At 50.1% G+C, this 129,080-nt stretch overlaps 2 protein-coding genes and 1 long non-coding RNA gene across 10 annotated transcripts; 1 reads left to right on the forward strand and 2 right to left on the reverse strand.

Moving 5' to 3' along the window:
• Positions 1-37,871: 37,871 nt before the first annotated feature.
• LOC123842611 (uncharacterized) lies at positions 37,872-42,887 on the reverse strand. 2 transcript variants are annotated; one of them, XR_010411238.1, is made up of 3 exons: positions 42,754-42,887; positions 42,466-42,617; positions 37,872-37,994 (listed from the first exon to the last, which is right to left on the reverse strand). It is a non-coding gene; the product is annotated as an uncharacterized LOC123842611 (long non-coding RNA). The 2 variants fall into 2 exon arrangements; XR_006790450.2 differs by lacking the exon at positions 37,872-37,994 and adding an exon at positions 41,413-42,099.
• A 14,625-nt stretch (positions 42,888-57,512) lies between these two features.
• KDM8 (lysine demethylase 8) lies at positions 57,513-81,855 on the forward strand. Of its 5 annotated transcripts, none has more exons than XM_045875191.3 (8): positions 57,513-57,662; positions 68,589-69,101; positions 70,978-71,144; positions 72,228-72,360; positions 74,678-74,722; positions 79,707-79,856; positions 80,667-80,759; positions 80,847-81,855. In XM_045875191.3, exons 2-8 carry the CDS (start codon positions 68,610-68,612, stop codon positions 81,009-81,011), a joined length of 1,245 nt encoding a protein of 414 aa, XP_045731147.2. In that variant the 5' UTR covers positions 57,513-57,662; positions 68,589-68,609; the 3' UTR covers positions 81,012-81,855. The 5 variants fall into 5 exon arrangements, with proteins under 5 accessions (XP_045731147.2, XP_064448945.1, XP_064448942.1 ...); XM_064592875.1 differs by having other exon boundaries at positions 80,706-80,759; XM_064592872.1 differs by having other exon boundaries at positions 80,667-81,855.
• Positions 81,856-85,173: 3,318 nt separating this feature from the next.
• Positions 85,174-114,644, reverse strand: NSMCE1 (NSE1 homolog, SMC5-SMC6 complex component). 3 transcript variants are annotated; one of them, XM_045875194.2, is made up of 8 exons: positions 114,486-114,644; positions 109,113-109,259; positions 92,033-92,154; positions 91,058-91,135; positions 89,899-90,006; positions 87,346-87,462; positions 85,803-85,923; positions 85,174-85,396 (listed from the first exon to the last, which is right to left on the reverse strand). In XM_045875194.2, the coding sequence occupies exons 1-8, from the start codon at positions 114,523-114,525 to the stop codon at positions 85,317-85,319; spliced, it is 813 nt and encodes a 270-aa protein (XP_045731150.1). In that variant the 5' UTR covers positions 114,526-114,644; the 3' UTR covers positions 85,174-85,316. The 3 variants fall into 3 exon arrangements, with proteins under 3 accessions (XP_045731150.1, XP_064448946.1, XP_045731149.1); XM_064592876.1 differs by having other exon boundaries at positions 87,346-87,459; positions 89,860-90,006; XM_045875193.2 differs by having other exon boundaries at positions 89,860-90,006.
• Between the last annotated feature and the right edge of the window lie 14,436 nt (positions 114,645-129,080).

Below are 129,080 nucleotides of genomic sequence, written 5' to 3' on the forward strand. Positions count from 1 at the left end.
CGTATTTGTCGGCTTGGGAGTTTTGTCTCTTTCTGCCTATAGACGTGTTAGTTCTGAAAAGGGCAGGGGGTTTTTTTGTTCACTGCTGTACCATCGGCACCTCCTGCCACGCCTGGAATGTAGGAGAAACTCAGGAAATATTTATGGAATTAATACAAGAGCTGTCTGTTCACTCAGAAGGAGGGACTGAGGACACTCGCTCTGAAGCCCTTGAAGGCAGAGGGAACACCTGAGTGTCTTTTAAAGGACATGATCGTGGCTTTATTGCCTCAAACCTCTCCACGAGTCCTCTCGGCGCCCCAGAACACTGGCAATGAGGTGACATTCTCAGGCTTGCTGCCCGGAGAAGTAGCTGGATTGTGATAGAAGAGTCTCAACTCCGGAGTCAGACACATCCGGGTTTGAATCCTGGATCTGCTCTACCCTTCACTCCCTGGACCTCCATTTCACTAACAACTGAAAAAGGGGGTCATGGTGAGGATGGACGAGATGGGTTATGTAAGGTTTCCAGCACTGCCCTGCCCCCTGCACCACGACTGGGGAAGAAGAATTAGGTCGCAAAGGGAAAGTGTGATGTCGCTGTGTCCCCAAGAAAGGGGCCCAGGCTGAGTCCCAAGTTGGGGGAAATAGGCAGATCTGTGCCTCTGTAACTGGACTCATGGGGCTCACCATTTGGTATGCATTAAGTTGAACACAACCGGAGGAAGTGTTGTAAGCAAAGAACCCTTTATTGCTTGTGACAAGTTAAGAGGCAGGGAGATAGATCTCCAAGCACCATCTCCCCGTGAGGTTAGTACAGGAAGCTTTCATTCAGTGGATTAGGGGGTGGGGGCAGGGGGCTTTCATATACATTAAGGAACTTATACATACTCTATGACTTAGGCACTTTGGTTCATCTGTACACATGTGCATGCCTAGCATGTCCACATGCTAGTGTATACACTGTATGTTTAAAAATTGGCAGAAAAATCCCTCCGATTGAGGACCTCCCATTGCATCCTAACTGACACCACCATTCCTGGGCAGAGTCTGAGAGCCTGGCTTGATGGGGTGTCCAGGCTGAGAAAGGTTCATGGAGCCCCCCACATACAAGCACAGAGAGAAGCAGCAGAGTGGGTCCCAGGCACCTGGGAGCAATGAGGGCATTGGTGAAGGACCTCAGGAAGCCTTCGAAAGGCTCACCGGTTTCCCTGTGGCTTCTTGTTGAGTGTGGAATGGGGCGCCCCCCTGATCCCCATGCACCTGGTGGTGAGAAGCAGTCCTCACACTTGGATGGGAGCCAAGTATATGCCACAGAAACACGTATGGCCTGTCCTCCAAGGACTTGTGAAGAATCTCAGTGGATGATGAGTTTCCTTCTCCAACCCCTTGATCCACCCCACCCCCCAGAACGTAGAGGCAACCCCAAGGCAAAAAAGCAAATCTAAATTGACTGAGACGTGTTTCCCACCACATGGAGGTGGGAATGGAGCTCAAATGACAAGTTAAGACAAAGTGAATGAATAAAGAAAGTAGCATTTCTCACACACCCGAGTCTTGGACTGAGACTCATTCCTACCACAGATGACATTGCCAGGAGCCCCCACAGGACATGTGTCTTCCTTGCGCCCTGAAAGAGACCAGCTGGAAAAGAGAAATCTTGAGGGGCCCTGGGCTTCTGAAAGGCTGTCCTGGATCAGGGACAGCAATTCTGTGGGACTCTAATGGGGACAAGTAGCAATGGCCAGAGATGCAAGTGTTGGCCAATGAATCCCAAGAAGCTCCTCACGGATGGAGTTGCCCAGTGAGGGAAGGAACCACTGTGAGAGGAAGTGAACTTCCTGTCCCGGCAGGTATGCAAGTAGATGCTATCAGAGGTGTGGAGAGGTGACTCCTACAAGGGAGCTGGCCTGACTGAAATAACGCAGAGGTCTCTTTGAAGCTTAATAGACCACGAGTCTGTAAGTAAAGCCCAGAGTGACGGTGCGTAGTCAGAGCCAGGATAGGATGTTAGTGGGATGTCTGGGGAATCGAGGAAGTGGGGAAGTGAATAGAAGGAAGAAGAAAATAAGGGGCCCAGCTGGGAAGGTGATGTGACTCTGGTATTCTGATACTGATAAAGAGTTCTTCAAAGAGGGGTGCCTGGGTGGCTCAGTCATTAAGGGTCTGCCTTCGGCTCAGGTCATGATTTTGGGGTCCTGGGATTGAGCCCCACGTCGGGCTCCCTGTTCAGCGGGGAGTCTGCTTCTCCCTCTCCCTCTCCCTCTGCTTGTGCTCTCCTTGTCTCTCTCTCTCTCTCAAAATGAATAAATAAAATCTTAAAAAAAAAAGTGTTCTTCAAAGATAGTATTTCCCCAAGGGTGGGTCACGTGTGTACATCAGTCAGAACAGCCTACGCTGAGCTACAGAGCAAATAAGCCATGATCTCTCAGTGCCCTAACACGATACGATTCTGTCTCACTCATGCAAAGTCTGGATGACCCTGCAGCTCTGATTTCTGGAACACATGGCCTTCAAGTGAAAGAGAGAGGGAAGAGGACCACCAGCACTTAACTGTCACAACCCAAAAGTGGCGCTGGACTCTGCCACTCATGGGGTATTGGCCAGAACTAGTCACGTGATCCCAACCGTCTGGTCTCAGCCTGGTGAGAATATGACTTTCACAGCTCTCTGACACTGCTGATCTCCTTTCTCAATAAATAAAGGGCTTGGCCTCGGATTCAGAGCCTGCAGGAGAAAACAGAACATGTTACTGAGCCTACAAAACGCTCTCTGTTCCTAACACGTTTCTTCTCATGATTGTCTCCTGTGTAGGGCAAATGATGCCAATTTTCCATATGGGATGGCAAAGTAAACTTTCCTTTTCAAGAAATTTATTTATTTTTAAAATTTGAGTCTATTTAAAGAAGAATATTAATTCTGTTCCAAGTCAAACTGTGCAGCACCTATATTAATATTTATTTTAGAAGAGGTAATACATACTTCAAAATTCAAAAAGTATTACAGTATAGCTAGAGAAAACTCAGCTCTATCCCCAGCCACACAATTCCCCTTCCCGTTAATACTCTTTATGAATGGTTTCACGGACACTTTCGCTCTTACAAACAACACTGTGATGAACCTCACTGTGTGTACTCCATTTGGGGTGTAAATGGGTACCTAAAGGATAAATCCCTAGAAAGAAAATTCTGGGGCTCCACGTGTGGGCACGTAGCTCCCCATGGTTCAGTTTGGTGCATGGCTGCCATGTTAGTGGGACAGGCTTTCAGCAAAGCCCCACTTGGGGCAATTTAGACCATTCATGATTTTATTAGTTTGCTCAACACACCTTGATAAGCACCAACCTTGAGTCAGCCCTGTGCTGGGAACAAGTAATAGAAAGATGCATTTGACTCGATCCTGGCCTCAAAGAGTTCATAATCTAGCCGGAGAAGGCAGATGCACAAGCCAGTTGTTATGGTTATCCACTGCAGTGTGTTTTACCATTCCAAAACTTAGAGGCGCTGAGAGACAACCAGGATGCTGACGGATTCTGTGGGCCAGGGATTCAGAAAAGGCAGAGCCAGGATGGTTTTTCTCTGCTCCCTGATATCTGAGACCTCATCTGGTTGGTGGTGGGGGGTGGGGGGGTGGGGTGGGACTCGAATGATGGAGGATAGAAGGATAGAAGGATCCATTTCCGCAGTGACTTCTTCACTCCCAGCTCTGGTGCCCATGTTGGGAGCATTGAAGAACAGGCTGAGCTGAGACTGTCACCCAGAGACCCTAACCTGTGGCATCTCGAGTAGGGCAGTCACGGGGTGGTCAGACTTCCCACAAGGTGGCTCAGGGCTCCTAGAGCAATTGTTCTAGTGATCACAGCAGAAGCTGCATGGCAGTGGTTGACATAGCCTTGGAAGCCATACATTGTTGTTTGCACCACAAGCCAGCCATGATTCAAGTAGAGGGATGAGTGTTTTAAAGCGGCCACACTCCCGATCGTAATACAGGATATGTGTTGTAGTGGAGGCAGGTCCAGCAGCACAGAGAGCCCAGTACAAGAGTGACAGCTCCATTCCCTCGGAGAGCGCTAAGAAGACACTCAGGGAAAGCCATTGAAAGAAGGTGACACTGAACAGAGGATTGAAAAGTACGAGCGAAGTTACCAAAGGCTAAAATGGAGTGGGAGGAGGAAGGGAGGGTTTCAGGCAAAGGGAACCGTGTGTGCAATGATTTATGAGGGCTTTGAAAGGCTTGTGCGTGAAAAGGTGAAGAACTTCCACGCAAGGGTAAGAGGCCAGGCTACGGAGTTGTGGACGGGAGTGGAGATCTTAGCTCTACCACTTGCTGGCTGTGTGACAAGTGAGCCTCAGCTTCCTCACCTATAAGAAGCCTCAGGGGTCTGCAGCCTTTTGGATTATTCTAAGGAATAACTGAAATAAGACGGGCCTGGTATAAAAGTGCTGGAGGCATGTTCGCTGTTGACATCATTATGATATCTTGGCTGTACCTTGGAATCATCGAGGGAGCTTTAAAGAACACTGATGAAACTACAAGTGCAAAACTTATTACACTCTGAAAATTACAAAACATTGCTGAAGGAAATTAAGGAAGACCTGAAGAAATAAGAAGACAACCCATGTTCATAATCAGAAGACTTAGTAGCGCTGCCACCTTAGTAAGACTTCCCAAAAGGATCTAGTTTCAACTCAGTCCCTATTAACATCCCAGCTGACTCAGTGGATCCTAAAATTCACAGGAAAATTCAAGGAACCCAGAATACAGCCTTACAGTCTTGAAAAAGAAGACGGAATTGGAGGAATCACGCTTCCCTCTTTCAAAACTTACTATAAAGCTATGGTAACCGCGACAGTGTGGTATTGACATTGTACATCCATGGAACAGAACTGAGAGTCTAGAAATAAGCCCCTATGTCTATGGCCAATGGATTTGGGGTGCGGGTCCATTCAATGGACAAAGAACAGTCTTTCCAATAAATGGTCCTGGGACAACTGGATATTCACATGCAAAAAAGTGAACAAAGTTGTACCTCCTTCTCACACCACATGCAAAAATTACTCAAAATGGATCAAAGACCTAACTGTAAGAGCTAAAACTATCTAAACATTTTGAAGAAACATAAGAGAAAATCTTAGTGGTCTTGGATTTGGATCTGAGATGTGACACCAAAATCACAAGCAACAAGAAAAACTAGATAAATCGGACTTCATCAAAATTAAAACCATTATACTTCAAAGGACACCATCAAAAAAGGGAAGGGGTGCTTGGCTGGCTCAGTCAGTGGAGCAGGTGACTCTTAATCTCGGTGTTGTGAGTTTGAGCCCCACATTGGGTGCAGAGATGACTTAAAAAGTAAAAAAATTTTAATTGAAAAAGGGAAAGAACCACCCACAGATTGGGAGGAAAAGGATGCCAATTTCATAGCTGACTTGTACCTACAATATATAAAGAACATTCACAACTTAATAATACAAACACAAATAACCCAATTTTAAAATGGGCCAAGAATCAGAATAGACACTTCTCCAAAGAAGATAGACAAAGGGCCAAGAAGCCTGGGAAAAGATGCTTAACATTATCTACGAGGGAAATGCAGATCCACACCACTAGGAGAGACTGCCTCACACCCACCAGGAAAGCTAGAATCCAAAAGATAGACAGTGAGAATGTGAAGAAGTAGGGAACCTCTCACCTCCCCCAGAGGGAATACAGAATGGTGTGGCCACTTCAGGAAACATGCTTCAAAATGCTAAACATAGAGGGGCGCCTGAGTGGCCCAGTAGGTTAAGGGTCTGCCTTCGGCTCAGGTCATGATCCCAAGGTCCTGGGATCAAGCCCCATGTTGGGCTCCCTGCTCAGTACGGAGTCTGCTTCTTCCTCTGCCTCTCCCCCTGCTTGTGCTCTCTCTCTCAAATGAATAAATAAAAAATATTTTTTAAAAAATCCCATACAGGGATGTTTACAGCAGCAATATTCATAATAACCAGAGTGGAAACAGCCCGAATTTCCATCAGCTGATGAAGGAATAAATAAAATGTGGTATATCCATATAATAAAATATTACTCAGCAACAATAACAAAAAAATGAAGTACTGATCCATCCTACAACATGGATGAACCTTGAAAACATGATGCTCAGTGAAAGAAGCCAGGCTCAAAGGACCACATATTATATGATCCCATTTATGTGAAATTTCTAGGATAGGCAAATCTACAGAGATCGAAGGTAGATTACTTGTGACCTATGGCTAGGGGTGGGGGGGGAACAGGGCAAGATGGGGAGGATTGGGGAGCGACTGCTAAAGGGTGCATGACATCTTCTTGGGGTAATGAAACTCCTTTTATTTATTTTTTAAAAGATTTTATTTTTAAGTAATCTCTACACCCCACGTGGGGCTTGAACTCACAACCCCGAGATCAAGAGTCACCGGCTCCATCGAGTGAGCCAGCTGGGTGCCCCAGAAATGCTTTTAAATTGATAGTGGTAAACATTTCCCCCCTTTTCTCTTTTGCATCGCTATGAAATGATGGATGTTAACTAAACTTACTGTAGTTATCATTTCACAAGATTTGTAAACCAAGTCATTATACTGCACACCATGAATTTACACAGTGCTGCCTGCCAGTTCCATCTCAATGACACAGAAAGAAACTGGTGGTGATGTATGCACCACTCTGAATACACTAAAAGGTGCTGAGTTGTTCAAAGAGAGAGAGACAAGGAAGGAAAAAAAAGAGAGAGAGAAAATCTTTTTTTTTTTTTTTTTTTTTTTTGCATTTTCCAAGTTTTTAACGAAAAGCTTAAATCGTGGGCGCCTGGGTGGCTCAGACGGTTGAGCGTCTGCCTTCGGCTCAGGTCATGATCCCAGAGTCCTGGGATCGAGCCCCGCATCGGGCTCCCTGCTCCTTGAGAGCCTGCTTCTCCCTCTGCCTCTCTCTCTCTGTCTCTCTCTCTCTCTCTGTCTCTCATGAATAAATAAAAAAAGAATTAAAAAAAAAAAGAAAAGCTTAAATCGTTCAAAAATTGATGTTACCAATACAAGGGGGGAGGAGAGGAGAAACAACATAAGAAACAGACACATAAACAGTCTTTTATATTCTTCCTTTCTTATGAAATACCTCACATATCTTTATTTTTTTTCTTTTCTGCTCAGTAATTTTCTTCTTTTAAATATTTTTTATTAACATATAATGTATTATTTGTTTCAGAGGTACAGTTCTGTGATTCATCAGTCTTACACAATTCACAGAGCTCACCGTAGCACATACCCTCCCCAATGTCCATCATTCAGCCACCCCAACCCTCCCACCCCCCACGACTCCAGCAACCCTCAGTTTGTTTCCAGAGATTAAGAGTCTCTTATGGTTTGTCTCCCTCTCTGGTTTTGTCTTGTTTCATTTTTCCCTCCCTTCCCCTGTGATCCTCTGCCTTGTTTCTCAAATTCCTCATATCAGTGAGATCATATGATACTCGTCTTGAGAGAGAAAATCTGATTTTCTCTCGGAAGTACTGATCCGTCCTACGATATGAATGAACCTTGAAAACATGATGCTCAGTGAAAGAAGCCCTATTCCAGAAGAGTCTGCTTCCCTGCTGTGCTGGAGGGCGGCCCGGGCATCGGAATTCGAAGGTGCCAGGGAATGTTATGGGGCAGCCGGCTGAGAGCCACTGAGCCAGAGAAGGGGAAGCCTGAGAATGGAGAGAGATGCACAGAGAGGCCAGCAGAGCCCAGCGATGGGTTATGTGGACAAACGTGGGTCAGGATGCCGCCAAGGGGTGGGAGGTGCTGCGTGTGGAGGTCAAGCGGGATGCCTGTGTGCGGGCGAGAGGGCAGGTTCCCCACCAAAGGTGTCCTCTGGGGGTGGGGGGTGGAGGACGAGTGGCTGAATCCACCCAGGCTCTGCTTACCAATCCCTGAGCCCCCGGGGCTCAAGTCCGTCCCCTTTCTGGAACAGGCAAAGGGGGTTGGGAGTTGGGCTACGTCCTTCCAAGAGTCTGCATATCGTGAATTGACACCTCACTTTGAAACTGCACATCTATTTTATCTCGGTGCCTAATTGGAATCTCGATTTTAACATCCTGTTACACAAGACCGTTGTACAGATAACAAGACTGAATTATATTCATTACCATCCGGTGAGCGCAGTTATGCTAAGCAAGCAACATTCGTTGTCACATCTAATCCTTCGGCACCTCTGAGAGACAAGTTACTATTGACATGATCCCCATTCCACAGAAGAAGAAACTGAGGCCTGGCGAGGTAAGTGACTTGGCCCAAGGCACCTGGTAGGAAGTGGCAGAACAGGGATTTGAACCCAAGTCAGACTGATGCCAAGCCCTTGCTGTTAAGACATATAACCCTGCCTGTCCTGAAGTTCTTCAGTGACCAAGTCAGGAGACTGAAGTCCCCTGATGCCAAGTGTCTACCTACTGGTCAGCATAGTGATAAAATCAGCATCAGTACCCAGGTCCCTGTCACCAAAGCTGGCAACCACACTAGCTGCATGTTTGTGGAGCCCCCCGGGCACATAGCAGGGACAGGATAATGTCAGCACCCCCTTCTGCCCCCAGGAGAATCACCCAGTTCAATTAACCTAGTAGCTTTCCTTCCAGGGAGCCCCCGTTTCTCTGGCAGATCCCACAGGCATATCCAAGGTTTCTGAGGATTTACGCATGCCGTCCTCCCTCGAGAAGCCCTGTCTGTTTTATGCCTCACTCACTATCCTTGGAAAGACCTGCTGTGGTCCTCCCTCCTCCCAGTGCCCAGCACGGCTCTGCTCTCCCGGGCGCTCACTCCAGACGTATTATTCACAGTGAACTTATTTGTCCCGAATGCAGATGTAATATGTAATTCCCCGAGAATCCAAATGTAATTTAAAGTTATTTTCCAATATCTAATTTGCCTTTTATTTATTTAGGGCAATATTTCAGCAGGAGGCTCCCAGCTGAAGTGCCAGTGTTTGTTTACGGAGACAGGTCCAGCGATGGCGTGGAGCCACACGCCCCAGACACAGACATTACCGATTAAAAAAGTAATTACAACATTGAACACAGCCTTAAATAAAAGCAAAAATGCAAGAGACGGGAAAGGAGGCAAAAACATAAATTGGGAACAATGCCGTTTTCCCCAGACGTTTTGCAGTATTTGCAGCCTGCCTGGTACTGGCACCCTGCCCTGGTTGCATCAGATCCAAGCAGCAGGGGTGCTCTGCCCTGCAAAGAGGTGGGAAGAAGTGCCTAATTATCAGAGATCATCTGTCTGCCTGTATGCCTGTCTTTTAGGGTAACGTCTCCAGTTTAATGTAACCCTCTTACACTAAATGACCAAAAATCACCAGCCAACTCAAACTGACTTAAAGAGAAAATAGGTACGTTCTGGCTCATGAAAGACCATCAGTAGGTTTGGCTTCAGGCATAGTTGGATCAAGGTGCTCAAAAATCTTTAAGAATCTCTTAGGTCTTGGCTTGGCCCGCTGCAGAGTTGACTTCTTTCTCAGTCGGGCTTTGTCCACCTGCTGGTGAAGAGAGAATCCCGGCCGCTTCAGGCTTCCATCTTGTCTGCCTAGCATTCCCAACAGAAAGAGGGTGCTTCTCTTCCACATCGTTCTAGCCAAAATCTTGGGTGGGGCTTTCATCGGCCCTACCTGGATCACGTGCGGATCCTTGAACCAGTCACTTCAGCCAGGGAGTTTCAGCCCTCTGGCCAGATCTGGGTCAGATTCCCACCCCTCGAGAATAGGAATAGGACCAGTCTGGCCCAAACCACATGGACTAAGAGTGCAGGGGAGGGGGTTCCCAAAAAGAAAATTGAGGTTCTTTGAGGGTTGAAGGAGCAATCAGACAAATGCAATTGATTTCCACCCCAGGTACAATTTCTGTCTGTTTCCAGTACAAGTCCTGTTTCTACCTTAGCTCTAGACCACTCTATGCTCCATTGGTAGGAGTATCATAGGACTGTGATGTAGAATATCAAACTTGTGGATTCCTCCCTTGACTTTACTTAAAGAACGTGCTATGCTGCCAATTACAGCATAGCATGACTAGGAGCAGATGATATTTTGCAATCCCTAAGGGTGGCCTGCAATAGAAGGGCAGGTACAAAGCAATTGGCTCTTCAAGTGGATTTCCTTCAAGATGGATATAGCAAGAGCTTTGAGGCTTGAAAGAATCAAATAACTGCTGTTTAATAATTAGGTCCCAATAGTTATCCGGTAATTAAGTCAAAGGAGAAGCAGGAGGCAATTATAATATTTAAGCTGCTCGTTGGGGCGCCTGGGTGGTGCAGTCGGTTGAGCATCCCACTCTTGGTTTCGGCTCAGGTCATGATCTCAGGGTCCTGAGATTGAGCCCCACCTTGGGCTTCCTGCTCAGCGCAGAATCTGTTTGAGATTCTCTCTCCCTCTCCCTCTGCCCCTCCCCACTGCTCTCTTGCTCTCTCGCTCTCAAAATAAATCTCAAAAAGATAAAAAAAAAAATAAAGGGCTGCCAGGTCCAGCTTACACCCAAGAAGTGACTGTGTATAGGAACTGGCCATAGACATGTTACCCTGAGGTCAAGTAAGTATAACTCTTGGCCAAACGTAGCACTAAAGAAATTGCATCATCCTCTCTCAATGGGCATCCAGAAACTACATGGTGCAGGCACAGGACGGAGCATCCATGAGACCATGCGGAACCTAGCCTGAACAGTGACCACTTTGGGACCAGGAAGCAGCTGCAGCAGGGGACCAACCAGACTCCTGTCCTTGCTGTGGCTGCATTGGAGGTGGACAGGCTCCCGCTGGAACTAAGAAATCCTCTGGGGTTCTGAGATCATTCAGGGTCAGTGGGGGGTAGGGGAAAAACCTTGAGAGAAAGGTTATAAATAAATAAGACAGGTGAGTGCCCAAGCAACTGATCAGAAAAATGAAAGAACTCTGCCTTATCGATGCCCCAAGTTGGTGGAAAAGTTCTTGCTGATGACATAGAAATAAATGGGAGAGCAGATCTAAGTTGGCCCACCTGATATACAGTAAATGCTACTGTTGTTGCTTGACATGTGCCCTGATCATCTCTTACTCAAATACTAGCTCGTTCCATTCAATCATTTCCCAAACTCTGCGAAGTCGTTGGCTTTATTATTACTCATCCTCCCATCATAGATGAGAAAATGGAGCTTCAGAAGGATGAGGGTGATATGCCCAAAGTCCATCATGCTGAAACAGGGACTAGAACCGATTTCTCACTTTCCCTTCTAACGCTTCCACAAAAAGGCTTTTTTTTTCCCCAAAGGCAGTGGACAGACAGAGATAGGAAGTTTGCGTTTATTGAGCACCTGCTATGGCCAGGCACGATGCTCAGCGTTATCACACATACGCTCACTCCATCTCTCCCCTGTGTTATTTTTTTTAAAAGATTTTATTTATTTATTTGAGAGAGAGAGAATGAGAGAGAGCACATGAGAGGGGGGAGGGTCAGAGGGAGAAGCAGACTCCCTGCTGAGCAGGGAGTCCGATGCGGGACTCGATCCCGGGACTCCAGGATCATGACCTGAGCCGAAGGCAGCTGCTTAACCAACTGAGCCACCCAGGCGCCCTCTCCCCTGTGTTATTATCACCCCCTTTCAGTAATGGACGGTGGAGGCTCAAAGGGGCGAGGTACCTCCCTCTGCATCACTTGACCAGTTTGGATCTCTGAAGGGATTCAGCATCTGTAAGAAGGAACCTAGAAATTCTCTAGGAAGAGAGCTCCCTGCTCACCAGTGTTATCCTCACCTCTGCGCTCTGAGACATCACTTGGGTGCTCTTCTCTTCCCTGGAGAGCCGGTCTATGCCTATGCACACTCCACGGCCCTCAGGGACCCACAGCTCTGCTAGCTGGGTCCAGCCAAGAGAGGGATGTCTGAGCTAAAAGGCCAGGGATTCTGTAATAAAGACAGAGACAAAGGGATAGACAGAGCCCAAGGGGACTCAGAGAGAACCTGGAAGGACAAGGAGGGTGGCTAGGGGCAGGACAGAAAGGAAGCAGGGAGAAGAGAAAGGACAGGGAGAAAGGAAGAGGATGAATGGGCATTGGCAGAGGTAGCAGAGGACAAGAGGACAAGGGGAAGAGGCAGGAGTTTGGGTGCAAACACACACAACTTTTGTAATAAAGGAAAAATGAAAGTTCTTCATTCAGTCTATTTAGTCCTTAATCTGTCCCCATCTCTGTACTAAGCATCGCAAAGATAGACAAAGTCCGCATTCTCAAGCGATTGTAAAATGATGCATATCTGGAAAAGCCAGATTCCCCACTGAGATGTCAGGTAACCTTCACTGAGCTGCAGGTTGGGCGTCAAGAGTGTGGAACATCTTTCCATGCAGACAAGGGGAGGAAAAGCCTTCCAGACAAAGGGAACAACATACACGAAGACCCAGAAACGGAAGAGTGCATGGAGTCCAGGACCAGCAAGGAGCGAGTTAAGGCTGCAGCAGAGAACAGGACAGAGCCAGAAATGAAGTAGGACTAGATCATGCTAGAAATGGAGACTTTATCTTGATGACCAGTGTCTAAAAATGCCATTAAAGGATTCCTGAGAATTTGCCGACTTACACTTAGGGATTTATGAGTGCTCAGCAAGAACTTTTAGCACTTGGACATGTTCACCCAATACCAGCACGTTCTGGATCATCTATCTCCCTGACAAGCAGCATGGAATGTTGTCTGGAATCACTTCGGGGTCCAGTAAGAATGTCTTAATTGTCCCAGGACAAACGGAAAAGAGAAGAGGTAGAGTTGATACACAAATGGTGTGTTTATGTCAGATAAAGGACAATTGGTGGCTTGCTACAGCAATGAAGGTTCTTAGAAGAAAAGGGTGGGAGGATTAAGTCTCCACACCCCCCAAAATAATAAAAGCAGTGGAACTCAAGAAAACTGTGCTAGAACAGCAATTCATTTTTAGTAAGTGGCAAATTAGCTTCACCAAGACAACATCATCTATCATGTTAAGTAAACAATACTAATTTGAATTTTATCACCTTTATTTGTACATAGTTTCTAATTTGTGTGAGCCTTATCGCTGTTTAGGAACTTCTTTTGTCGTTGATTCTAAAACATAATTTTTGTTACATTTTGACTCTGAAATTGGGATGCATCTTAAAATTTATAGACTCTACAAGTAGAACTGACAGCACTTTTTCCCTCTTAATGCTACATAAAATAATTATGCATCTTACAACTAATGATGGATTAGAGTCACATGAAGAATAAGTGGATACCTAGTTTTATTTGTAAATAACTGAGTAACATTACAATAAAAAATGTTTAAGCCAATATGAGGTCCATAGACTATTCTCTATAGAAATAGTTTATATAGTACTCAAGTTGGAGTACCAATGATGAGGAAGAGGCCATAAGAAAAAGTTTCAATCAACAGAAGTCAGATTTTCATATTAGGAAGACATTCTAGCACCACACTGGATAGAAATAGAGAGACCAGTTTTGCAGGAGATCAACTGAGAAATTATGAGAATATATATATGGAGAATATATATTTATTCACATATATATATATTAAGATGAGAACATAACAAAGAGATGTGCAAGAGGTAGAATCAATGGGATTTAGTATTTGATTAGATGTGAAAGGGTGAGGATGTGGGGAAAGAGAAAGAGGAGCAGGGAAGGCCCAAAGAGGATGCTGGGTTTCTGGATGGGATGGAGTAGCATCTCCAAGGTACATAACTGTACTCAAAATTGAGAAGGTAAGTTGTGGCAGTAATGATGGTGATCGTAACAGTGGTGTTGAAGGCTATGGTGATGATGGAAGTGATGGTGAAGTGATAGTGGCAGTATTGGTGGAGATGATGGTGGTGGTGATGGTGATGATGGTGATTGTTGGTGGTGGTGGTGATGATGGCGGTGGTTGTTGTCGATGGTGATGGTGTTGGTGGTGGTGATGATGGTGGTGAGATTGGTGGTGGTCATGGTGGTAAGATGGTGATGGTCGTGATGGTAGTGGTTGTTGGGGGTTGGTGATGGTTGTGAGGATGGTGGTAGTGGTGGTGATGGTGATGGTGGTGGTTGTTGTCGATGGTGATGGTGTTGGTGGTGGTGATGATGGTGGTGAGATTGGTGGTGGTCATGGTGGTAAGATGGTGATGGTTGTGATGGTGGTGGTTGTTGGGGGTTGGTGATGGTTGTGAGGATGGTGGTAGTGGTGGTGATGGTGAAGATGGTGATTGTTGGTGGTGGTGATGGTGATGGCGGTGGTTGTTGTCAATGGTGATGGTGTTGGTGGTGGTGATGATGGTGGTGAGATTGGTGGTGGTCATGGTGGTATGATGGTGATGGTTGTGATGGTGGTGGTTGTTGGGGGTTGGTGATGGTTATGAGGATGGTGGTAGTGGTGGTGATGGTGATGATGGTGATTGTTGTTGGTGGTGGTGGTGATGGCGGTGGTTGTTGTCGATGGTGATGGTATTGGTGGTGGTGATGATGGTGGTGAGACTGGTGGTGGTCATGGTGGTAAGATGGTGATGGTGGTGTTGGTGTTGGTGATGGTGGTGATGATGGTGGTAGTGATAGTGATAATGGTGGTGATAATGCTGATGATGGTGGTGGTAGTTGGTGATGATGACAGTGGTGCTGATGGTGGTGGTGGTGGTAGTAGTGATGATAAGGATTAATATAGTAGAATTATAATCATGATGTTATACCAGGAGGCCTAGAAGTAAAAGTGGCCACATTGGGGATTGGGCTCTCCAGCTGCCCCATCTTGACTTGAAGCATCTACTGGGAAAGAGCCGACTTTCTCCACACCTCATCCATGAGATGAGAATTACTCCTCTCTCTTACTATCATGATGGTAGGCATCAGCCTCACTCTCTAATCACACAATGACAAAATATAAATGAACACTAGAACCAACGGATTCCCCCCACAGCAGGGAATAACCATTATTTACCCATAAAAATATTTTAAGGGTTATTAGCATTTAAACTGTGATTAATTAAATTCACAAAAATTGTTTCTGAGACATATAAATGAAGTGGTTCCTGCTGGGTGGCACTGAGGCTTTACTCTCCTGGTGGCTGCTGAAGGAGACAGTGGGGGGAGGTCACTCAACACATCTGTTCCAGAAACTTTGGGAAAAACTATAGGGCCCATCTCAAAGGTGGTTCTTCCCTGACCTCTTCCACATTCATCCTTCCAGTTTGGATCTACACAATTAAGGGGATAGGTTTGGATGCTAGTGTCCCCATTTAGGAATTTATCCACATCTATGAGTCCTGAAGGAACCCAAAGATTATGGAGCTTGAAGGAACCCAAAGGGAGGAAATCAGCTATATTTTAGTTCACTCTGACCACTCTGCCCAAGAAAGGGCCAAGACTAGCTCAAGGTTACACTGACTCCTTTCCAGGGATTTCCATATGCCACCCTAAATTCTTACATGAGGTCAGTGAGACCCTGCATCACACACCCAAAGGAAGCTGGCCCAGATTGGCAGCCAGAAGAAAGGTACAAGCAAAGGTGGAGGGGACCGGACTGAGTTGTGCTGTAGTGACCTCCAGATCCAAAGGGTTGGTGCACTCTCTGTCTTTCAAGCCTCCAGAGATCCAACGGGCTGAATCTCTAGGCATTGGTGCCACAAAGGGTTCATGAGGGTTTCAGTTACCCAAGAATGTGTCCAGGTCTCCGTTGCCCACCCTGGTGCAGACCATCCTCAACAAGAGCTGTTCTCCCTACAACTCCCATGAGTCCAGTCTTCATTTCTCCCAACCTCAGCAGTGCCCACCTCAGCATAGATACCTGCTCCCATAGGGTTGTCAGGAAAAGGAAAGAACTGTGCCTGCCTGGGATGGAAGCCCCAATGAGAGGTGCACTTTGGAGACATGCCCTCTCCTACTAGGACCCAAATCCAGATTCAGCTAACACTCACCTACACTCAGACTCGGTGCTGTGCATTTTCACACACACAGCTCTGTAATGACACCATTTCTCAGGTTTTCCAGTTGAGGAAATGGGGTCAGCTGTGCCTTGAAGACACCAACTGTACCAGATACCTTCGACATGACAGACAAATCCCCCTCACAGGCCATGATGCCCCAGCACATGGACAGCTACCAGTATAGCAGGACAAGGCTCAGAGAGTTTCACTCTCCCCAAGAATACTTCCTTAATCACTGAGGGCAGCCTTTGGCCCAGTGTCCTGGGGCCTGCTTGCCAACCCATGAATCCTCTGCCCCATTTCTCCTGGATGACCATGACACCATTTTGAATGAGGCAATTTGGAAGTTCTCAGATGTAACCCCCTTGAAGAATGGGAAAGGGTTTTTCTGGGGAAAAAAAAAGACTCAGGTAGATCCTACTCAGGTAGGATCAGGAGGGAGAGACAGAAAGACCATGCCCGAGATTGGGGCAAAGGAATCAGGGAGAGGAGAGCCTGGTCCAGAAAGGGGTCCAGAGACATAACTGTCCCTAAGCCCTGGGAACTCCAGCAATTCCAACTCAGCCCCCAGCCCCACCCCAGTAGGCCTGCAGACCAGGGGACCCAAATACCGGGAAATAGCAGACACCAGCCACCAAGGAACCCGGCTGGGACAGCATCCAGGAAGCTGCAGGGTCTGGAAGGTTAAGTTCAAAGGGGCCCGATAATAACCCCCACAGGGAGACCTGATAATTAACAGAATTAGAAACAAGGCAGAACAATAGCAGGAGAATTCAGTTCTCTTTTGTGTCTCCCTGACATCACTCCATGCAGAACGAGCCTAGAACTATCTCAGGTTCCTTTTGTCCTTCTGGCGTGCGGCCAATCTCTTGGAAAGACTGGATCTCTGCTATTTCCCCACATCATTCCTGCCCACGGGGTTTTGGAGTCCTCTTAGGGAAACCCAGACCCACGGCCTCATAAATAACCTTTAGGGAACCTGGGCTCTCCACAAACTCAATACTGACATTGCACTTGACTGGGCTGGTGCCATAGATGGTGGTGGTGGTTCTAAAACCTGTTGGGCATCCAGATCGCCTGGGGATATTTTTCCCTGCAATTAACAAGACAGGTACTGAGAAGAGATCAATGTGGTAACACATGGAAGCAGTATCAGAGGGCATACAGTCAAAATGTAATTTGTCCACCTCAGTCACGCTGTCCCGATTTGCAGTGCCCACAGGGGACCACTGTAACAATTTAGGGGTGCCTCTTGTGGAGAGAGTCATGCATATACAAGCAAACGTGAATAGACAACCCCCCCCCAGCTTCTCCTCCCCCCTTCAAGTGAAGACACCACCAGGAAGACATTCATCATCCTGCTTTTTACACTTAATATTTATGGGAGGAGATAGCATAATAATGTCTGTAAATCTGTCTCATAATTTTAAACAGCTATGGATAATCATAATTTATTTCACGGGTCTCCTTCTGACAGGCCTTTAAGAACTTACTAAGCTCATCGCGTTTACTCCTTGCAACCATATCATGAGACATATGTGTTATTCAATGTATTTTGAAGGCCAAGTCCTTGTACCACCCAAAATGATTTGAACAGGAGTCCTGTGATATTGTGATTTATAATAAGAAATAAGTCTTTGGTCTTTGTCTCTGTTTCTGGCCCCAAGTGATAAGAGCAATCAAGGTGTCTTGAGAGTCATAGCAAACCCCCTTTCACCACACCTGACTCCTTGTTAATGAGGTGACTTCTGGAAAGCACCTGAGGATGGGGGCTGGTTGCTAGGGAAACCAACCATGTGATTAGAGAGACTTTCAGTCCTGCCTGCTCCCCGCCCCCTGGCTTTGAGCCCCAAGGAGCAGGAAAGGGGGCTGGAGATTGAATTAATCACCAACGGCCAGGATTTAATCAGTCATGCCTATGTGATGAAGCTTCCATAAAAATCCAGAGGAGAACTTCTGGGTTGGTGACCACGTGGAGATGCAGGGAGACTGATGCCCAGATAGGGCCTGGAAGCTCTGCGCCCTATCCCCATACCTTGCCCTACGCATCTCTTCTATCTGGCAGTTCCTGAGTTACATCCTTTTATAATAAACTGGTGATCTGGTAAGTCACGTGTTTCTCTGAGTTCTGAGAGCTGCTCTAGCAAATTAACCAAACCCACATATGGTTTGGTGGGAACGTCCAATTTATAGCCAGTAAGAAGCACAGGTGACAAACTGGACAAATGAGTGTTTGAATTGGGGGCAGTCTGGTGGGACCGAGCCCTTAACCGGTGGGCCCTGACGCTGTCAATGGTGTCAGAATTGAGTTGAGTCATAGGATGCACAGCTGGTGTCGGAGACTTCCTTGGTCTTGCACAATAGAGCTGGGGTCACAACTCTAAATCCTCCATCCTGGCCTCACTGTAGAATTACCTGGGAAGCCAGGCTGCCCCTCAGAGGCTCTGGTCTGAGTGGCCCCCCTCTCGGGCCTCAGCTGCTGGAGCCTGTGGAAGGCCTGGCCAGGCTTTGTTTTTACTTTGTATTAAAGTTGCTCTTTCTGCTGGAGGCTTCTGCCTCCAGGCTATTTCTCAGGACATTAACTTTTATAGCCCTCCTCTGCCACTCCTTCTCAGGGTGGAGGACTGCCCTTCCCAGCAGGGACAGAGACGAGGGTGGGGGTGGGTTCAGTCGCCTAGATTGGGATTTAGAGCTGGACACATAGAGGGACTGAGAGAATGGAGACAGAGGGCTGTGTCCTCATCCCCAACTATACAAAGATGCCCCGTATGAATTGGTTCAAGAGTATCTTCAATCAGATAGATTAATACATAAATCACTTATTAAGACATTACTATCAATAAAAAGTTTCTATTTTTGAATGCCTACTGGATACCACAGACATCATATCTGGTTCTCTCTGAAATCCTTCAGGGAGGTTTTATTACGAAGAGAGCATAGACCAGAGAATTAAGTGCCTTTGCCCAAGTGTATCAGTCAGTATAGGTCAGGTTATGCTGTAGTAACAAACACTCCCCCAAAATCCCAGTGGTGTACAACAACGGAGAGCAGGAGATTAACTCTTGCTCACTACGTGTCCATCAAGGGTTGGCTGTAACTGCTCCACCTTCTTTCACGGACACTGTACTCCATCACCAAGATAGCCCCATAAAGGATAAAGGACCTATTCCCCTGTGGTGTTTAAATGTTTAAAATATTTAAAATGGTTCTCTGAGGGAAAAAATGGATGTGTATATATACATGTATTTATGCACACACACATTTATATACATATATACACAAATATGTATTATAAAGTTTTCTGATATAAAGGATGTGCCGCATAGTTTATACATAATAATGAAATATCATTCTGTACTTTAAATTCCATATAGCCTGATAACCATCATGGAATGCTTTTGCTCATTTCTACTGAACCCTTACATCCATAGTCTGCCTATGCTTGCATTTTGACTATGACTTGACAATTTTTTGCTATTCGCAATGTAACAGCTACCAATATGACACTTTCCGGTTTAATCTGCCTTTTTCCCATCACTTCTCCCACCAAACAATGAGTAAAGCCCCAAGTTGTAGCATTTGCCAATTTTCTGTGCTACAAATACCTCTGCTGTGGCTGATTTCAAGTCGCCAAGGTCCCCAAAGGCAGAGCTGGAGGTATGTAATAGTACTCCATTATGCAGTAGCTTCAGCCTGCAGACAGAGTGGGCATAAATAAGCTCAAGACTTAGGTAAAAGTAGGGGCGCCTGGGTGGCTCAGTTGGTTAAACACCTGCCTTTGGCTCAGGTTATGATCCCGGGGTCCTGGGATCAAGTCCCATGTTGAGCTCCCCACTCAGCAGGGAGGCTGCTTCTCCCTCTCCCTCTGTCCTTACCCTGCTAGTGTGTGCTTTCTCTCTCTCTCAAATAAATAAATAAAAATCTTAAAAAAAAAAAGACTTAGGGAAAAGTAAAATGTAGTAAAACAATTTGGAAGCAATGTGACTAGTGTATTTATTACCTTTTTTTTTTAAGATTTTATTTATTTATTTATTTGAGAGAGAGAGAGCAAGAGCATGAGTGGGGGGAAGGACGGGGTGGGGGAGAAAATCTCAAGCAGACTCCCCCATACACTTAGAGCCCGCCACAGGGTTCGATCGCACAACCCTGAGGTTATGACCTGAGCTGAAACCAAGAGTCAGACACTTAACTGAGTAAGCCACCCAGGTGTCCCTATTACCTTTGTTTTTAATAAAACATATTTAATTATAAGTTTAAGTAATTTTTATGATGACTATCTTTAATAACTAACTCATAACATTCCTGAACACTTAATAATCAGTGCTTGCTGACTGATAGAAGCCCACTCCAGCTGGCCACGACTAGTCCCCAGTGGCTGGGAGTGCTGCCCTCAGCCCTCAGCTGTCATCCCCCTCCAGGAATTGCTCACAGTTGCAGAGCTCCATATCACCCTGGCTCACATCTCCTTTCTGGGGCTCACTCACATCTCAGTGAGTGGTTGATGTGGGGGTATAAAAGCTCAGACCATTGCCCCAGCTTGGGACATCTCTGATGGACCACCCCAGCTCCTTAGCTCTTTGTGGAGCCCGAAGTGTCCTCTGCCCCATGCTGGTTCCTTCCACTCCCCTGTGAGAGTGGATCCTGAGATCCTGGCAAACTTCATGCATGGAAATCTCCATCTCAGAGTCTACTTCCCAGGGGACCCAACCTTCACTTTGGAATCCAGGTCGATGGAGGGGTCCCACCTGGAACATTTTTGTCAGTTATCGGGGCAGAAGGAAAGAGGGAATGTCTCAAGGCTCTCACTTCTGCTCACAACCCATTGGTCCGAGCTAGTCTCATGACCCTACCTGACCGCCCTACCTCATTCCCCAAGAGTGGAAGACCCAGAATATTTGGCCAACAGCACTAGTGATTGCCACTGCATGGTTGCAAAGCTGGGAAACAGTCACTTGGGGATGGAAGTCAGGTCTGTCCAATCACAGAGTCTACGCTCTTTCCTCAGGTCATTTGAGGATTGAGACGCCTTGCTACGTCCCGAGAAGATGAAGACGAATAATCTAAGCTCCACTTGGAAGCACCCACAACACTACAGTCTTGTCAGGTCAGAGATCTACACGCAGACTGGATCTTAGTAGCCCCAGGAGACCCCTAAGAGACCAGCGGTCTGGGGCAGCACCAAATACACTCCACCCTTTCCTCTCACATCCTCTGCAGACATCACCAATGGATTGTGACACTTCCTCCCGCCGAGCCCCGAGTGGCAAGATCTCCATTCCTGACTCCGGACAGACATTACCAATGGATCAGAGGCCGTGCATAATTTAAAACCAGTTGCCATCCTGAGGGGCGCATGGGTGGCCCAGTCAGTTAAGCAACTGACTTTGGTTTCAGCTCAGGTCATGATCTCAGGGTCGTGAGATGGAGCCCCACTCGGGCTCTGCACTCAGCTTGGAGTCTGAGATTCCCTCTCCCTGTCCCTCTGCCCCACCCCACCCCACTCGTGCTCACTTTCTCTCTTTCTCTCTCAAATAAATAAATCTTTAAAAATAAATAAATAAAATGAAACTAGTTGCCATTCTGAAACTATCCATTTTCTTTTTTTTTTTAATATTTTATTTATTTATTTGACAGAGAGACACGGCGAGAGAGGGAACACAAGCAGGGGGAGTGGGAGAGGGAGAAGCAGGCTCCTCGCTGAGCAGGGAGCCCGACGCAGGGCTCGATCCCAGGTCCCCAGGATCATGACCTGAGCCGAAGGCAGACGCTTAACAACTGAGCCACCCAGGCACCACTGAAACCATCCATTTTCAATACAAGGAAAGTGAGGCCAGAGAAGAAAAGTTCATAAACGGCACATGTGCTAAGTCAGTTTGGCCACACGGACACTGAAGCAAAGACATATTAGTGCAGGGAGGATGGGGGAGTCTGCCAGAAGCACCCCGAGTGCTCAGTGCTAGGGGGCGGAAAGCTAGCCTCCACCCAGAGCATTCCCCAGTAACCCATCCTGATTGGTTGATAATAACCCTGAGCAAAACCAGTCCTTGCCGAGTATGGGGCACGTTTCACGCACGAGGCGCAGTGGTAAGTCCTTCAAACACATTCATCACTTCTCATCCTTACACCATCCCAACCTGGTGGTCAGCCCTAGGTGGCATGATGTTGGTCCATTTCAAAGACGGAGAAACTGACACTCAGGGAGTGACGACACTAAGCCTCTCACTGCATGAGTATTTATTATGTGGCCGGTGATCCTGTGAATGGGCTAATATCACCCCCATTTTACAGATAGGAAACTCGGGGCTTAGTGAGGTTGCGTCCACTGGCCGAAGGTCACAGAGAGGGGACTGGAATCCAGACTGTCTCACCTACCACCAATGCTTACGATGATAAATGGTGAGAAACAGAGAAGGAGGGTTTGAACGCGCCCCCCGCCCCATTAATCTGGATGTCATCAACAGTCAGCTTTACCGACAGTGCCCACTGACCCTCTCAGGGTGATGCTAAGGAGGGGCTCAGAGCTGAGTCTGGGACCCTGGGACCATGCAGTCTGCAGAACAGGGCAGGACAACAGTGTAGCATGGCCCACCCGCCCCAGGCAAGAGGCGAGCAGCCACGCAAAAGCCATGATCAAGGGGGCTCTTCATCCCCATGGCCAAGTGCAATGCCTGGCATGGGTCAGGCGCCACTAAATACTTGCCGAGGGGTGGCGCTTTCAGTTTTACTTTTACGGCGGAGCAAACCATCCCAAAACGTAGTGGTTCCAAACGACGGTCACTTGGTTTAGCGCATGACTCGGGAGATCTGCTGGGCGGGTTCCCTGGAGCAGGAGGGTCTAAGGTGGTCCCTTGCATGCTGGCAGGCTGCTTCTGGGCCCACCAGCCGGGCCAGCCCAACCATGTTCTACCGGATCTCTCATCATCCAGCCTTCTTCATCCAGAGGCCACAGGGCAGCAAGAGGGGACTAATTTCAGCATGCCAGCCCTGCGGACATCACGTAACCAAGCTCAGATCCAAGATTTAGAGAACTAGACTTCCCCGCTTACCGGGAGAAGCCCGTTACAAAGCGACCACGTAAAGGGATGGGAAGATTTTGTGCCTGCTTTTCTTGCAATGTACCACAGGGATTAAGTGAAGAGATGGATAAATCCAAAGGCAGAGAGGGACTAACATAAAGGCATGTCCAGGTTAAGCCCCTGAATGGTGTCCGGCCTCGGAACCTGTTATATTTCTCAGTCCCCAGCAAAGAGCAGGGGGCAGAGCAAAGCCTCGCAGTTGGGAAGAAGGGGCTGGCGGGGACAGCAGGAGTCTGGAAGCTGAGCAGAACCGGGGACTCTGGCAAACAGGTCCCCATGCTAGCCCCCGGAGGGACAGACAGGCTTATGTGGCTGGCAGATCTCTGTGTCCCCACCCCCGCGTCCCCTTTCCCCCAAGCCTGCATGCCTGCCTCTTGCCCAAGCCTTCCCTCTGCCCACCTGAGCATCCTTCCCAATCCCACCGGAGCCCCTGGTGACGCACCGCGCCAGGGAGCGTAATTGCTGTAGTGATTACTTAAAGCCATTACATTAAGTTTTAAAATGCTCTCTTCAAATTGAACAATGTTTTTTCAAAGTCAACAGCTGGTTCACAGCTTGAATGCAACCGTTAGGATAAATTAAATAAAAAGGGTAATAAAATCACAGTCTAAATTTAATTTCTGAAGAGTGCATAGCCTCCAAAGGGGGGGAAAAAACATGCCTTTAAGAATACAGCCAGGAAAGCAGAAGTTAATTCACTCCCTGATTATGTCAGCTAATGGGCGTGCTGGAGCCGTGAATCACCGAGTTGCCCTGGTGTGGACGAAGACCTGAGCTCACTCCCAGGGCCCGGGCTGTGCGGACCCTGGGTGGGTCGGGGCCATCCGACAGGGCGCTCATCCATGCAGACACCCCCAAACACAGGCTGAAAAAGAGTCCACGTCCCTTGAAGCAAAATCACAATGAAGATCATGTCCCAGACAGGCCTCCATCCCAACTTGTCTTCCCATTACCTGCGGCTCACCGGGCGGGAGGGAGCTTTTTCACTTTCCCAGTTTGTGTGCGGGCTGCAAGATTCGGCCACCACAATCCCCTCTGCCTCTGAATGGTGGTAAGACGGGCCACCTCAAAATATTCCACTCTGGCATAAGGATTATTTGAAGCTAAAGGCAATTGAGGAAAACAAGAAGGGAGGAGAAAAGCTCTCTGCCGAACCCCTACTCACCTAGAAGCTAAACATAAATTTGTAAAGGCGCCCCCGCTCCCCTCTCTACCAGAAAGGACAGAAGGCACCTCTAAACTCTTATCAGCCCAGCGAATCTGCAGCAAACCTCACTAACCAGCCCTTACCTTCCTTGTAGTGACCTTCCCACAGTCTGCTGCCCTGGGAACTCAAAAGTCCTTCTCCCGTGTCCTGTCACTTGTCTAGGACCGTCCTGTTCTTTGTTAGGAGGCGAGGCACTCCCAAGTTCGAACCACGCTTTGAGTCTCTTAGCGCCGCCCGTATGTAAGCTCCTGCTTGTTTTTCTCTTCTTATTCAGGCTCTTGTGGGTCTAATTCAGGGGCTCCATCCATGAAACTAAGATGGATAGAGGGAAAAAGAATTTTTTTCCTTCCCTACACCTCGAAGGCAACTGCCCTAAAAAGACTAGTCCAGCGCCCTCCCCCGGGGTTCAGGACCCACACCCCAGGCTCCAGAGTCAGCCTGGACTTGAATCCCACCTTTGCCACTTATTTGCCATATGACCTTGGAGAGGGATCAGCTCATTCCTCAGAGCCTCAGTCTCCTCCTCTGTCAAAAGGGAACTCATTCATTCTTTCATGCGATGAATAAATATTTACTGAGCACCTAGGCTGAGCCTGGCCCTGTCACAGAAACCCAGTGGACAGCAGTGAGCCAGCAGACAGAAATCCCTGCCTGAAGGAGCAGATATCCTAGTGGGCAAGGCAGATAGTGAACACGCTCAGGAAGCAGTATATATAGAATGTGAGTAGATATTTGGGAAAAGTTGGATAGGGAAAGGAGGGGGAGGGTACCGTAATCTTAAGGTGTTTGGGGAAGGCCCCACGGAGAAGGGGCCATTGGAGTACAGGCCTGAGGGAGAGGTAGGAGGCAACCACATGGATGTTGGATGAAGAGATTCAGGCAGAGGGTACGGACATGCAAAGGTCCTGAGGCAGGTGTGCCTGGAGGCGTTGGGAGCAGCAGCATGGAACACAATAGGCCGGGAGAGTGTAAAGTCAGAACTAACAGGGCAATAATAAGATCCATTTCCAAGGGCTGGTTGATTCATTCAACTAGCATTTAATCCACACGTCAGACAGAAGGGTTATGGTGAGGATTAAGTCCGATAAAGCAAGGGCAGCTCCGGGAGGATTACAAGTTCCCAGTGAGTGTGAAGGGCTCCTCCTGCAGACAGGTGGGCCCCCTGCTTCCTGGCCGGGTGCAGGTGGGTACACAGTCCCGGAGAGCCTGTGTTCTGGCTCTGTTTTCTCAGCCTGGGTGCTCCTGCTCCGGCGGACCACCTGGTGCAGCTTCAGCTACAGAAATCCGTCCCTTACAGCTGGGTGTGCACACGTGCGTGCGTGCGTGAGAACGGTCTCTCCCCCGCCCATCCGCAGCCCACCTGCAATTACTTTCTTTTCTCCCTTGTTCCCACCCAGCCTGGGCGGCCGGGTCCATTCGCTACCCAGGTCGGCCAGCAGGGGGCGCTCAACGTTTCCCCTTTCTCCTCCCTCCTCGCATCCACGCATCCCCGTATCAGGCCACACACACACACGGAGCGGTAACCTGGGGGTTCCTGCCTTTTAAGGGCCGCCCCCCTACCGCCACCACCAGGGAGTCCTTAACACAAAGATCAGCAAATGCTTCCCACGTTTGCGATGGGAGAAGGAGTGGAGTGATGCTCCCCGGTGCCCCGGGCCCCACCCTCGACTGCGGCACAGACAAGATTATCGGGGGAAACTTCTCAAGGGTTTCGGTGCGCAAGCACCACAGGGGCCCCTTAAACTGCAGACCCTGCCTGCCTCGGTAGTTCTGGGGTGGGGCCTGAGAATGGGCATTGCTAATAATCCCCGGATATGCCGATGCCCCTGCTCCAAGGCCACACTGAGTGGCAAGGATGGGAATGTCCCCTTTCTCTCCCTCTCCAGGCAGATAACGGATTTTCCCTGAAGCACCATTTATGAAAAACAGACTATCTGAAACGCCCCAAGGCTCCAGGTAGAGGAGGCTGGTCCACTAAGCCCTAGGGTAGCCGCACAATGGGTGCGGTACTGTTAACGTTTAACAAGCAGCTCTCCCTGGCTTACAGAGTGCCCCTTTCTGTCGTGCAAATACTTCTACCGTGGCCAGTTCCAAGCTACCAGCATGCGGTCAAGCAGCGCACAAAATCTCTGACAGTTAAAAAATCCATTCTCCAGGAAAGGGGAACCCTCCTACGCTGTTGGTGGGAATGCAAGCTGGTGCAGCCACTCTGGAAAACAGTATGGAGGTTCCTCAAAAAGTTGAACATAGAGCTACCATATGATCCAGCAATTGCACTACTGGGTATTTACCCCAAAGATACAAAAGTAGGGATCCGAAAGGGTACGTGCACCCCGATGTTTATAGCAGCAATGTCCACAATAGCCAAACTGTGGAAAGAGCCAAGATGTCCATCGACAGATGAATGGATAAAGAAGATGTGGTATATATATACAATGGAATATTATGCAGCCATCAAAAGGAATGAGATCTTGCCATTTGCAACGACGTGGATGGAACTGGAGGGTATTATGCTGAGCGAAATAAGTCAAACAGAGAAAGACATGTATCATATGACCTCACTGATATGAGGAATTCTTAATTGCAGGAAACAAACTGAGGGTTGCTGGAGTGGGGGGTGGGGTGGGAGGGATGGGGTGACTGGGTGATAGACACTGGGGAGGGTATGTGCTCTGGTAAGCGCTGTGAATTGTGCAAGACTGTTGAATCTCAGATCTGTTCCTCTGAAACAATGCAATATATGTTAAGAAAAAAAAAAGAAGAAGGTAGCAGGAGGGGAAGAATGAAGCGGGGGAAATCGGAGGGGTAGACGAACCATGAGAGATGACGGACTCTGAAAAATGAGGGTTCTAGAGGGGAGGGGGGTGGGAGGATGGGTTAGCCTGGTGGTGGGTATTGAGGAGGGCACATTCTGCATGGAGCACTGGGTGTTATGCACAAACAATGAATCATGGAACACTACATCTAAAACTAATGATGTAATATAGGGGATTAACATAAGAATAAAAAAAATGTCAAAAAATCCATTCTCCAGAACCAGTAATGCCGATCCCAATGTACCTCTCTGGGCAGCTATGAAATAATATATATCATAATTCGGAAGTTCTCTGTGTACAGATATGGAAAGAGCTCCTGAACATACTGGTAAGGGAAAAAAACCAAGGCATGAAACAGTATGTACAGTTTGCTGCGTTTTGTGTAATAAAGGAAGGGGCATACGAAGGCACACACACACACACACACACACGCAGTGCTTGTATTCGCATAAAGAACGGCTGGAAAAAGATAAAGTTAATAAATGTCAGCTAAGGGGAGAGAGAGACCACAATGGGTAAGAAAGGGATTGAGGGGTTTTTTTATAAATCTCTTTTTATAGTATTTTGACTTCTGAACTAAGTAAATACACCATCGTATCTCTTCCAAAAATTAAATTAAGAAAGCAAGCATATGAAAAATGCAAGCAAGGGACTTTGACGTTCTTACTGGGGCCACAGGTATGAGTTCTTCCATGACTCTGAAGTGTAAGATAGGTCCCATCTCTTGACATTTCTAAATCAAGTCATAGCTCCATTAGTAATGTAGATAGTAAGTTCGGTGATGCTCAATTTCTGGACACTTCTCCTCTCTGTGGATCTTACTAGCCTCCCAGGGTTTGGACCAAAATAATTAGAAAGGATTCAGTCTCCGGTTTGTGTGGTCACATCCTCACACTTAGTGCTTGTGGATGAAGAGCACAGGGACCAAGAATAGACTATAGCTTATTGCTTAAATTTAGATACCGGCTCTGCCTTTCACTGGCTGTGTGACTTTGGGCAAGTTGCTAAATCTCTCTGTGCCTCAGTGTCCTCATCTATAAAACCAGGGCTAACGACAAGACCTATGACTCAGGGTATTTAACACAGTGAGACCAGTGCCTGGCGCTAAAGAATCTTGCTATTAACATCGTCAGCATCATGCACAACGCCCCTGTCCACAATGTCCATCTGCCCAGGGGGTTGGGTGACAGACGCCCCTCGAGGGGCCTCTCCACTGATGCAAGTCTGTTTGGGGCACTAGAGACAACATCCTAAAGCTGCAGGACTGAGTCCAGCCTTCAGAGTCCTCATGGAGCCCCCCACATCCAGGACCTGCCACCTGGAGGGTCCACTGCAAGGGGGCCCACAGCCACACCGCCACCACCTTCAGAACCCACAACATCTCCCCACCTAGTCCCCGAGGCCAAAATGCCCCCTTACCCCCCCAATGCCAGCCCCCTTCACCTCTGCCCCCCCCCCCCCCCAGATGAGCCAGCTAAATTCCTCTCCAGGAGCCTCAAACATCCAGCCTTCTTACTACCACATCCCAGTCTCCGGAAGTGCCTGTTAAAATGCAGAGTCCTGGGCCCACCTCAGAACGGGGGAGGGGTTCAGGACCCGGGAATCTGCATTTTCAGCCAGCACCCTGCATTCTGCACTCCCACTTGGAGAAAGCTCCCCGGGTAGGAGGGGGAGAATGGGAAAAAGATCTCCCTTATTCCCTTCCGATGAGCCTAAAGCAGTGAGAAAAAAAGCGATTAATTTTTCAATAATTCACACAGTTCCACTGGAATAACTTTGGATCAACTGCGATTTTTCTTAAAGTAAATCAGCCCTCGATGTTGGTATTTTAATTGCTTTTAATACCAAATGAGGGGCACCTGGGTGGCTCAGTCGGTTAAGCGTCTGCCTTCGGCTCAGGTCATGATCCCAGGGACCTGGGATCGAGCCCCGCATCGGGCTCCCTGCTCCGCGGGAAGCCTGCTTCTCCCTCTCCCACTCCCCCTGCTTGTGTTCCCTCTCTCTCTGTGTCTCTCTCTGTCAAATAAATAAATAAAATCTTTTAAAAAAAAAACCAAATGAGGGCGCCTGGGTGGCTCAGTTGGTTAAGCGACTGTCTTCGGCTCAGGTCATGATCCTGGAGTCCCAGGATCGGGTCCCACATCGGGCTCCCTGCTCGGTGGGGAGTCTGCTTCTCCCTCTGACCCTCCTCCCTCTCATGCTCTCTGTCTCTCATTCTCTCTCTCTCAAATAAATAAATAAATAAAATCTTTTTAAAAAAATGATTATGACGAAACCTCACCTCTGATTATGGACCCCTGCCACAAATTTGGAAGGCCAGTAGTAGGGTATGAACTTTTTAACCCTCAGAAAACTTTCTGCCGGGCAAATCTTGTCCAGTACTCTGAAACAGTGTGTCACATTTTATGCAAATTTGCATTATGTGACTTGGAAATCAGGCGATTTAAAAATATTAATAAAGACTCGCCGTATGCTCAGATTTTGAAATAATGCAGATCTTGCTTTACATTTATCCCTCTGGGAAATTTAGTCTTGAATAATGCATAGTTTCAGGAATGAATCCCTTGCATAAATCTGATAAAAGCTGATCTGCTCTGACAGGGAGAGGTTGGGGGGTGGGGGTGGAGACCCACCACTTAACCCTTTCCTCCCCATGTCTCCCACAGGAACCTGTGGCCTGGGTGCTGCTTGGATATTCATTTAGCTTCTCAGCTAAGATTTCTTGAACCAGTCACTCTGCAGAGACCTGCACACTCATCCACTCAATGCACATCTGTTACGCTCAGACTGTGCACACACAGCGTAATGTGGGTGCATGATGGTGAGCGAGACAAAGTTCCCACCCTTGTGCGTTTACACTCAGGTCCAGCCCTGCCAACAGCCTGAGAAGCCAGCATTATTTTTTTTTTAAGATTTTATTGATTTATTTGAGAGAGAGAGCATGAGCAGGGGGAGCAGCAGAGGGAGAGGGAGAAGCAGGCTCCCCGCTGAGCAGGGAGCCCGATGCGGGGCTCGATCCCAGGACCCTGGGATCATGACCTGAGCCGAAGGCAGACGCTTAACTGACTGAGCCACCCAGGCAGCATTATTAATGTTCCTGCTTCAAGATGAAGAACCCGAGGACCAGCCTGAGGGCACACAGTGAGGAAATTACACAGAAGCCACATTGGAAAGCAGGTTGTCTGAGTCCAAAACATCCCAATTGTTTGCATGAGGAGGAGGATGTTTGGGAATCTCGGATCCTGGCCAGACAACCTTCTTATCTCAACCACGAGTTTGCTGGGGGAGTCACTGTGACCGTGCCCACAGTCGGCGAGCACATGCCTACGTCACTGTGAGGAAGATGGGCAAGGCGTTTGCTGACTGCCCCCGCCACACATAGATATATTCATTCGAGTTCTGATAGCAGAAGGGGGAGTGGATATTGGGCAGGCAACCCACATAGGGTGTCTGTCGCTGAATGCAGGCTTGAGGGGTCTGGAAGAACGATCGAGATGCTCCAGTTGGACAAGGGCTGGAAAAAGGCAAAGACTCCACATAGTTAAACATTCGGAGGCAGGAGAAGGCGTCTGTTGTCTTTGGAGACCCAGAGACAGAAGACAGGGTGCTGGCGGGGGGAGAACAGGACAGAAGGCGCAGCTGCGATGAGAAAACAGCTCCATGCCCAGTGGCCAGGACCCCAGATGGAAGGGAAAGAGGCCTGGGCTTCTTTTCACACGTGCATGGACTTTGCATATGGACGGGCCATCCCCACGTGGGTGTGTTTTGCTCTTCCCGTGACTTAAGCCTCTTATTCATAAAAGCATGGGATTTTCTCCCTCGGAAAAGTCGAGATGCTATGAAACCTTACATTTCACTTTGCTTCTGTAAAACCGACCCAAAGGCTTTCTTCTCACTTTCAATTTTGCCTATATTTAGAGCCCAGGATGCTCTAACGGCCGGCTGCGCTGGGAGGGGGGCATGCTGTCCCTTCTATGCCGGGCACATGGCAGGTGCCGAGTATGGGATCATGCGCACCTGCAGCTCCCCGGGCCCACTTGCCTGATGAGCGGTGGTGACTCAGATTTACCTGCTTTCACGAGAACTTCTGGCCTCAGGAGTCCCATTCTTCCACCAGCAGTACTTATGGAATTACCCAAAGGGTACACACCTGTACCCACAACTCGATCTGAGCCCACTGGGAGTGACTGCTACCTCACCAGGCACCAAAACCCCCACAAGCCCAGACCTCCAGATGTCACTGCCACCACTGTGGTGGGGACGGAGAAGTGGGGGAGGAAAAAAAAATCGATTTTTTTTTTTTTTTTTAATTCACGGTTACATCGGAGTCACTTGAGCTCAGTGTGTTCCAGAATAAAACGGCTCTTTCTGTTTTGACTCAGAGCCATCTTCAGCCCTGGACCAAGACAGGTGCCCACAGGGTGGGGTTCCCAAAAAATATCAGAGTGGCCTCTTGAGTCTCAGCCATAGAAATTTTCTTGAATGTGGTAGATCCTTGGGGATATCCGTCCAACTCACAACACATTCCCCTTCCTGGGAACTGCCAAAGGGAGGGGACCTGGCAAGAATGTTTGTACAATGTAACTCAAGTCCCTGGAGACAATCAGATATATTTCTTGCAAGAATTTGGTGCTGGGGCCAAGAGACATGGGGTCTATTTCTGTGAAAGCCAGAACTCATAAACATGGCCCACATGAACAAAAAATCCAAGAAACCGTATCTGTGCGCATGGATAAAGAGAAACATTGATGAGCGGTAGAAAGGAAGAGCATGCGGGTGCTTTTCTGCTTCCCTGCGCTAGGCCTGTCCTGCCCTTGACTTCTGGGAGGCTCCTCGGCATCCCCTAGGCCAGTCGGGGTTCTCGGGTGGTCTGCAAGGGCCAAGGCAAGGCGGGCTGCCTTATGGCACTGCAGGCTTCTGTCTTGGGGAGGCAGGGCCACGAAGGAAGACAATTTCCCAAAGGTGCTCAAAGGAAACCACAGAGCATGACAAATGTCCCCTACATCCCTGTAGTAACTTTAATGCTTCTTTTTACTCCTGTTGGCTGCTGTAAGGGTCCTATAATATAAGCTGCTCAGCATGCTGGCCCCTCTCTGACCACTGAAGCAGCTAGACAAGTCTGGCTTCTTCCTGGGGTTGGGACAGAGGGGGGACACAAGCAAAGTGCTCAGGATGCAAAATCACTCTCCGGCTCATGACAGTGCAGGCCAGCACCTAAAGGTGGGGGCTTCCTTAAATCCTGCATCCTAGGGGCCTCCTTTGCCTCTGCCAGAAACCAGTCCTGCTTCTTTGCTGCCACTGAGGGGTTTGCTCTCTCTCTAGAAGTTTCTCATCCTCATGCAAACATGGATGGATGACATCCCCCGCCCCCACCCGCCACTGGTGTTCCTGGTACATTTCAACGTGTCTGAAGCTACTGGAACCCCAATACATTTGTTTGACTGATGTGAATGACGTAAGAGGAAACATTTACTGCACACTGACCTTTGGCCAGGCACTGAAGTATTTAACCAGAACCACGGCTGTATGAGGCTGTCACTATGATTAGCCCCGTTTCACGACTTCTGAGGCCCAGAGAGGCTAAGGGACTTGCTGAAGGTCACACAGCTAGATAGCAGAACCATGATCATCTGCACCCAAATCTCTGCACCGTCCCCATCAAGCCCCTTGCCCGGAGCACAGGGATGGTGGAAGTGATAATTTCTAACTCACTCAAGGTGTGTTAGAATGGATATGAGCTATCGAACCCTCAGCCCCCGAGTCCGGTTGTTATTGTTATAATTAGTAGCATCCACGTCAGTGCTGGTCCTATTACTATCACCATGACTGTGACTATGGAGGAACAACTCTGTGCTGACGTTAGTGGGGGGATCTCATGTGCCCTCAGGACAAGCAGAAGTACAGGCAGAACAGGTGCTACTCTCCCTATTTTACGGTCAGGGAAACTGAGGCCCCCAAAAGTCAAGGAAGTTGCCCAGCATCACATAGCTAGGAGGTCATAGACTACCTCAGATACAACAAAGGTACATTTCCAGGGGTAAAGACAGGTGGTTGACCTCTCCCAGCCCTTGGCCTCTGTAGGGCTCCTTGAGGCCGTGTCAGGGCTGAACAGAGAGCCAAGAAGAGCCCACCAAGCATTTCCAACCCACCAACCACAGGTTCTTGAGAGAGATTGAAATGAGTTTCCTTCTGACTGGTTATGTGGGGCCAGCCCCATCGTTATGGTGCCTCTTACCTCTCTGTGACCTGTTTCGGAGGTTAAGATTGTTTTCCTCAGACTTCTCATGCAGTCCCCAAAAGACAACAGCCTTCCAGAGGCCTTGGAAAGCTTGGTAATGGGAAGCAGATTTCTCCTATCTTCTGCTTTCAGCCAAGTGACATGTAATTAAGATTTACAAAACCCTCTAACATGTGATAATAATTATGTCATTAGATTGGGGCCAGGAAGCATTGAAGTCCAGCACTGAGTTGGTCAGACAGGCATGAAGAAGCCTTGATAAGGATGAGAGGGGGGAAAGATTCCCTCCGGTGTCCCTAAGCAGAGCCAACAAGAAATCTGTGGTTAGACCAGGAGAGGGGATGATGGCAGGAAAAACAGGAGCTGGGTTCTGGGGCACAGTTTGGTATTGGATGAGCTCACAAGTTTGCAAGATGCTCTTCTGTTCAAAGCAACTGTTTAGGCAGGGATAGCAATTAATATGGCATTAATGAGTTTCCACTAATAACTGATGATGGTAATGATGGTGCACATGAATCACAGTGCTTTTCTTAATCATGTTCATATCCTGGCATTTAACAGAAGCTTAAAATACAGGAGAGACTCATAAAATATCTGTGACTTGTACTAAATTATATTGGTGGTGACAAAAATATTGGTGATGGTGGCAGTGAAGGTGGTGGTGGTGATGGTGATGGTGGTGGTGGTGGTGGTGATGATGGTGATGGTGGTGGTGGTGGTAATGGTGATGGTGGTGATGGTGGTAGTGGTGATGGGGGTGATGGTGGTGATGATGATGGTGGTGGTGGTGGTGGTGGTGGTGGTAATGGTAATGGTGGTGGTGGTGGTGGTGGTGATGGTGGTGATGATGGTGATGGGGGTGATGGTGGTGATGCTGGTGATGGTGGTGGGGGTGATGGGGGTGATGGTGGTGATGATGGTGATGGTGGTGGTGGTGGTGATGCTGGTGATGGTGATGATGGTGATGATGGTGGTGGTGGTGATGATGGTGATGGTGGTGGTGGTGATGGTGGTGGCGGTGGTGGTAATGGTGATGGTGGTGGTGGTGGTGATGATGGTGATGGTGGTGGTGGTGGTGATGGTGGTGGTGGTGATGATGGTGATGATGGTGGTGGTGGTGATGGTGGTGATGGTGGTGGTGGTGGTGATGGTGGTGGTGGTGGTGATGGTGGTGGTGGTGATGATGGTGGTGGTGGTGATGATGGTGATGGTGGTGGTGGTGGTGATGGTGGTGGTGGAGGTGATGGTGGTGGTGGTGGTGATGGTGATGGTGGTGGTGGTGGTGATGGTGGTGGTGGTGGTGCTGGTGATGGTGGTGGTGGTGGTGGTGATGATGATGGTGGTGGTGGTGGTGGTGGTGGTAATGGTGATGGTGGTGGTGGTGGTGATGGTGGTGGTGATGATGGTGGTGATGATGGTGATGGTGATGGGGGTGATGGTGGTGATGATGATGATGGTGGTGGTGGTGGTGGTGATGGTGGTGCTGGTGGTGGTGGTGATGGTAATGGTAATGGTGGTGGTGGTGGTGGTGGTGATGGTGGTGGTGGTGGTGATGGTGGTGGTGGTGGTGATGGTGATGGTAATGGTAATGGTGGTGGTGGTGGTGGTGATGGTGGTGATGATGGTGATGATGGTGGTGGTGGTGGTGACGGTGGTGGTGGTGATGGTGGTGATGATGGTGGTGATGGTGGTGGTGGTGATGGTGGTGGTGGTGGTAATGGTGATGGTGGTGGTGGTGGTGATGGTGGTGATGGTGGTGATGATTGTGATGATGGTGGTGGTGGTGGTGATGGGGGTGATGGGGGTGGTGATGGCGATGGTGATGGCAGTGGTGATGGTGGTGATGGTGGTGGTCGGGTGGTGACAAGGACAGTTGGGTAGTAATGACAGTGGGTGGACTGTGGTGAGAGATGATGGTGAACAGGCTCACAGAATAGGGGTGATGATGACAGTACTGGTAGGATTGATGATGGTGACAGTAGTGGTGGTGATGATGTCATAATGATGGCAGACATGGTAGCACTGACAGTTCGGTGATGGTGTCAGTAGTTTGGTGACAGTGGTGCATGATGATGGTGGTAGGGCCTTGGGTGATGATCATCATCACGGTCATAATGTAATAAGGACAGCAGGCTGGTGGTGGTAACGGTGGAGTGTGGTGAGCAGGGATAGTGATAATAGGATGGTGGTGGTGGTGGTGGTTGTGACAATGGTAAGTGAAGGGAGGAAAGAGGGGAGGACAGAAGAATCCCGAGCATTAATGTCATCAGCCCTGTTGACAGGAACTTAGTTCCATTTCTTACCCTTGGGTCCCTGGAGCTCATAGTCCCCCATGCTAGGGACCCCTCTGACTACCACAAGTCGAATACTTCCCAGGGGGAGTATTTATTGGTCCAGACCGGGTTTCACGAATGCACAAATGCCCTCCTTCCCTCCACTGTCTGAATCACCAAGTAGGTTCCCCAGGAGAGTAGAGACAGCAGCATGATGTGGTAGCTAAGAATCTGGGCTTTCAACAAGATATGGAAACAACCCAAGTGTCCATCGATAGACAAATGGACAAAGAAGATGTGGTATAAATATATATATACACACACAATGGAATATTACTAAGAGTGGGAGATACAGGCTGCTAATTATGGAATGAATAAGTCATGGGGATGAAAGTTACAGCATAGGGAATATAATCAGTGGTATTGTAATAGTGTTGCATGGAGACAGATGGTAGTTACACTTTTATAATGTATTTGTCAAATCACTATGGTGTACACCTGAAACTAATATAACATTGTGTCAACTCTACTTCAGTTTTTTAAAAAGTACATAGCAAGATAAAAACATATTATCAAAAATATTACATTGGCCAAAAAAAAAAAAAAGAATCTGAGCTCTTGACTTGAATTTGAATCCTCAGTTGTGCTGTGTGGCCTCAGATAAATTACTTAACCTCCCTGAGCCTTGGTCCATTCATATGTACAATGAAATTTATAACAGCACATACCTCCCTGGATTGTTGTCAGGATGATGGGAGATGATGCTGTAAAACACACAGCCCAGCGCTCAGTGCCCTTGGGGATTTAGTAATATTAGTTGGCATAATTATTACCCACCATGCTGTTGGACAAGTAGAAGGGTCTGGTAGGGGTTGGCATCAAGAGGCTCCCTCTCTATGGAGCACCTGGGTGGCTCAGTCAGTTAAGCGTCTGACTCTTGATTTTGGCTCAGGTCATGATCTCAGGGTCGTGGGATCGAGCCCCACATCAGGCTCTGCGCTGAGTGTGGAGTCTGCTGGAGATTCTCTCTCTCCCTCTCCCTCTGCCCTTCCTCCCACGCCATGCTCTCTCTCTTTCAAAATAAAATAAATAAAATCTTAAAAAACAAAAGAGGCTCTGTCTCCCAGACTCTGCACATTCTCCAGTGCCATCTGTCTCAACAGGACAGCAGAGACATCCTGCTTTTGGAATAGCTGTGCAGGGGTTATGATGGAAAGCATATACAACTGGGTTGCCTCTCGCTGGGGATGGCTGGGATAGGGTCTCTCCCAGAGCCGTCTGGGGGGTGTAATTTAGATTTTTTTTCTTGCATGTATAGCTTCCACATCTTATGCCAGTCCTCTGGAAATGTTGTGATCTGTTGAGTCATTTTTTATTCCTCTCCTACTTAAGCTTGCTGGAGTGGCTGGGATCCCCAGCTTATAGCCATCTCCTCTGAGCAGACACTGCCCCTGCTCAAACTACATGACTTTACCTTAGTCCCTAGTCCTCTCTAAGGCACAACCTGGGCAGCTCTGTCTGGAAGGCCTGCCCTATCCCCAGCCCCAGAGGACTGAGCACCAGCTACCAGTTCACTCATTTACCAAACCATGTGTATCAAGAGTCTGTTATGCATCAAGTATCTCATATCCCACTGGGAAATGTTATCACTGGGGAGCGTGGGATCCATGCTGGGTTAGGAACAGCAATAAAAATGATGGTCCTGATGTCATCTAACATTCCTTCAGCCCTTCCCGGGCAGCAGATGTTATTCTAAGCTCTTTAACTCACTTACTTCCCACAACCACATTACCAGACAGATACCAGATATTCCCATTTTACAGATGAGGATATGGAGACACTTACAGGTGAAGCTACTTGCCCAACATCTTACACCTTGTAAGTGGCAGGTCAGGACTTGACGTCAAGTGGCCTAGCCCAAGTTCAGCTCTTTACCACTCTGCTATACTGTCTCTGGAAGGTTATTTAGGAACACGCTACAGAGGCACCTAACCCAATCTTGGAGGACAAAGGAGGAAAGGAAGGTTACTTGGAAGTCGTGTTGGCTACCTTGAGTCCTGAAGGATTAATCAGTAGGAGACAGTAGGGTGAAGAAACGGGGAACAAATGTTCTTGGCAGAACAGTTAGGAGCAGCTTGCACCAAGACTTGAGGATGAGAGAGAGCCTGAATCAAGCCCAATCCATTTTCCTGAGCTGTTCCAAACACAATCGTTTATGGAGAGTGTAAAAATAAGGAGAATGAGAGGAAGTGATCATTTGTTGTTTGCTTACAATGTAGCAGGCATTGCATGAGTCAGGATAAGCAATACCAGCTGCTATAACAAAGAAACCACAACATATTAAAGGCTTACACAATAAGCTTTTATTCTTGCTCAGGGAGAATCCCACATAGAGGTTCCTGGCATCCATGTGGCCACCTTCTATGTGGTTACTCAGGGCTCCAGGCTCTTCCTGTCTCATGGCTTGACCTAGGGCAAGGGTCAGCAAACTTTCCTGTAAAAGCACGATAGTAAATATTTTTGGCTCTGTGCGTCATATAGTCTGTCACAATTGCTTAACTCTTCCATTACAGTGAGAATGTGCAGCCATAGATGATACAGAAATGAATGGACATGGCTGTGTGCCAATAAAACTTTACTGACAAGAACAGGCAGCAGGCAGGATGTAGCCCTGTTCTAAGGTGTCAGAGCCATCTGCTGGAGCCTCCATCCAGCCAGCGGACAGGGGCATGGTAAGAAGGATCTCACGGGGGAGGCTGTAATAGGCTGGTTTGGAAGTGATGATGTCACATGTCATGAGCCACAACTTAGTCCCGTGGCCATATTCCACGGCAACTAGGACTGGGAAATGCAGGCCATGTGCCCAGAGGAAAAAGCACAGGGATTTGGCAAATGGACAACCGTCTCTGCCACACGCACTCTACATGCATTCTTCATTCACCAAGTGGCAGGGAGGTAGGAAGAATGTATCAGTGGCCCCATTATACAGCTAAGTAGGCTGGGCTCGAAGGGGACTAGACACTGGCTGGGGTTGCAAAGTCAGTGGCAAAGACCTGCCTGCATTAAACCTGCCAAAGCAGAGTTTTGAGGAAGAAGAGAAAGAGACCAGGAACTCAGCCGTGGGGGAGGGAAACATTGAAGAAAAAAAAAAAAAAAAAAGAAGCAGCTTCACAATGGAGGATGGGTCTGGGCTCAACTATTCTCAAGCCAAAAACCCAGGTGTCAGCCCTGATTTCGCCTTCTCCCTAACCCGGGACAGCTCCTAGATGCAGGCAGGAGGGGCCTCACACCTCAGAGGACACTGCCCCAGTCTCTCCTGGCTGCCACATTCTGCCACAGAACCCCAAGGAGTCACAGAAGCTGTAGTGCAAACCTGACCTTCCAGGTCCCGACAAAGAGATTTGCCAGGACAGGAGGGCAGGATATATTTTATTTAATGGTCGTGTTAACTTGACACATGGTACGTGGATCTCTGTTGGTGCTCTTGCCTCTGCCCTTCCAGCAGGAGGGGGGCCTGTCCTTACCTCCCCACCCCAACACCATTCCTTAGCCTTGGCAGATTTCATCCCTCTATGCCTAAAATATTTCCCAAATCCACCCACTTCATCCTGACTCAACTGCTCCCATGTTAGTCTATACCATCTTCACCTCTGCCTGGACTAGGGCAATGAGCGTCCCGATGAGCCTCCTTGTTTCTCCTGTAGCCCCTCACCGTCCTTGGTCCACACAGCAGGCAGAACCATCACTGCAAAGTGTAACTCAAGCCAGTTTACTCCTCTGTTCAACATCCTCCAGGGGCTGCCTTGTTCTTAATATATCATCCAGATTCCTTGTCACTGCCGCATCCCACATTCATCTCCTGTTCACCTCCTTCATCCCCTACCGTTCCCTCAAGCTCTTGTTACTCTTTCACTAAGCCAAACCTGTTCCTGCCTCAGTGCCTTTGCACTTGCTATCCCTTCTGCCAGGAGCCTGATAGCCACATCTTATTATTTCAAATGTGGCTTGCCCAGGGATGCCCTCCCTAACTCCCCATCTGAACACCTCTGTCACCTCATTCCCTTCAAAGCATGGTCACAATCTGAAGGGATCCAGTATATTCTTTGTCTAACTGCTTATTGTCATTCTCCCCACAGGGGCATGTCAGCTCCAAGAATGCAGGGGTCATGTTTGTCCTTATCATGCTCTAACACAGACCTTGTACATTTTATTGCCAGGGTTGGGGAAAACCTATGCATACTGATTGTAGGGACATTGGCGAGTGGGGGGCTTCTGTTTTCATCATCAACCATCTTCTGTCCTCAGTGACACTTCAAGGAGCATCCCAGCCAGGATGACCAACTGTCCCAGTCTGCCCAGGACTGTCCCAGTCATCAAAGTCCTGCATCCATCCTGGGACAGACTTCAGTCCCAGGAAAACCAAGATGGCTGGTCACCCCGAGTGCAAGACAGCACTTAGGAGCAGAGACGCCAAAGCCAGGCCACGTGGCATCCACTGAACCCCAGCTCCGCCACTCACTCACCAGCTGTGGGACCCTGAGCAATTTACTTAGCACTTTGTGCCTCAGTTTCCCCATTTATAAAATGAGGCTAGTAATAGTATCAACCTTATAGGGTTATGGTAGGGATTTAATTGCGTTAACATTCGTAAAGCACCACGTGAAGCAACATGTGAAGTACAACGTATGTAGTAAATCTTCTGTTAAATAAAAAATCTGCAGGCCCCAACCTCTACGCCCATCTCGGGGGGGGGGGGAACTCCAAATGAATCAGCAGAGTCACAAGCCTACAGCTGTTCCCCTCTCCCTGAGAGTGACAGCCCCGAGGTGGCACTTCCTGTCTCTTGCCGGTCCCGCAAAGCGACTCATTCAAATGTCTGCTACCACATGTCACTTGAGTAGGCAGAAAGTTGTCCCACCTGGTCATCGCCCAGAAATTATGACACTTTACTGTTGTACGTGGAACATCAGGCCAGGGCCATTTGTAAGTTTTGGCACCTGCCAGTCTCAGTGGAGCAGATGATGGAGAGAAAAATCCAGGGCGGGACCAGGCCTTCATTCCCTTTCCTTCCACAGGCACTTTTCTGCACTGCTTTTCAGCCAAGATACAAGCCAAATACAGCAGACCTCTCCTGCTCCAGGCCCACCCACCCACGCGGCTTGTGGGGGGTCCCCCAAAAGGGTGTTGAGGTCAACCCCAGCCCAACTCTAAAGGCCTTCTCCCAGGGAGACCCTGAATCCCTTCACTCCTTAAGGAAGGAGGAGATCTCAGTTGGTCCGTTCTTTTTTTTTTTTTTTTAAGATTTATTTATTTATTTGACAGAGAGAGAGACAGCGAGAGAGGGAACACAAGCAGGGGGAGTGGGAGAGGGAGAAGCAGGCTTCCTGCGGAGCAGGGAGCCCGATGAGGGGCTCGATCCCAGGACCCTGGGATCATGAGCTGAGCTGAAGGCAGACCCTTAACAACTGAGCCACCAGGCACCCCCTCAGTTGGTCCATTCTGATTGATAGTCAATAACCATAAAAGGTAGTTCTCAAGCCTGGCTACATATGAAAACGACCTGAGGGATTTTTAGAAAGTACCTACGCTCTGACCTCGCCCCCATACACATGAGTCAGAACATCCTAGGGTAAGGACCCGGCAGTGGGCCTTTTGAAAAGCTCCCCAGGTGATTCAGATGTGCAGTCCTGGGTGATAACCCCCAACACAGATTCTGATTCCGATTAAATGAGCACATAAAGGGCTGCCCGGGCTGGCTGTGTTATCCCATTTTACTCTCATAAATACCCTAGCAAGATAGGCATCATCCTGGGTGGTTCAGTCTGTTAAGCGTCCAATTCTTGGTTTTGGCTCAGGTCATGGTCTTGAGGTTGTGGGATCAAGTCCTATGTTGGGCTCCGCTCGCAGCGTGGAGTCTGCTTGGGATCCTTTCCCCTTCTCCCTCCCCCTCTGATCCTCCCCCTGCTTGCACGCACTCTCTCTCAAATAAAATAAATAAAATCTTAAAAGAAAAAAAAGACAGGTTATCATCCTATTACAATAAACTGAGGCTCAGAGAAAAACTGAGTTGCACAATGCCACACAGCGAAAAATGGCCTCAAAGGCCTTAAAACCCCGTCTTGGGACTCCAAGTCCCACCTCTGCCCACTGTCCCTCGAATATAGCTTCCTATTCCTGGTTGACAATATTCATCCCACTGTTCTTCGGCTTCCTTGCCCTCCCTCTCCTCTTCCATGGGAAGCCAGGTACCATTGTGCTGAGGAGCCAGGAGGCCTGGCATTGAACTCCAGTCCAGCCGCAGTGTGACTCTTTCGTAACATCTCCTTCTGGGGCTTCAATGGCCTTAATGCAGGAAAGAGCCTGGGCAGAGCTTGCCGCCCAGTCAGCAAATCCCATCTCTGGTTTCCCCTGAGCGCAGGGCGAGACTACATCTCCCAGCTTCCCTTGCAGTGAGGTGTGATCATGTGACTGAGTTCCGGCCAGTGAAAGTGAGCAGAAGTGACATCATCGCTTCCAGACCCCGCCCAGGAAAGCCTCGCAGGTGAGCACACCCTCTTCCTCAGCCTGCTGACTGGACGGAGTGGATCCGATTCTGTCATCTATAAAGTGAGGGTGACAAGGAGGCTCCAGTGAGCTATTGTGAGGGCTGGAGGAGTTGACAGGTGCCACGGGCTTCAGATAATGCATGGTGATCGCTGTAAAGTTGTGACGTATTACAATAATCCCCCCATTATCCACGGGGATAATTCCAGACCCCTGTGGATGCTGGAAACCCCAGGTATTACGCGACCCTGTATATACTATGTTTTTTCCTATACACATACACCTGTGATAAAGTTTAATTTATAAATCAGACACAGAAAGAGATTATCGACAATAATAATAAAATAGAACAATTAGAACAATACACTGTAATATAAGTCGTGTGAATGTGGTCTCTCTCTATCTTAGTGTCCTGTACTCACCCTTTGTCTTCTTGTGATGATGTGAGATGCTAAAATGCCCACGTGATGAGATGAAGTGACGTAGGCATTTTGACGTAGTGTTAGGCTGTGGTGATGATCATATGGCAGGAAGCGGATCATCTGCTTCGGGACCGTGGTTTGACTGCAGGTAACTGAAACCCGCGGAAAGCAAAACCGCAGGTAAGGGGGAGGACTGCTCTACTATTTTTCTCACCGCCTAAGAGAGGAGTCAGGCTTAGGCATCCCCCCACCCCCACCCACCCATCCTTTCCCCCTCAGACACATCACCTCTGCAAGGTCAGAGATGCACGTCCTTGTGGCCGGGCTTGGCTTCATAAGAGAGCAAATGAACTTTTCTCCTCCTCCTCCTCCTCCTTTTTCTTCTTCTTTCTCCTTCCCCTCCTCCTCCTCCTCCTCCTCCTTCTTCTTCTCCTCCTCCTCCTTCTTCTCCTTCTCCTCCTCCTCCTCCCTAATAAGATTGTGAGAAATAATTAATACGATTCTCTAAATGGGTGCTTCTCAAGGAGTGGTCCCCAGACCAGCAGCATAAGCATTACCTGGGAGCTTACTAGAAAGACAAATTCTAGGGCCCCACTGGAGACCCGCTGAATCCAAAACAGTGAGGCTGGGCCAGGCAATCTGTGTTTTAAAGGCCTTGAGCACCAGATGATTCTGATGTCTGCAGGAGTTTGAGAATATAAAGAGCCCCCTACTGTGCCGGTCCTGTGAGAAAGCCACCCTAAGAATGGTATTTTTGTTTCTGGGGGGACACACTGGACCCCGAAGAATGAGTAATGTGTGGCATCAGCCTTTCCTCTCATTTACAAATTGGGTGGCTCAGGAAATATATCAGTTTTTAAAATTTTTTCTTAACCCACTGAAAATCTCTGACCCTTACGAGCCGGCACCAAAGCAAATTCAGACCTTCTCGGCCTGCTTCTTTCTGGGGTCGGGACTGGGTGTCAGGCCGAGATGCCAGTCAGTTTGGGTGGGATGTGTGGGGGATCTGTCCCCATGGGTTACCCCCGAGATGCCCGTCCTTCCTGTCCACGCGACCCCTTCAGAAGCAGAAGCTCTCTGTGGCCTTCAGAACATGCTCGAGACCCTGGAAACTTTACTGAGGCTGCCTCTGGCACCGTGATCCAGAGCTGGAGAACTCAGAGGCTGGTCAGGAAAAGGAACCAAGGGGACAGGCTGTGACCCAGCAGCAAGGAGGGGGTGCTGTGGGGGAAGTAGTGAGTTCATGCCAGGCCCCCTGGGGGCAGCCTCATGCAAGCACAGGCCCAGTGCTGGCCCGGTCTCCTCTTTCAAGACCAACTACAAATCTGGAAATGAATTTTCAAGAGAAATTTGAAATATACAACCTCTTAGATGTTGGCAACTAAAAAAAAAAAAAAAAAAAAGCATGAGCCGAAACAGGCATAGCTGTGGGCAGGATGCAGCCCAAGGGGGCCCCGGGTTGGGGTCTCTGGTCTTAGAGGCAGCCTCTTCCCCAGGGCCTCGCTGCCTCCCCAGGGAGACGCAGGGCAGTGGAGTCCAGGACTTGATGCTCGGGCCTGGCAGCACTCTCCCCCACGCCCCTCCCCTGCCCCAGCCAAGTGCAGTCTCTCTGCAGTCTGTGGAGGGAGTCCCCTTCTCCCCCCACTCTTGCTCCAAGATGTTTCTTAGCGCCTCAAACCCCCTGCAGCTTCTAACTTCTCCTAAAAGGGAAGAAAAGCCAAAAAAGACTTACGAGCTATTTCTTCCTCCCCTTCTGCTATATTTCTCCCCTGAGGCCACAGCTGCCTGCTTTGATGAGAAGGAAAAGGGGGAACTGGAGGAAGGAGGAACAACAGAAAATATCAAGTCATGTATCAAAATGTGATGCTGCGTCCCCCACAAAAGCAGGTGGGGAGAGGTGGGGGAGGGGACCGGGCAGCCCCACCTGGAATTCGGCCCCTCCTCCTGGAGCCATTCATCTCTGCGGGGCTGGGGCACGGACTGGGTTACCGGATGAGATGGGGTGGTCAGGGGAGGAGGTGACAGTTGAGATGACACCTGGGCTTCCTGAAGGGTGGCGAGTGGGAGAACGGCATGACTGACAGATTCAGATCGCCTCTGGCTAAACTGTAGGGGGCGCAAGAGTAGCAGCCAGGACGGGCGAGGAGTTGGGGTTGTCTGGGTGAGGGATGCGGACTAGAGGAGGAACTGGAGACTGGAGCTTCCATCGAGGCGGATTTTAGAGGTGCTGCTGGTCAGACTCGCTGGTGTTGGGCAAGGAAAGAGAAGAAGGCATCTGGATGATGCTTTCTTTTTTGCCTGGAGCGTTGTTGACTGTCAAGTTGGGTCATTGAGGCATCTTTTTATTTAATAATGATTCATTGAACACCTGCTGTGCGCCAGGCTCTGGCTAGACCCTGGGGAGCTACGGAGATCAAGAATACAGGACTGGTTGTCCCCAGGGAGCCACCCTAAGTGACCTGGGCTTTCTGTGACCCCACCCCCAAACAGCAGAGAGGGAGGGCAAGAGGGGGCAATGTGTCCCCTCCTCCCCCAAAATGAAATATCCCTTCATGGGGTCAGCAGATCTCTACTGAGCACCTACTGTGTGCCGGGCACAGTTCAGCAGTGAACAAGATGGACAAGGTCCTTGCTATCATGAGCGCCTAACCTAACCTAACCTACTAAACATCACAGCTTAGCCTCCTCGCCTACCTTAAATGCACGCAGAACACTTACTTTAGCCTGCAGTTGGGCAAAAGCACCCAACACAGAGCCTATTTTGTAAATAAGTGTTGACTAGCTCCGGTAACTGAATACTGTTCTGAAAGCGGCAAACAGAAGGCTTATATGGGTACAGGACAACTGTGAGTGTCAGCGGTTGACCCTGGCGATCGCCTGGCCCGCTGCCCCTGCCCCGCATCACACGAGGATGTGCACTGCCTGTCACCAGCCCAGGGAAAAATCCACACTGAAAACTCCTAGTATGGTTTCTACTAAATATGTATCGCTTTCATGCCTTGGGACAATTGAAAAATCCTGAGTTGGGCCATGGAACATCGGGATCACAGGTGGAAAGAAGCCTGGAGGAGGAGAGCTCCAGGCAGGGGAAGCTGGAGCCCCAGAGGCCCTGAGGAGGGGCGCACTCAGCACGTCCTAGGAGCAGCAAGGACCCCCAGGGAGCTGGGGTGGCTGGAGGCAGGAGAACAGGAGGGAGGGAGGGCAGAGGAGTAATAGGACTCCATTCTGTAGGGCCTTGTGGACCAGGGGGAAGACTTTGGGTTTCACCCTGAGTGCAATGGGGAATCAAAAGAGGGTCCAGCTCACCAGGGACCACCCCCTCAGCTACTCTGCCATCCTCCCACACACAGCCCTTAAGTCCCCGAGGGGGCCAAACCCAGCCACCCACAGTCACGGGCTTCTCCGCCTTACCCAGCTCGGCTGCTGTCTTGCTGGGCCGGCAGTGTATGTGATTTATAAGTCCCTCCCCGGAATGGTGTATTTGGGGGCATCTGTTCCATTTTTGTTGCTTCTGGCCAGGGCTCTGGTACTCCTTCACAGATCACATCCCTGCCTCCCTTCCTGGCTAATTCAAACAGCTGGTTACGGCTCACCAATTCCCCGGCTCTAATTGCCAAGGGAGGAATTATAAATAAATGTGTACAAGCAGACAGATGCTGTCATTTAAAAAATCGATCCATCTAGCAAAAATGCCCCACTTAGGACTGAAGTGACATACTGCAGAGCATGTGTCTTGGTGGCATTTTTTAATGAAATCAGAAAAACAATGGTGAAACTCGCTAATGGATTCCAAAGGAGCCAACGGCCAAGGACGGAGGGAGGGACTTTGTGGCCCCAACGTCCAGAACCCAGAGCCAGAAAAGAGACATGGGGCTCCACAGCCGTTCCACACGTGCGTCTCTCCTTTGTCCTTCTTCCAACCCTGTATGACATCAAGTTGGGCTCATCAGTATAATTTTGCGAGTCTCAGAAGCAGTCGGCAACCCTCACGTCGTGGCTTCTGGGAACCTTGATCCAGACTGAGATGTCATCCTCTTTGCTATCCTGGGTGCACAGTTAGGACATCCCCTAGCTTTCCCTGTGGCCAGGTTTGCACTAAGAGGCCGCTGGAACCAGAACCGAAGTGGCCACTGTCGGGCCTGGCCCATAAAAATCTCCTGCGTGAGATCTGCCACCTTCTTTCCCACCCGTGGACTGAAGGAAGAGGACTTGGAGGCTCCTGCAGAGGACGGAGCCTTGGCTGGAAGGAGTGTGGGTCCCTGAATGAGTATGTGGAGCAGGGCCTCCTGTCCATTTGCATTGAGGTGAGACGAGACAGAGAAATAAATTTACTGTCTCAGGCCAAAATTTAGGGGAAGTTTTTACTGTAAAAATCCTATCCTGGCTAATACACGATGCGTCCCTGAATTCATTCATTCATTCATTCATTCATTCATTCATTCACTGAGTATCTAATAAAAATAATACCTAATTATCTCCTTTGCACTTCACAATAATCTCATGTAAGGAATGGCATGAGACCATTTTTTGGATGGAGAAACTGAGGTTCAGAAGGCTAAGGAACCCGCTGAAAGACGAACAGCCTATGATAATGAGAGGAACAGTTATCATTTATTGAACACTCACTATGTGCCAAACACTGCACTCCATGCCTCATACGTAGTATCTTCTGTATTCCTCAAAAATTCTCATAGGTGTTGTTATCAGCCCTATTTTACAGAGGAGGGAAGTAAGTCTTACAGATATGAGTCAACTTGCTCAAGAGAGGGAGGGAAAAAGGAGGGAAGGAAGGAGAGAGGGAAGAAAGGCAGAGAGGAAGGAGGAAGGAGGGGGCAAGAAAGGAAGGAGGGAGGAAGAAAGTAACGATTCACAAGAAGGAGTTTCTAATAATAAGCTAATCACATTGCAACTTAAAATACCAGCTTACCTCCAGTCAGGCCAGCCCTAGAGAACTGGAGAGCTACCCTGGCGAGCACGTCTGTGCATACACATGCACACTCACACACGCCTTAAAGGTTAAAACGGTTACATCAAAATAAAACATATGGGCGCCTGGGTGGCTCAGTTGGTTAAGCGACCGCCTACGGCTCAGGTCATGATTCTGGAGTCCCCGGATCGAGTCCCGCATCGGGCTCCCCGCTCAGCGGGGAGTCTGCTTCTCCCTCTGACCCTCCCCCCTCTCATGCTCTCTGTCTCTCATTCTCTCTCTCTCAAATAAATAAATAAAATCTTTTAAAAAAAAAAATATGGCCACCCAAATCTGCATTTATTACATCTAACTGGAAGAGACACAGTCAAGTACGTGAATACGTTAGCAGTTTCCAACATGCAAATCACCATGCCAAGGCTAATCAGCACACACATGCCCAGCTTTTGGTGCACGGGGTTGGAGTGACACTCTATCTTTTCTTTCACTCTTGGCTGCAGTGTTTGGGTGTTCTCTCGTTGCAAGTCAGTTATCATTTGCTTGTGCCTTTAAATAGGACCCCAGGAGCAGAAAGCCTTGAAGAGCCCCCTCTCACCAAGTTTATACCCATCACTGATGTCTGGAGAACGCTATAGGCAAAGGCAAGCTATTTGGCTCCAAAATCCAATAGAAAATTCAGATCTTTTCATGTAATCTCTGACTAATAGGCTTTAATGAAGAGGTTTTGATGGTTGTTGTTTAAGCCACAGGACACATAGGGAACAAATGGGAATTAACAGAAATTTACTTTCTGGGGGTGCCTGGGTGGCTCAGTCGTTAAGCGTCTGCCTTTGGCTCAGGTCATGATCTCAGGGTCCTGGGATCGAGCCCCACGTCGGGGTCCCTGCTCGGCGGGAAGCCTGCTTCTCCCTCTCCCACTCCCCCTGCTTGTGTTCCCGCTCCTGCTGTGTCTCTCTCTGTCAAATAAATAAATAAAATCTTAAAAAAAAAAAAAGAAAGAAATTTACTTTCTGGCCAATTCCAATAAAGACCATGCCAACAGCAAGACAGAAGTTCCCATGCCGACAGCAAGACAGAAACACAGTGGTAGTATATGCCCAAATGCTACTCATTTGCATCTTTCCACTGAGGATTTTCACCATGTCTGACTATCCCCTAGAAAATTATTCACCTATCTTTCTTTGAAGCGCTCATTTTTTTTTTTTGGTAAATCTTACATCATTGTGTAAATGAAAAATCCAGTATCACTCACCCTATTTAAAAGTTGTATTAGTCAAGAAAGATTAGGCACTGTAGCAATAATAGTTGCTCCCAAGAGTGCAAAGGTTTAACACAGCATAACTGATGTGGGTTGACAAAGCCTCAGCAGACAGAGTCATGCCATCCTACGACAGGAAATGACAGAGCTGGAGCATTGCTCATGGGCTTTCAAATCTTCCATGCATAGCCCATTGGCCACAAATAATCACGTGGTTCTGCCTACCTGCAAGGGGACTGGGAAATATGGGGGTGCACATGCATACTGGTAAGCAGTAAATGTCTCTGCTGCAGAGAGTAGCTCCCAAGTAAAATAAAACAATATGATTAAGTTCTACCTAGAAGGCTGTGTTATGACAATGCTCTGAGCCAGAACATTACAAAAGAAAAGAAATTTGCAAGCATTATAAATGCGCCAAAGACGTTTACAGCATGAAGCTGAGACTAGGAGAGACCTGGGAAGGCAATGGCTGTCTCACAGGGGGAACCCAGTGTTATGTAGGGTGTGTCCCTGTATCAACTGAAACCATCTTCAGGTAAAACCAAACCATGGAAAGAGTTTCTTTGAAGCAAAATAGAAACTGGACGGGGATGAAGGATGTTTTAAGTAAGATAGGAATCCCTGGGCGTGCAACAACATCACTGATGTGGTGGATGGTACTTTCCAAAGATGATGACACCAGTGGATCGCATCTCATGAGCTCTGACGATGTGACAAGGACAGACCTCTAACAAGAGGCGGAAGAGTCTACATTCTCTCCCCATGATTCTGAGTGGGCCTGTGATTACTACAGAATTAAACTCCATGACTTTGGAGGCTTTGCTAAAAAGGGTGTTACAGCCAGCAGCCATGAGTGCGCTTGGCATCCAGATCTTGGGTTCTAATACCATTCTCCAAAAATAGGAACCAGGGCTCCTTGGAGAAATACATGTGACAAGCCTGGAGCACCTTAGAGTGCCAAAAGGTAAGGAAGTGCGCTCTCTTTCTCTCTCTCTCTCTCTCTCACACACACACACACACACACTGAATGACGGGGAAATGAAAAGGTCATGGAGCCACCCTGAAGAGCTCACCAATGGCCAATGCTGGAATAATTTGAGCAACAGAATAAATAACATACTATTGGATGATAACCCAAAGTAGAAAATAAATAACTACAAGTCAACACAGATATAAATCAATGATTGCATAAATAAATAAATTGGGAAGAACAGACAAACTTCTCATGGAGAAGAATTCCAAGTAATTTCTGTAGATGCTCTAGCCTCAAGGAGGTGGAGCATCACTCCCCACGTCCTAAGTGCAGGCTGCAGAGAGCTAATGACCTCCCTCCAAAAACTAATTGTGTGGGAAAGGGGGAGGAAAGAGTAATTTTATGGTGGGGACACCTAACAAACACCACTCTGCAGCCAAGTGATCAAGATCAACATCAACAGTGATCGGTCATGCTGATGGTATGTACCCCAGACACGACGTGTTCAGAAGGGCCCTTCACCTCTGTAGTCTTTGTCCCCAAAACCCATCCCCCAGCGCAATCACGAGAAAAACATAAGAAAGATCCCAACTGAGGGACAGTCTACAAAATGCCTCACTGGCACTCTTGGAAATTGTCAAAATTATCAATAACCAGGAAAGTATCAGAAGCTGTCATAGCCCAGGGGCACGAGGGACACTCGACAATTCCATCTAGTGTTGTATCCTGGATACTGCGGTCTATCCTAGGACAGAAAAAGGACCTTAGGTAAAAACTAAGAAAATCTGAATAAAGGATGGGCTTTAGTTATAAAGTTATAAGAATGTATCCATATTGGTTCATTAATTGTGACAAACGTACCACAATAACCTAAGTTAATAGGGAAAGTGGGGGTGGGGTACCTGGGAACTGTATTATCTCAGAAATCTTCCTGTAAATCTAAAGCTATTCTAAAATCGTTTTTTTTTTTTTTTTTTTTTTTTTTTTAAGTAATACAGCTTCCTCCTGGTTCTCTCTCTCTTAGGGCACAGACCTGCGCTGATACGTGCAAGCCCCCCTCCCTGGCACCATCCTGTTGAAGAGACCATGCAGCTAGAGATGCCCAGAGAGCCCCGGCGGTCCCAGCCCCCAGAGTCTTCCCAGCCTCCCCGGCCCAGGGGCCAGATGTGTGCAACCGGCCTTTCAGATGTCCCCAGCTCCTGGCCTTCTAGCTGCTCCAGCTGACACCCAACTGGAATGTAGACAAGCTGTCCCCACCACGCTCTGCTCAAATTGTAGATTCATGCAGAAAATAAATGTTTTATGAAGTCACTAAACGCTGTGCCATTTGGTCACACGGCATTAGTTAAATGGGACAACTGGTCTACAAACCCGACCCTGGGCATTGATGGCTTTCCTCTACACATCTGTCTTTACTTCTGCTAGGGGCCGGGCAGTGAAAACAGATTCACAAGAACTGGGCCCTGCTCTTAAAGAACTCTCCCGTGAGTGTCAGAAACTGAGCCCCATGAGAGGAAAAACAAACGCTGGATCCAAGCAAAGGGGTGAATGCAGTATTTCCGAGACACAGAAAAGGGAATGAAGGACCCTAAGGGATCCTGGGGATGCCAGAAGAGAGAAGGAAAAAATTCCAATCCTTGGAATTTTCTGTCCTATGAGTCAATAAATGTGATCGTTTGAGTTGGATTTCTGCAATTTATAATGGAAAGGTGTCAAATGCAATTCAGTACAATGATTTGTGCTAGGGTTTGTGTCCTTATTTTTATTCCCCTTATTGGTGTTAAATTCATAGAATGTGCCTTTTTCATCTTTGTAGCTTTACCCCCAGCCCCACCAGTATCTAACAGTGCCTGGCACGTAGGAGGGCTCAGGAAAGTATCTGTAGAGTTGCATGGATGGGCATCACTGGTCGCTTTCATCCCAAGCTCCTCTGGCTCTTCCGCTAGAGATAAGCCCCCTGGAGCTCTGAGGTACCCGAGCTTTGGTCTGAGCTTCCTGCAGTTTCTTCAAAGAGCCAGGACTAGAGGATTGGAACATGGGCATGAAGCAAGTCAACACAATAGTTTAAGAGCGTGGGCTTTGAAATCAGACTTATCTGGGATCATATATTTCCCTACATGTTACAGGCTGTGTGATCTTGGGCGGGTTACTGCCCGAACTTCCTTAGTCTTAGTATCAATGTCTTCAGGACCGCAGGTGAAGATGAGAGAACGTATACATAAATCACCCAGCTCAAGGTAAACCCTCAAGAAATGGCAAGTGTTTCAATTGTCAAAAACAATCCTACTCCTAATCCCAATGATGATGATGGTGTTACAGTCCCCATGGAAAATCAGCTAAGCGTGAGGACAGGACAGACTGTTCTACTCTTCTGTCTGCTTCATCCTTAGAAGCATTAACGCACCAGGCTGGGAGCAGCTCCCAGAAAGCTCCCGCAGCTGGGGGTCAGCAGGGCCAAGGCTAGGCTGCTCCTGGCGAGGCTGGGATGTCCTTGCAGCAGGGTCCAGTGTGGCCGGGACTGGAATGATCTGTAAGGAGCAGAGCCCAGGCTGTTCCCCCTCAAAACAGCCCAGAGTGTCAAGCTCCCTCCATCCCTCCCCTGCCTTCATTCTGGACCAAAATTTCTGCTGGAAGAAACTCACCTCTCCTGCAGATGGGCTGTTTTCTTTGCCTGGAACACCCTCTCCCCGTGGCAAGGCACCTGAATTACTTGTCTTCCCATTATTTAGTGGGGTGGGAAATGGCTTGGTGGAGACAGCTTGTCTCTGCTCCGCTATATCCAGGGTTCAGCTGGCAAGACTCCTAAGGCTGGGGCTAGACTCTCCATTGTTTCCTCCGCACCTGGTGCCTGGGTTGGACAATTCAAACGCTAGGCCTCAGGGTGGTCAGGCCTCTCATACAATAGCCCCAGGCTCCCGAGAGTTGCAGGGAACAAAGCAGAAGCTGCCTTGCTTCCTGTGACCCAGCCCCAAAGTTCCATAGTGTTCCCCCTGCCCTACTCTATCAGCCAAAGTGATCCCAAGCCCACAGACTCTAAGGAGAGGCACACACTGCACCTCTCAATGGGAGGAGTGCCAAGGGCCTGTGGCCATTGTTTAAAACTGCCACTTCTCCTTATCCTCGATCTGAACCTATGACGCGAGCTTGCAGCTGTCTGTGCTTCACCCGCCAGGACACTCCTCACAGTTACTGCTATTTCTCACACCTCTGCCTGGCGTCTCCTGCAGCCTGTGGGCAGCGAAAACCTCACTTAGACCCTGTCACTCCTGGGCCCCAAATTCTCCACAAGCTCCCTCTTGATTCACAGCAAAAGCCTAAACCCTGATGACAGCCAAAGCAGCCCACACAATTTGGCCCCTGCTTATCTCTCTGACCGCGCGGGTTCCCACGCCCCAACTGGCTCCCAGGACCCAGCCACCCCAGCCTCTGCACACTTCCTTCTGCCTTGAAACTCTCTTCCTGTCTCTCACTTCCTTCAGGTGTCTGCTCAGAGGTCACCTTCTCAGAGAAGTCTCTGCTGCGTAAAATAGCAGCCCCCCTCCTATGCACACCTGGCATCACCTGGTTCTCCTTCCTCTGCTTCATTTATAAAGTAGACACCTGAATGCGCATGCCTCTTGCAATCCAAGTGGTGGATTCTCTTTCCTTACCCACCTTGAATCTGACTCGCCGTATGACTTACTTTGGCCAATAGCACCTGGCTTGATTTAGCCAACAGAAGTGCTTTGTGCCGCTGAAGCGTCTTCAGCCTCAAGAGCATCGCAGTTCCCATCCCCTCTTGTGGACCCCGCCACTGTTGTGGGACCAAGTCCAGGCTTGCCAGCTGCATAATGAGTGACCCCTAGTCCAGTTATACCCCTTGCCCTGGCCAACCCCCAGCTGACCACCAGACACATGAGTAAGGCCATCTTCACACAAGCAAGCCGCGTCAAGAATAACTGAGTCAGATGCAGGTGACCAAACCACCCAGATGCTCTGTAGTCTTAATGTTTTAAGTTATCCGGTTTGGGGACAGTTTGTTATGCAGCATTATTTGTAGTAATGGGTAACAGATACATGCACTTAGTCCAGTGCCTACATGGAATATGCAGGCACTGGACTATGCTCAATAAATATTTGCAACACAAATGAATCGATGAATGAAAAAGAGGAAAATGTTTGTCCTGTTGGTCATGATCACTCCAACACCGAGTTCAGTGCTTGGCATGTATTGTGGGATGGATGAGGAGAGAGTGATGGGTCCTATTATCCAGCCAAAGCAACCAAACAAAAAACCCTCTGGCTTTCAAGGGCATAGGAGAAAAAAAATCTCCTGGGACCCACGGAAGAAGGGAAGGTAGTAGTCTTTAGTCTCTAAGGGAGCAATGCTTGAGTCTGTCCTGACCAGGATCTTTGGGCTGGCTGTGGCCTGGGCAGTAGTCTATATGAGAATCCAAAGAAATACTGGTGGAGAAGGGTCTGTGCAAGAGCAGGAGAGAGGACCCAGCCTGGCCATGAGGCTCTGGTCCTCTCCCTCAGGTCAGCTTGACCCAGCTTCCAGAACCCTCTACCACCTGCCCCACCCACCGATCCAGACATCTATGAGCCCCAGAGCTGCCTCTCTCAAAATGCAGTTACCATCTGGCTCTAAGTTGTCTGGACAGCTAGTGAAAATGCAGAACCCTGAGCCTAACTCCAGAATTGCTATACCGAAAACTCCAGGGGCAGCTGTGGTCAAGAGCCTGGATTTCAAGAAGTTCCACACTGCCCTGTGGGGCCTGTGGACGCAGGTTGGAACATAGGGATTCTGGAACAGACTAGGAAATAGAGGCTGGAAATGTATAGCTCTCTTATCAATCCTCACCACCACAGGGGATATAGTTTCTCATACCCATTTCATGGAGGAGAACACTGAGGCTCAGAGAGGTAGTAAGTGTTCCAGGCTGCCTGACTTCCTATCAGAGACTTTTCGTTTCCATCCCAGCAGCATCCACTCAACAAAACACTTTGGCTTTTGTCTTCCTACTCTTTCAAGGTCATTTCAGGCTACTAGCTCCTTGCTGAGATGGTAATGCTTAAGGAGAAGGAAGGCACCCAATGAAGGCTGGGTAAGTGAACAGAAGATTCAGTATGGCGGGGAGGTTTTCACACGGTCTTTAAGCAACTGGAGTCAATTAAATGTCTCTTCTGTGGCCAAGCTGAATGTTGTTTTCCAGCTTAGAGTTTTGTTTGTATGTGTGTGTTTTATATAAATTTGGTAATTAAGCCACAAATGTTCCCAGCACACTTGGATATATTTAAATTACAGGCTGCTCATCAAACGGAGAAAATTCACAAACATGGACATAAACGGTGCCTTTTGTTGGTTCCCTGTGTTCTCGCAGCACTCAAAGGGTTCTGTCAGCTTGATGGCCAATTCCAAGACTGCCTGGGACAAAGGGAGGTGGGGGGCGGGGTGGGGATTGGCAATGACACACAGGAAGTGAAGTCCCACCATGAAAGACTGTGGTTCTTTTTTTTTACGAAAACATTTCATTGGTGCCTATAATTCATCTCAACAAGCCAGTTTTGAAAACACAAGCTGGCAAAAGGGATGTTTGTCTCTGCCTGGCTGGCAGTGATCCCTACTCACTGGGACAGGCCAGAACCCCATTCTTGATCACTGTGGAAGAGAACCAGAGGGTCTTGTGTTCACATCTCTTTTGACCCTTTGCTGTGGGGCATGTTTGGGCTCCTAGAGGTCCAGTGTCCACCCTCCCGTAGTCTCTGCCCACCCACCGTGTAACAAAAAATAAAACTGGAAGTAATAAGGGCCGACTTACTTGCGAGCATGATTGCAAGGCGGGAGGGGTCTACTGTCCTAAAGAGAAAGCCGTAACCATAAGGTCTGCAAGCGTCTTCAGGGTTAGGCAAAAAGATTTTTTTTTTTTATTCTTTAGGCTGCAGAAAAGAACTAGGAAGTGGGATGACAAGGTGGCATAATGAGATTGTAGGTCAGAGAACATTCTGCCCTGTTCTCAGGAGGGGCTGTCTGCTCCCTTAGGTCTAGGGTGGGCCAAAATTCAGGGGGTGGAGGCAGGAGAGAATTTAACCAAATTTGGTTAAGAAGCATTTTGCTCGGATTGGTTACTGGGGACAAGCAGTTCAACTAATCACTTAAAAGGCAAAAAATGGGAATTTGGAGGGTCTGTGTCTGGCCTTGCCATAGGTAAACAGGGTGGGGCATCCATGAGTCTTCCCTAAGTCCCATGGAAAAGGGAGTTCTTTGCAGCAAGCCGTTTTCAGGAACACAAAACGGTGAGGGGAATTCCTTCAAGCTTCACTGTTTTCTAGGAACACAGGGCTCAGGCAAAATTCAACATTGTCACCACTCAACTGGTGATAATAGTTAATCTATGAGTTTAGTATTTTTCTTAAAGATTTTTAAAATTAATTCATTTGAGAAAGAGAGAGCATGAGAGCAGGAGGAGGGACAGAGGCAGAGGGAGAGAGAGAATCTCAAGTCAGTGCAGAGTCTGATGCGGGGCTTGATCTCACCACCCTGAGATCATGACCTGAGCCGAAATCAAGAGTCGGAAGAGTCAGACGCTCAACCGACTGAGCTACCCAGGCGCCCCATGAGTTTAGTATTTTAAAGTGCTTTGAAAGTACAAGGTTTGTAGTAAATGCTCAGTAAGTATTTGTCAATCTCCCTTACCTGTGAGGTCCTCCAGGACGGGGGCTGAGCTCACTTGGCGTTTTCTTTGACGTTAGCACACTACCTAGAAACCACTGATCTGCTGATTGGGCCTTGAGCAAGCCCCAGTCTCCTCATCTATAAGACATAGTAATCTCCACCTAATAGGGTTCTTAAGATAATTACATAGTACAGAGGAGTTTCAGGGCCCCAGAAAATGCCTGACACGCCCCTGGTGAGCAGTGACAAAGACCCTCTCCTTGAACTAACTTTAGCAGGCTCTTCTGAATCCCTTTTTTCTGACGAGGCCTTGACCTTGGGCACTGTCCTTGGCTTGTTGAGTCCAGTTTTAGCAAGAATCCTTTGGGTCAGTTCAGCAAAAATCCCCCACCTCTGATATCTGATCAAATTCATTATTCTCTACCCTTGATATCTTATCACTCTGGCCTGTGTAGTCGGTTTAACAGAATTCCCCTTACCCCTTGTGCGTCTTCTTAGTAATTTCCCATCCACTGACCTAGACCCTGCTCCTTGGCTATAAATCTGCACTTGTCTTTGTTATATTTGGAGTTGTGCCCCACGTCTCCCTATCACGAGCCCCCGTTGCAGAGGTATGTAGTCAGTCTGCCTTACCACTTTTGACAGGTGTCATGAATTTTTTTTTTTTTTTTTGGATAACCATAAAATGAATTCCCTTCCCTTTCCTCCTTGGACTCCTGACCCAGTGTGAGCAGAACTTTCTACTGAGTCTGTTAAACGCTTCAAAAGGCCTGAGTCCCTGGAGGCCACAGGTAGCATGCTCAAAACCAAAACCCTCAGGGATGCCCACACCACTCGGGGTCAGGGCAGCGCCGGCAGGAATGATTCCGGCCTCCCCACTGAAACCCAGGACCTTCTCACACCCACGGGCCGTGGATGCAGCCCTTGGGGGTTCAAATTTAGGATCTGTGACTTTCCCAAAGCACAAGGATTTGGCCACTTGATTTCGCTGGGCATTAGTTGACCGCTCTGTAAACCAGGAAAACGAATCATGTTCACTGTACGGTTCAGATGAAACAGTGGATGCGCAGCTGACTAGCCCACGAAGTTATCAGAGCTGAGGAGTCGCAGGTGTGCCCGACTTGGGAAGAGAAACCGAGCAAGGGGCCCCCACCCAGGCTTGCCGCCGCCACCCGCAGGCCTTCGGAAACAGGACTGGGCGGGGCCGCGGCATCGATCACTCGGCGCTCGACTAGGCACTCCGCGCTGATCAGACGAGCACTGAGCGATCGATACCGCGGCAAAGCCTGACTACTCGGAGAAGGAGAGGGCCGGAGTGTTCCGACCAAACGGAACAGCTTGTCGCCAGCCTCCGGGGACTCGACACAGCCCAAACTCGAGACAGGTGAGCTTGAGCAACTCCAGAGGGCGGGCGGCTCTGGCTCTGTTGAAGCGAAGGGGAGGACTGCGCAGGCGCTGTGTTAAAGGCGAAGCGGGAGGAAAAGACGGCCTCGCGCGTGCGCCTGGGAGAGCCCCGGGGCAGCTCTCCAAAGTAGCGAAAGTGGGGTGTGAATGGGGAGGGAAAACAGTGCTGGCGCATGCGCCCTGAGAAGGCCGTTTAGCGGCTCTCCAGCTTTCCTGCGCTGCAGGGGGGAGGGGGGAGGCCCCCGCGCGTTCTTGATGCTCGCTTTACGCTTGTAATTTCGTTTTGCGCATGCGTAAAGCCAGCTCAGCCTGTGTGGGCCTGCGCAGTTCTTGGGGGGGGGGGGGGTGACCCCGTCGGTGCAAATGTAGGGCGCCTGCGCGAGTTTTTATTTCCTCCGTGACGGTACCGGCAGGTGCCTTCATGCTGTTGCTCTCGGACCGAACATCTCTGTCACCGGCCTGGAGGGGGGCAGGCTACAAACCGAATGTGGGCCGCGAGCAGGGAAGCCCCGGGAAGGGAGGGGGTGTGAGGCCTCGGGTGGAGCGTTGGTGTGGGGGACCTGAAGGACAGGGATTTCTAGTTTGATAGGAGTTAACGCTGAGCATCGGTGTCGCGTTATGCACCTCGCGTTAGAATCCAGCAGAGGTAAGTCGCCGTGCTCAGCAGGCCCAAGGTCAGGGGGTAGGCAGGTGTTGGGGCCACACCGACGGCCCGAACCCGAGACAGCGTGGCCCTTAGAATGGCAGACGTACTCTTGCGCCAGTGAATAAAGCTTTCCAAATATTTCCAAACCTCTCTGGAAAGTTTTACGAAGCTCCCTAGAAAGCTCTTGTTTTTTGCACAACTTTCGTGGACTAATGCCACAATAAAATTGGAGAGATTTCGGGGCGCCTGGGTGGCTCAGTCGTTAAGCGTCTGCCTTCGGCTCAGGTCATGATCCCAGGGTCCTGGGATGGAGTCCCGCATGGGGCTTCCAGCTCCGCCCTGCTGCTCCCTCTCCCACTCCCCCTGCTTGTGTTCCCTCTCTCGCAGTGTCTCTGTCAAATAAATAAAATCTTTTTTAAAAATGGGAGAGATTTCAAAAGTAACTCGGTAGCCTGTTCCCAGAAAGCCTGATAGAGGCTTCTATTCCGGAAGGCACCGGTGGGAGGCTTCTCATGACCAGCATGCCGCCCTCGGGGCTGTTGTTTCGGGTCAGCCTGAGACCTTTGTGGGGCTCCTGGCGGGGGCCGCTTTCAGAAGGCCCACCTGATACCCTCTGTGAATCCCGGTGAGATTGTCCAAGAAGCCATTTCTCCCAACCAATTTAAAGACTACTCTGGGAGCTGCTTTAGGTTTTTAAAGATAATTAAAGAGAATTCTGGGATGACAATGGTGGCTTCCTTGGGAGGCTTTCTTTTGTAACTAACAGAAGCCACTTGGGCTGTTCACTAACGAAAGACCAGCTTACTTAAATAATGTGCTCTATCTGGATGGTGAATTTAGGAAGTCGGGACCAGGGTCCATGCTGGCTGTCGTATGTAGCCTATACTTGGCTCCTCTGTTTAATACAACCAACAAGAAGCCTTTCATGAAGTTCGCATTAGGTTGATTTACAAAGCCCAAACAAAAGGCACTCGGAGAGGTTAGTTCTTACAACCTTTATGTGACCCCCATGCCAAGAATATCCTTTCGTGCATCAACAAAAAGGCCTTTTATAAGAGAAGCCATTCTTGCAATCTTGCAAAATGAGATTGCAAGATGAGAAGCTATTTTATGCAATCTGTACCTTACCTTCCCCTGAAAGCTGTCTCATGTCACGAAACCAGTACATGGGGCGCTCTGAAAGGTCAGTTTACAAAGTCAGGACTCAAGAGCACCCCGCTCTTTCTGTACCTGACACCTGAACCCTCACTTCCTTCAAAAAAAGCCTTCTATGACCAGCAACAAGTCTCTAGGCTGATACCTGTGGAGTTCTAGGAGACTGACTTTAATGTGATGATATAGGGCCCCTCAGGCTTTTTCATGATTAGGGTGACCATAGGTCTCAGTTGGCTTGGAATAACCCTAATTTCTCACTTGTCCAGTCCTAAATATTAGATACATTAAACACTGAAATTTATATATATACAAAAGAAAGTTACTAAGAGCACTCCCAGTACTCAGCTTGTGTAAAATGAAATTCCTACTTGCAGAAATGAAAGTTCCAGGCAATGAAAAACAACATTGGAGAAAATGATGAGAATAAAAAATTTTACAAGAGAAAAATTTTATACCAAGCCAAAAAAGGGGGGAGTGGGTCCTATATATAGATAGCATCCTGGTTTGTCAGAAATACCCTATAGTTCACTTTCCTACACCTGACCACCAGAAGGCTGTTTAGATCACCTCTGCTTATGCCCTTTCCTCGTATGTGGAACTCTGGGAGGCCAATTTGAAGACCAGTCTACACCACCACTCTGAAAGACTTTCACACAGTTTATTTTTGACTCCCTCTTCTGGAAAGCTGTTTAGCATAACCTTTTATAAAAGGCAATTCAGTGAGCAGCTCTAGGAAGCCAGTCAATAAAGCCAGGCCACAAGGCTACTCTGGCTGATGCCTTCGTCTGGGAAACTGTTTAATATAATTATCAAGAAGCCTTTTTCGTCAGACCAGTACATGGGCGATGCTAGAAGGCTGATTTGTAAAGCCAGGAGTTGAGACCACTTAGAGAGGGGTTTCATGGAGCCTATAGCTCACATTCAGTGGAGGGCCAGGTCGCAGGGCTGGGTGTGCAGGCCACTGCTTACAGCCCACGTGAGGCTACCTGCTCTGGAAGATCGTTTCATACAGTCAGCAAGAAGGTGTTTGACCCAGCCAGCGAAGGCCCTTTCTCCCCTGAGGCCACGTTCCGTGGTAACAGGAGCTAACGGGAGGGTTGGTTGGTAGAACCTATCCTGGTTCCTGGTGTTCTGAAGACACCATGGGAGATAGATTGGTTTGTAAAATAAGACAGAGCCTGGGTTTCATCTGGCCCCCAGACAAGGGCCCAGTGTGTAGGCAAGCCTATTTTTGGAACCTTTCGTTAGTCCTTTAGAAGACTGTTTCACGTAGTAGGATGTGGCTCCTCCCCCAAAGGCTGGCTGATACGGCAACCGTTTAAAAGGCAAAGGTTCTGAGAAGCCCTAAGATTAAGATTACTCAGATAATGACCAGCCTGCCACCTCCCCATGCATAGTTGCTTCATGCTGCCAACATAAGGTCTTCTGGGAGGCCAGTGGTTTGGGGTTTGTTTTTGTTTTTTTAAGATTTTTAAGTAATCTCTACATGCAACGTGGGGCTCAGACTCACAACCCCGAGCTCAAGAGTGCCACACTCCACTGACTGAGCCAGCCAGGCGCCAGGGAGGCTACTGTTTTAAGATCAGTCGTGAAGCCCTTCGGGAGGCCATTCAAGAGGCTAATACGAGTCAATCTGAAAAATCATTTTGAAAACAAACTCAGCTATCCTGAAATGTCCTCCTCTGGAAGACTTTGTCATATAGTGTTAACATAAGTATCTCTGAAGACCTTTTTGTAAGGCCATTCACTGAGAAACTCTAGACTAGAAATTAGTTACTAAAGCTACTTTAGGTGGCTAAGAAGAGACTGTTTTGTGCAGGCCCTCTCCCAGAAGGCTATTTCACATGGCCATCTATAGGGGCCCTCTCCAAAGCCGGCTTGCAAAGCCACACATAGGCTGCCTGAGGAGGCTGGTTTATGGAGACCAAACACAAGACCGCCTTGGGAAGCCAGTTTGTGAAGCAGCCCGCGAGGCCACCTGTAGAGGTTTGCTTTGGAAGGGCCTTCGTGAGCTCTATGAAGGGCTGTTTGGTGAGGTCAGTTTGCAAAATCTGTAATCTGCATCCCAGGGAACCAGTTGATGGCCCCTTTAAAATCGTCTGGGAAGCCATTTTTTAAGGCCACTAAGAGACCAGTTTACGAAGCTGGTACATAAGGCTCCAGTGGAAGCCATTTTTATAGTAAGGCAAAGAGGTGGTCTGCGGGGAGGCTTTTTTATAGACCTTTGTGAGAAGCCAGGATATGAAGCCTCTGAGGTCTTTTGGATACCCGAGACTTCTCGAGGTTGCTTCCTAAGACACATGAGTCACTCTGAGGGGGACGGGCCATGGAGCCACCGAGGGAGGCCAGCTGATGGGTTCACATGCATTTTTGTGGGTGGGTAGTAGATATGGCCATGCTGGAAGGTTGGACTGTGAAGCCCTCCCAGGAAGGCTGTTCATTAGGCCAACACAAGACATTTACAAATTTTCTAGGAGGCTAGAGCTAGAAATCATCCTGGCAGGCGAGGGTCAGGCCCCTCGAGGCTCTCAGTCCCATCATTCACTGGAGGGCCAGCTGGGAGGGATACCCCTTGTGCACCAAGGACCAAGCTAGGAGACAAAGGTCCAAAAACGGATTCAGTCCTCACCCCCGAAGCTGAAGAGTGTTCTGCGTAGACACTACCACGTACTGTGTAGTTTTGGACAAGTTGCTTAATCTCCCAAATCTTTGTTCATATCTGTAAAACCACACATCATGGGATTAGGAGGAATATATTAGGTAATCTACATAAAACATGGAACATTGGCCCAGCACATAGGAAAGTCACTTCATTTTTCCCTGGACTTTGGTTTCTTCATCAGCCAAAGAGGATGGGGTTGTGGGGAGAATGATCATATACTTCCCTCTCCACTTAATGGCCCCGAGAGGTACAAATCAAAGGAGAGGGAGAGGAAAGGTGAGGGAACTGTGGAAAGACGGCAGGACTGAGAACAACTCTATGTTATTGCTGTAACTTGGGGACACACCCAGGAAGAGGTACTTCAAACATAATGACGCACAAGAAAGATGGGTCCTTTCCTTCCGTGAAGTGATGGGATTTTCTCATCTGTTAAGTGGAAATAATAACTCCTCCTTTACAGATTTTTCTTGAGTTAAGCAACCCAGACTCCCAGCTTCATCATGGGCTGGCTGGAGATGGCGTGGCTCCGTTCCTTCACTTGTAAGATCATGGAAGTGGGGGCCAGACAGCCTGAGTTTTAAATCTCTCGATCACCTCTTCCCAGCCGAGTGCTTTGGACAAGTCATTTAACTTCTCTGCTTTAGCTTCCTTACCTGTGAAATGAGGATGATGATACTTTCTTAGAGTTTCTGTAAGAATTAAAAAGCCCCTGGAGCATACCTGGCTTACAGTAAATACCCCAGTATGTTCTTGGCGTCACAGGGTCATTATGAGAGTTGGCGAGGTAATCATGCAATACTGTCAGTATTCTACTTGCTGTTACTCATGAGTTGGGGAGAAATGAGCTAACATGGAGCCCAGAGGTAGGGATGGGGCTGTCCAGCCTACCTTTAGGGACCATACCTCTAGCATTCATATGTCTTCACTTCCCTATCTACTGCTGACTTCTTCATACACATTGGTGCTAAAGGAAGCCATGTTTTTTCTTCCCGTTCTGTTGGGTGAGTTACAGTTGAGTCCCAGAGTGTCAGGGAAATCTGGATAGGGGTGTTTATTAGTTATCTACTGCTGTACAACAGATCACCATAAACTTAGTTGCTTAAAACAACATGTATTTATTAGTTTCTTTGGGTCAAGAGTCTGGGTGTGGCTTAGATGGGTCCTGTGCGGCAGCAACCTCTTTGACCTCAGCCGCAGCAACTTCTTCCTAGAAACATTGCCAAAGGCAAGGGAAGCAAGGGCAAAAATGAACTATTGAGACCTCATCAAGATAAAAAGCTTTTGCACAGCAAAAGAAACAGTCAACAAAACCAAAAGACAACCTACTGAACGGGAGAAGATATTTGCAAATGACATAACAGATAAAGGGCTAGCATCCAAAATCTATAAAGAACTTCTTAAACTCAACACCCAAAGAACAAATGATCCAATCAAGAAATGGGCAGAAGACATGAACAGACATTTTTCCAAAGAAGACATCCAAACGGCCAACAGACACATGAAAAAGTGCTCAACATCGCTCAGCATCAGGGAAACCCAAGTCAAAACCTCAATGAGATATCACCTCACACCAGTCAGAGTGGCTAAAATTAACAAGCCAGGAAACGACAGATGTTGGCGGGGATGCAGAGAAAGGGGAACCCTCCTGCACTGTTGGTGGGAATGCAAGCTGGTGCAGCCACACTGGAAAACAGTATGGAGGTTCTTCAAAAAGTTGGAAATAGAGCTACCATACGATCCAGCAATTGCACTACTGGGTATTTACCCCAAAGATACAAATGTAGGGATCCAAAGTGGTATGTGCACCCCGATGTTTATAGCAGCAATGTCCACAATAGCCAAACTGTGGAAAGAGCCAAGATGTCCATCGACAGATGAATGAATAAAGAAGATGTGGTATATATATATATATATATATATATATACAATGGAATATTATGCAGCCATCAAAAGGAATGAAATCTTGCCATTTGCAATAACGTGCATGGAAATGGAGAGTGTTATGCTGAGCAAAATATGTCAATCAGAGAAAGACATGTATCATATGACCTCACTGATATGAGGAATTCTTAATCTCAGGAAACAGAGTTGCTGGAGTAGGGGGGTTGGGAGGGATGGGGCGGCTGGGCGATAGACATTGGGGAGGGTATGTGCTATGGTGAGTGCTGTGAATTGTGTAAGACTGTTGAATCACAGATCTGTACCTCTGAAACAATACATTATATGTTAAAAAAAAAAAAAGGAAGAAGAAGAAGAAGATAGCAGGAGGGGAAGAATGAAGGGGGGGAAATCGGAGGGGGGGATGAACCATGAGAGAAGATGGACTCTGAAAAACAAACTGAGGGTTCTAGAGGGGAGGGGGGTGGGAGGATGGGTTAGCCTGGTAATGGGGTATTAAAGAGGGCACATATTGAATGGAGTACTGGGTGTTACACACAAACAATGAATCATGGAACACTACATCAAAAACTAATGATGTAATGTATGGTGAGTAACATAACATTAAAAAAAAAAAAAGACGGGTCCTGTGCATCAGGATCTCACAAGGCTCTGATTATGGTGTCAGGGAGGACGAAGTTCTTATCCAAAGTCTCAACTGGACAAGGATCTAACCCCTGTGGTTGTTGGAACAATTCAGTTCCTGGAGGCTGTTGGACCGAGGGCCTCAGTTCCTAGCTTGCTGTTGGCTCTAAGCCCCATCATCTGTTTGCCATGTGGACCTCTCCAACATGGCCACTTGCTTCATCAGTGCATGCAAGCCAGGAAGGCAGTTGGGAGAGTCTGCTAGCCGCAGAAGTTACAATCTCCTGTATCCTGATCAAGGGGCATCCCATCACCTTTGCCATCTTAGGCCAAAAGGAAGAAAAGGAAAAAACCACATGTATCAAACTTGCACACCTGTTGGTTGAAGCAAGTCATAATGGTTTTCTATTGCTGCTATGACAAATTACTGCAGACTTGGTGGCTTACAGTTCTCTAGGTTAGAAGTTCAACATGGGACTGACAGGGCTAAAATCAAGGTCTCGACAGGGCAGCATTCCTTTTTGGAAGCTCCGGGGGAAAATCCATTTCCTTGCCTGTCCAGCTTCTAGAGGCTTCCACATCCCTTGATTTGTGACCTCCCCCCCACCCATCTTCAAAGCCAGCAACACTGCATCTCTCTGGCCCTTCTGCAATCACCTCTCCCTCTGACGCTGACTTACCCAGGAAAGATTCCTTCAAGGACTCCTGTACTAAGTTGGGCCCACCCACATGATCCAGGATGGTCTTCCCATCTCAAGGTCCTTATTCCTTTTTTTTTTTTTTTTAAGATTTTATTTATTTATTTGACAGAGAGAGAGATAGCGAGAGCAGGGACACAAGCCCGGGGAGTGGGAGAGGGAGAAGCAGGCTTCCCGCTGAGCAGGGAGCCCGATGCGGGACTCAATCCCAGGACCCTGGGATCATGACCTGAGCCGAAGGCAGACGCTTAATGACTGAGCCACCCAGGCGCCCCAAGGTCCTTATTCCTAATGGCATTTGCAAAGGCCATTATTCTGTCTACTCACTCAGTGATAGGTCCTGCCCATGCTCGGGAGGAGGGAGTTGGATAAGGGTGTTAGTAACAGGAGGCAGGGACCATTGAGGAACTGGGGCTTTCTCCCCCTCATCGGGAGTGAGGCACCTGATGCAGCTTCATCACAGGCAAGTCTTCATTCTTGCCTTCACTATCCACTGGGGGATGTTGGGTGACCGTGACTTCTGTGTGCCAAGTAGGGTTCTCTGAATGTTAACCAAAGAAGCCAACCCTGGTTGACATAAGGAAGAAGACATTTCTTGGAGGGCTGGTGGGGCCACAGAACGAATGGAAAGCTAGAAAGCTGCACTTGGAAAAGAACAAAAAGAAAAGTGGCTCTGTGATCTAGGAATCAGGGACGATCACTGTGGGGCCCTAGCAAGAACAGTCTGGTCCGGAAACAGCCAGTGGGAGACAACAAAGAGCCGTCTCCAGTCCAGTTAATCACAGTACAAGTTATTTTTGGCTTATGAGGCATTCCAGCATGGGTATATATGCCTGGTTGGGTGGCTTCTGTGGCTCTGTCATCCCTTAGGGCCTCAGAGTCCCTTCACTTCCAGCCAGTGGGTAGGGAAAGCGTGAAAAATCCTCTAGGAGGTGAGCGCAGGCCAGACCTGGAAGTGGCTCTGTCACACATTCACGTTAGCTACCACTTGGTGGCATGGTCACATCTCATTGCAAGGAAAACCTGGAAATGTAGTCTGTGTGCCCAGGAAGAAGATGAACTGGATTTTGGGGAGTTTGAAGCAAGGGTGTGTTTTTGTCAATAAAGTTTTATTGGAACGTGGCCATGCCCATTTGTTTACATACCGGACACGCTGCATTGGCAGAACAGTCACAGCGGTGACTGTCCCACCTGCCAGGCCCGAAATGTGGACTGTCTGGCCCTCTACAGAAGGAGTCTGCTGAGCCCTAGAGCAGTCTGCAAAAAGCACGAAGGTCCCTATTTCTTGGCATCCAATGAGATAGGGGATATAACAGCTGTTAGTACACCTAGCGCAGAGCAGCATGGGTGAGTAATCGATTGCGGGCAATTACGAACCCGCTAGAATCTACTCACATATTAGTACCTCTGCATTAGGACCGGCCTTCCATCCATATATAATGCCACCAAAAGCACCAACTATGATGTTTGTCCTTTCTCTGTAGGTTTTATGTATTTCCAGGTTTCTTCCTGCAAAGCTAAGATCTCATTCCTTCAGGAGCCTTCATTGAGTGCCTGATGTGAGCCAGACTCCAGGGAAATGTAGAGAAATGAGACCTGTTCTTGCCCTGGAGAAGCTCCCCAGCTAGCATCAGAGAGACAGACATGTAGGCCGGTACTCGGAGTACGTTTGGGACAAGAGCAGTTAAAGAAAGTCAAGAGCTATTCCAACACAAAATGCTGTCTGAGGGTCCTGGCAGGCTTCCCATAGGGGATCATTGAGGATGGGCCTTAAAGGTTGGATAGGAGTTTGCCAGAGAGGCAGGGTGTCAGAGGCATTCCAGACAAGGACAGTACGTGTTCCTATCTGAGCAAACATTTATCCGGTGCCCATGGCGAGCCTGGTCCTGTGCCAGGCCCCCAATGTAGCAGTGACCCCAGACAGATGAGGGCCTCACCCGCAGAGTTTATGCCCAGCCGAAGAAGACCACTGTAGAATCATGACCCATGAGATGCCGTGAGAAAGGACACATGTGAGAAACTGTGGGAACCTGGAAGGGAGGAAGTCTGTGTGGTCTCTCTGTCTTTGGAAAATAACTTTATATAGTTTTTACTTTTATATTTTATCACTTTTTAATTATTTTATTTTTTTCATCATGATAGGTGCACTCCTTAATCCCCATCACATATTTCACCCATCCCTCCCTCCACTCCCCTCTGGTAACCATCAGTTTGTTCTTTTTAGTTAAGAGTCTGCTCCTTGGTTTCTCTCTCTCTCTCTTCCTTTGTTTGTTTGCTTTGTTTCTTAAATATCACATGAGTGAGATCATATGATAATTGTCTTTCTCTGACTTATTTCACTTAGTATTATACTCTCTAGCTCCATCCACATCATTGCAAATGGCAAGATTTCATTTTTTATGGTTGAGTAATATTCTGTCTCCCCCGCCACACACACACACACACACATCACTTCACATCTTTATCCATTCATCAATCGATGGACATGTGGGCTGCTTCCATAGTTCACCTGTTGTAAATAATGCTGCAATAAACATAGGGATGCATGTATTCCTTTGAATTAGTGTTTTTGTATTTTGGGGGGTAGATACCCAGGAGTATGATTACTAGGTTGTAGGGTAGTTCTGTTTGTAATTTTTTGAGGAACCTCCATACTCTTTTCCAGGGTGGCTGTTACCCTGTACCAGTTTGCATTCCCACCACCTTGGGAATGGACGAGGGTTCCCCTTTCTCCTCATCCTCGCCCACACTTGTTGTTTCTTGTGTTGTTGATCTTAACCATTCTGACAGGTTGAGGTAAAATCTCCTTGTGGTTTTGATTTGCATTTCCCTGATGATGAGGGATATTGAGCATCTTTTCATATGTCTGCTGGCCATTTGGATGTCTTCTTTTAGAGAAATGACTGTTCATGTCTTCTGCCCATTTTTGAATTGGGTTATTTGTTTTTTGAGTGTTGAGTTGTGTCAGTTCTTTATAGATTTTGGATCCTAACCCTTTTTGGACATGTCATTTGCAAATATCTTCTCCCGTTCCATAGGTTGAGTTTTAATATATATTTTTTAAACTCTCAGTGGTTGACATTTTGGCCACTGGATGTCATCACAGATCTAGCTCCCCCTGGCCCCAGTTTGATTTTATGAAAATCTACAAATGTGCGTATTTAGGTGTGCAACATGGTGTTTTGCTCTAACTGTTCTTTCTTCCCCCACCACCTTTATCAGGCTAGGCTGGCAGAGGGCCCGATGGCTGAAGACCACCGAGAGCCCCTGGCAGGAGCCGGCGCCCTCCGGGAGACCCTCCGGGCACTCCTGCCCCACACGAAGGAGGAGCTGGTGCCAGAGCTCGGGGAGAAGGTAGAGCGCAGCGTGGTGCGGCTCCTGTGGGAGGCCGCCGAGCTGTTCTGCGGGGGCTGCTGGAGGGAGTGTCTGCAGGCCAGCGAGGCCATCCTGGACTACTCCTGGGAGAAACTCAACACGGGCCCGTGGCAGGACGTCCACAAGGACTGGCGCCGTGTCTACGCCTTCGGCTGCCTCCTGAAGGCCGTGTGTCTGTTCGAGGAGCCTGGGGATGCCCCCGCAGTGGCCGCAGCCCTGAAGGCCTGTGACATGGGCCTGCTGATGGGGGCGGCCATCCATGGGGACATCCTCATTAAAGTCGCCGCCGTCCTCCAGGCGCACCTCCCCTCGGGAAAGAGGCCCGGCCCAGGCCCGGCCCAGGAGCAACCCAGCATGAAGGTATCTAGGTGGGATTGTCGCCTGCCACACCTCACATGCCACCCACAGCTCAGTTTTTTCTAGAAGGGAGGAGTCAGCTGTCCCCAGGGGTGAGGCCTCACAGCGTGCTGACCTCTGGCGGAAAATAGCATCTCGGCGGATTTAGAAATGGAACGGCCCAGTCTGTTTTCTCAGTTCCCCCCCCCCACACACACACTTTCGGCAAAAGCAGTGCCCTTTCAGGAGAGAGGGAGGGTGGAGGCTCTGTGGCGCCAAGAGCGGCAGCTCGAAGGGCTCGTGTGGGCCAGAGCCGTGGGCAGCCGTGGCCCGCTCCTTCTGGCCTGTTCTTGGTCAGCTGGCTGAGGTGTCACCCACTTTCCGGGCTGCCTCGCCCCCGGTGCTGTGGAGTTGGGGCGAGCTGCTACCTCCAGCAGCCTCCTGGTCCCGTGGCTGGTCGGTCCCGCCCTTGAGGTCCTGGCCTGGGGGTTCCTGGTACTTGGGGGCGCGAAGCACACTGCGCAGAGCTGAGGGCGGTGGCAGACAGGGAGTCAGGCCCCAGCGCTGGTGTGCAGCCCTCAGCCACGACACCTCTGGGCATGTCTGGTCGCTGGGAGGAAATAGGTCTGTGACACGAGCACGTGGGAAAATGTTGCATCTCACCTGTGGTTTAAAAAGAAAAAGGCAAGAACGGGGAAGCAGCCATTGTTGGCCGTGAAATCCTCAGAGGAGGTTTCCTGTGATACCCTGTGCCGCCGAGGACACCAGGGGGCCGCGGGCATGGCGTGTGGGTTGAGCCTTCACGGGGCAGGGCAGACATGCCTGTGCCCTTCGACCCAGGGGTTGCACTTCTCTTTCCCACGCCAGGTCTGCGCCAAGGGAACGTGGAGGTGGCCCCGCACCCTAGATGGTGCTCCCGGCGTGGGTGGCGTCGGGCAGTGTGTGTAGCTGAGGGGGGAGAGCTCACACTCTGGAGTCGGCCTGCCGGAGTCGGCCAAGGGCCTGGGCCCCTCCATGTCCCCATTCCCATACCTATAAGGGGGGTTTGCTCAGCGGCTCTCTGGAGCCCAGGCGGTGGTCCAGATGTGCCAGGCGCTGAGGGTATGATACAGAAGGGCCCGTTCTCCTGGAGCCTGGGTTCTAGGAGGCTGTAGAAGAACGTCTTCTCTCGCGCGGTGAGGCTCCCCTGTCTCCTGTGGGTCGTGGACAGAGTGGTTCCCGCCAAGGCCGTGAAGAGGGGGGAAGGCAGCTTCGCTCACACAGGGTGGTCAGGGAGGCCTCTGATGAGGGCAGGTGTGACAACCAAAGCAGAGGGTATACAGGCCAAGAACAGGCAAGTGGGAGGCCTTGCACCCGGCCCGCGGGGACAGAGGGAGCGGACCCCCACCCACCGGTGATCCTGGGCGCTCTACATGGGATGTCTCTCCCAGTAACGTGACAGGTGAGCAAACTGAGGCCCGAGGGAGTGACTGGCTCAGGTCACTTGGCTGACAGGTGGTTGAGGAAGTCCTGGCGCAGAGGCTCCCACGACCTCGCCGGGGCTGTGACCTGCTTTAGCTGGGCTGCCCATCCCTCACGTCCCTGCTGGGCATCAGAAGCTGGGCCAGGAACACGTGGTCACGGGACAGGGTCCTTTGACACCAGATGGCGTTTGGGGTGGTGACTTTTCCTCTCTTGCGGAGTTTCTGTCTGTACGTTCCTTTTATAATCGAACAGACCCTTGAACTGGTAAAGAAAAAGGTCTGGGTGTCACCAGAATGAAGAGGAGGAGGGGGATGCAGGGACAGTGCTAACACGTATGGCGCTGTCATCAGTAACGGAGTAAGCTAGCCTGCAGGGACACAGACGCCCAGCCCAGCGCCTCAGATGGTCACTTCTCGGCGCTTTGATTTTTAAACAGAAAGCGAGGGAAGACCCTGTTTCAGTTCCGGATGTGGCGTTGGAGAGACCGGTCCCCCGGCTTCGCTGTCCGTCCCTCCAGCATTTCAGGAAGCAGTTTCTGGTTCCCGGGAGGCCTGTGATCCTGGAAGGCGTGGCGGACCAGTGGCCGTGCATGACGAAGTGGAGGTGGGTGGCTCTGCCTGATCCAGCCCCCCGCCCCCACCCGGGGACTCCCCGATTCCGTCTCCCTTCGTCCCAAGGAAATGCAGCCTCGCATGCACATCCCGACCGTCCCTGCGTGGATCACTCGGGGTTAACCGGGGATTACAGGCGCAGTGCGCCAAGTTCGTGGCAGAGATGGAAAGGTCCGTACTTCCACAGCTCACTGCTCTAAGCCGGTTCTAGTGAGTGCTCGCCTCGTGCGGCGTGAAGTCTGTTAAAGCCATTTTGCACGATCTGAGGTGTCCCCTGGACCTTCCCAGGGGCCCTGAGGCCTAAGAGCAGAAGAACGAACCCGAGACACGGCCCCTCCCCTGCAGGCAGGGCTCCTGGGCTTGTTCCCTCCTCCCATCTGCTCCGATTCGTGGTGGTGACAGCAGGTCAGGCCACTGGGCGGTGGCCGGCATGCCGAAGCTGTGGAAAGGAGCAGGGGTCTCTGAGGACGATGGATCGGCTCCCCTGTCTCCCGTGGGTCATGGACGGAGTGGTTCCCGCCAAGGCCGTGAAGAGTACCGGCCGCTGGGGCCATCGTCCCGCAAACATTCATTACGGGTCTTACTATGGGCCAGCCGCCACGATCGGCTCGTGCTGTATTTTCTCTCTCTGTCCTCCCCATTCCCATCCCGTGGGACAGGTATCGTCATCACCCTAGCTTACCAGTGGGCAGAGGTCCCCGGCCGGTCACAGGCAGGGCCAGGCCGCCCGAGCTCAGAAGCCAGCGCCCCCGCCGTGCCGTCTGCTGTTTGCTCGGAGGTCTCTGAGCTCAGAGACAAGGTGAGCGGAGAAAGAACTGGGAGGCTTTCGGCCAGCAGGGCGATAGAACCACCCAGCAAGAAGCTTGGCAAACCAGCCTCCCCGGATCTCTCTGCAGTGGTATCAGTGGGCTCGTCACCCCACATGTCGGTGCCCGAGTGCCCCCCACCGGTGAAGAGTGGGTAACAGCAGTCTCTCTCCCCGTGGGGCTGTGTGGAGACCAGAGGCCAGTGTGGCCGAGTGCCCGGCAGGTCTTAGCCAAAGCGACAGTGGTGACCATACGTATCTGTCTTCTAGTTTGGAGTATATCCAAGACATTGCCGGCTGCCGAACTGTCCCGGTGGAAGTCGGTTCCAGGTACACGGACGAGGACTGGTCGCAGACGCTCATGACGGTCAATGAGTTCATCAGCAGATACATCAGGAGTGAGGTACGTCATTGTGCCTCCTCCCCCGCAGCGTTTACGGTGGGAGCTCGCGGGACATCTGGGAGCTGCAGGATGAGGATTCGGAGGGGCTGGTAGGGGGGCCAGAGTGAGGAAGGCCAGCTGCAGGGCATGCGGAACGCTGACTCATTTCAGGTCTTTTTTTTGGTACAATTCAGTGGTGTTTTGTTTTTTTTTTTTAGTGTCTTTGTAAGATTTTGCACCCATCCCCACTATCTAATTCCAGAACATTCTCATCACTCCCCAAGAAATGCCATAGCCATGAGCAGTCACTTCCTCTTCTGCTATAGACAACCCCTAATCTGCTCTATGTTTCCATGGATTTCCCAATTCTGGACTTGGCGTAGAAACGGAATTGGACAGTCTGTGGCCTTCTGTGTCTAGCTGCTGTCGGCATCGCACTCTCGGGGTTCCCTGCTGTGGCTGGGTAATATCCCGGGGTGTGGACACCCCGCATTTTGTTTATCGTCAGCTGATGGCCGGTCAGGTGGTCTACACTGGCTGGTGTGAAAAGCGCCACTGGGAACGTTCCCGTCCAAGTTTCTCTGTGTGGACGTATGTTTTCGTTCTTCTCGGGTATATATGAGATGCCCAATCGCCGGGTCACAAAATGTTTGACCGTTTTGAGGAACCGCCAGACGGTTTCCAAAAGCAGCAGTGCTGTATTCTCGTGTCAGATTATTCACAGTAAGGGCCGGGGGTGGCTTCCCCTTCCTGAGGCCCGAACAGTTCCTCTGGGCTCAGAAGGGAAGCCCGCACGTGGCGCATGGACCCTTACGGGGAGGGGACGTCCACCCAGCCTCGGCAGTCCCGGCCGTCTTCCTGGCCCGGAGAGCAGAGCCCTTCCCGAGGGAGGTCGGGGAATTTCAAATCCGTGGTCTGCGATTGTTCCACACACTTTCTAGCAACTCACACCCAAGGCAGCCCCAGGCCCAGCCCCTGGAAAGTTCTGATTCGGTTTCATCTGGGTCTGCTGCAGTCCAAGGGCCTGGGGGGTGACCATGCTGGCTGATAGTTTGAAACACAGAAGAGTAAACCACAGAAAGCTCTGAGCACAGCATGGTCAGCGCCCGGCTAACCTGAGTTAGCATCTTTGGGCCAGAATCCCCGTGACCGCAGAGATCACACAGATCCGGCCCTGCCCGCCACAGAACCCCAGGTCTGGCTTGTTGTGACTTTTCGAGTCATCAGGAAGAGAAAGGAGTGAGGGAGAGGGCTGGAAGCAGAGAAAGTCTTGAGGGATTCTAGAGAGAAGCCTCCATCTCCTTCAACATAATAGTCTGGAGTATATCCAAGACATTGCCAGCTGCCGAACTGTCCCGGTGGAAGTTGGTTCCAGGTACACGGACGAGGACTGGTCGCAGACGCTCGTGACGGTCAATGAGTTCATCAGCAGAGCCTGGGAGACCCAGGCCGGCGGGGCTCTGGCTATGGTGGGGGGCCTGGCGGCCAGCCTCCCGTGTACTCCACCCCCAGCGGCCCTTCCAGAGCCTGCGCCACCCCCCAAGAAGGCCTGGAGCCTCGTGGAGCCCAGTTTGTAAGGCACCGATCTTTCCATCCGTCTGATGGCAGAGATGTTCACAAGATGATCATCTCTGGGGAGTGCAGCCGGGGTGCAGGAAATGGGTGCTCACAGTTGTGCTGGGAAGTCAGTACATGGTTAATTTTGGGGAAATAAGCTGGCAGAAGCTACTAGAATTTAAGATGCACACACTCCTTGACTCAGTTGTTCTGTTTTTGGGAGGACATAAATATAAGGACCAGAATATTAGGCTGTTTATGGAAACACTGGCTAAATAACCTGACTGTCCACCAGCAGGGGGTGATTGAATTCACGGGGTGTCCTGCCTATAAAACATGTATCTGTCAAAAAAAAAAAAAATGAGGCAGATCTGTACGTACTCACCTGAGGAGATACTCATGAGGTTGTCATTAAATGAAACAAAGATTTCCAAGTAATACATATGATACCATTCCATTTTTATTTATAAAAGAAATCCTCATGGGTGTACAGCCTCTTCATTTTCATGGGGGGAAACTGAGCCTGGGGCATCCCTACAGAGGCGGCCCCAGATCCTGAGTCTCCCTGGGGCCCAGCGCTGCCCGCAAGAGGGAGAGCATCACCGATGTTCGCCCCTGGGGCACAGAGGGGCCCAAGGGGGACGGGACGCACCTGCCAGCTGGCTGCCCGTGGCTGGGGCGCACCCGGTGCCAAGAGCGAGCGGAACAGCGCCTGGAGGGTGCTCCTTATGGCCAACCAGGCTTTTTCTGTGTCGCTTCCGGTTTTCCTTCCACGGATCAGTCGAGGGACGTCGGGTACCTCGCGCAGCACCAGCTCTTTGACCAGGTAAGTCTGAGACCACGCTCCTCTGTCCTTGACCCTGCCACCTTCTCCCACCTCCCTTCCTGGGCTCCGAGCCACAGAGGGCTGGAAAGGCTCTAGCAGCCTCTTGGGCCACCCACGGGGGTGGCGCCCGTGTCCCCCTCACCAGCGGGCAGCAGGTGGCGAGCGGGAGACTGGGCGTGCCGACCTCAGGGCCCCAAGCCTGGGGTCGGGGGGGTGAGGAGGCCACGGCATCGGAAGGAGGTGGCCCCAGCGAAGTGGAAGCAGTTGTGGTCGGATGTAGAGGAATGGGTCCTAGGGAGCCGAGTGAGGGCGGCAGGCTCTGACCCGACCCGGAAAGAGCAGGTCCCTGCTGTCCTTGACCGTGGGTTTTCCAGGGGGGTTCCCGGCACCGTCCTTAGCCCATCTCAGCTGTCAGCTCACGAGGCCGTCTCCCCCCAGCTGGGCCTGTGTGCTCCTGGCAGGGGCCGGATTCAGTTCCTCTGGGTCCCCAGCCCTGGTTGGCCAGACTGAAGACCCTCAGGACAGACTGCTTGAAGGCTGAAGGCGGAGGGGGTCTCAGGCTGAGGCTGAGAGGAGGAGCGGGGTCCAGCCAGGCCGGAGGCAGGAGGACATTGCAGGGAGAGGCACCTCATGCACTGAGGCTCAGGGGTGCACTCTGGAGTGGGCCCCCTGTGCTGGGTGCATCCACCTGCCTGGGAGATGTGTTCAGAAGAGCAGAGCGAGAAGGCAAAGAGGGAGGCTGGGCCCCAACTGGGCGAGCCTTGAAGGTCAGACCAAGAACTTGGATTTATCTGCAAGGCAGCAGGGAGCCCTGGGAGGTTTCTGAGCAGGAGGATCCCAGTAAGAGGAGGTATTCCGGGGAGATCCATCAGGAGAGACTGGGGTGGGGGCAGGGCAGAAGTCCTGCTCCGGCTTTCTCCGTCACTGTCACCGGTCAGCCCTAAGAAGGGAGCATGACAGGGTGGCCCCACCAGCGCCCCGGGAGCTGACAGAAATGCAGGATGGCTCCCAGCCCCCACCCCGGCAGCACGTGTCCCGTGCACCTGTTACCCGGCGCCCCGAGCACATGGTGAGGAGGGGGTCACGACACGCTGGTGGGACCCCGGGGGCTGCCTGGCTGTGGGGAAGTGAGAAAGCGAGGATGCGCCGTGGGCAGAGGGAGCTCCGCTCTGGTGAGGACAGGAGGTGCCCCAGAAGATGAACAGTGCTTGTGCGTGGTCACATGGTGTGCGGTTTTTCCTGTTCTTCTCTGCAATTTGCAAAGCATCTAGAACGAGCCCGTATGCTCATCATCATGAGAAAAAATAGACTTTATTTTTAAATGTAGACACAACAAGGGAACAAAGTGAAGTGGAACCCGATTGCCTTCCGAGTTTTCAGAGCCATCTGGTTAGGCTGAAACAACCTGACAGCTTATCCCAGGGAGGTCACTGAACAGTTTCCTTCTGTCCACCCCCTGCCCTGTCCCCCCACTCACTTCACTCTGTTCTGGGAGCGGGGGGCCGGAATGCTGCCCCGGGCCTGGGCTTCCTCGTGAGCCCCTCTGCACCCTGCTCTGGGTCCGGCCCTGGGGAGGGCAGGGTAAGGAAGAGCTGCCCCTCCCGTCCCAGTGGACCTGAAATCCAAGTACATCAGCTGGTGACGAGCGCCCCCAGGAGAAGAACAGAGGCAGCCTTGTGGCGGTGGCTCTGGGGAGCCCAGGGGCAGGGAAGGCGTCTCCAGGAGGTGAGACTTCAGTGGCGACCTCGAAGATGAGCAGCCTCCAGCCATGGGGCGGATGTTTTGCCCATTTTTTTTATTGGGTCGTTTGTCTTTTGAGTGTTAGAGGAGTCCTCTGTATACGTTCTGGGTCTAAGCTAGTTGTCTAGTGTAAGAGCCGTATTTGATGTCAATCCTTAACTTTCTTCTTTTGTCTAAAAGGAGACGAGGGGGGCATGCCAGCAAGGGGGGGAGCAGGAGCGGACATGCCCCTTGAGCGGGGCTGGAGCCGAGTGCCTGGGGTTGGGGGGGGCGGGGAAGAAGCAGGTGGGGCTGGAAGAGGAAGGATGGTCTTTCCCATGCCTGGGGCCGCGTGGGAGGGTTGGGGGCCTTCTCAGATGGCCGAGGCCCAGTCCTGGAGGGGAATGGAAGGTGGGCGGGTGGGGCAGCGGGGAGACCCCCAGGAGGCTGCTGCCGTGGTCCAGGGGGAGCTGATGCCCGGGGAAGCGGACAGCTTCCAGCCTGGTGCCAGCTGCCAGCACCTGCACACAGGTGGCTGGGCGAGGCCGCGGGAAAGGGAGCAGTCAAGGAAAACTTTAGACTTGAGACCCGAGTGCCCGGTCAGTGGAGCCGAGGGATCCAGGAGGGACTTCGCTGGTGTCTCGGCCAGACTACAGACACTGTGGTGGGGCCCAGCAGGAATGCCCGGGCAGGGCAGCACCTGGCCTGGGCGGGGATGGGGAGTTATGCCCCGAAGGGGGAGATCTGGCTCAGTCAGGGCCCGAACCACAGCCAAGGTCTGCCGGGTCTGCCCCTGGGCTAGGGCTACTCTCACTGCCCGTCCTGACAGGGGACCCAGGTCCAGTTGGGGCTGTCCCAGCCCCCAAGAGCCTGCGCACCCAAAATTAAAGGGGCCAGAGTGGGTGGGAGCTGGGTGGGCTGCGCTCTCTTTCCCAGGCCTCCCGAATTAGGACTTTAGATCCTGCCTCCTGCCCTCTCCGAAGGAAAGGGGGAGTCTAGCGAGCAGGCCCCTACTGTGCCATCCCAAGTGACCAGCCTGTCCCCTGAACTTGGTCACACCTCCCGTGGGCCCAGGTAAACTCGCCTCCCTGTCCTAGGGCAGCCATTTTCGATTTTACTAGAACAAGAGGAAGCAGTGTGAGAAGCAGAAGGCAAAGTGCCCAATTGTTTTTAAGACGAACCAAGACCTTAAAGACATTTTGCCTTTTGGAGGGCCACCTGGATCTTTCTCTCGGGTCCCCAGAGGTGTGTTTTCACCTCTGCTGCCCAGAGTGCCACCTGGCAGGCCCCCGCACTGCTTTGTGGGGCCTTCTCTGCCTCCACGAAGCCCAGTGGCTCCCACCTGAAACCTCTTGCCCAAAAACCTCTTACTGACTTTTCTCCCAGGGGCCCCATGTTGTGGGAGATTGTGGCCACCACACTAGGCCTCCCTTTAATTATCGGTCACATGATGGGAGTATTCCTTCTCTTGGGGGGGTGGTCTCTGAATCCGTGGCCAGTGGCCAGTGGCCAGTGGTTCTCACCATTTGACCAACCAGTCACAGTCCAGAAACCCTGATGATGTCATCAGGGACCAATCAGCTTCCGAGCGTCCCAGCAGGAAGCAGCTGTGTGTGACCGAGCCTCGTGGTGATGGAGAAGCAGGAGGTTCCCAGAGGCCTTTGGCATCTCCTGCCACCCCCCACCCTACCGGCCACCCCACGGGCCGACAGGACAGGGGACCCCAGACTGGGAACTTGTACGTTAGCCCAGAGCAGTGGACACAGCCGCATTTCTCTACTTCTGCACAGGCTGTTTGAGACAGAACAGCCTGAGGTCCCTGCAGGGAGAACATTCCAGCCATTCCCAAGGATCCATCAGTGGCTTCTTGGCCAGCACCCTGAACTTGGAGCAGTTATGACTGAAAGATGGCGAAAGCCTGCCTGCAGCTGCCCCTTCAGAGCAGGGAGACGTCCCTCTCCAGATACCTGAGGAAAGTAGCCAAGGGGTGCCCCCCACCGCCACCCATTAGGGACCAGGCGTCGGTTTCTGTGGAATTTCCCCGAGCCGCCGAGCCACCTGCCCCGGCAGCAGGCAGTCTTCGAGGCTTGGGGCTGCGGGGGCCATGGAGGCCTGGCCTCCGTGGGAGAGAACCAGCGTCTGATGGGCCTTCAGAAGGCCCGGCCGGGGATACATCCAGGGGAGCGGGCCCGCGGCCCCCTCCCCGGGGTGTCCGGACCCCTCACCAGCCCTGAGCGGGGGTGCTGGGGCCCTTCTGCGGGGTGCAGCCCCAGCGGGGCCCTCTGAAGGCCCAGCCAGGGAGCGGGGAGGACGCAGGGCTAGAAGCAAACTCCAGAGGGGACACCATGCTTGCTGTCTGAAAGCACCTCTTGTCGGCGGGTCAGGGACGGCAGCCGGGGCGGGGAGCCAACAGCACCTCCCTTGTATCGAACTCATTTCTACATAGTGTCTGGTTTTTGCCCTTTGATTATTCATGTAGCTTATGTACCGGGATCCTTATTATGTTGAACCCTTGGGTACCACAGTGCAAAAGTTTCTCCCTTTATTGGCCTTTGGATTCATGAACGTATTTAAAATGTATGCACGGTGACTGCTTTCTCCTTAGTCCATTTTGGGGAATCTCCCTTTCCAGAGATTTGATAAATACCCAACCCCATTTTCTTTGTTTTTTTCTTTGATTTGATTTTCAAAAACGTGGCACTCTGCAGAACATTGCGAGCTGGTGTATTTTTAAGTGCAAAGCAGTGCTATCAGGTTTTCAAAAAGGAAACGAAGATAAAATGCACATGACAGGGAAACAAATCTGGAAATAAAATTATATGTAACTCTTTCCTAATGATTATATATTTATTTTTTCTTTCTTTTTTTAAAAAATTTTATGTATTTATTTACTTGAGAGAGAGAGCTTGCATAGTGGGAGGGGCAGAGGGAGAGGGACAAGCAGACTCCGTGCTGAGCACAGAGCCCAACATGGGGCCCGATCGCATGAGATCACAGCCTGAGGCGAAATCAAGAGTCGGACGCTCAACAGACTGAGCCACCCAGGTGTCCCTATATATTAATTTCTTCAGTTGGTTTTTCAATTCCCCCACAGTAAAACGCAGACGTAGTTTACTGAACCGGGATAAACAGGATCTCTCCGGGAGAGATCACACTGTAAAAAGGCAGTGTGTGTTTGGCCGTCCTGTGAGATGGTCCGTTGACTTTGGGGCTGGTGCGTCCCCGGCCGGGGCTCGGCCTTCCCACCTGTGCTCTGACCCCACAGATCCCAGAGCTGAAGCAGGACATCGGCATCCCGGACTACTGCTGCCTGGGCGACGGGGAGGAGGAAGAGATCACCATTAATGCCTGGTTTGGTCCCCAAGGAACCGTGTCCCCCCTTCATCAGGACCCTCAGCAGAACTTTCTGGTCCAGGTGGGAGTTGCTCCAGAGCGTCGGCCTTGTGCCTCCCCAGCCCGGCCCCGCACAGCCTGGCCACGTTACCCGTGTTTAAACACCAGAGAGACGGGTGTGGACAAAAATGAAATCAGAGGGACGGTACCAGGCCCCTCTGGGGCCCTCCTTCCGGCGGAGGCTGGTTCCAGGTGTGGTTCCGGGACCAGCAGCCCCTGGGATGGTGGCTGCGTCACTCGGGCAGAGCAGGGCCGTCTCGGGACGGAGTGAGTGCCCTCACACTGCGTGTCCTCTGCCTCCCCCGCCGCCCCCCTTCCATCAGAACCAGGCCGGTTTCCCCCTGCCAGCACCTCTCCCCAGACGAGGCACGGCTTCCTGGCCACTGGATGGTGTGTCCTGAGAACCTGACCCAGACAGGGAGCAGGTGTGCTTATTGCAAGGGGAGGGGCACCTGTTGTGAAACCACCTTATTTTTTGCAGGCAGAGGTTTAACAGATGAGAACGTTCTTCCAGCAGAGGCACTAGAGGGGCTGAGAGCTGGGCCCCGGAGCCACTGCTTGGTGTGAATGCCAGCCCTGTCACGATTCAGCCTGGTGACCTTGGGCCACTTGGCTAGCCTCTCTAGTTACTGATCCATAATATATTTGGAGGCTAAACCTATGCCTGGCCTGGAATGGGTGTGGCAGGGATGGGGCAGTCTGGGCGCAGGGAACAGCACGTGGAAAGGCGCAGAGAGGTGTGGGAGGCTGGTGGGTTCAGGGACCTGCGGTCCGCGGGGGGCAGCCGTGGTGCTGGGGGCAGCAGCTGAGTGACGAGTCACCGTCTCTCCAGGTGCTCGGCAGGAAGTACATCCGGCTGTATTCCCCGCAGGAGTCAGAGGCTTTATATGCGCACGAGACGCACCTTCTTCATAACACGAGCCAGGTGGGTGCTCGGGGACCCCGCGTGACGCTGCAGATTCTCCCACCCATCCCTGGAGACCAGGCAGGTGACCGCTCGGGTTTTCTTCAGGTTGACGTGGAGAATCCCGACCTGGAGAAGTTCCCCAAGTTTGCTGAGGCCCCGTTCCTGTCCTGCGTCCTGTCTCCCGGAGAGATCCTGTTTATCCCGGTTCAGTACTGGCATTACGTGCGGGCTCTGGACTTGAGCTTCTCCGTCAGCTTCTGGTGGTCGTAGCCAGGGTGCAAGGGTCCGAGACGCGTCCCCTGCTCCACACCCGGCCTGTGCCGGAGCCTTTGCTGGAGACCAGGCTGGGCGCTGGCCGGACACGGGGCGAGGGTGCAGCAAGGCGCACGCTCCGGGCCAGGTGCGTGCAGCAGAGGCAGGTGGGCCAGACCCCAGGAGGACGTCCCCGGCCGACACCCCGCCTGGAGACCCCGGGCATCGTGAGGCCTGAGGTGCTGGGGACACGGACCAGCAGTGTGCATGGCGTTAGGGGTGGGCTCTGAGGTCGGCTGCCTGGATTCATACCTGGCCCCTTGGCTTACTTGCTGTGGGAGAGGTGGGATGGATACCTCACTGTGTGTGTGTCTCCATGGGGAAAACAGGGCAGCTCGAGCACCCACCACGGAGAGTTTGAGAGGCAGTGTGCGGACAGAGCCCCGGCAGGTCCACGAGCATTAGCTGCTGTCTGATCTTAATAATTACTGTGATTGCCACCGACTTGTTTGTCATGACTGGCCTGACAGGACAGCCCCAACCCGCAGACTCTGGAGGAGGCGCTGGCCACGGGCGATGGTCCCTCTCGGCTTGCTCAGCCCAGCCCTGCCGGCAGCGGGAAGTCTGGGGAGGTTTCTGTTGTCATTATGCACGCACGGCCTGACAGGCGGCCATGGCCATCTCCTAGGCTGCATTTTCAACTGTGCCCCCTCCCAGCAGCCAGTCCCCGCACCATGAAACCACCCTCAGCGGTGCCCAGAAGCCCCCTCCTGCCCCTCGGTCTCATTCATTCCCCCCTTGCAGAGAGAGCCGTCCGCCCAGGGGAGCAGGTGGCCCTGCACGTCAGCTCCATGTCCCCGCAGTGCCAGGGCCCACAGGCTCCGGGGCCCCAGGGAAGACTCTGGCGGGCCAGGAACCAACGAGGTGCAGCTCCAGCAGCCGGGGCCTGGCTAGCACGCGGACCCTTGGGTAAGCGAGAGCAGGAGTGGGGAAGCGTCGGTGGGCAGCTGGACCCTAGCCGCTCGCCTCCTCTGCAAGCGGGCCAGGGCCTTTGAGCTTGATCACGCAGGGCTTGGGGCCCCGAGTTTGGGGCAGGGAGGCCATCAGTATATGCATGGAGCCGGCGGGGAGGCAGGGGCGCGGCGGGGGCACGCAGGGCAGAGGCAAAGGCCAGCTACTTGGGAGCGAAATGAGGGCTCTCTGCGGAGACTGCTTGTCCCCCATCTGGTGCTGTTAATAGTTCTTTGCCTAATCCGTCAGATGAAGAACTTACCCAGATATCCGCGCCGCTGAAGGTAGCGGGGCAGTAGGAAGGCCACTGGGCCTGGCACACTGGCTGTCAGGGACAAGTGGGCCGTAACTCGGGGGCCCGCCTGCATCTCCCTCAGGCCCCCCCAGCCGAGGGTGGCTGTAGCCTCTACGATCCGTCTCTCCCAGCTGGTGGCCCCGCTTCTGCTCCGAACGGCCGAGAGGACATGGCATTAAAACAGAACGCGGGGGCCTGGCCGCCTGCAGCAGCTGTCCCTTGTCAGGTGGCAGGATGGGGCAGAAGCCGAAATCTTTATGTGCCCTCTGGGCCGAGCTCCAAGGCCGCCGGCAACAGCGGGGCCGGAGGGCTGGCCTCAGCTCTGAGCAGCGCGGACTCGGGTCTGCCTGGAGGACGAGCGCCCGCCGGCTGTCCGCCGAGCCAACGAGGGGCGAGCCCGGGGCCACTGTCCCCGACCCGCCTGAGCTGCAGACGCCGGCCCTGGGCTGGTCCGACGCAGGCACGTGAGGCCTCGAGCCGGATGCGGCCCTGTCCCGGCATCCGGACAGGAGGGACAGTGCAGTAAGGTGCGGATTGTGGCGAGGCCTGTGAAGGGACCGTGACAGGGCGGACCGGGGACGGGACTTAGCACAGACGACATCTGAGTAGCCGGAATGACCAGGAGGCCGCAACCGGCCACGAGGTTTGAGGAGGCGCTCCCAGCAGCAGGTGCAGTGGCCCTGGGGCAGGAAGGCTCGGGCACCGGGGGAGAGGGAGGGACCCCGTGCAGCCGGAGCACCAGGGAGGCGGGGGGCGGGGGGGACAATTGGGACTGCGCCTGTAGGGGGAGCCGGGTCTGCAAGCTGCTGTGAGAAGGGCCAACAGGGCGAGCCCGGAAAGTGGAACAGCTGTGTCACCTGTCCCATCGGTAGCTCTCGGAGTGACCGAGTCAGGAGTGTCAGCAGGGAGCAGAGAGGGGGGAGACGGGCTGGGCAGAGAGGCGGGCAACGGCCCAATCCCCAAAGCCTCGAGCGCCAGACATGGTCTTAGAACTGTGTATGAGGTTTTGTCGGGTGCTGTCAGGGAGTCCTCGGGAAGTTCAAGTTGGGATCAACACTGGGAGACTGAGAGCTGGGGGGCCTGTGTCCCCAGGGGCCAGGGACTCAGAGCTTCTGGAGTCACAGCTAGGACTCGCCTGGACCTGCGTGGTACGACCCTGCCCCTCCTCGGGCTGTGGGAAGCCCCCGGGCCCCCCCAAACCCCAAGCTCCAGGGTCCATCCTTTTTCCACTGGTTTTCCTGCCTTCCTGTCATCTCTGCAGATTTCCTTGTACCCTTCCAAGAAAGCTCTTCTCTGCTTAAGCCGGTGGGGATGCTTTCTGTTGCCTGCTTGACACCAGACCTCCCTGCATGGTCGGGGGGTGCCCATGGGGCTCTACTGGGTGGCTGCTGTTTGCCTCCAGATCCCTCCTGTGCCGGGATCCCAGCCTGGCCCCCAGAGGCTCCATTGGGAGCATCATCACTGGGATGCCGGGTGATGAGGAGACTCACCTGAGGCTGGGAGGGTGAGCCTCTCACCAGCCAGCACCATTTGTCCACCACGTCCTAGATGCTAGATGCCCCCTGTGCACCGGGCTTGTGGAACAGACCACGGGTGGAGGCCACCTGCCCATTTGGTGCCAAGTTCATTCCCCTTTTGCCTGATAAGAGCATCCCGTTATCTTTGGGAGAGAACTCTGTGGCTCAGAGGCAAGCGCCGATTTGCCAGTGCCGACTGGACTATCCTGTCCCATCCCCGCCTCTGTAAGTATCCAGAGTGGAGCTGGGACCACGAGGGTGTTTGCCGGGGCAGGCAAGCCAGTTAATGAGATGCGCCCTCTTCCTCCCAACACGGCGCAGTGGCGTGTGAGGCCTGGAAGGATGGCTAGCAGGAAGAAAGTGGCTAGATTTTCTGGGAGACTAAGCACAAGGCCAGCTCAATGAAAATTAGAGGCAGCGATGTGGATGCTTGGTGACATCACAGGACCCACCAGGTCAAGCCTCTCCTGAAGGACCCCGTCTGGCCAAGTCCCTCCTTGTTTAGCCACATTGGGCTGACTGATATCGGGGTGGAAGAGACAAGGAGACGGGAGTCAGAAGTGTGGCAGGTGTGATGAGCAGGGATGTGCAGGAAAATGGGGACCGAGGGCTGGAAGCCGTGACAAGATCTGAAGAGCGGCCGGGGGGCAGGCCAGTGGTGGGAAATGAGGAGGGAAATTGTGCAGGCCGAGGGCACAATGTGTGCAGGGGCTCGGGGGCCAGGAACAGAGGGCGCTTTCAGGAGGGAAGGAAATGCCATGTAGGGCAAAGTGGGCCCGGAGAGGTGGTGAGATGGGCCTCAGCGCCGGCCCGTGAATCCTCAGTCTGCACCCGGGCCCCAAGGCAGCGGGGCCGTCAGTTCTCAGGGGGGCATGCCGCGCTGACGGTTGGTGGCCGGATCGCCGCGGTGGAAGAGCCTGGAGCAGGCGGGCTGGCCGGGGCCAGGAGCTGAGCTGGCAGAGGGGGCGGGGGCCTGGACCGGGTTCGGTGGCAGGTGAGCCAGGGAGGAGGGGGCATCTAGGCCGACAGGACGGCTGATGGTGGCGCTGCCCTTCAGCAGGCAGGGGCGGAGGCCCCCAGTGAGGAGAGCAGCCTCTGGCCCGTCAGGCAAGCTGCACCTCGGGCCAGAGGAGGGTCCGGGCTGTGGGGGGCTGGGGAGGGCTGGGCCGGCCAGTGTTGATGGCATGAGTGACCCAAGCCGGGGGCTGAGGCTGAGCCGCTGGGCGGGTGTCGTGCGGGAGGAGCTCTGGCAGCTTCCCCAGCGGGGACCCAAGCCGAGGGGTTCTCCGTTATCCGGGAGCCACCCTGGGAAGCCTCCTAGGGGGCGCGCAACCACAGACGGAGGCTGCAGCGAGGACTCCTTAGTAACTTTTATTCCAAACCTGCTCACGAGTGATCATCACAAAGCAGACGGGGGCTCAGGTGCAACGTGAAGCACCGTCGCCCAAACAGGGCCCGCCGGCTGTCCCTGAAGGCAGCGAGCCCGTGGCAGCGCAGCAGCTAGTGCTGCCTGGACCGCAAGGACCTCTTGTTGGCCCTGGAGGTACCAGCCTCCCGCTCCTTCTCGGGATCGAAGACCTCTGCACACAGAAAAGGCCGGAAGGTACCGTGAGCAGCAGTGGGACGCACGCACACGACAGCAGCTCGAGACCGCAGCTATGGGTCCCCTGCCGAGGGCTCTGTCCTCGCGCCCCACCCCCACCGCAGCCAGGAAGGGGGGTCACCTCCCGTCCCCGGACGGCTGCCGGGGGGCTGTATAGACCAGACAGGTCTAGACCATGACCTAAGGGTTCTCCTGGGTTCTAAGAGCCCTTGGCAGTGTGCGAGCAGGAGGCCTCCGCGTACTGCAGGAGCTGCTTCAGCGCGTGGGTTCGGGTCCTGCTCACACACACCTGCACACGCGGAGCCCTCGCCTGAGCGCTCCCCGTCCCCAGGTGTCCCCTCAGTCCTGCCCAGACAGCCCCCGAGCACCATGGTGATGCGAACCTGGTATCTCGTGGGGCCAGTAGTCATTACAGTGGGGGCAGCGGGGCTCGGGACTGGACTGGAAATACTTGGCCGTGCAAGGTAAGTGCATCCTGATCCCACACGTCTCGCAGCTTTGACCCTGAAACCAGAAAGGCAACAGCCGTGGAGCCTTGCTCCGTGTTCACAAACCTTCTGCAAATGGCCAGGAAAACGTCCAACAGGCTCCATGGTCTTGTCTTCCAGGCCCCAGATGAAGGATAATTCCAAAGCCCTGAGCACAAGGGCTTGTAGGAACTGTTATTAAAAAATTCTGAGAGGGTGCCTGGGTGGTTCAGATGGTTAAGCGTCTGCCTTCGGCTCAGGTCATGATCCCAGGGTCCTGGGATCGAGTCCCGCATCAGGCTCTCTGCTCCTTGGGAGCCTGCTTCTCCCTCTGCCTCTCTCTCTCTCTCTCTCTCATGAATAAATAAATAAAATCTTAAAAAAAAAAAAAATTCTGAGAAATGAACATAGGTAGAGGACACTCAAAACTCTTAACAGTGGGACGCCGGGGTGGCTCCGTCGGTTAAGCGGCTGCCTTCGGCTCAGGTCATGATCCCGGGGTCCTGGGATTGAGCCCCAGGTCGGGTCCCTGCTCAGTGGGGAGCCTGCTTCTCCCTCTCCCTCTGCCCCTACCCGCTCCCCCTCCCCACACTCTTCCTCTCTCAAATAAAAATCTTTTTTTTTTTTTAAGATTTTTATTTATTTATTTGAGAGAGAGACTGAGAGAGAGAGAGCATGAGAGGGGGGAGGGTCGGGAGGGTCAGAGGGAGAAGCAGACTCCCTGCCGAGCAGGGAGCCCGATGCGGGACTCGATCCCGGGACTCCAGGATCATGTTTTGAGCCGAAGGCAGTCGCTTAACCAACTGAGCCACCCAGGCGCCCTCTCAAATAAAAATCTTAAACAAAAAACCAAAACTCTACCGGCCAGAGCGCGGTGGCGGCGGGCCCAGCCCCGCAGCACAGCCAGGCGGCCTCGGAAACCCGGGCTCCCGGCGCACGCGGGCGCTCAGCGCGTACAGGGCCCGTGCGCATGACTGCAGCCTTTCGGAAGCCTATCTGGCAACGTGGCTCAGAGGCTTTAAGAACACGTGAACGCTGTGCCAGAAACTGCACTTCCGGGAAGCCGGCCCAAGGAAACAAGCCCAGGTGCCCAAGGGCGCCTGTGCAAAGTGACTCATCGGGGCGCAGCTGACCATGGTGGCAAGGTACGTGTCGGAGGAGGAACCCCCCCAAGCGCCCAGCACTGGCCCGCCCGCAGGGAAGCCCCGGCAAGCGGGCCACGCAGGACAGAACAGCCGCCAGACGTCCCCACGCCAGCACCAGGATGACGGGCTACACGCAGGCCTCTGAGAGGCCCTGGCCTAGAGCCGAGGGACCAGGGACGAGAAAAGGAGGGCGTGCGCGTGGCCGTCCTCAGACACTTCCCAGGGGATGGCCTCCATCCGCCGGTGCCCGAGGCGGGGGCTCAGAGCCCGCGGGTCCCTGGGGGCGCCGGCTCACCCCGCCACCGGCCTGGTACCTGGATGAGGAGGCTGTGGCAGATGTTGCAGATCTTCACAGCATCGGGGTACGTCTCCCGGATGTACTGCTCCATCTCCAGGATGGCCCGGCTGTGCAGGGTGAACTCCCCTTCCTTCTGCAGGACAGGACGGGACGCGGCCAGGTCTCAGCCCCCCTCATGCCAGCCCCTTCCCCACCCGGCAGGCCCACAGCCCACAGCCCAGGAAGCTGCACAGGGCTGGGCACCCCTCACGTGGCCCGTTTCCACCAGCCCCGGCTGACAGGTGGCCACGCCGGCCGCCTGGCAGAGCCACAAACCGGGAAAACCTAGGCCGAGGCGGAAAAGGGAGCCGACGTGCAGCTCCCCGGGGCCCTTGCCTCGGCACCTCGCTTGTGCCGCACAAGCGTGAACGGGGGTGCCAACAGCCCTCCTGCGGGGAGCACGCGGAGCCGGGAGAGGGAGGCAGTCTCCCCGCAGGGCGAACGGGGCACAGCCCCTGCCCCAGCGCTCACCCCTTCCTCTCCTCCCCCAGCCAGCACTCTAGCCGGCTCCCGTGCCCCCGCGCCGCCTTCAGCTCCAGTGTCATTGCCTCGGTCGGGGAAGGGCTGTCCTGGGACGTGTCTCCCTCGGCTTCCGGGGCTGCCTGCTCAATCTCTGGCTCTGCCCACACCGTGGGCCCGGGGCTGCCCTTGTGTCCCGAGGCCTAGTGTGGGGCTCAGCGCTTGGCAGTCCCGTGGTAAACCTCCCAGGGAAGGTGAAGTCGACCCTGCCTTGAGACCACTGAGGAATGCCCAAGGCCCCAGTGAACAAGTTCAAGTTCACGGTTGGGCCCAAGCCACATTTACTGAATGTCTACTGCGTGCCTGGAACTGTGCCCAGTGCTTATCGTTCACGACCCCACTCGGTCTTGTGGGGGCCCCATCACAGGGAGGTCAGGCGAGGTGCCCTAACCCCCAAAGAAGACCCAACCTCCCACGATCTCCCAGGCCTCAACTATCCTTGGAGCTCAGGCCCCACAGCTCAGTGGCCCCTGAGGCGTGGAGGTGCGGCCGTCAGCAGAGGCCCACCTGGGGGCCACCCGCCCTCCGGCCCCTGCCGCTGGGACACAATCACGTCTGTGCCCTGGATGTACATGGTAACTCGCGGGGCCACAGCAGGGTGCTCGGGGCTCCCGGAGTGGTGGCTCTGCGGGGCTGACCAGCAGGTGACCGCAGTGTGTTTCTTCGTGAAGATCGGTTATTCTCTCACCTTCCCGTGAGCAGCGAGTGAGTGCTTCTTGTATATTTGGAGGGAAGTTTCTGGAACGCCCCCTCCCGGCTCACCGTGCCCCCAGCAGCGCTGACGGAGCATCTGCAGAGCCATAAGGCACAAGGAGGCGTCGCGGCCCCACCCTTACAAACACTCGCAGAGCTCAGCAGGTTATGACCCCAGCTGCCTGAGAATGTTCCCTCCTGCCGGGCCTGCCCCAGAGAGGAAGAGAGCCTGGACACAGCAATTGTTGGGAGCTGTAGTCTCCGGAGCCCGGGCTGGACGGGGGACATCACCCACACCACGGGGCTGTGGCGCGGTCGGCTCAACGCCAGAGCCAAAGGGCTCTCTGTCGTCACAGGGCCACGGGAGGACCCAAGGCCGCCCAGGGGGGTGGGGGTGGGGTCCCGGCACCCCTGCCCTGGGCCCTGTGGCCCGTCCAGCCAGGGGAGCACCTCAGGCACTGCGGGAGCAGCTCTGGTGACCCGAGCAGGCTCTCCCTGGAAGGGAGGTGGATCAGCGCCTCCCCACGAGCAGCGGCCGCGCGGGCTGGGCCTGCAGCCGCCGCTCCGACCACCGGGGGAGGAGGTGGAGGGCTGCCCCGCGCATGCGGGCGTGGGCACAGCCGAGGTCAGGGGCCAGCGCGGGGCCCGTCTGCCTCGGGGTTCCTAGCAGCAGCCCTGCCCTTTGTGGAAAAAGCCCGGACACATCTGCTCCGCTCCAGTCAGCAGAAGCAGCCACGGGGTCGAGAAACAGGAATGTCAGCGCCATCCGGTCCCTTCCCGGATGTCCCCAGCTCCCCTCCAGCACCTGCCCCCATGTCCTCTCGGCTCCCCAGGGCCAGTGTCCAAGCAAAAGGCCCTGAATGACGTGACACGATAGCAACCGCAAGGACGGCAATTCCTCTGGGAGCCCAGCACCGGGCGCTGGGCATCGGCCGTCCCATTCCTGCCCGGGAGGGGACACAGCTCCTCCCCGCTCACAGAAGAGGGGCTCCAGCCCCCCTGCCCAGGAACCAGGCCCAGGTCTGACGCCAGAGCCGCACCCACCGCCCCACGTCTGGACCAGGGCCCCAAACCTGGGTGCGGTCCCTGCTCCCGGGGCACCCCACAGGAGCGAGCAGGAGGCTGCAAGGCCTTCTCGGGGACATGGTGAGCATTAAAGCAGACAAGGGGCCCGACCCCAGCTCAATGGACAACAACTGAATACGATATGGTTTCGGAGGAAAACTCATTATCTGTTCTGAACAGTGAGCCAAGCCAGGGGAAGCACTGGACTTGCTACCTCGATCAGCCATTTGTTCTGTACAAACTTCTGCAACACCTGTTCTGCTTCCTTCTTCCTCATCTTCTTGCCTTTAAGTTGATCAACCAGGTTCAAAATATTTGTGGAAGACGCAAAGCCAGTTTCTGAGTCAATAATCAGTTCCAGCTGGAAGAAAGAGCAGGTCCCACGTTCATCTATCAAATTGGCAAAAACAACGTTTGAGCAAGAACACGGATCCTGGCCAGGGCGCAGCGAAACCGCTCCCACCCGCAGGCAGAACTGGGCCCGGGGACGCTCCTTCGGGAAGCCGGTTCATAACCAGCACCAAAAGCCGTAACCACGGCCAGCCCTTCTGACTCAGCGCTCACCCTGTGACCTGCCAAATGAATGACCTTAATGCCCCCCTAATCAAGAATCTGCTCTCACCCCCCCCACCTCCCTGAAGGTAGAGAAGCTGGGGAATGAATGAACTGAGGCAGCACCCTCCTACTCACACGTGGGCAGGAGGACATCAGGGGTGAGGGGCAAGCTGGAGGCAGGAAGGACAGGACAGCAAAGCCAGGGTGGGCCAGGAAGCAGGCACGCTCGGGGGCCAACTGTCACCAGAGGAGGCTCAGAAAGGAATGATTCTAGGACTGGTCATCAGAGACTTGGATTCGCCAGATCTGGGTGAGGCCAGACTGTCTCAGCTGTTTTTACCTCCCGGTTATTAGAAGGTGCATCCAGGGCTGAGAACCCCTGTCGGGACCAGGTGCTCAGCCAGGTGAGTGACAGGAGGGCTGAGCCAACAGCTCTGATGCTGGGGAGGCAGAGCAGCGCCTCTCAAACATCGGGGCACCTCGTTAAAACGCAGACCTGGATTCAACGGTCCGGGGGGCGGGGGGGCGGGGACTGGGATTCAGCCTTTCTAGCAAGCTCCCTGGTGCGGCTGCTGCGGGTGTGGATCGTGCCGTGAGCACCAGGCAGCAACACCTGTTCACCTGCATCGCACACCCAGAGGCCTGGTGCAAACCTAGAGAAGCTCTTCCTTCCCGAGCAGCTGTGGCGCCCTCCCGTCATCACCCGGTGGTGGTGAGCTGCCCAGCGGCCCCCCTGCACATGGCCACCTGGGGCAGCAGTGGTGACCCTCCAAGATCACCGTTTCCATTTCTAATGATGGAAGACAGCAGGTTTCCCATAAGAAGCCCGGCCGATAAACAGGAGCTACTGTACTTACAGCCTTTCTGAACAGATCCAGCTCATTCTCTGCAAAATCTGAGGCCATTTTGGAAATAGAAGTGGTCGCCAGATTCACCTACAAAAGAGGTCAGCGTGGCGGTCAGGCTGGGCCCGTCCCTGGTCACTGAGCACCAGTGTCCAGGCGCTGCCGGCCACAGGGCTGGATCTGTGACCAGTCCTACGTTACAGACTTCAACCTCTAGCTCAGTCAGCATGTCTGATTCTCAGAGATTCTTAGAACTCCAAAGGTTGTGGAGTATCTTCCAAGCCCAGATACCTTTGGGGAACTTGTCTGCACGCCTAATGGAGCTTCCCAAGCAAAAGGCACCGAGAAGTCCAGCAGTAAACAAACCCGATTTACCGATTTAACCCAGCATTTCCACCGTTATTTGATGCCACAGCCCTTTTGCCCAGGAAGAGTGTGGGAGTCCCTGGCCAGCGCCCCTCGCTGGGCGGGCCTGGCTGGTGGGAGCCCGGCCTCCTTGGATGGGCCCACGGCGGTGCCCTGGCCCAGGCGGGGGCCTTGTTTGCTCCGCCCGCCTGTTTCTCCCCTCGCTCGCTGGCCAGGAGTGACACCGGAGCCTGACGGGAGGCCCAGATGGCTCTCAGTCCCAGCGCGCCACACATTCTTTCTTCTCTCAGCGTCCATGCCTTATCCTAAATGAAAAACCACTTTCCTCTCTTTAATCCTACTACTGCGCACATTTGAGGGGACTTCTTGCGTTGAACTGTCAACAAACACAACCTGTCTTGGGCAGGGGCTCGGATGGGGCAGTGAAGTGAGCATCGGGGTGACAGCCCCGGCCCTGATCACCGCACAGGACACTGACAGTGGCGCCGGTGGCCCCGGGCGGGCAGGGCGGCCACGCTGGGCTGGGTCTGTGTCCCCCATTGCAGGGCTGCTGGGGCGGGGCCGCGTCCACCCGCCGCAGTTCCGCACAGACGCCGCGAGAGGGCGCCGGCGTGCACTCACCAGCGCGTAAACGGGTCTCCCGTCGTCTTCGGTGGCTCCTTTCTTTATCTCAATATACAAGGACTCCAAGACACTGTTAATGTTGTTGATAAAGTCCTCCAGCGCCTCCATGGTGGCAGTGCCTGGAGAGAAACGGGCCGGGGCGGGAGCGGGGGAGGCATCAAGAAGTCATTCCATCCACCTGAGCCCGTGACGGCAAGGCCAGGAGCCGGTGAAGGCCAGCCCTCCTGGGTCAATGCCAATCGTGTGGCTGCTTCCTTCCTCGAGGGTGCAGACAGGGAAGGTGCTGTGAGCAGGAAGGCGCTCTTCCCATCCTTCCCATCTTCCCATCCTTGCTGGAAGCCCCCCGCTGTTCCCATCCTTGCTGGAAGCCCCCCGCTGCTGACCCCCGCCGCCCGCCATGCCCCTGTCCGCACGCTCCCCCACAAGGAGCCTGTCCCTGTGCAGCGTCACCCGTGCCAGGTCTGGCTCTATACCTTCTGCCCTTTATCCGCCATCCAGACACATACTGAACACTCCCGTGCCGGCCCATGTGCCGGGCCCCAGGGGCGGGGGCAGCGGTGAAGACTGACAACAACCAGCCCAGGGTAAGAGCACCAACTGACGCTGAGCAAGGCTGCCGCCCCGCCCCAGGAGAGGCCCCGCACCGAGCGCTTTCCAGCCATTAGGCCATCGTGCCGGCAGCCTTCCGAGGCAGGCACCAGCGTCCGCCTCCAGCTCGGCGGCCAGGCCCAGGTGCGCGGGGGCTGACGCGCCTGCACTGCACCCCCAGGCTCAGTGAGCAGCGGGGAGCCCGGCAGCACGGCCGCGGCCCGGGCTCCGACCCGTATGCTATCCCGCCTCCACGCTGCCGGGGACTGCACAAGAAAGCCCCCTCCACTGTCCTGGGGCCGCCAGTCCATAGACAAGGGGTACATACAGAACCCGGGGAGGGATCACCATCCCCGTGCTGCAGGGGAGCCGGGGACGGAAGAGGTCCAGGGGCCAGGGAGGCTGCAGCGGGAGGCAGGAGTCCCACACGCAGGCCCTGCCGCCCAGCGGAGGGTGGCAACGAGGAGCCTTTCAGATTCGGAAGCAGAGAAAGGACACGGTCAGCTCTGTGTCTTGGAATTACCCTTTCGTATACTGTGATACTTTTTTAAAGAAAAAGTATTACTGTTTTAACTTATTAAAATAATTTCAACAGATTTATGACAAGAAAAAGCCAGCATACAAACAATGTGATACCACTTATGTTAAAACAACGATAAAACTAATGAAATACTGCAGGAAAACGGCCTGGAAGGATACCCACGAAGCTGATGGCCGAGGCCATTGCTAGGAAGGAGATGCAGATGAGGGGGTCAGCCCAGGGCACTTATCTGTGTTTGACTTCCTACAGAGAGAGATATTTCTAAGCTCCTTGTGTACCTAAGGATGTTGAAGGTTAAAAAAAATGACCGGTCATGCTGGTGGCAGTGAAGGTCACAGCCATGTGGGCCATGCAAGGGACAGTTCTGACCCGGGCAGAGGGGGCCCAGAAAAGCTAATGACAAAGACCAGGACAATCATACTAACATGCAAATCACAGCAGGGATCAAATCTTCCTTTTTAAGTAAACTTATTTAAATAAGTTAAAAAAAAAGCCCTTTATATAAGAAGTCAGTAGTAATAAATAGGTGGTTCATGGACGTGGGACAAACCACGAGGACAGGAGGACAATGGAATGCGGCCCCAGCTGCTGAGCGCATGAGCAGAGGCGGGCCCAGGTGGTACTTCCTGTCCCTTTCTGAAACGCCTCCCTCCTCCTCACCCCCACTTCTGCCTACAGAAGCAGACTCAAATAGCACTTTTTTCCACGAAATGTTCTCTGTGGCCTTTGCCGTCCTTCCTCTTCCACACGGACGGCGTGTGCCACGTGGGGGCCTGGGCTTGGGCAGGGTGGCCAGGAAGCTTCTCGGCAGGCGGGCAGCCCTTTCTGCCTCAGCGCACCCGACCCTGGGAAGCTGGCTGCACGGCAGTCGGGCCTTCGGGAGCCGCCTCTCATTGCCGGGGGGGCGGGGAGGTGGTGACAGGGCCCTTCGTGGGCAGGAGCCGCTCCGTCCACCCAATATGACACAATGGCAAGTCCCACCTCCCCCTGAAAGTGATAATGCACATTTTCCACCGAAAAGGTCACTCTTGGGTATGGTTCAGAAAAATGTACCCTGTGGGCTGATCACAAACACTGCAATAGGGCGGACTTTCCAGATACCTCGCCTGCATGGAGATGAGCTAATAGCCACTCTGCGCTTTCCCCTCTCCCACCCCTCCAGCGTGCTGTCCACTCTCATTTTTCAGAAACATGAATGTTTTCACTGAACAACAACAACAAAAAAACCCCCAAAAGACCAAAACAAAAACGAAAAAACCCACTTCCTATTGCTGTTCCTGCAGGAACCTGCCACCTGCTCAAGTGCTCACGTTCTCTCCTCTTGGTCTCCGACCACACGGCTTCCTATCTCAAGGGCATGTCCGCATCCCTGCCCACTGTGTGTGTTTCTCATGCCCTGTGCCATACTATCTCCTTCTTAATGGAGAGAATACACTTCTCTGGTGTTCAGGAACACCCCCCACCCAACTTGAGTTTTGGGGGCAACAGCAGGTGCCATGGGGCCAGCCCAGTTCCACCCCGCCTCTCTGGGGGTCCTCAGGTGAGTCTCGCCCTTTCTCTCATCCCTGAAGGCCACCCACTGCCTTGCTTCCAACTTCACAAGTCTAGAACACATCCCTCTCACTCTCTAGGGCCACGCCTCGCTCCAAGCCCCCAGCCTCCCACTCCCCCGGCGTCCTGGACACGTCCCCTCCTGGGCACGCCTCTCCGACCAGACCAGCCGAGGGGAGGTGCCCGTGCCTTGGCCCCCTGCAGCTCCCAAGCACTGCCTTCCCTGATCACTTGGCTGCCCCAGTTACTAGATCTGGCCGCCCCACTCCTGGGGTCACCTGGTAACGTTTGACTGCCGATAGACATTTCCATCTCTAACCAGACCTTAGCTTTTTTTTTTTAATTGTCTTTCCCCTAAAAGTGTGATCTGGGGAGAAGAATAATTCCAGGTACCCTTTTCCAGAGAACCGGAAGGCAGGAAGCTGATGGGACCAGAACTGAGATCAGGAGGAGTGGCCCCAGACCCCGTGCTCAGCCTATCAGATGGACACTCTCCATCTAGGAAGGGACAAAAGGAGAGCTCAAGGTGGTTCCAGCTTGGCCACCAGGAGGTGGGAAGGTGGGAAGATGGCTTTGGCCAGACGGTCATCCTGTGTCCTGGTGCCCTCTGGGTCCTGCCCATTCCCCAGCCTGGCCCCTGGCTGTCAACCAGTCCTGTGTGTTCCTGTCCCCAACGCCCTTCCAACATGGTTCTTTTAAACTCGGCCAGAATTGGGTCACTTGCTTGCTGCCAAGCACCCCGACGGGCCCATCAAGTGTCACGGGTACACGGGACTAGTGCTTCCCGACCTCCAGTCCTCCAAGGAGCTGTTTGCACGGCCGTGCCTCCACGCCCTGCCCTGCTCCTGAAGCCTAGAAGCTCCAGTCTGTAGATCTGTATGAACACCCTGGGCCAAAGGACAGTCAGAGGATCCCTTGGGCCCCAATATCCTGTAAGGCCATGGTCATGATAAAGTGCGTAAGATAAAAGGCTGAACCACACACTTCTGAGGCAATTATTTCCAGCCTTAGCCCCGCCATGTTGACGACTTAAGAGAATTAATTAATAACATCACTCCTCCCTTCAGAATTGCAAACCCATTGAGAAAAAAGACAGGCTTCAGCTAAGTATCGAAGTTACCAGATTTTTTTGCAGGTTGAGCTGGATCAGAGGCTGGGTCCCTCAACACCACGGACGGGCAGTCAGCACCATGGGAGGACCAGCTCCAAGAAGTGACGAGCAAGGCCCCGGACCCACCACCACTGTCTCTTCTCAGAGAGCAGGTAACCCCCAAAACCAGCACATGGCACCATGTCCGAACCAAGCAGAGGTCTATGGATCTTAGGAGGCCCCGGGGTCCTCTCTCCTTGGGAACAGGGTGTCCCTGGGCCTTCCTGTGGGCTGGGGCAAAGTTGCTCTAGACGAGCTACAAACAGCGAGCCTACAAACGCGTGGCTGTAATTCACCGGAGCGTGTGCTGGGCACTGCTCACTCGCCTGCTTCACGTCCTCACTACCAGAAGGGCTCCAGAATTCGAGTCACGAATGTCATCTTGATACGCAAGAGGCTTGGGGAGAGTCCCCATCGCTCAGCAAGGGCGCCCAGGCCGGCCTGACCCCACATCCTGAGCACGAAGCCACAGGGCCTCAGCAGAGAAGAGTGAGCCTTCTCTGGGAACACACACCCTGCCATGTGGGGGGCCGAAGGCCAAGGCCCAGGAGGGGACAGAAGAGCTCTTTCTTTAGTAGGAAATGCCCTTCCAATGGGACAGTTCAAGAAAGGGGACTCCGGGTAGTCCCCAGGCCGGGGCGGCACCACACAAAAGGGGCCACCATTCCTCTGACAAGCCGGCTTCTTCATTTTGAGAGACTGCTTTTTCTGGCCACTTCTGTATCTATTCTCTCCTTTTCTCTTAAAATTCATTTAAACCTCTTCTTGCTAATCAGGGTCCCTGCTTTTCAGGAGGCTACTGGAACCGGGGATTCACTGCACACTTGGGGGGCAGGCAGTCAGGAAGTCTGCTGCCCTAACTTCTGAGCAACAAATAGTTTTGTTCCAAACTAGGCAACTATAGATAGAAAATGCTATTTTTAGGCAGAGGAAATAACAGCAAAAAATAAGACCCCAAGGGACCAAACCACTTGTGGGCCAACTCGCCCTGTGACAGGCCCCTCACCTGATGGGCCGGCCGGGTGGTCCCCGAGTGCAGCGCTGGGGAGGGGGCAGGCCAGGCCCCGGGTCGGACACGGGCGCTGGGGCACACCGGGGGCTGGGAAGGGCTGGTGGGCAGGGACACAGCGCCAGACACGCTGTATAAGGGGCCACATCTCAGCCTGCGACCTTCCCATCAACTGCCTGGGAAAAGGACTCTGGACACTCCGGGGCGTGCAAGAAAGACGGGAACGGACAACGATGCCGCTTCCAAAGTCTGGCCGGTCAGGGGCACTGGAAGAGCAGGGAGGGAGGGGGCCGTCTTTCACGTGGCCGGTACGTTCGATAAGTAATTCCCTGTATCTGTGCAGCAGGGCACCGTGTACCCGCTTCCACCCCCTCGTGATCTCATCAGAGCCTCGTGAACAACCACCGGCGAGCCGGATACAGCAGGGTCTGGGCACTTCCACAGAGGACACCAGGGGTCACGGAGCTTAAGGGCTTACCCAAGAAGCCAGGGCCAGCGAGGGACGGAGTGCAGACTGGCAATCTGAGGGCTGGCCTTTAGTTTTTGGTAGGGAGACAAAAGGACTTGAGCATTCATTCAAACGAAAAAGTTTTGCTTAGATACGCAACTATGTCTTGAGAATTACTTCAAAATAATATGGGTTAAGTAGGTAGGAGATGTGTAGATAAAACAAGATTAGTTATGAGCTGCCATTTTAGCTGAGCGATGGGCTTCACTGTATTAGTCTACTTTTCTGTTTGACTTTTCCCTTTTAAGGGTAAAAAAAAAAGTATCTCAAGCCTCACCAACAATGTGACCTGATGCCTTCACCCTCAGGTTTCTGAATCCAAAAAGAGAAAAATGGCAGTGCCCCGTGCCAAGATACATGAGCTCAGGCCTCTGATGGTACAGAGGGGGCTGGGGGGGATGGACAGTCTTTGAATAACGGACTGTTCTTAAATCTGTTGCTTAGAGAGCTGTTTCCAAGTACACAGAGTTGTTCTTTGTTTTTTGTTTTTAATCTAACTTCAGTTAGAAAGTCTGCCCTTTGACCCATCGGCCAGGCCCCTCACCAGAGCTCTGTGGGTCAGTGCTCCAGTCGGCAACTGAACGGTGCTGCCTCTTTGTCACGAAGGTGCTGGGGCAGGCGGCCTCCTGAATTACAATGTGAGTCATCAGAACCCTGAGCCACTTTCAGCAGAACTTGACTGTTGATGCTATTAATTGCATTTCACTTCATCTCAGCCTTTGAACACAGGTGGGCCATCCACCGTTGAGACCAGAGGCGGCCTCCACTCCCACCACCCCGGGAACCTCAGGAGCAGATGACGGGGCTCTGCGGGGACTGACCGCCCACCCGCTAAAAGCAAACTGGCTCGGCTCTATCCCTGGTGCATAAGCTTCCTCCTCCCCGGGTTTCAGCTGAGCCCAGCTTGTTGGTCCTGACAGAATCGGATGCCTACAGAGGCCAGGCAGAAGCCCAGATGGGGACAAGAGCGGATGCGGTGGGTGATGTGGAGGACACGCATCCCACCAAGAGCAGTGGGACTACTCTGCTTCAGCCACATGCCCAATCTTCGGATTTTTATGAGAAATCGCCCGGTTGGTTTGTTTTTTTAACGTGGTCATTAGTTTTAAAACACTATAGGGCAAACAAACTGTGCCCGTCAGCTAGATACCATTGACTATCCCTGGTTTTCAAATTCTGATATGGGCTGGGACCCTGCCATAAAGACACAATGACTAATGGGGCCACTCTGTTCTCTGACCCACCAGATAAGAGGCTATGGGCTGAGCTGTGAATAACTCAAGGGAACAAACTGTGTCACACTCATTCTTCTGAGAGACTGAGTACAGACATACCTCCGAGATGACACGGGCTTCATTCCAAACCACCACAATCAAGCAGCATCGCAGTAAAGCCAGTCAAGTGAATTTTCTGGCTTCCCAGTGCTTATAATAGTTACGCTTACGCCACACTGTCATCTACTAAATATGCAATGGCACTGTGTCTAAAACAAAATGCACGGACCTTCATTTAAAACTACATGATGCTAAAAATGCTGAGCATCATGAGTTGTCAGTGAGTTGTAATCAACAGGATCCCAGATCACTGTAACAAATATAATGAAAACATTTGAAATATTGCCAAGAATGACCAGAATGTGACACAGAGACAGGCTGTTGGAAAAAAGGCACCAACAGACTTGCTTGATGCGGGATTGCCACAAAACTTTGATTTATTAAAAAAAAAAAAAAAAGCAACATGTAGAAAGAGCATTAAGCAAAGTGCAAGAAAAAGAAGTATACAGACCAGGAACAGACCACAAATAAGAAAAGGACTCTGACCCACCACCTGCAGCCACCAGCCCAGAGAAGCAACCAGCCCTGGGAGCCAGCCCGCCACCTAGAAGCCAGCCTTCTGGAAAGTCAGACCACTACCTCTAGTAACCGGTCCTGGAAGCCCGACGATAACCCGTGTGGTAATTGCTGCATGATGACCAGGACCTGCTTTGTAACTGACGGCTTCCCTAGTTTTTGGTTCCTTCTTCCAACTTAGGAGCAAACACAGAAAGCTGAATATGCTCCCAGGAGATGCCCTGCTTCGAGGTAACTGGCCCCCAGCCTCCAGTCAGGGCACACCCAACACCTGTCAGTGGGTCTCTGCCAAAACACCAGTGAGGGGCCTGCCTCCCTTGCCACAGCAAGCTTTGAACAAGCAGCGTCTGCCTATCCCCATTTGGGTGGTCTTTGTTTAGGTCCACATGCAAGACTCAGCTCAGTGCCCCGCTCCCAGGAGGCATGAAGGAGGCGGCAGAATGGTGTGTGCAGGCCCAGGGTGCTGCGAGGGGGGGGGACTCTGGCCAATTTCTCCAATTCTCCTCATCCCTGGAGTGTGGACCAGCTTCCCACAGTCTTCTGGGAGACCCATCGTAGCCCTCTACCCCTGTCCCCCATACACAGCCAGAACAGGGCCAGGTCCTGGCACCCCCTCTCCGCACAGCCACTGGGGGCTCCATCACCCTTAGCCACACTCCTTTGTGATCCCGGCGTGCACCCCCTTGCTCCACACTCCCATCACGTGGGCCTCCTGCCTGCCCACAAGGCCCCTCCCCAGCTCAACATCCACACTTGCGACTTCCTTCCATTAGGACATAGGGACCACACTTTCTGGATTTGGGGAGAAAATGCCAGCACCAGAAATTCAGCCCTATGGTCTAGATCATCCTATGCATCAGCACTATGAATCTTCTGATAGTCACTACCCCCACACCCCATCCCCAGGGTGTGGGGTCAGATGACACAGGAAGGGTCACACAAGAAGGAAGGGGCAGCAAGTAGCACGTACTGAACACGCCCCAGGAAGCACTCTGTATCAGGCACATAACAGAATTTTCCCTGTTCAACCCTCGTGACTTTTCCATGAGGTAGGTAAGATTTCCTTTCGAAAACAGAAAGCTGAGACTCAGAAACTAAAAGAACTTCTCCAAGTCCCTGACTGGGACCCCTGTCCTCCCCGGCCCTCCACTGGCCACACAGAACCTCCCTCGTGTTTGGGAACCAGTACAAAATGCAATCCAAAACCAATGATGTCCACACTTAGAAGAGTGTGAAGCATCCAGAGCTCCTGGCTCAGGAAATCTGTGCTGGCCACCGGGGTCCGTCCCACCCTGGGGGCTGTGCAGCACATTGTTGAGAGCAGGCTGGGATCTGGACCCCTCGAGTCCTTCAGAAGCCAGGGGCGTGAAAGCAACATTCGCTTCCTCGTGGTTACGGAGCTTGCTAAGCCCAGAGTCCTGTGGAAGCACAAAACAGCCACCTGTTGTGAAATTCTGTATGTTCAGAAATCCACCCAGTTACATTATAGAGATGACTTCATGTTAGTTTGCTGCCACTCCAGTTACGATCACATCCCTAATCCCCCTTGATTAACTGGGAAGGCGGGCAGGTTTGGACGGTGGCAAGCTTATTAACTGTTCCTCACAGCCAAAGGGGACAAATGTGCAATGAAATCATTAAAAACAGGGGGAAGACTGCTTGGGAGCCAGCTTCGAGTGATCACAGAGTCCTCTCTGGAAAGAGAAGATGCTTACAAATACGACCACACACAGGATGGAACACTACGCCACTGTCAACCACATCACGGTGACTCACCGGTAGCGCGCGCCACCTAATGATATGCCGGGGTCCTGACAGGGCACCTACACAGCGGGGCAGAAGGAGGACAAAACAGGACAAAAACAGAGCCACGGGGAAGGCAGGTAGAAGGTTTGACAGACACGGAAAATACCTGTCAAACCCCAGTGTTCCTCTCCTACTGTGCTCACCATCTATTTTTGGTACATGCATTTCGGTTAACTGGTTTTTTTGCTTGAACACCGTCTTATTTATTCTGCTCCCTGAAATCATGTCAGATCTTCATTTGTTTTATTTATTTTTATTTTTTTAAAGATTTTATTTATTTATTTGACAGAGAGATAGACAGAGAACACAAGCAGGTAGAGCGGCAGGCAGAGGGAGAAGAAGGCTTCCCGCCGAGCAGGGAGCCTGATGTGGGGCTCGATTCCAAGACCCTGGGACCATGACCTGAGCCGAAGGCAGACGCTTAACGACTGAGCCACCCAGGTGCCCCTCTTCTTTACTTTTAAAAGAAAACCAGGAGCACTGATTTCCCTCTCCCACTAGAGATGATTAAAGACACGTCCAACAACTCTGAAAGGAACCAGCTCTTAGATGATGATAATATGAGTGGCAGAGCAGGGAGACAAAGAGCATGAGATCCCTGAGGCAGTGTAAAAGCTGGATCAACGGGCCCTGAATACCACCTATCCCCTTCTGTGGTCTTCCTAGAAGTTGGATCTTTAGTTATTTGTAGTTAAGAGCATTGAGGCACCTGGGTGGCTCAGTTGGTAGAGTGTCTGACTCTTGATCTTGGCTCAGGTCTTTTTTTTTTTTTTTAAGATTTTATTTATTTTTCAGAGAGAGAGCATGCACGCATAAGCAGGGCAAGCGGCAGGCAGAGGGAGAAGCAGGCTCCTTGCTGAGCAGGGAGTCTGATGCGGGGCTCGATCCCAGGACCCTGGGATCATGACCTGAGCCGAAGGCAGACGCTTAACCAACTGAGCCACCCAGGCGCCCCTCTTCATTTGTTTTAAACTAAAATTTGAGATAGTTTACCCAGTTTGTCCTTAGGACCGCAGATAATTGAAAAACCCGCTAAAATGAACACGTAACAAGCATCATGAATTACAAAATGCGAGTGCGGGGCGTCTAAAACAGTACCTCACAGCAAGCTGGAAACCACAACAAAATAAATGAAGTCAGGGAAGAAACCCCACTGGATGCTAAATCTAGCAGGTACAAGTGGGATATTTACTTTGTCTCAAAGAACCGCCCTGCAAAATACTTCTTATTCACACAGGAAGGAGTAACTTTACAGCGCAGAAATCGTCTTCACCAACATCGTTATACCACCAGATAGGAGGCAGAGAAAGCACTGCTTCTGCATCACTTCTGCAACAGTAAAAAGCATAACCAGAGCCAAATGGGGAGGAGGCACAGACCAGCCCGAACTGAGGGGCAGCCTGCCAACAGCAGTAGCCACCGGGCACGGGTGGCTTGGCGCTCGCAATGTGGCTCGTCCAAATTCAGGTATGTCCCAAGTGCAAAATACAGTCTGGATTTCGAAGATGTGATATTAGAAAATGGAAAAGATCTCATGAATCATTTTTTACATTCGTTACAGGTTGAAAATGATGGTATTTGGGATATTAATTACACGTGTTTCCTTCTACCTCTTTTAACGTGGCCCCCAGAAAACTTTAATTACCTCTGTGGCTCGCATCAAATCTCTAGCAGCTCTGTTCTACTCAATAATTAACCTGTAATCTTCAAAAATGTCAAGGTCATACAAGTCAAGGAAAAGGCTGAGGAATGATTCCCAATTGAAGGCACCTAAAGAAACGTACGTTAACAACTAAATGCGACACGTACCCCTGCGGTGGATCCCTTGGCTAAAGGAGACAGTGTTGAGACAACTGGAAAACTCCAGTGGGGTCTGCGGATGAGAGGGCAGTGATACAGCAGTGTTAATCAGTCCTGATGTGAACGGTTATCCCATGACGATTTAGGAGGATGTCTTTGCTAGAAGGACACATTCCCTGAAGAATTTAGCAGTGATGGAACTTCAAATTGGAAACTCTCAAATGATCCAGGGGGAAAATACTTCCTTGTACTATCCTTACAGCTATCCTGTGAGTTTGGAATTATTTCAAAATAAAAAATAAGTTTAAAAGGCTCCCCGAAGAGCTTCAGGCAAGGAAGGCCCTCAGCGAATGTGCCGCTGATTCAGAAGGTTGCATTTGGCAGCGGTGGGGCCGGAGCTGACGCGAGAAGCAGCTGGGTGCTGGGAGGCTGGACCTGGTGATTCCCTAAAAACCCAACCTGTTCAACCGAAAAACAAAAGACCAGACCCAAGAACATTTTAACGAGGGCTGGAAATCAGAATCATTGCCATGCAACTTGTGGGCTATGGCAAACTTCTGCTTCTGCTCAGTAACGCCACAGGAGAGACGAAATACCAAGAGTCAGGCTCTGGTTTGGGGCGCCCTCAACCCCATGCCGGGCAACACCATTTCATGACAAAAGGGCCTTGCACCACTTGTGAAGGTTTCAGAATTCAGGCTTCTATGTTTGTCCTGTTTTCCGGGAAACTGAACCAAAGAAACTTTCCATGGCTACCTGACTACCACATAACTACTTCCCAACTCTCTTGTGAATCAGACTTCGAGGAAGGTGCTCCTCCGGGTAAACCCTGGATACAGGACGGAAAGGATCTATTTCCTGGATGCTACATCTGTTTTCTTAGAGGCCCACACAGATGAAGCAGGGCCTCACCGGACCAAGAGAACAAGCTCTATTGTGTGAACCTGATTATCCCCTACATTTAGCTTACAAAGTTTTAACACATTTATTTCTAAGTATTTCATATTTGTGATGCTATTATGAACAATGCTTTTTAAAATTTCAATTTCTGGTGATTCACTGTGAGCATACAGAAATACAATGGATTTCTGGAAATTGATCTTGTATCCTGCCACTTTACTAAACCCACTTACTAGTTCTAGTAGCTTTTTGAAGATCCATCAGATTTTCTACATAGATGATCATGTCTTTCAATAGACAGTTCTACTTTTTCCTTTCCAACCTGAATGTCTTTTTTTTTTTTTCTTGCCTAAGTGTACTGGCTAGAACAGAAATGATTAGAATGGACATTCTTGTCTTGCTCCTGATATTAGGGTAAAGTATTCAGTCTTCACAGTGAAGTATGTTAGCTGTAGGTTTTACACAGACCCTCTCTATTGGGTTAAAGAATCTCCCTTCTTTTGTTACTTTGCTGAGAGATTTTATGGAGAATAGATGTAGTTGTTGAGTCCTCTCTCCTGCTCTAAGCCCCAAGGCCCTGTAAATCTGCTTCTCCCCTTGATCCTTACGATCTCTACTTCCCTGTATGAAATTTCTGCTGCATCATGCCAGGATAGATATCAGATTTTGTCAAATGCTTTTTCTGCACTACTGAGATGACCATATGGGTTTTTCTTTTTTAGTTAATATGGTAAACTACATGGATTGATTTTCAAATATTAAACCAACCCTGCATTCTTGGTCTAAACCCCACTTTGGTCATATTATATCATCCTTTCCATATATTGCTGGATTTCATTTGCTAAAATTGTGTTTCGAATTTTAGCATCTATATTCATGAAGGATCTGAGCCTTTAGATTTCTCTCCTTGCAATGTCCTTGTCTGGTTTTGGTATCAGGATAATGCAAGCCTCAAAGAACGAGTTGGGAAGTGTTCCCTCTTTTCAGTTTTCTGGAGGAGAGTGGGTAGAACTGGCAGCACTTCTTCCTTCAACGCTTGGTAGAACTCCCCAGCAAAGCCACTGCGTACTGCACTGGGTACTGTCCTCCACCCTGTGAACATCGGGCACTGATCTCTCTTAATCCTTTCAACTACATCTTTGCCTGGCCTCGGGCAGCTCCTTGTGTATCTGCTCTTCGCTGGACCCCTGCCAAGGAGTAGGGGGAGGCAGCCGACTCCACCTCTCCGAGCACCTCTTCTCCTGCTCTGATCTGCAAACGCTTCTGTCTCCTTGAGCTCTCATCCCCCATCCCCTCAGCTCAGACAGTCTGTTTTTAGCTCTGCCTGGGATTCCCCTGCGCCATGGCCTGAAAACCCTCAGGGCAGTGAGCTGAGGCAATTGTAGTGCTCATTCTGTTTTTGCCTTTGGCATAAAAAACATATTTGGGAAAAAAAAAAAAAAAGATACTTGGTTGTCATTCCTGGTTCCTGGCACAGAACTCCTAAAACCCTTGGAATTTCCTGAGTGACAAGGGTGACAGAAGTGTCTCGTTCTAATGCGGCAACTCTTGGTAGGTCCCTAAAGAACTTCAGGATTGGGGGTTGGTGGCCAGAAAAACCAAGCCTTGATTAAAAGCTTGGAACTTTCAGCCCCATCCCCAACTCTGGGAAGGACAGGGGGACTACATACAGAGTTAATCACCCATGGCCAATGATTTAATCAATCATGCATGTGTAATGAAAGCTCCAAAAAGCCCCCAAATGATGGCATTTGGAGATCCACTGGGATGGTGAACACATCAAGGTACTGGGAGGATGGAGCACCCAGAAAGGGTGCCACCCCTGCCTATGCATCTCTCCCCTGCCTATGCATCTCTCCCCTTTGGCTGTTCCTGAGCTGTATCCTTCATAATAGATCAGCAATGTAAGTCAAGGGTTTTCCTGAGTTCTGTGAGCCATTCTAGCAAATTACTGAACCTGAGGGGCAGGCCAGAAAATGTGATGTATAGCTGGTCAGTTGGAAGTACTAGAGGCTCAGACTTGAGACTGGCATCTGAAGTGGGGGCAGCCTGGTGGAGCTGAACCCCTTTAACTGTGGGATCTGACGCTAACTCCAGGTAAACAGTGTCAGAACTGAGCTGAATTACTGGACATCCACTGAGCGTCCAGGGAACTGGAGAGGAAGTACTAGAAAAGACAACAGTGGGGGGAAAAACCTTTACTGCATGTCCCTCAAGGAGTCACTGTCCTTCACTGACTAATGTCCACTGTTTCATCTCTTTTTAATTGTTTCAGACAGTAAGGTAGATTGGTCCCTGTTACTCAGTCTTGGTCAAAAGTGGAAATCCTCAAATGCAAGTCTCCTTAATCATCACTCCCCTGGCTTCCTGTACCTACTTCCATCAAGGGGAGGCTTATACTGGAATCATAGGATTCTGGGGCTCCATGATTCAGGAAACCCAAGGCAAAGCAAAAGCTTTGTCTCAGTGTCACCAGTCCCCAGCACAGGGGCCTGGCCCCCATGGCGCCCCCAAGAGGTGCCGGATGACCACATACACGTTCACATGCTCCAGCTCACAACCTCAGGTGCCCTCCGAGAGCCCACAGGCCCTCAGTGCCACTCAGAGAGCCCAGGCCCATGGCTTTATGCCGACGCATCACAACAAAACCTCAACTCTCACTAGCCCAGAGAACTGGGGAATTTGCTTCCAGTTTCATGATGGTAAGAAGAGTTGGAATCAGAGCCCAGAATAGGAAGTGTGTTTGATAAGCTGGACAAAAAGCCATGGGAAATTGCAATCAGAATAACCCACAGATTCAATTACTCCTCTGTTTCATAATTATCTTAGAAGCTGAATACGTTTCCAGTTGGTAAAAGGGGACTTTCCTGGGTATCTCTTCCAAAGACAGATTAATAATGTTGGGTCTTGTAAGTATTTACTTAATTTGCAATCGTTTCTTTCCATCACTTCTCGTTTTAAAGTCTCTAAAATAACAATAATGCTTAAGGCTTTTTTTTTTTAAATGAAGGGTAGGGGAAAACAAACTCCAGCTCTATCCTGATTACCCTAGCCATAACTGTATCTTGATATCTTAATGCACAGATACGGCACATAAAGTGTGAAGAATAAATTTATTCCTAGATGTATTCTACAGGACTTTCCTAAATTAGGTCATAACAACTTTAAAGGTCAAACAAAGGCAAAAGCACTTTCATTCTTAGTACTAAGGCACCATGTGGTTCCCTGCAGTGAGCTACGAAACTTCCCCATTAGCATTAAAGCCCACATTTAGGACTTACATGAGAAACTGAAGGGGGGGAGGAATGAACTGTCATGTAGATGAAAGACTAAGAAAAACATTCTTAGGCCCTTCACTGGAGCATTCCGAGGGGGAGGCTGAAAACCCTGTTGTGCTTTTTAAGGAACAAGGGCAGATAGCTTGGCAGGTGTAATACGCCTTTCCCATAAAGGAGGCCCTTACCAAAGACCCACCCACCCCAGTGCATGCAAGTAGAGCAGTTATGTTTTCACCAGAAGGACAGTTTTCTAACACAGCACTAATTATATCCCTTTCCTGTTTCAAGCCCTTCCAGATGTCCGCACTGTCCCCAGAATTAAGCACAAAAGAAACCCCATTACTCTGGTGTACATACGGTGAGTTCTTCCTGATCTGTAAACCCACACACCAAAAAGACACATCTGTTCCCACATATCATATGTTCCTATCTGGGGTTTCCCAAAGTATGTCAGGTGTAGGTCAACGAAGTTTGGATACACGGGATGAAACAAGGTTCAAGAGGTTTCCTTACTGTAGGATCCCCGCAAGCATTTCATTTAGCGCCCCCCAGCAAGCTCCCGGCATTTTACGTGGGATACCTCAAGGGGCCGGTCCCTCCCAACCTGCCTCCGCCCTAGCACACACCCTCTCATCTCCCTTCTGCACATCATGGAAGAGTATCTGTCTCTGCACCCACCGTCTCGCCCGTGCGCTCCCACCCACCCTTCAGCTCTCTCCGATGTGGCTTCTGCCTCCGCCATGCGGCAGACGGCACCCCCCCACATGCGGCCCCTCTTCTCACGGGCCTTCACCTGTAAACCTGGCGCCCCACGCACACCTGTCCTCACTCATCCTGGCTGGCTCACCCCTATGTGCTTTCCCCTCTTCTCTTGAAAACTGAAAACACAGAAAGACAAAAGCACAGAATATAAACAAACACCCGTATTCCCATTCATCGGAAGTGACGATCATCAGACTACACCGCGAATGCCTTGTTCGCTTCAAGTCTTTTCTTTAATAAAAGAACAAAATACAATAAAGATGACAGTGTCCTCTGATTTCTCGCAAGCACCTCACAAGTGTCTTACATATCCTTCTGGTCCACTCTTATTTTTTTTTTTACATGCAGATGTTTATATTCATGAACAACACAAATCGTTAAGTTGGGGCACCTGGGTGGCTCAGTCGGTTAAGCGTCTGCCTTCGGCTCAGATCATGATCACAGGGTCCTGGGATCGAGCCCCGCGTCAGGCTCCCTGCTTCGCGGGGAGTCTGCTTCTCCCTCTCCCTCTGCCCCTCCCGTGGTTCATCATGTGCTCGCTCGCTCTCTCTCAAATAAATAAATCTTTAAAAAACATTGTTAAGTTTTACAAAAAGCTTAACGCAGTGACATCATACAGTAAGTATAATTTATCCACTTTCTTTGTCACTCAACAGGATCTACCCATACTGACACTCAGCTCAACCCGAGCTACCAATATCAGTTTTACTGACCTGCCAGCATTGATCCTGTTGCTTGTACTGCGGCCTCCAGGCACTGCCAGCTCGGCCGGGCCCAGTCTCTGAATGCTTCGTGTGTCTTATCTTACCTCCTGTCTCGCAACCACTGAGAAGATGCTCCAGATGCGCACGGCTGGCCCACAGCGGCACTATCTCTGGGTCTGGCCGAGCCCCAGGCTACTCTCTGACCCACGGTGCTCAGCCACCCTCTTACCATCGACTGCCAAATGAGCACCCTCCGAGGGGCCAGGCACTTTGTACGCATCTTGTCTCTTAATCCTCTGAACCCCCCGTGGTGTCAAGGACGATGAATTGTCCTCATCAGACAGATAAAGAAACTCGGGCTGGAGAAGATGCTGGAGCCTTGGTGTGAGCCCCAACTAGATGGCTTCGAAGTCCAAATTCCTAATCCTGGCCTAAATGTCAGATTTACGTAAAAAAATAAGAAGTATAAATAAAAGTCAAAGATGAGATGAGAAACAGGGGCTGGCGCGAGACTGTGTGAGAGACCTGGTGAGGTGCACTGCTTGGCCGGCTCCACAGTTTTATACCCGTGTCTCTAGTCCCCGAACACATGGTTCTGGGGCATCCTGGGGCCCGGGAGACAATACTCACGGTCATGGACCCGATAGCAGTGCTTCTGCAGGCGCTGAACGTCCCACTCCTCCAGCACTCCGTGAGTCATCAACAACTGGAGGAATCGCCGGTGGACGTCAGTCATGACACCTGCCCTTCCAGTACCACCCTGCGGGTGTGAAGGAGCTAAGAAAAGAAGCAAAGGAAACCCAGTCACCTCCGGGCTCTCGGAAAGCCAAGTTCTGCGTTGTGTACTAACTGACATTCACGAGTAGACATTTGTTGTAGTTCTCAAACTCAAGTGCATCCTGCCGAATGTCTCTAAATGAAAAGGACACAGGTCTGGGGCAAGCGAACGAGTACCAGCAGGTGGGGAGAAGCGTGGGCTCTGGAGCCAGCCAGAGTGCCTGGACCCGGCCTGCTCTACCACCTAAGTGGGTGAAATGGGGCAACCAAACCTCCGTGTGCTTCGGTCTCTATCTATGAGACTAACGATAGCAACGGCCTCCATGGAATTACTCCATTCAGTGAGTTAATACACAATAAAAGCCGGGTAACAGGCTGAACACTACGTAAGCGTTAGCTCTATTTACTCCTAGACAATTCTGGGTCTGAAACTTGGTTCAGCCACTTAGCGGATCTGTGGCCTTGGATAAAGTCAGCTGAGGCCCCATTATCTCACGCTCAACCTAGAAAAGCATTCACTGCCTAAAGAACTGCTAGTAAGCGCTTACCCAGTACTAGTTTCCTTCTCATTTCTCAAACCACTAATGAAACAACTGTCACTGTGGGGTGCTTTTTCAATCTCTTGCTCTCTACTAAAACGTTATCTTTCCACAAACCACAGAGATCAGAGCTGATGAAAGCATTACACAAGTCCCGATCAAACAGCCTGCTCTCGCCACGGAGAGGTGGCACGGTGCGGAGGCAAAGAGCGTGGCTTTAGAAATCGGCAGGTGGTGTTGAGAAGAGTGTTTGCCAGACCCACTTGATCTTGAGAATCATCGAACCTGCGCACGAAAAATACAGATTCCTGGGCCCCCTTCCTGGAGGTTCGGACCGCCGAGGGGCCTAGAATTCTGAGGGTTTAACATTCACTTCAGGCAACGCCATGATCTGACAAGAAATTCGCTGTTCCCTTAGGCAAATACAGCACAAAAACATTTCAGCTAATGAGCTTCATTTCCCTCGACCTCAGTCTTTTCAGCTATAAAATGGGGATAACAAAAAACTATCTTTAAGACAGAAGATGCCATTTAAATGAGATATGACTACCAGAGGTTTGCCAAGGAGCTGGCATGTGGGAGAGACACAAAAAGGTTAGTTGCTGCTCAGTTTTTTTTAAACAGCACATCAACTGGACCTCAGGGGTGGAAAGATGCAGGAGCTCAGGACCAGTTTCTCAGACTGCCTGCTAGGTATCCTCAAGAACAGCTCAGCGATAACTCAACCTCAACAGGTCCTAAGTTGGGCTCATCTCCTGAGGCTTCCCCCATCCTCAACCTTTTTCTTTACCTGGGTCTTCTTCACGAATCTTCCGGTTTGGGAGGGGTGGGCAGTGGGGGAGGCAGTCCACGCAGTCACACAAACACCACAGGCTCAAGCGTCCAACTCTGATCCTCCTCCCTATCGCCCTCAGATCCAGCCAGTCACTATGTCCTGCCAAGGTTTATTTCCTATCACTAGGATCAGCAACATTAAATCCAACGGCAAATTAAATCCAAAAAAAGTTAAAGGAAGTGAATAATAAAGAGCAGAAAACAATGAAATTAATATACACTTGAGATCAACAAAACCAAAATTATTCTTTGAAAAAACATAATAAAAGCGACCAACCTCTGACAAGATTTTCCAAGAGAGAAGACTGACAAATAAACACTATTTGGAATGAAAAAGGGGATTGCTTCTCAGCCTTTTGGCTAAGATCAAGTGTGGAATGAAAAAGGGGAACTAACTGAGGATTCAAACATATTTTTAAAAAAAAGACAAAAACAACCTAACAATAATCTAAAGTTGTAAATATATGCAAAGTTATAGGAAATCCATTCAAAACCAACTACAGAATTATCTGAAAACCAACAAGTTTTATAACCATTGAAGACATTCTGTGGGAAGTCCATCTCCCCACAAAGAAAACTTCAGATCTGGATGGATTTATCAAGAAGCCCTACCAAACATTCTAGAAGCAAGTGATTTCAAATGTCACAAAACTACCCCAGGGCCTGCAAAAGAGCAAACCCTCCCCAAATCATCTGATAAGGCCGACATAAGTTGGGCATTAAAGCCTAACCGAGGCTTCAAAACAAAGGAAAATAAAAAGGTTAGTATCTTTCAGAAACACAGCTGCAATGGTCTAGAGCAAAACATTAATTAAAACTTAGCAACACAGAAAGGATTCTACATGGTGACCAATTGGGTTTATCCCCTCAATGGTTTAAGATGTGAAAATCAATTGAATGTCATATGTCAATAATATCTCAATAAAGTCAGTGTGAGTCACCACATTAACAGAATACAGAAGAAAAAGCCTACAATCATCTTAATAGATTCAGAAACTATGATTGATTAAATTCAACAGTCACCCATACTAAATACTTGCGAGTTAAAGGAAACTTCCTTTATCTACTAAATGTTATCTACAAAAACATAATACTTAAGGAAGGAATATTGAAAGCAATCACTTTCAAATCCACATTGATCCAGTGCAACCTGAACCCAAGTGATTCCGATCAAAATCCCAACAGGCTGTGTGTGTCTGCACGTGATTTGACAAGATGATTCAAAAATTTACATGGAACACATAAAGGCAAAACAGCAAAGCCACCCATTCTGGGAAAAGATAAAGACAGGAGGACTCATCCTACCAGGTAGCGACTTATTTTAAAGCTACAGTAATGAATAATGTATGAAAATATTATACACATGGACCAAATAAGACCAGCAGGACAAAACAGAGAACCCAGACACAGCAACGCACACAGATATGGACACATGACATGTTGGAGAAACAGAACACCGGATCAAAGCAAGCTTTTCAATAAAAGGTGCCAGAACAACGGATTACCCTTATGTGAAAAAAACAGAGAACTCAACCTTCACCTCACACTATGCACAGAAATCTTTTGGAGGAGTAAGGTCGTAAGAAAGAAAACACTATAAAACTTTGGGCGACAATACAGAACATTCTTTATGAGCCAAAGGCAGGGAAGGATTTCTTTAAACGATACATTAATAATAATAACAATAATAGATACAAAAAGTACAAACCATAAAGGAATATACCAATAAATTCGACTTTGTTAAAATGAAGAACCTCTGTTCACCCAAAATACTTGAGAGTGGGAGAGAGAGACAGAGGAGACAAGCTACAAACTGGAAAGCATCTGAAATACACTGAAGCCACGGAAGATTCATACTCAGAATATGTGACGAAGTCCTGCAAATCATTAAGGGGAAGACAACTGCGAAAGAAAAATAAGCAACAGAAATTTTCAAAGAGGATGCACAAATGATTAACATATTAAAAGCTGCTCAGTCTTGATGTCATCAGGCAAATGAGTATTCAAACCACAGTGACCAATGTCTTATTCATCACCAGACAGGCAAAAGTTCTGAAGAATGGCCTTGGCTAAAACTCATCCACTGCTGGTGGAGTGTAAACTCTTAGGAACCACCTGAGACAGTTCAGTATTACCGGCAAATTTGGGTATCCCCAGAAATCCACTATTCAGTATACAATTTAGAGAAACTTTTCTACATCTGTCCCAGAAAATATGTTTATAAACGCACCACGTTGTAGCAAAAATCTGGCAAGTATCCATGACAATCAGTTGAGGAATGCCTGAGTAAAGCATTTATAATCAAACCGTGGAATTTAAAAGAGCAAGGAAGTAATGAAGGTGATGTAGAGCTACTCACATCACCATGGATGCATCTCATATATGTAATTTTATGCAAAAATAAAGGCACATAAATATATATATATGAGGATCCTATATAAAATTCAAAACCAAGCGAAATCGTACATGGCAGTCGTTACAGATACACAGTAAAAACCACAAAGAAAAATAAGGGAACGAGGAACACAATACTCAGGGCAGTGGTCATCTTTGGTGAGGGGAAGAAAGGATTTAGCGGGGGCTTTCAGGATAAGATAATGTTCTATTTCTTAACTTAATGGTGAGTATATGGGTGCTTTATTTTTATCCTTCAAACTTACATTGCAAACATTTTTATAGAAATGGTACCTACCTTGATTAGAAAAAGAGGAAATAATGTAAATATGTTACGTAACAGCCAAAATAAATGTTAGTAAGAAGGACCAACTATAGAACAGCATAGAAGGCCATAATTTGGGGGAAAGGAGAAGAAAATAGATACAGATAGGCCTGTTTATACACAGAAGGCAGTTGTCTGAAGAGGGACTGGGTAGCAGAGGTTAACCATGGTTAACTGCCTACCCAAATAATTAAAAAATGGAAATGTCTGTGCAATAAGCAGATCTCAACCGTCACCATTTGAGCCATGTGCGAGGCGTAAGTTGAGTGCTTTCCTGTGGTCTCAATCCATCCTCGCCTGAGGACGGAAGCATTACTGACCCCATTTTACAGATGAGGAAACAGAGACTGAAGGCACAAGGTGATGCACAGAATTAGTGATGGACACTGGGGTGGCAAAACAAATGCAGAGTTCAGGAACCGTAGCAACCAACCCCTGCCCAGGTAAGCGAGATACAGGAGGCAACAATTCAATCACGATCCCTTGCCTGCAGGGATCCCTTACCTACAATTCTCAAATCTAAAAAAGGTCTTAAAACCCAATCTTTTAAGCTTGAAAACCTGATCTGACCTAAGGTGAGGCTATTTCTGGCCGTTCTTTAGCTCCTTTGGTGTAAATATGCACATATTTAGCTGTGAAAACATTCATGTATTTGATTACAAGAAGCTGCCCCAGGCCCCAATGAAGGTATGACGTAACATCGAATATATGCATCATATTCCTTTCGAAAATCGAAAAATTGGGGATTCTGAGCATGCCTCGCCTCGGGGCTTTAAAATACGAGGCTGTGGACTTGTATAAAGTTAAGGATTCCTGTAACAAGACAGAGAGCACAAGCACAGAGCGCGGCGAGTAACCGAGAGGAGGTCCGCGAAGGCCTTATTTTCCGTATTCGGTTCAGGGAGAATTCTGTATTTTGCTTTTGTCACCTAATATTAGGATCAAACCGACTTTTGCACCTATTACTACGATTTAACAACGTCTGTGTGTCGGGGGCACTAGGTTCCAGCCTACTGGCCTTCCTGCCCCTCTCTGGGCCTGTTTCCTCATCAGGAAATGAGGAGCCCCAAGCCCCCGGCCCCCAGCGCCACACTCCGGCACAGACTCGGGCCGACCCCGGGGCCTGACCCCCACCTTCCGTCCTCCGTCGCCTCTCTGCACGGCCCTCTTCCATCCCCGGCAGCCTCGCGGCCCGGCGGCCAGATTACCCACCGCGGTACCCAGGCGCAGCCCCCACTGCCGGCGGCCAAGGCAGAAAGGCGGGCGTGGCTCCTCCTTCGGGGCGGGGCGAACGCGAGCTCGGCGCTCCCATTGGTGGATGTCGCCATTAGTCCCTCCCTCCGGGTGACGCACTTCCTGCCCTCCGGTCCCCCTCAGTTGCCGGAGCCCGTGGGGTAGGTGGGGAGTTACGCACTTCTCCTGCCGCTTTGCGTACCTTACGGGGCGGGGCTGCGGCTTGTCGTCGTCCACCGCAGTGGCACCCCGCGACCAAAGGGGTGGAAGGGCAGGCATGCAGCGGGACCCTCCCCGCCAGTAGCCGCGGCTCCGCGGACACGAGCCAGTGCCCTGTCCCGGGCCTCAGTTTCCCCATCTGTACAACCGACACTGTGGCCTCGGGGTCAGCGATGAGGGCTCTTGTTGTCATATAGCTCGAGGAGAATCCTGGCTCTGCCACTTACTAGTTGCCAGATCTTGGGTGAGTCATTGAGCTGCGCTGAGCCTCAGTTTCCTCTTCTGTTATATGGGAATGATAATCGTCCTCATGGAATAGTGTGGTCAGGAGGTTTAAAAGAAAAAACGCACACTTGGAAGTGCTGATTAAATGTCAGCTACTGTCTTACCTAGGGATTGTTAGGAGAAGCAGATGAAGTTATTAATAGAAGTGAATGGACCGTTGGAGGACATCGTTTGACAAACGCTTGCATCCCAGTGCCTGATCTGGGAGCTGGGGATGCAGTCTAGCAGGGAAACAGGTAGCTAATTCTAGTACAGCAGAAAGTGCAAGTATCTATATCTCTGTAATGATAGCTTCAAATCCCTACTTGCCCGGTTACATTCCTGTGATCTTGGACAACTTCTCAACCTCTCTGGACATCAGTTTCCAGGTAGGCTGAGTGAAAAATGCAGTAGTGTGTGGTAGTTAAGAGCTTGAGCTTGGGAGCTGGACCGTCTGGATTTGAATGCTGGTTCTTAAACTCAGTATGTCTGAGACCCAGGACAAAATACTGAAGCTCTCCACCTCAGTTTGCTCATCCATAAGGCAGGGATAATACTAGCACATTGTTGATAGGATTGCTGTGAGATCAAATGAGCTAATACATGCAAAGCTCTTAGAGTATGGGGCACATAGTAAGGCCTCAATAAGTGTGAGTTATCTTTACTAATAAGGTACTTTATAAAATGCCTTGGGGGCAGTCAAAGAGAAGAACAGCTCTAAGGAGACCATCTATGTTTTGTTTGTCCTGCATAGTTTTGTAAAATTTTGAATTCATTATCAATATTTAAAGCTGAGGCATTTCACATAAAACCCTAGGGTATCTGCAGCTCTTGAAATATGGGGCAGTCTGGCCATAATAGGCCAGCATTCCCCTATGGCAGCCCCTGTTTAAAGCTTGGTAGAGACTATGCTGCTTTGTGATGACATGTGTGCTTTCCGGGGGTGTAGAGAAATAAAAACAGGGGCCCATGAATGGAAAACACTGGGAACACTGACATTTCATGATCAAACGGCCAAGAAAGGAGGTAGAAAGATTCAAGACCAAGTGGTACCAGAGGCAAAGAGGTGGGAGAGACTATTGGGTGGTAGGCTGTGGTCTGAATTGTCAGTGCTCTGGAGAGGTCAAGAAAAAGGCTCACTGATTTAGAATGTGATGGCCATTAAGAGCCCATAGAGAGGAGGAAGCTACATCTGCCTCCAAGAGAAGTGAATGCATGGAAGCTGAGGGAATGGAGAGGGGATGCTGACTACTTCTAGGAAGGGTGTTTTGGGAAGGGGAGACATGAAGACAGGAGCAGAGGGAATAATCAATAAAGACAGGAGAGAACGGGGTCAAGGGCATACAGAGACAGGATTACTCTTACCCTAGAAAGGAAGAAAGACATTTCTGAAACAGGAGGAAAAGAGGTAGAAATGGATGGATAAAGGTTCACCTCTGATGTTTTCTGCTTTCTCCATAAAGTAGCAAACTCTGCTTCTGCTAAGCAAAGGAGCTGGGAGATGCTTGGGGATTTGAGGAGAATCAAAGGTTTGGAACAGATGCCAAAGGGAATGCAAAAGTGAGGTTCCAGCTAAGGTTGAAACCATAAATGTGCAGAGAGGATAGTCACTCCTGATCCCCGGGCAATCTCCCATCCCCATACCAGGGGCCTCAGAGCAGAAGCTCTGTGTGGACTCATACTGGAGTGGGTCTTAGCTAAACAAATGCAGCTGACCCTAGAAGTCAAAGCAACTGGAGAGTGTTGGTGGGAGGGTCTTTGAAGTCATCCACTGCAGTATGGGCAGGTAGACATAGGAGGAAGGGAGAGTGCTGAGAAGTTAGCATGGAGGGGGACAGCAACCAGAGGTCCCAGTGAGGTGGATTACCAGGTGACTGTCTTGCCTCGGCATGCCTCCACCCTCAGAAGACAGCCCACTCTCTAGTTGGCTCAGTGAGTATTTATGAGGACCTTCAGTGTGCCAGACATTGAGCGATTTGCTACAGGACAACTCTGCTGCCAGTTCAACTATTCTTCTGAAAGTTGACCGTGAAAGGTACAGAAGCTCCGTGGACATAAATTCACTGTCCCTAAGGCAGGTGGCTGAGACCCTGGCTAGAGAGGAAGCTTGGGGGCCAAATCATAGGCTAAGGAGGTCAGTCTTTTTACCTGAAGACCATAGAAGCTATTGGGGAGGAAGTGATGAGATCAGGTTTCTGTTTTAGAAAAAGAACATCAACACACCTGTTCTTTTCAAACATACTTGGAACATTTACAGAAATTGACTGTGTACTGGCCACAAAGGAAGTCTCAATAAATTCCAAAGAATCTGTAGACCACATTCACGAACCACGGTGAAGTAAAATGAAGGATCAACAAAAACACAACCAGAAAGAAACCCAAACCACTTCTAGACCTTAAACTAGTAACTGAAAATGCTTCTGAGGAGAGGGTCCTGAAGACAGGATGATCTATTTTTTTATCACGTACTACTATTACTTATGAAAAAATTAAACATGATAAGCATACATTTGAATTTTATTTCTTAAGCCAGGAGTTCATTTATATTAGTTTTTATACCTGAGTGTATGTTGAAAGATTTTATAACATTTTTAAGAGAAAAAGAACATACATTTGGAAACTGAAAAATACATACATGTTAAAAAGAAAACCAATATGGAAATTACAAAATATTTAGAAATGAATGACCAAAAAAACCCAAATATAATGAAACGTGGGATCCAACTAAAAACAATAATTAGAGGGGGATATATAGCCTTAAGTGTACTTAATACAAAACAAGAAAAAAATTTAAGTGTTCAGTGTAAGAGGTAGATAAATAACTAAATAACCCAGAGAAAACAGAAAGAAGGAAATAATAAAGCAAAAGGCAGATGTGAGTAAAACAAAAAAGAAAATTAAATTGATTGTGGAAACCAGAAACTGGTGTTCTATTAAAGACTAATACAAAAGACAAGCTTCTCGTAAGAGTTATCGAAGCAATATTATAAATGGCTAAAGAGAGTGTAAAAATTTAGAAAGCATGAGTATACTATGAACAACTTTATGCCAACACATTTGAAAATCTAGATAAAAGAGGCAATCTTTGACAAAAATACAAATTACAAAACTTTGCCCTAGAAGAGAAGTAGACCAATAATCATCATTGAACTTGAAAAGGAATGGATCTGTTCCAACTCGTAAAATGCCCAGGCTGAGATAGTTTTACTAGAGTGATACACATACACACAAATGCAAAAAACAAACAAACAAACTATATTATGCAAACTGCACCAGAATATGGACAAGATGGAGAAATCTATCCAAACATTCTGTGAGGCTAGTCTAATCTTGATACCAAAACAAGAACAGCAGAATTAAAGAAAATGTCAGGTCCATGTATATTATAATCATGGATGCAAAAATTGAGTCTCTTAGTATCTCAAAAGACAGTCTCTTTATGATGAGTGATGTTGAGCATCTTTTCATGTATCTGTTGGCCATCTGAAAGTCTTTAGAAAAATGTCTATTCAGGTCCTCTGCCCCTTTTTAATTGGATTTTGGATTATTTGTCTTGTTTGGTGTTGAATTGTATAAGTTCGTCATATATTTTGGATACTAATCAGGGAGATGCAAATCAAAACCACTAGGTATCACCTTACACCTGTCAGTATGGCTAAAATTAAAAAGACAAGAAATAACAACTGTTGGCGAGGATGTGGAGAAAAAGGAACCCTTGTGCACTGTTGGTGGGAATGCAAACTGGTGCAACCACTATGGAAAACAGTGTGGAGATTCCTCAAAAAAATTAAAAATAGAAATAGCATATGATCCAATAATTCCATTACTGGGTATTTACCCAAAGAAAACAAAAGCACTAATTCAAAAAGATATATGCATCCCTATGTTTATTGCAATATTATTTGCAATAGCCAAGATATGGAAGCAATCTAAACATTTATCAATAGACAAATGGATAAAGAAGCCATAATGTATATGTATATATGAATATGAATATTATGCAGCCATAAAAAAAGATGAGCTCTTGCCATTTGCAACAACGTGGGTAGACCTAGAGACTATTATGCTAAGTGAAATAAGTCTGACTGAGAAAGACAAATACCGTATGATCTCACTCATATGTGGAGTCTAATAAAGCAAAACAAATGAATAAATGAACAAAACGAAAAGCAGAATCAGACCTATAAATATAGAGAACAAACTGATGGTTGCCGGAGGAAAAGGGGACGGGCAAAATATGTGAAGGGAAGTGGGAGAAACAGGCTTCCAGTTATGGAATGAATAAGTCACGGGAATAAAAGGCACAGCATAGAGAATATAAAGAACGCTGCATAGTGACCAATGGTAGCCACACTTGTGAGCACAAGGTAACATACAGAGATGTCAAATCACAATGTTCTACACCTGAAACTAATGTAACATTGTGTGTCAACAATACTCCAATTTTTTTTAAAAAGTTAAAAAAAATAGACTGTCTCTTCCAGAAGAGGAAATTCGAATGGCTAAAAAAAAGTGTGGAAAGATGCCCAACCTTACTATTAGTTGGAAATACAAACAGAAAGATGCCAATTTTCCCCCATAAAAAAGACAGTGCGTCGCCATGCATATCTGGTGGAGTTGTAAATATTACAGCTGCTCTGGAGAGCAATTTGGTGTCATGGAAATTGAAAAAGCTCATCTGGCAACTCCACTTCTAGGACTTTAACTGGAGAAAATCTCCCTTGTGCTCTTAAGAGGTTTGGTCAACAGTGTTGCCAACAGAAGAAACAATGAGAACATCCTAACTATCCATTAACAAGGAAATGAAAAAGCAAAACGTTCATGAGGGATGGATGATCATGTAGCATTAAGAGGGATGAATTCACTCACAGGTATCTATATGGATGAGTCTTAAAAGCATAGAGTGAAGTGGGGAAAAAAAACAAGAGGCAAAGATGATTCATCTTCCGGTTACTCTGTGTGTAAAATTGGCGAAATGCAAAACGGCAATATTGTATATTTCCAGTAGATGAATCTATGAATATAAAAGTATCTTCTTATTAAGAATTGGAAACACTATCACAAAACTGACACTAGGAGACCTCTAGGAAAGGGAAAAGGGGGTGGGATGGGGATAAAGAAGTCTTGAGGCTTATCTGCAATGTTCGAATTTTAAAACAAAATAACAAAATTAACACAGTGTTTGTCTAATTTTCCAATACAGGCAAATATGCCTAAATGCTAACAGTGGCTAATGCTGAGCGCTGGGCAAGTGGATGGCTGTCACTGTTCACTTTCACTGTTCTGTATTTAAAAACAATTTCTAATAGGAAGAGTGAACATATAAAAAGGAATGAAGAACATATTTTTGGTTTTTCTAGAAGTACCCGGCCATCAATGGAAAGGGGGAGAGGCGAGATCAGGTTTCACCAGAGCCCAGGTCACACCCTTTCCACTTTTCCACGATGGTCCTCTTTCTCATCTATATACTCACATACCTTTTGGATTCATTACATTTTAGGTTGGATCCCATGGAGGTGATGAGTATGAGCCAGCGGGGCAGAAAGGGAAAGTGACTCCCCTCCACTCATCCTTCATCTTGGGGGCCCCAAAGGTCAATTTTAAAAACGATTCCTGCTTAAAGTCCAGGAAGACCCAGACACGGATTGAGAAATATGCCCACTGCCAGAGGCGGTGTAGACTGTTTAATCTTTCTAAAGGGCAATTTGGCTGTGCTCATCCAGAGTGAACACATATCATGTTCTTTGACCTTGTAATTCCACTTCTGGGAATCCATCTGAAGAAATAATTAGAAATACACACAAAGATTAATGGACAAAAAAAAAAGTGCATCAGAGCCTTAATTTTATCAGGGAAAAATGGCAACAACTTGAATGTCTCAGAGGAGCTAAAGAGAGGAATGATCAGAATAAATAAAAATGCTGCAGAATATTATGTAGCCTAAAAATCATGTTTTCAAAACATAGTTGAGATCAGGAAAAAAAGCCATAATGCAGAGTATTTTAAGAGAGGGAGAAAACTAGAAGAATACATGTACGAAAATATTATCAGTGACTATCCCTCATTGGGGGGATTATAGGTAAATTTTTTCTTGTCGCTTTCTTATATTTTTCAAATTTCTCCAAAAGCATTTTTTTATTTCATAATCCTAAATGGAGTCTGTGATCATAAAGATTTTTGGTATAATAAAATTATACTATGTACAGTTAGGAGATCGTTAAAGTCATATATACCCAGCGTCTGAGATTGTTTTATGTGAGTGAATGTTCCATATAACTAGATGATCCCTTCAAGCATGAGCATTTTAAAACCTTTTTCTATTTTCTGTACCAATAGTTCTAAAATACACACTTATCTGCCACTGTGAGCAAACAATGACTTTTTGTGATGAGTACAGGGACATCTTTGAGGACAATTACTATGCTTTTATGCCTTTACACAAAGTACTCCGACTAATGCGGGTTGTTAGTTGTAAAAATGAAAAGCTCATGCTTGGGCACCTGGGTGGCTCAGTTGATTAGGCGTCTGTCTTTGGCTCAGGTCATGATTTCAAGGTCCTGGGATTGAGCCCCACATTGGGCTCCCTGCTCAGCGGGGAGTCTGCTTGTCCTTCTCTCTCTGCTCCTCCCCCTGCTCTCTCTCTCTCAAATAAATAAATGAAATCTTAAAAAAAAAAAAAAAAAAGCTCATGCTTTTCCACCTCCTTCCCTTTGTCAAGCCACCAGCAGCCCTACTCTCTTCTTATAATGCCCCTTAGCCTAAGCAAACAAATGCCCAGTGTTGTTAAAAAAGTGGCCATAAATAAATAAATAAAGATAAATATCAGTAAAGTGCACAAGTTTTAGTATGTAGAATTTGTTTTTCCTTCTTGGGACCCTGTTTTGTTCTCAGCGATTTTCTAAAGAGATAGAGAAGCTGCCAGGGGAGGTTTCCAGACAGGATGCAAGGTCATAGTGATCTCCTAACGGACTGACAAAGAAAGTGAATCAAAGGTTGAATTCACGGCAAGCTGATCAAAACCCCAAATCTCTTGTCCCACATAGACCTTTTAAGAGCTCTAGAAACTTCAGTGACCTGTTCACATCACACAGGGGCATCGCATCCCCCAGGAGTTTGAGAGACCTCTAGTAAGATGAGTCTGAGGCGCCGCCCCAACCTACTGGAGCAGAATCTGCATTTCAACAAGACCTGCAGGTGAATGACATGCATGTGAAAGTTTGAGAAACACTGATTTCGAACACACTTATTTATTCACCTCTCCCACTTCCCATGCTCTTAAAGCTTACTCCAACGAAAACATTTTTTCTCTCTCTCTCTCTCTCTGTGATTCTCTCATTGGGAGCAGGTTGTAAATTGTTTTTGCTGCACATGCATTTCTTTTAAAATGGACAAAAGTAGAGAATACCCTCTTCTCCGTGGTTCTCCATGGGTTCAGCAGCTCCCTGGGACATTTTTAATTTTTTAATTTTATAAATTTTTTTAAGTAGGCTCCCATGCCCAGCGTGGAGTTCAACGCAGGGCTCAAACCCACCACACTGAGATCAAGACATGAGCTGAGATCACGAGTCAGACGCTTAACCCACTGAGCCACACAAGCTCCCTGCTTTTTTTTTTTTTTTCTGATTTGAAAATTATGAATTCCTTTAGGAACAACAAGTAGTTCCAGATTGCTGCTTCTCCCCTTGTCTACAATATGATGTTACGCATCAGGATTGGGGGTAGGTGAGATAGGGACACAAAACTAACAACCCTATATCAATCAAGGGTCTGTCATGAAGTAAGAGCTCAGTGAATATTATTGTTGTTGTGATGTTTCAAAAGTATTTTTATTATTTGGCATTTAATAAAGTTTTCTTGATGTTATGACAACCAGTGGTAATATGAGAAATATGTATGAACTCTGATATATAGAGATATATAAAAATGATAGAGATTTATATGACATATGATATAATGATATGTAGTATGCTATATACAATAAATAGAGATATTGTGATATATATATATAGCACTATCATCATAAAATAGAAGTGTCATCATATTTTCCAATCTCTTAATTAAAACTCATTTGTATCCCCACTAGCTAAAATGTCTATAATCACTTACTCCTCACAATCCCGGTGCGGCTTTTTCTGCCCATGGGTCCTGTCCCCGGGCTTTAATAAAAGCACCTTTTTTTGCATGGAAAAAAAAAAAAAAGAAAGAAGGAAAACTAAAACCCCCAAAAAACCTCACCTGTAAATGGTTTTGGAAACCTAGGTTAAAAAGAAAGCACCTAGTTGACTCACCAAATTTTTCATTTTCATTTAATTTTTTGCCTTCCTCCTAATGAATGATCAAGAGCCTTAGAAGGTATACAGCAGTGCAGTAGATGCAAAGATGAGTCTTAGGCCCTATAGTCAGGTTGATTTCTTGAAGAAGTGAAGAAATGAAGAAACTGCTAAGTGGTCTCTGATTTTACCAGTTAAGCTATTTTAGGTGTCAGAAACTGACTCTGGATAACTTAAGCAAAAAAAAAAAAAAAAAAAAAAAAAAAGGTTTATTGGAAGGATATTGGGCAGGGCATATGTTTATTATTCGGGGTAGTCAAGGTCATGGTGCTGTAACAAACATCCCCCACGTGTTACTTCCAGGGCACGCCACACATCCTGTGTGGGTCAGCAGAGGCTCTGCTTTGCACTCACCCGGGGACTCAGACAAACAGAGGCTCCCCAACCTTGCAGCCACATCACTTAAACATGAAGCTTCAGGGACCAGGCAGGGGTCTCTAGAGCCTGGAGTTTGGCACAGGGGCTTTTTACTGCCTCAGCTTGAAAGTGACATGTGTCATTTCTATCTATTGTCATCAGTCAGAACTAGTCACATGGTCTGCCCTCACTGCAGGGAGCTGGGAAACTTAAGGGGGCAAATGGAATTACTGGTGAGCTCATTCTCTCTGGTACAGGGAGATTCATACTCCCAGGAAAAGCTGAAGCATCACCTCTTGCACTGAACAGGGATCTGAGCATCTTGGGAGGCCCAGTCAGCAGGAGATGCAATCGGGCCATCACCCATTTGCAGATCTTTCTGTCTCCCATCTCAGGATTTTGCCCTGGAGGAAGGGAGCAGGTGATTGGTCCAGTTGGGCTTTATGTTCCTCCCAGGACAGAGGTAAGTGGACAAGTTGATTGACAGTTCCAACAAAAAGCGGGGATCGTGCGTCCAAATAAAATTGGTGAGCTGTTAGGACAGAAAGGGAGGTGAATGCAGGCGGGCCAATCTACCCAACTATGCAGGCTTGATGTAATAGTTTAATAGGAAAGGTGGCATTCAAGATGAGCCTTGAAGGAGGGGGTATGTTTGATGAGGAGGAGTGAGAACCCAGGCAGAGGGCAATATAAGCAAAGTATGGATGCAGAAGAGTGGAAGTCATCTGCAAGAAAGAGAAAAGGAGTTGAGTGTGATCAGAAAGAGTGATTTTCAGTTACTGGTTCACCACAACTGACCTGGCTTGTCTTTGCTCCACGTGGACACAAGTGGGTGGGGACTGGTTGGAATGGTTCAACCTCCATCACGAACTTGGGGCCGTGGTCTTCTGTGTTGGTTGAGATTCTCAGCTCTCCCCCACATGACCTCCCCTGTAGTTAGCTGACACTGCCTCATAGCATGATGGTCTCGGCACAGGTGGATTGCTTCTTAGGGCAACTGAGGGCACAAAGGTGGAACCTGCTGGTTTGTCTTGGTGCAGGCTGACAGAGCATCAGATCCTCTGCTAGGATCTAGGAGTTAAGCTATTTCATGGGACCAGCATAGATTCAGGGGAGGGGGCTGCACAAGATCGTGACTGCTGGGAGACAGGGCGGCCTTGGGGCCATCTCTGGAGATCAGCTGCCAAGGAGGATGTCCCTGTGCTTAGGCGTCCCACCCCCAAGCTCCAGCATGAGGTACGCAGTGGGATGTGGGTAGCGCTGGAGGAAAGAGAAGTTGGGGGCTGGATCGTGGAGTCTAGAGTTTATGCCAGCCCAGAGAGCTTGAACTTCTAAAACCTAAGTGAAAATGATGGCAGCTGGGGAGGGGCACAGAGGTCTTTCTCTTCATGTGCCTCTTTCCAGATTTGCCCCTTTTTTCTTATTGGCCAGGATGGGATCACATTGCCACCCCTTGCTGCAAACGAGTCTGGGAAAGCGAGAATCTGTTCCGGGAAAATGGGATTGCTCACAATACACTCTCTAGGTGCAGGCCATTGCAGGCTGAGTGAAGTGGGAGGGAAGAAGGAGTACAATGGTACTGGGGTGGGGGCGGGGGGCGATATACAGAGGTAGCCACCAGCAACGCAAAGCAGGGAAGGATGTCGCTTTAGGTCATGCAAGAGGGAGTTAGGGCCTGGACCAGGGTGGAGGCAACAGGAAGAGGAAAACAGGCCGGATGTGAACATGGATACACAAGTGGAGTGGACCGATTATGGCAGCTCAGTCTTATCTTTCATGAGAGAGAAGGGGAAGGAGAAAGACAGAGATAGAGACAGACAGAAAGAGGGAAGTCAAAGATGAGGACGTGGTTTCCAGCTTGCTTAATTGGATGGTGAGGCCATTAACCCAGGCTGAGAACACAGAGAAGAAGTGAGGTTGGAGAAAGATGACTTAGTTCTTAAGCATTTGGAGTTTGAGGGATCTGAGAGGTTGCTTGGGGCAAATGCCCACAAAGTGTGAGCCCTGAAGCACTAGGACATGGGAGGATGGACAAGGTCAGATGGAGAGATTGGGGGTTATCAGCCTAAAGCTGGAGAGTGGTGACCCCTTATCTGCAGTTTTGGTTACTCTCAGTCAGACTCGGTCCAGAAGCAGACAGTCTTCCGGGTATCATCGGAAGTCGATAGTCACCTCGTGCTGCATCATAGTGCGAAGTCATTCCCCTCACTTGGTCTCATCATGTAGAGATTTTATCATCTCACATCCTCACAAGAAGAAGGATAGGATAATAAGTATATGATAATGAGATATTTTGAGAGAGAGAGACCACATTCATATAACTTTTATTACAGTACATTGTTACAGTTGTTCTATTTTATTAGTAGTTATGCTATTAACCTTTTACTGTGCCTAATTTATAAATTAAAATTTATCACAGGTATGTATGTATTGGAAAAAAAACGTGGTATATATAAGGTTCCATACTACCTGGAGTTTCAGGTGTCCACGGGGTGTCTTAGAACAGACCCTGCCTTGGATAAGGGGAGGACTACTGTAGTCAAAACCATGCTATGAAATTATGTCTCTTCTTCTGCAAGGTCCAAAAGAATATACATCCATATACTCACAGAGGCTCCTTCTGGAAAGAGGGATGGGCAGAGGGGAGGGGGGAGGTCCAGGGAAAATGTTCATTAACATTGTATACTTCTGCATTGCTGAAGCTTTGATAATGGGCACGTATCTGACGAAGGGAAAGCACAGTTAGAAATGAGCCAAACAAGAAGAGAACAGTAGAGGAACAAGATGAGGGTGTGGCGAATGCTTCCATCTAAAGGAGGATGAGAAGGAAGAGGGGAAGGTGTTTAGAGAATTAGAGGAATGGAATTGAACCCTGGGAGAGCGATGAGTGGATGCAGAGGTGGAGGAGGACCAAAAGAAAGCCTGAAAAAGAGGGGCTTTGTGTTTCATGAAACTTCATCGCTGAACATAGACAGTGCAGGTAAAGTGCAGAGGAAATATAGTCATATACTTGTGATGGGGTTCAGGGCAGGCCACCCCAAAATATGCCACTTTGGCATACTGATTATTTTGAATTCAACTTATTTAAGAAATAGCCAGTGCCAGAAGGACACTCGGACCCTCCCCTGTCCCCCTGTCCCTCCCCCGTCCCCCCATGGGGAGAGCTCCCTCCCTGCACCTAGAAGGGAGAGGCTTCCTTATCGCCAGAGATGGGGAACTCAGGGCCAAGAAAGCTATAGAAACAACCCTCGTTACCTCCTCATTAATTTGCTTACCTCCGAGCCCAAAGTGCTTTGTGTCATTATTTCTTCACAAATGTATCATGTCTTTGTCTAAAAAGTATAAAAAGCTGCCTGCTTTGGTCACTTCTTGGAGTCTCAGATTTGTATAAGCCCCTATGCATATGAAATTAGGGTTGCCTTTCTCCTGTTCATCTGTCTTATGTCAATTTAATTATTAGGCCCGGCCAAAGAACCGAGAAATGAAGAAGGGAAAAGATTTTGCCCCCTACGCACAGAAATGTGAGCACATGTGAGAACACGGGAGCTTGAGAAAGCAGAGAAACAATATTTCTTGGCTACATATCCTTAAAAGACCAGCCATGACCTTCCAGTGTCTCATCCACCACCCCTCTCTTTTTAGCTTGTTTTTGACCCACCCACCATAGGACTACCCAAAACGAGAAGTATCATGTGAGCTTGAACAAGGTGCACACCAGTTATCCTTGCAACATCCTGCACCACCATGGGACCGGTAGTTGTTGTGGTAAAAATAAGTTGTGCATTTTTCTTTCCCACGAAATTTTTTCTAGCCACAGAATTAACCAGAAACAAGAGAAGCATAACCCTTGCCCCTCCTTTTCTCAGCAACAGAGAGACAGTCTTCGATACAACAGAATGAAAAACGTATCACAACTATGTTAGAAAGACCACTGGAAAAGGTTAGCAGGGAAGTGTTTCTTTGCCGACAGCCGACGGACCTGATGTTCCAATTGAGATTACGGGATGCCCCAGATTAAACGAGCAAGACTGTGTGATAAGACTGAGCAAAAAAAAAAGCCAGAGGAATTTGGATTATTCACTTATGAGTGATTCTTCTCCCCGCTCTCTTTGGTATTTTTATTTGCTGTGTGTTTACTGGCTTTCCTACGAACACACTGCAGAACAACCCATGAGGCCAACACATATTACGGGGCCAAGAAGCATTACCCATCTATAACTTCAGTTGGCAGCCAGCTCTCGTGCTAATGGGAGCCGGGGTGGGAGTGGGGGCTGGAGAGTAGAAGGTGCTCATCAAAAACCCACTTACCTGAGCCTCCAGAAGCCCAGGATTTCCACCCTGGCGTTGCCACTTTCTTTCAATAGTCACAGAGCATAAATGTCTGTAATAATGTATGCAATGAATAGTTTCAGCTGCTCATACCAACTAAACGTGGCTTTCATAGTAAGGACATTTCAGATCTAATTTGCCAAAGTGTTCTAAGGTAGGAGGTTCCAGGGTTGGGGCAGCAACTCAACAATGTCATAAAGGCCCCTGACTCTTCCATCTTTCCACTCGGACATCTTCCACATGCTGACTTTTCCAATGAGCTCTGCCCTCGTGTCACAAGATGACTGCCACAGCTCCAAGCATTGCCTCTCTCCATGTCAAATGTCCAACATCTCTTTCCATTTTCCTGTCTTTATCAGAGGGGAAACTCTTTCCCAGAAACCTCTGGCACACTCCCGCTCTAGTCCTGTTGCTCAAGATTGGGTCACATGTTCATGGCCAGCTGGTACGCAAGGTTGGGAGATGAGTACTTTACATTTTCAATTTCTGTAGTGGGAGAAAAGAGCTGGGAATTACTATTAGGTAGGCAACCAAACAACCACTGCAAGTAACAACAATGAGAAAAAAAAGTAATCATAGCAGCTAATATCAATTGAGTCATTAGTACGTGTCAGGCACTGTTTAAAGGGATCAACATGCATTACTTTGGTTCATCCCAACCACACTACCACGAGATTGTATTATTGCTGCCCCCATTTTATAGGCAGGGAAATTGAGGCTCAGAGAGGTTAGAAAACGCCATCATCACAATCAGAAAGCCCACCCTTGGCTTTTTGGAGAGCAAGTTCAACGAGATAGTACTCGATTTCCAAAGACAGTTCAGAGGAAGGTCCAGGCGGGGGAAATAAATCACTGTAATGTGGTGAGGTAAGTGCTAATCCATGTGTAACAGGGTGTGAGTAGGCAAGAAACTGTCTGGCATCATCATCCCTCGCCCCCTTCCCAAGGCAAACCAGACAACAATTTGTTCCTAATGAAATCTCCCAGGGAGGAAGGG

This window comes from Mirounga angustirostris, unplaced genomic scaffold, assembly GCF_029215605.1.
Source record: "Mirounga angustirostris isolate CCGP_5_RB_7025 unplaced genomic scaffold, mMirAng1.0.hap1 SCAF_5, whole genome shotgun sequence".
Classification (NCBI taxonomy): Eukaryota; Metazoa; Chordata; class Mammalia; order Carnivora; family Phocidae; genus Mirounga; species Mirounga angustirostris.

What these genes read in the sequence shown, in the direction of transcription:
- KDM8 (XM_064592872.1), top strand. Translation starts at nt 68,610, where the DNA reads ATGGCTGAAGACCACCGAGAGCCCCTGGCAGGAGCCGGCGCCCTCCGG. An exon ending in GCAGATACATCAGGAGTGAG is followed by an intron (nt 72,361 to 74,677) that starts GTACGTCATTGT and finishes TCCACGGATCAG; the next exon opens with TCGAGGGACGTCGGGTACCT. An exon ending in AGCACCAGCTCTTTGACCAG is followed by an intron (nt 74,723 to 79,706) that starts GTAAGTCTGAGA and finishes CTGACCCCACAG; the next exon opens with ATCCCAGAGCTGAAGCAGGA.
- NSMCE1 (XM_045875193.2), bottom strand. Translation starts at nt 114,525, where the DNA reads ATGGAAGAGGGCCGTGCAGAGAGGCGACGGAGGACGGAAG. An exon ending in AGAACAAATGGCTGATCGAG is followed by an intron (nt 87,463 to 89,859) that starts GTAGCAAGTCCA and finishes CCTGTCCTGCAG; the next exon opens with AAGGAAGGGGAGTTCACCCT. An exon ending in GCCACAGCCTCCTCATCCAG is followed by an intron (nt 85,924 to 87,345) that starts GTACCAGGCCGG and finishes TTCTGGTTTCAG; the next exon opens with GGTCAAAGCTGCGAGACGTG.